This window comes from Emydura macquarii, unplaced genomic scaffold (genome assembly GCF_026122565.2).
Source record: "Emydura macquarii macquarii isolate MOO-44397 ecotype Brisbane River unplaced genomic scaffold, CSIRO-AGI_Emac_v2 contig_2636, whole genome shotgun sequence".
Classification (NCBI taxonomy): Eukaryota; Metazoa; Chordata; order Testudines; family Chelidae; genus Emydura; species Emydura macquarii.
Window position 1 is genome coordinate 24,013,996 of NW_027132773.1, and position 144,179 is coordinate 24,158,174.

Sequence of the window (144,179 nt, forward strand, 5' to 3'; positions counted from 1 at the left end):
CTATTACTAGTATAGTTACAGCACTTAATATCTGTAAAGCGTTCTGTATCCAGTAAGACTCAACTTGTCTGTAAGGTTATTTCCCATTTTAGGGAAGGTTAAAAGCAAGGCACAGAGGTTGTGCAAGTTACCCAAGGGCCAACATGCAGCAGGCTAGCTGAAGAGTAAACAAGTTTCCTGACCCACTATCAAGATGCTCTACTTACTAGGCTTCTCCTCAAATGGCTAGAATAGTTAGCACAAGGCTCTTCTACATAGAGAGAGAAAGAACTCCAGCTAGGCTCAATTTCCTGCCGAGGAAGCAGTGAAATAAAATAGAAACCTTACACAGTCTGCTTATCCCCACTTTTCTTGTTACTTTCAAATCTGTGCTTATAAAATATCCATGAAGCAACTGCACTGGATTCAGTCAGCTGCTCATTATACTGGAAGGGAGTATATACTGATGGAGTTTATTACCTCTTCTCCTTAGTGAAGAGCTTTTTTTTTTTTTTTAAAAAAGCCTCATCCCTAACTCTGTAAACTTGCTCAGAAATGCAATGCTAAACACATGGTCCGAGGATAAAGCAAGGTTGATGCCACTGTTTCACCATCAAATTTAATGAAAACTGCACTTCAAATTCTATTCTTTACTATCCTAGCTTCCATTCTCTCCTTTTCCCACCACCCTATTGCAAGCCTCACACAGGAAGCTAATACACCTACCTAACCTTTTATTGTAACCAGATAGTGTCCTACTGGGGAAAAAAAAAAGAAAAATAACCAACTAAGGGTTAATATCTCCCAAACATTCCTTAAACATCTTTTGCTGTACTATAAATAAGACTATCACTGTACTTGAACTTCCGGAACTTTACTAACTAGACCACGAATTCCTCTACTGATTAGATAAAAGCTGTTGTGATGAAAAGGCAACAGTTAAAAAAAAACTTAAGACCCCAAGACACATTTCACTCTTGAAAAAATCCTAGTGAATATTGCTATTCAATATAAAAAAAGTTTTATTTCTCAACATTAATTAAATGGAAAGAAATGCTAACATTACAATGTTGTTTATAAAATATATATACTGAACTTGACTTTACCTTGCCATATACTTAGGATTGTTGGGAGATATTTTGGCTCTCCATGTTTAGGAATGGAGATGTTTAGTTTAAGGCACAGAAAGGTGCAAGACTTTGAAAACATGGAGGATTCAATTTATAGTTCATAAAAGGTCCCAAAACTCTTCTTATGCTTTTTGGGTAGGAATTAATCCTCTGAAATTCAAACATTGCAATATTCGGTACAAAGTTTGGATTTACACCTAGAAAAGCGTGTCAAACTACATACAATATGTGTGACAAAAAGCTCCAACTCTTGGTGATTATTGCAGAACGCTGACTAGTCAGGCCACAATTGTTTGACCTTGAAGTGTTAATGCATTTTGCTTGTAGCAGCACTTGTTTCCAGGGGAGCTGCTGAGCAGCTGTCATGTTTGCCAGCAGGACAGGGTGTTACGACAAGTAACAGAATGTGTTTATTCAGTGGCACAATCCAACTTTCCAGACATGAAAACTATTGAGATTTGAGGGCACTATTTACTGCTTTGTGGTCCCGGCTCAGCAGTTGAAATTACTTTCAAACTATTTTAAAAGCTATTTTAAAAGCTACAGTTAGAACTTAAAAGAACTACACAGTTTTACACTATGTGGGTCAAATTAATTTTATTATGCTCAAATGATGAATTGCCACCAGTGCAACATCCTATTCACTGTACATTTCAAAAATTCACATACTAAAAATTTCATTTTGATAAATGGAAAACTGAATGATTGAGAAGATTTTATGAATTCCATACGTATAATAAGTGGTTACCTGATATTGTCTATGCACATAGTGTCGAGTTACTAAAAGCCTCATGCTAATTTGTTAATTGCTAAGGCTATCTGGACACAGTCATTTAACTGGAGTATATAGAGAGGCCTTCATTACAATGTTTAGTGGTAGTGAATCAATGCCATGAAACACTATCTTCTGCCCATAGTGCAGGTGGCGGAGCGCTGAAACATGCAGCCATGATATTATTTTAGCTTAATTGCAATTGCGGTCTTCATGCCTGGATTTAACCATACACATGCTTTTTTAAGCAAATATTAATTTGGACTTTGTGCAATAAAGTGGATATATTATTGTATAGAAAATCAAATGCCATCTCTGAAAGTGATCCATGGATCAAACAGTTATCCCAAGTATACAGTGTTTAACTTCCAGCTCTCCCAACACAGGGAATGGAGATTTCTTGATGAATGCTAATTATGTGTTAAAGTACAGAAATCCCAACTCCTGAACTCCGTAGGGGTTAAACATACCCTAGAGTAAGCAAGGTATTAGGAGAACATCTGGGGCTTATTCACTTAACTTTAAAACGCTCTTAATGCTATAAAAAAAAAGAACTTCTAGCATTGTTTCTATCAAAGCCATAAAATATTTTCCATGTGCACAAATTCTTAAACCCACCAGAAAGTAGTTTTCCCAGGCCTCACCCATTGCCAACTCACAATGCTCAAGCCATTACAGCAGCAAAGCTAGAAGAAGTGTTTCTAGCAGCAGAGGGCAATGTGAATATTATTACAAGAAATGAGACCACTTGAAAGAGATTTCCAAAAAGTTACATGCTTACGTTATTTGGAAGAGAATTAGCATCCTTTGAATAATTTAACTATTGCATTACCTCTCAGACCAGTTTTCAGCAACATAACCTTTTAAATTTCTTTCTTCTCACCTGACTAAATACATGGTCACTGGAGACTAGATAACTGGGTTAGAAATCACAAGCCACATCATGCAGGTCCAGCCTGCCAAGATCAGGCCAACACTGTGTTTCAGTCAATAAAACTGTGGATAACTTAAATTTAGTTTGATACATTGACTATTGTCAGAAAGACTCAAGACACTATGCATTAACTATACTCCAAATATGACTGACTTAACTAAATATTCTGTATCAGTGAGATAATGTGGTTCTTTAAAAGATTTTCTATCTCAAACTTACTGCAAGTACAATAATTAGTGCTGCAGATATTAAATACCCATCCTAGAGCAGTATATTTCAATAGGCAGATACTCCAATTTTTACTTCATTATTAAGTACATCTGATATAAAGGTGAAAGCTGTGAAACGAGAAACCCATTTTCTAATTATGTACTCAAACACTATTCCTGTGAATAGGGCCCCTGATCTTTTTCACCACCCTTGGTCTTAAAGCAACATATGCACACAGAATATTGCAATAATAAAAATCAGTACATATTTAAAGTGTATATTCTAATTTATATGCTTTCCAACTTGTTTTTTTAAAATGTAGGACTGGTGTCTTAGTGTTTGGTATTACCATAACCCATAAAGAATCCAAAGTAACACCACGTAAGTTTACTTTATTAATATACCAGTGCCCTACACATTTTAAAAATGAATTTAAACCCAACATTATGAAAGCAAGCATTAAACGCAGCCCTTCAGCCCAAAAAATTACATAAAATTGATTTAAAAAATAAATCAAATGACTGTAGCAACAGCCAGATTACAGTATAGCCCCAGCAATTTAGTCTCTTCCTCATTCTGAAAGACAGTTGGCAACAAGGACTAAACTGGTTTGCATCAAAGATGCCTTCACTATTGCTATAGTAAAAGCAATCCTCTTTAATCTCAGGCAGAAAGTTCCCTAATTAAAGCATCCAAATATCACTGCTGTCTGAGAACAGACAATATTGCTACAGTATAATGGGAAATTATTAATTTTTCACAATTAACTGAGTATTTGAATTTTACGAAAAGCATACTGCTAAGATTTTAACAACTGCAATGTTGTGATGTATTGAAAACCGTGCATTATTATAATCAGCCTCAACATTCATGTAGCATTGTATTTGAAATGAAGGGGCTAAATAAACTAAGAGTTGCATCACTAAAAGAATGTAGTGCTATACTAGGTTTTAATAAGAAAATTTAGATACAGAAAATTAGGGTATGAAAATAGTGTTTTCCTTCTTGCATTATAACTAAATTACATTAAGGTTTTTGTCAGTCTCACATATTACATTTAAACTCCCTTATTGATGGAATGGAAAATATTCACATGTACACTGAGAATCCAGATGTAAACTTGCACACATTAATAGGGAGTAGCTTTGTCGAGGATTATGACAAACCTTTACAGATTAAATGAGGTATTGCACAGATTAATAAAAAAGCAAAAGGCAACAAAAATATACAGCAAATTGGTAGAACATTTACATGATAATTTTACAGAATCCAGAGACAGAAAGTAGTGTTTAGTATTTCATTCACCTTAAAAATATATATATATATATATATATATATATATAATATATAATATATTGATCAATCATCCCATTCATCGTCATCCTCAAAGTCTTCTTCATCATCTTCATCCTCATCTTCATCTAGAAAAAGAGCAATGGTTATTTCAGCATACAAAATTTACATGCCAAAAAACCCAAAACATTACCGTACCTATTTATTTCTGAAAAAAACCTTTTCAATAGAAATCAATCCAGCAGCTGCATAGGTGAAGTATAGTTACAAGCATCACAAGAAATGAAATTGACAACTGTAAATTGCTCTCTGTATCAATACCTAATATACAAGCATACAAACTTCCAGTTCTGGGTGTTTTCCTCTCCAGAGAAGAAAAACAAAAGCAATTTTTAATGGTTAAAAAGGATTTTCCAACACTCTTGCCTTCCTTTTTCTTTGAGCTATGCAGGGTGAAAAACTAGTTGGAAATTAGGTTTTATTTTTACAAAGAAAATAATTTGAACTCCTAATTTGAACTACTACCAAAGAGGTTTCATCTCACTTCGAAAACAGGCAAAGTACTTCTGTCCACAGAGCACTTGTGCTTCATGGAATACATCCAACGTGTGTGCAGCTTCTTCTGCCTAAGGGGTGAAGTATGTGTCCATCTACAAACAGTAATGTTTGCTGCTAGTTATACAGTTCAGGATTATTAGAATTTCTAGATTTATTTTTGACCAGCTGAAGTCCCCCCCCAGAGCTAGGAAACAAGAATAAAACCCCATTTTCCTCAAAACTGTCAGGACCTCCTCCATCGCTCCTACCTTTGGGAAGGACTGAACTTCCTGTGGTAAGTCTCTTGTGGGAAGGGTCCCTGAAGAGGGACAGAGGGTGGTGGAGGGAGGCTGGGAATGGAATTGGAGGGTATATCCCATTTTCACCATGTGGAGTACCCATTAGTTTGATGTAATACTGGCCCAGGCATGGTAAAGTGGGACAACCAGTCCCCAAACATAGGGAGTGGATCCAGGATATTGACTGGTGTGTCGTTCTCAAGCACACCTTCAAAAGTTCTGCCTCTGTCTCACAGGTTGTCTGATGGGTGCTGAGGTAGAATTTGAAGAGTTTTGAGGTCTTTTGCAAAAACCCCTATTTCGCCGCCTTCCAGAGTCCTGCCTGTGATGTTGAGATGGTGGGCAGAAGCGACCCAGGGCTCAGGGTTTGAAGTGCTTCCTGGAAGGCACCGGAGTGTGCAGCCCCACGATTTCAGCATTGCATGTGAGATCTTTAGACTATGAAAGCGCACATCGGTTAGCTCAGAAAAGAGTGACAGCCCTTCAAACGGAAGGTCCTGTACCATCTGCTGCACTTCGTGGGGTAGGCCAGATGACTACAGCCATGAATATGGCACATGATCACTGCCATTGCGATTACCTGAGCGGCTGTGTCTGCCACATCCAGGGCTGCCTGAAGAGAGGCCTTAGATACTGCTCTACCCTCATCAACCACAGCCCCAAACTCTGCTCTGCATTCTGCTGGCAAGCGTTCCTTAAATTAGGACATGGCGAGCCAAGAATTAAAATCATAACTACACATGAAGACCTGGTGATTCGCAATCCTTAGCTGCAGGCCCCCAGTGGAGTAGATCTTCTTGCCCAGCAAGTCTAGTTTCTTGGCATCTTTCGCCTTTGGTGAGGGACCTCGTTGCCCCTTCCTCTCCATCTCATTAGCTACAGCAATGACGAGAGAGCTGGTGGTGGGTGAGTGCATAGATATTAATACCCCTTAGCGGGTATGAAGTGTTTTCTCTCAACCCGCTTAGCTGTGGGCTGAAGGGAGGCTGATGTTTGCCAGATGCTTTCATGTGTTGCACAATGGCCTCATTTAATGGTAAGGCTACCTTTGCCTTACCTGAGGGTGCCAAGATGTCCACTAGAACTGGGTTGTCTCTTCTATCTTCTCGATTTTCAGTCTGAGGTTTTGGGCCAGTGTTTGTAGGAGTTCTTGATGTGATTTCTAGTCATCCTTTATAGCGCTAGTCTTGTGCCCGCTACAGCCTCATCTGGGGAGAAGGATGATATGGCTCTGGGTGCTTCTGGGTCCTGTATCCCTTGTTGGGCGGGTATATCATCTTCCAGCACGTCTCAGGGGACTAACGCGTCTGCCCCAATTGCCGAACCCCTTTCCGAGGAGAACAGCATAGGTGCTGTGCTCTGCCCTCCGCGGGCATCGATTGTGTCCTGCCAGTGAGCCCTGAGGTGCCTGAGTTGCCCAGGGAGCCCATATTGGCTACTATGGTGGCAGCCATGAAGGCATAATTGCCTGCCTTTTGACCCTGGGGGGGGGGGGGGGGGGGGGGGGGGGGGGGAGACAGGATCCTGTGCTAGACCCAGAGTCTGAAGATCTACTTCCAGAAATCCACCAGGGTACTTGCCTCTTAGTGCTGTGGTACAGTGCCATGGGGTTGAGTGGCATTGGGATGTCAAGTGCTATGGGGTCAACCGGCACTGAGGCAATGAAGAGTGGCAGCGTGATGTATCCCGATGCCACAATGGAGAATGGTGCTGAAAAGACCAGTGCCAAGAGGGCTATCGGAGCTTAACACTTTGATCGGTGCCAAGCTATGGAGTGCTCCGTTGACCCTGAACTGTGCCAAGAATGTGGCCAGTGCTGAGATTGGGATTGGCTCTGAAACCTCAAAACAGTGCTGGGATTGTGACCAGCGCCTAGTCCTCAAGCGCCCAGAGCAAGATCTTGACCTAGGTCAAGAAGTGCTCTGGGAGGTCTCCTGCAATGGGGATTGTCCCCTCCTCATCACAGCCAGTTTCCCCATGCTCAGGCTCTGCCTCAACCCTATCAGGTCCTGTGGCATCTGGGCCAGTCCCCCCGGCACACAGCTCTTGGGGGGGGAGAGGTGTTGGGAGGGACATCAGGTTCCTCACCGCCTCAATAACCTCCAGTGTGGTAGGGGGAGTGAGGATAGAGTTTCCCCAAGGTTCCTCATAGGAGAGTCCATGAGCACAAGACTTGACGGCCCTTTGGTCTGAGCCAGAGTCAACCGCACTGATTCTGAGACCCCAGGGTGCAGGTGATCCAGCATGGATCACACCTGTTGTGCTGTCTTTGCTGGGTATCGACCCCATCGGCCATCCTCACCTACTTCTGCAGCACTGGTGATGTTGAATGGTGCCACTCCATTGGTGTTGATTTTTTAGGCGCCGGGAAGGAGTAAGTGCTGAGTGGTCCCGGTGCCGGAGACCTTAACCTGCGCTTGTGCTCCACAATCAAGGCTGGCGTGCTCCTGGCTGAGGATGCGGACAGTGCCAATTCTGCTTGGTGCTTGGACGCCAGGTGAAGAGTAGCTTCCATCAGAAGGAATTTGAGCTATTGTCTCTATCCTTCTTGGTTCACTGCCTGAAATTCCTACAGATGCAACCCTTAGCCAGAACGTGTGCCTCTCCCAGGCGCTTCAAACAGTTCTCATGAGGGTCACTCACTGGGAACTTCTGTGGGCAAGTAACACACAGTTTAAACCCCAAGGAGCAAGGCATGCCTCAGGCCTCGTGGAAGGACCTTGCAGGGCGGGAAGCTAAGTACTCTAACTACTAACTATTTCAAGTCTACTGAAAACAAACCACTAACTATATACAACTATTCACAGGTAACACTGAGGAGAAGCTCATAGAGTGAGAAGACAAAGCTTTAGGAAGCTGCCACAGATGGAAAGAAGGAACTGGGGTGGGGAGTGGCAGGTCAGCAGTTCCCTATATACTGGCGCCATGATGGTGCCACTCAAGGGAGCCCCAGAATTGACCCTGATGATATCACTGGGGAAAAAGCTTCCAGCAGCGATGCACGTGACACACAAATACCTACATTGGAATGGACATGAGCAAGCCCTCAAAGAACCAACATAATTAATATTTCATGTTCCAGTGTATGTTAACACCTAAACTTTGACAAACCAAAGCACAGAAGTTCCCACAAACCTACCTGAAGAATGAATGGCTTTACTCCTTTTCTGCATAACTTCCATTAACGCACCCACAATTCCTGAGGTGGGTGCAGGTGTGGGTGACACAGGCTCTTGGCCGTCAGATACCTTGAAAGAAGAATACAATACCATGAGATAACTAAATGGAGAACCTTTATATTTCCAGGCAAATCCCCTTTTATAAAATTGAAAATATTTTTTTCAATTATGAGGGAGATTAGAAATTTGTTGAAACTACAACCTCAGATATAGTTAGAGCTAAAAAACTAAGCAAATAGAAAGCTCCGAAGCCATGTTTTTATATACATATTCTCCTACACATTTTGCATGACAATGCAGTGTCAGTTAGTCAATACTCAGTGACACAGAGGTGCTTAAATATATATAACTTAACTCAGCAACCCTTACTGTCATCAGGAAGAGACCCAATGGCTGAAGCTCCTTAATGTATCTGAACAGGCAGGTCTTGTTCAGTTGCATAATGGTCTATGTTCGAGATAATAGAAACTCATGACAGTTTTTTGCTAAAGTTTGTTGATTAGGTCAAGTCTAGGCCCATAAAACCCGTATCTCCCCAGTAGGGATTAATAAAATTGGTACTGAACCCATATATTAACACACCTATTAATATTCATACATCTCTATACATTTGCATAGTGCTTTTCAGAAAGACCTGGTCTGCCCCAGAGCTTACAATATACTCAGGAAAACTTAGAAGCAAACCAGGCAAGGATCCAAGGTAAGGAAAGAAACAAAAATAATGTAAGTAATGCACTATCAACAAATGTTATAAATTCAGGGGGTTTTGTTTTTAAGACTGAGAGATGGCAAGATGGGAGATGGTGAAGAGTGGGTTTGAGAAGGGATCTGATGAGAATAAGTATGCCTGCTGCACCGGAAGAGGGACTATGGGAGCCACGGATTGAGAAAAGTGGTCAGAATGAAGGGTGTTTGCATACATGGATTAGGAGATGAGAATGTGGAGTCTGAAACTCTTAGCTCTGCTCCTGCTTTCAACTCATGAGTAAAAACAGAGAAACAGTGAAGGGAGGTAGAGGGGCAGTAGAGCTAAAGTGGCACGAAAAAAGTTTAACTGTAGAATGTTGGATAGATTGGAGAGGGGAATCTGGCAGACCAGAAAGGAGGAGGAAGTTAAAATACAGGAAGTCCCAGAGATAGGATGAAGACTGAATGTACCCTCATTGACTTGAGTGTGATAAAACAGGAGAGCATTTTAAAATGTTCAAAAACAAAATAAACAAGAAGTTATAAATTCAGGTTTATATTCCACTCAACCCCACCCCTCAAGAGTCACATTTGAAAGCAAAGAAATTCACAGTTAAGGTCCTCTAAACAGCCTTACGTCCACCCCTCCAGAGCTACACCAGCTGTCTATCTTTATTCCCTTCATATCTACTTTGCGTTAGTTTGGGTCAAAGATTTCTTTAAGAGTTTAAGAGAAATCTGCAGCCAGAGTTGTCAAAGTGGGACAAGACGACCTGGACTAGTTTACTAGTGAACTAGACCATGAGTTAATAAGTGGTGTCATACATAAAGAATGCTTCCTCACTACAGCAACTTTTGTTTTTTTCCTTGTAAGTATTATAATAGTGAACCAGGCCTACGAGCAGGTTTGCTTAAGTAAACACTAGCACTAATTACTTTCAATGCTACTTCAACATTTTCTGCATAAGTCCTTTTTTCTGAAGACTACAGTACAAAGTTGTTCATAAAGGGCAGACTATGCTCAACCACTGTAGAATTAAGGGTAAGAAATGATAGTTTCATGGACTCTAGTGAGTAATCTTTGCTTCTGAAGAATACTTAAACTTCACTGATATTTTCAACTAATGATAGCTAAAGATTCTCAGAGTTTCCTTTTTTCCTCAGTGTGTTAGTATGGAAGAGGAAGGGCAGAGTTCGTGTTTTCGGGTGATCTTAAAAACTGTTCAATTTTCTTTATTTAAAAAAACCAAACCAACACCACTAATCCCTCATCCACAAATGTTCTTGCAAGGTTTCTAAGGCTTGTTAGTGATAGGTATTTGCAACTGTAACTTCATCTTAATAGACTTCTATCCAGTAATTTCATTCTCCTCCACCCCCCAGGTTTATGGGGGAGCCCCATCCTACTCAGTGTCCCCCTCCCAATGAGTCCGCTATAAGGTTGTTTGGGTGACATTACTGTAGGTACCTTGTAATACCATGAAGAAGGTAAGTCACCTCAACAGTGATCAGAACTCTGCAGGTAGTGTTATCCTGTAGATATTAAATGGCCTGCAGAGACAGACCAAGTAATAGCTTGAGGAGCAGCAGGATCAGGAGGGGCATCCCACAAGACTCCTGCTCACTCTTCCAGGCTTTCCAAGCTCTGCAGAAAAGAAGCCCTACTCTTACCAATCTCCTAAAATTTGTGGAGTCAAGAGTTCTTCTCCTGTTGGCCTTAGGAGGATAAGGAGAAATTCAGGTATTCTCTCTCATATATACTGTTGATGGAACTCAACCTCTACAGTTCTTCAGAAGACCTCATGAAAATATGGATGTTCTTTGTAAAGATCACCATAACTTGATGTGCCATTCTGACATTACTAAACCAACATAATAAAAACTTATTTGACTGCAAGGTCAGAAGTTCAGGACTGCACATAACATCTGTACTACCTAATTCCAATACATGAAATTTTAATCTTCTATTTTTAAGCTAGAATCTAGAAGCAGCATTAGAAGAATTATTCAATGATTATCTAAAATGTCACTGGAAAAAGAGATTTGATATGCCCAAAAATTAATGGAAAAATTGTCCAAAGGCCACAACCATAGACCACACCAGGGTTTGTATCCAAAGTCTCCTTTAAAGATTTCAGAGGTGGGCTAAAAGTCATAAATACTGGAAAAGGAGAATCAATTTTAATTATAGTGTAGCAACAGCAAAGACTTAATGTTAAAGAAAGGTGGCCTAGGATTTATCAAACAAAACCAAAAAAATATATACACACACCAATACCCCACAACCTCCACCGAACAAAGCTAACTCACTTTCTATTGCTCTAAGTTAGTTTTGGATATTTAGAAGACGACAAAGTACTGTTACTTACCGACTTCAGCTGTATACCCTGTCGTATCTGGTCTAACAGCGCATCTCTTCCTGAGCTGGACACTGGTCGATTGTTCTGTTCTACTTTTTTTAATTGGGCACCTTCTCTGATTTGATCTAAGAGTGCTGCTTTGTTTCCTGCAGGAGCTGGAAATTGGTGATCAACCTCTGAAGTGAAGCCAGGTGGTGGAGGAGGACCTGGAGGGGGTGGTGGTGGAGGTGGCGGTGGTGGTACACATGACCCACTTATTGGTGGTGGTGGTGGAGGAGGTGGGCCAGATGGTGCAGATGATGAATGCACTGGAGGTGGAGGAGGATATATCCTGTTTGGAGGAGGAGGAGGCACTGCTGCACCTGGTCTAGATGGAGGTGGGGGTGGAGGTGCTGCTGTGGGAGCTCTTGAAGGAGGAGGAGGTGGAGCTCCTCTTCCCCTTGCAGGAGGAGGAGGAGGACCTGAACTATGTGGAGGTGGAGGTGGAGGTCCTCCTCTGGATGGTGGTGGTGGTGGTGGAGCTGAAACAAAACAAGAAAGATAATTTTGTATAGTACATATATATATAACTAGAAACTCTTATCCTATGTCATTCCATCTGAGATGCATCAGAAGGAGTAAAACGTAACAATGCCAAACCACCTTTGCCACGTCTTTTACAAGGATCTCTGTGCCTATACAAATTTTACCAGTCCTGATCTTGGTATGCCAAAAATATTTTGTGTGTCATCTTTCTCATGAATTTTATAAGCAAAGAACTGATACAATTCTAGCTATCAGCACTGCACTATGTTTGTAAAAAACAAATAACCACAAACCATCATCTTAATGGTTTTTGTTATCAGGGGGTAGGAATTTCCCTGAATATCATTAGTACCTTTTTTACAGGAAAATATTTTTAAAAGTTTAATATTAGCATTCCAAGACATCCTCCTCAGATACAGAAGGTTTGATTTCAGGAATATTTAGTTTTTGCTAAATTGAAGTTGATGTGGTAGAAAATACTCATTAAATGGAAAGTTAGTCATTGCCCTAACTATGGAGAGAATAGTATATTTTTCAAATTAGGGAAATGTGTATTTTTAAAAGCTTGACTTGTTAGTAATTTAAAAAAAAAACTTTATTGATAACATTAACAAGAGTGACTAAAATTACTTTCTTGCTAAGACAAGATGGCACAGAATATTGCATGTACAGTTATGTTGTAAAGGCCAATAGCAATCTTAAGAATTAACTCTCAGCAATGCATATTAAATCAAATCTGTTATGATTAAATAGTGCTGTAGATATAGCATCTCAAGTCATAGGCAAGGTTTCTTGTTCAACGTAAGTTTTTAATATGACATGTATGGTATTACTCCCAAACTAGTTCCTGTTAAAACTCTCCCTTTACCCCGCACAGATCATGTACACGAAGTTGGATTATACCCGTTAGTCTATGGTCCTAGTATTTCAATGTTACTAATTTCGTATTTCAAAATACTCTGTCCTAGAGACAGTATATGTGTATTTTCATAGTTCAATACATTTTATGTTATTCAGTAATCCATCTTTATACTTAGGCTTTTTCTTATACTTAGGCTTTTCTTAGTGGTAGTATTGGGTGTAGGGATAGTTTCACATTGGGAAGATCTTACTTTTTTCTGTGATAGTGTGCCTTCAGCTCTCTATGGGTGCTTGAACAGACTAACATTAGTCTTGGGGGGACTGACACATATAACTCTGGAAAATTTATTTTGCTGCTTCTCTATTTATCTGATAGAGGCCCGGTGTTTTTTCCTCTTATTGCATATGTGATGTTTTACTCTTTCAGTTTGAGTTTCACCACGTTAAATGAATCTGAAGGTATAATTAACTTGTAGATGCCGATTCTTTTTTTTAAACTGCCTTTCATCTTCCTCAGATCATGAAAAATTTATTCTTTATAACAATATCCTTATATGAAATGATGACAGGGAAATGATTTTTTAGATGTCTGCCTGAATACATTTTTGATAACTCTTTAGCTTATCTTAAGTTTGTATTGAAATGAGTTTATTTGGCCAATTGTATCCTCAACAGCATAATTTCACTTTACTTTCAACTAGGCTTCTTCTAATGGCTCATGAAAACAGCTGAAGCTTGTGTGATACTACAGTTTACGTACTTCATTTAAATACTTAGCTATATGGATGGTCCTTAGTTGTTTGAGAGGAATGTGCATTCTTTTAATTTGTTATGTTTTGATAGTGAAAAATGTGTAACAGCAAGAAGGCAGGGTATGTTACAGCCAGGACTTGGGAAGGGGGAAGTACAAGTGAAGAAGTAGAAAGTGTAAACTCAGCTCCCCAGTTCTGTGAAAGGGAGAGCTAGTGCTAACCTCCCTCTTAGCAAGAAGTGGGTATAATAATAATAGGGTTTCATAAAATTTACAACCAGAAGGGTCATTAAATCATTTAGTCTGACTTCCTGAATATCACAGGCCATTAAATTTCATCCAGATGCCCCTATATTGAAGTCAATAATTTGAGTTATAGTAAAGCATTTCAGTCCTCAGAAGAGTAAGCTGTTGTGTGCAACAGGCAAAGAACAGGCGAGATCAAGGTGCCATCAGCACCTGCAATGTCAGGGAACTGAGCAGATGAGAAGCCCACATAAACCTATCAGCAATTCATGCTACAAAGAAAGGTAAAAAAAAGCCCTATGGTCCCTGCCAGTCTGACCTGGAGGAAATACCTTCCAGACCACACATCTGCTGATCATTTGCCTTTGAGTATGTGAACAAGACACCAGCCAGGTATCTAAGAAAGAATATCGTCTTCTGTATCAACTCAGAGCACTGGTCTACCCCATCTCGTGTCCAGAATCCAGATGTGGCCAATTCCCAATGCTCCAAAGGAAAAAACTATCAAAACACATCTAACCAATTATGCATTGCGGGATGGGGATATGGCTTCCTCACCCCTTTGTGAGACTAGCTAACGCCCTGAAGAATGAGGTTTGGTTATAGTCAAACCACCAGGAAGAGGAATTTGAAGCAGGGACTACAGGAGGCACTTGTGCCTCACTGGAGAGATTCTGGGGCTCCCAGTCCCAGCCACTCCTCCTAGAAATAAAACGAGCAGGAAGAGCATTGACAAGAGGTGTGCCAATAGAGTTCAACATTAACTTCTTCTCCTCTAAAGGAGGGAGGACCTCTCCTTGCCATTACCTCCCTCTTCCAAAAAGAAGGAAGGAGGATATTCCACTCCTTGCCCACACCTGAGATTCATAGATTTTCTGCATCGGCGTGTTGCCAACACTCGATGGTATCATGAGGATGGGCTGTATCAGGCAAGTGCTTGACTGAACAATCTGCACTTTCCCCCTTTGGCCACTAGAGGTCACTGTCACCATATGTAACTGATCAGTAAGGTCTATGTATATTTTTCTTGATTACCGAAAAAAATATAGAACTTGGCCATGCTTCAGAGATTGTGCTGCCTCCATAGCTTGTCCACTTTTCTAAGTCAGAGAGAGATTTTAATACCATTCTGTCAAGGAAACTTTTATCTACCATCTGCATTAGATTCATATCTAGAAGGGAAAAACCATGCCATATCCCAGACAACACAGTGAAACAGCCAATCTGATGACTGGGGAAATAAAAACGTTTGAGGTTTTATGAGGCTCACCTGCATGCAAAGTAAGAAATTTGCTGAACAAATGTTACATACCACCAAGAGAATGGCTGAATACCTTATGGATTTTCAAAACTACAACTAAAAGAGTGAGAGAGTAACTTCAAACAAGGTATTGTCATTCCATTTTCTAAAGAGTTATGAGGAAAAAAAAGTGAATAAATGAAACATTCCAAGGAAAAGATAGCTTTAATCAAGACTGATAAAAGCTAACTGAACCAAATTACTCCGAACACAGCTACTAGCAAAAATAAAGTTTCCTAAAACCTGATAACAGCCTTGCTAAAAACCTATCAATTCTGCAAGAATTAGAAGAAAGAGACCCAAGACAAATGACTTGTATTTCAAGATTAGCTAGCAGCAAAATGGACTCAAAAGTCTACCCAGCATCCTGTCAGGCCTAATGCTATCTATGAGCACAGAGAATCTTGCAGTAGCACACAGCAAATGAAAAATTCAGGGGGGAAAAAAGGTTGTTTTTCAGTGAAAGTCACAAAGCACTTCAAAACAGCAGTCAAGATTAAACATTAACTTGTACATTATGTGTAACAGTTAGAGAAAAAGCATTCCAGCTGAGAAAGATAAGATCTTTAGGACTATTGAGCTACTTCTAACACAAAGGAGGAGCCTCATCTTTTTTGTCATGCATGCTAACATGAGGCAGCAACTTTTTGTTTAGCTACACACATGCAAAGTGGTGGAACTTTAAGATAATGCACACGTAGTAAAAGATAGCATTGTAGGCAAGCTATAAAATGTCAAGGACAAATAAGGAAACACCTCAAAGACTAATATAGTTAGCAGTTTCAAAATTAAGTACTTTATACATATTTTAAGTTTAAAAGACTACTACAATTAGAAATTTGAAGATCCAATGTTTTGATACAAAAAATCCTAATACAAGCCAAGTTTCAATGGTAAACCAACCCAGAAAGAGAATGTATTAGATTTTTTTTATTGTCACATTACTGTGTATTTTATGGTTAATAAATGTGGTTTATTTACATAAATGTGGCCTAAGGCTTCTTATCCACTAGGTAAGGGTCACACAATCACAACATACATATTTTTAGTGATATATGCTTAAACAACAACTCAATACATACCACTCCAACGTGGGGGACCTAAAGAATAAATGTAACAAGTTACCATACTCCAAACCTGTAACACTATTTGGTCACCAAAGCAATTTACCAAGCAGCCTGAAACTGCTATAATTCCAAACAGCATTAATATCCTCTACCCCTTGTAATGAGCTTTGATAATATAAATGTATTTTTTAACAAAATGACATGTCAAATTACATTTCTCCCACATCACTACAGTTACATTAAGATGTTATGAAAAACAGCAGATAATGTATGTGTCATAATATTTAAGAAGTATTGTGCTGGAAATGGTTATTTGTGAATAATGTCCCAGTAGAAACTTAACTCAGAGACCCTCTGATTAACAACCAATAGCTCTGGTACTGGAGTTAAAAGGAAAACATTTTGAAGGCTTCTATATATTTGTATTAGAAGGCACATTACCTACTGTACTGCTAGCTTAAGTTTGTATCAGACACACCTTTCTCTACTACATTTGATGTGTCAACCATGTAATTTACTTTGAACTGACAGCAGCAATGGATTTCCTGAATCAGATCTTTAAATATTTATGATTCTGCTAGACCATAAATAAAATATGCAATGGAAAATACTTTAAAGGTCCAGATGAGAGATGTTGCATAGCTTTGCAGTCAGTGAAAGTGTTACTGAAAATTATTTATGATGTGCAAAACATTTTGTTCATAAAGAGAAATATTTTAGAACTACATTCATGGGGTGATACTGGGATACTTAAGGTACAGAAACCTCAGACTCAATATCCAATTTCTACTCCAATGTAAAGGCAAGAGAAGACTTTCAGAAACCGCTCCACATCAGTAAAATTTTCTAATTCTTAAGTCAAATTGCTCAGTTTGATGCATTAGTTGAAGACTCACCTTGCCTACGCAGTTCATTTTTTACAGCTTCTACTCCTCCTGTTTTTTCAATGAAGTCATATATCACCTTTGATGTTTCTTTGTCTTTTAATTGAGCTTCTGAAATTCCACACATATCAAATAGCTTTTTCAGTTCTGGGTCCAAGTTATTCACCTGTGAATCACACATGATAGTACTATAATTTATTTATGATTATGGTTTCCTCATCTGAATAGAAGAAAGATTCTAATTTTACTTATAAACCATTTTTTTGGTTAAAAATCCCATCTAGCCAAAAGGAACAGCTAAACAAAAAATGAGACTCAAGCTAAGCACAGATTTCTGTGCTGAATTCCTTAATAAGAACAGACCTTTCTTGGTGGGGAAAGAAAATGTTAAGCACAAAATTTAAGTATTAGCTTAGCCTATTACACATTTTCCCTTCAAATCCTTTTAGTATTCCCCCCCCCCCATATAAATGTTCCAGAGTGCATTCTGAAGCATCACAGTAGCCATGAATTTCATGATTTACAATGCAACTTTTAGTGTCTGATGCCATTCTTGGACAACTTAGTCAAAAACACCAGGCCTTTTAACCATCCTAATGTGTTATGTACAATACTGAAGTTACTTACATCAAAACCTGTGTTTGGATCCCAGCCAACATGTCCAATGTGTCTAAAAAAAGCAAAATTAAAGAAATCCATTTAATCCATGTCAGAGAAATGACAGTCTTGTGGTTAAAACACTGGACTAGGTCTCCAGGAACTCTGGATTCAACACCAAGTTATGCCAAGTCTTTTTGAGAGACACTGGGTAAGTCAATGCGTCTCAGTGCTTCAGCTCTCCATTTGTATTATGCCCTATAAAATAGTCTTTCAACCGGTTGTCTTGTCCACTTAGATCATGAAAGTTATACTCATTTAGTGGAGAGGACGGAATTCCACCACTTTTGATTATGGACTGTGGCATAAATTTATGACACCATACTACAGTGTAATACACTGATGTTAACTGAAGGTTTCCACAAATATCAGGGAAAGATTTTGGCTTTTATACTGTAACTACACTTATAGCTACTATTATTGAAGTTCTTTATTGTCCCACTCAGTGGGAGAGTATGCCTGCCCCCCTGCTTTGGGCTAGGACTATTTCTGGTCTTTGTTTCTTCTCTTTCCCCTCCTCCTTCTCCATCTCTCTCCATTTTCATTGTCTTAGTGTTTCTGTTCTACTCTCTGCATTTTCTTCCCTAAGAAATTCCCAGTTCCCATCACCGAAGGCTTCTCTCCCACACCTTCCATCCACTAAAATAGTTAGCGCTGACATTTAAGTGCCAGCATTTTATTTGACATTCCCATGACATTAATAGGAGACAAAAGTTCACACCTCTCCAAGCCATTGTTTCAAGCTATCTACAGAATGAGGAAGGCAGCACTACATTAGTTTACAAGCATTTCATATTTGGAATGTCTTCTGACAAAAAATGGAGGGCTAACAACACCTCCTTAAAAATGATGGTGAGATTCTGCACAATCTGAGTAAGTCACGACAGTCAAATATACAGAAGGTGGGCTACCCAACTGACAAACAGTATACTTCAGACTCAGTTCATCAGGGCAGGGCCTGCTGTTATATGTGCCTAGTGCAATGGGACCCCAATCTTCGTTAGGACCTCTAGGTGCTACCCTAATACAAATATTCTCTTACAAGAATGATACAAATTCGATTGTCACTTTTTGGTCTTAAAGACAGTTTTTAAACAGCATAATTAGAAGTCCTTTATATAAGAAGGGCAAAATAAACAAAGTAAGTCTAGTCTAAAAAACCTCCTTTTTAATCATGCTGTTATTCCAAACATCAAAATTAATTGACACAATCTCTCCTAAGCTAAATTATTTTACAAGTATTTACATAAACCTGTGGTCTCATATCAATATGAATTACTACATATATTGTTACGCCTAACACTTATTGTATAAAGTCAGCTGAAATTAGCAGAGAAATTAAACATTACAAAACTCTTTAACCCAGTTGAATATTTCAGACTGTGCCTCAAAAGTCTTACAGCTGGTGGACAGATCATGATTGGCACTAAATTGATGACAACACTTGTATGTTCATTTGTTTCTTAAATATTCATGGTCATTGCTAGTGGTATTAAAAACAATATAAAAAAACCACTTTGGAAAAACATGGAGAAATACCACAGAGATAATGGCCAAATTTATTTTGGTAAATGCTATATTACTCTAATAAACAAATATGAATTGTTTATGAAAATGGTAAAATACTTCAGATAAGTTTTAATTTGTGTGTAAGGTAAGGCCTTATCTACACAAGAAAGTTGCACTGGTGTAATGTAACTATGGGTTTTTAAAATCAATTAAGTTTAAACCATGTGTGCACAACTAAATTGGTTTAAAACTACATCTTTAGTTAGCCAGGTTCAATTTTGATTTATACAAGGTATATATAACTTGAGTTATGCTTACAGCTGGCAGAGAAGCCAAATTTTAGGTTTTTGACATTTGAGTTTTGGGAATTTTTTGGTTTGATAAAAACGTGGTGTTTCCAAAACAAAATATATTCCCTGAGATCCTGGCTGCCTCCCTAGCAGGCTGAAGTGGAACCAAGGACCCTGAAAACCTTAGCAGTTGCTGACTGAAAGGGACATGATTCTTATCCCTTCACTGCTGCCCCCCATGAAATAACAGCAGTGAAACCAAACAGCTTATGGTCAGCTTGACAAGAGGTAATGTTTCGGTTTTGATGAATCAGCAAATTCTGATGGAAAAAAAGAAGTTTCATCGGAATTTTCCCAGAAAGTTCTAGTTATGATGTTCAACAGTTCAGTACTTTAACCACAGTGCTTATTTAGATCTATGCAGGACTAAATTATGCAAAATCTGCTGTGCTGTCTTGACAACATCAAGCATTACAACTTCCCAATGTTTGCAACAAAAGCAGGTATTAAACATTTATCCCACAATACTAGGTCGCTTTTACTGGGAAATTTAACTTGAAGTTGGAAAGTTGTTTTCACTATAAATTGATGCAGCAAGGCAGTAAATAAAGTGTGATTTAAAGGACAGTCTGTGTGCAAATTTAGTACAAAACAGGAAGTGGCCTTTGAACTTGATAAAGTATTTTATCACCCTTATAATTCTGTTTTTCCAACGTTTCATGTGTGTGTGTGTGTGTGTGTGTGTGTTTATAAAAATGCATGTATATATACATACACAAACCAGAATAAGACCATGACCATTTAATTTTTTTTTTTTTTTTTTTTTAAAACCTAAATATTCCTCACTGCAGATTAAGCTAATGACTTCTTATCCTACTTTCAGCGGACACAGAACAACTGATCATCATCCTCTTCATAATAACCTTTTACATATTTGAAAACTAATACCAGGTTCACCTGAGCCCCAATCTTCTTTTCTCAAGACTAAACATGCAGGTTTTTGTTTTTTTAAACCTTTCCTCATAGGTCATGTTTTCTAAACTTTTTATCAGATGTGTTACTCTGCTCTGGACTTTTTCCAATTCACCCAAAGTTTTCTTTAAGTGCGGTGCCCAGAACCCCACCAATGCTGAGTAGAGCTGATCATCATCATCATCTAGGTGTCATCTGAAAATTTTATAAGTATACTTTCCACTCCATTATCCTAAATATAGACTAGTACCCAACCAAGGACAGATCTTTGCAAGACCCTAATAGATGGGTCCTCCCAGAGTGACAGCAAACCATTGATAACTATTCTGAGTATTATTTTTAAAATCAGTTGTACACTCGCCTTATAGTAATTTCATCTAGACCTCATTTCCCTAATTTTCTTATGAGAATGTCATGGGGGACTGTCAAAAGCCTTACTAAAATCAAAATGTATCATTGCTACTGCTTCATCCTATCCATTAGTCCAGTAAACCTGTCAAAGAAGGAAATTAGGATGGTTTGGCATGATTTGCTCTGGACAAATCCATGCTGGCTACTACTTATTACCTTATCTTCTAGTTCATTAGCAATTTGTTCAGATACCTTTCTGGGTATCAGAAGTTAAACTAATTGGTCTATAATTGCCTAGGTCCTCTTTGTTCCACTTCGTAAAGATAGCTACTACGTTTCCCTAATCCAGTCCTCCGGGACCCTCACCAGCCCTCCATGAGTTCTCAAAGATAATCGCTAATAGTTCTGAGTTTGAGCTAGTTCCTTAAATACCCTAGAGTGAAATTCATCAGGCTCTGCAAACGTGACCACATCTAAATTTATTTAAATATTCTTTAACCTGTTCTTTCCCTACTCTAGCTTGTGTTAATTTCCCCCTTGTTGTTAATAGTGTGTTAAGCATCTGGTCACAATTAACCTTTTTGGAAAGACTGAAGCAAAATAGGCATTAAACAGCTTCAGCCTTCTTGATGTTATCCATCATTATCTCTTCTTCCCTGTTAACCAGTGGATAATGCACATTTATTTTTCAAAAGGCATTGATATTAATTCCTGTTAAATTATAATTCAGGAAATGGATAAGAATTAAGCTAAAACGGTACAAATGTGAAATTTTTAAAAAATAATATAAATGAAATAGGATCTAACATTTCATGTGTAAAAAGAAATGAAGTTAGAAAAGAACAGTTAAGCTATATAAAATGATAGGATACCTAAAAAACAAAATGTTAAGAGGAGGTTTTGCTGATTAGGCAGTCAATTTAGGGCTAATTTGCTAATTTGAACATTTAAGCCGTATTTATGTGGCTGAACTGTTTTTCGAAGCATGAAATGAACAGTAATACAAGTGTCCTTACTGGAAGTTGCTTGGAGTTCCAATATCTGCCTTTGTCAATTTCTTCTTTTTCACTTTTCCTTTTTTCTTCTCTTTGGTATATGAAATATTGTTGACTTGTGAACTATAGAATCTGTTAATTGTAATTTCTGGATTTTTGATATCAACAGTTGCCATTGGTAGATTTGGACCTATAAAGAGAGGACACGAATTTCACTACTATACTTAACCAAAGTGGGTTACACATTTAACCTACCACCCGGATCATTCTGTACTGCTAACATACACATATTGAGCCCATTTGCTCTCCAGGGCATGTGGTATTTTGCTTGAGTTCTGAGTGTAAGTAGATTAGGAATCAGTGGAGATGCTCAAGATAAATTATTCATTATACAGAACTGAACTTTGGTCTGATTTGGGATATTATTATAACAATTTCACAAACTGGCCATTTGTTTTTTGTTATTTGTGTACAGAAAAAAATCAAACAAATAAAACAAGAGTAAGAAAGCTTGTTCGTTCCATGGTATTCACGGAACCATAACAATAAGATTTGCTTGTACATAGATGTTTGAAATAGGGAACACTAACCCCTACATAGTCAGTAGCAGTATACTACCACCTTCAGATCATGGCAAACAACTGATCTCTAGAGACAAGAAAACTCAGACTACCAGAGTGCCAACTGTGATAGAAATTTTTGTGATGGAACACCTGTTCATTAGACTCTAGGAAAAGGCCAATCTGTTTCTAAAAAGGACAGCAGACAGCGAGATAGCTACTCTGATTCTGATCAATATCAACCAAAAGTTAAACAATTCTTCAAAAGCCAATTCCAACTTACTTTACTCATATAAGTGGTTCTATCGACATGAGTAAGGTGAATAGGATTTGGTCCTTCAGAGATGAAAGAGTTCATCATTGTTTAACCCTCTGACTCACCCAGTCAATATTTCCATTATAATAAAGAAGATGCTAAGGTAGAGGAGAGTAGTGATAGATGGGACATTACAGGGCATATTCTCAGATGCTGTAAGCGGTCATCTATTTATTAAAGTCAATGGCACTGAGAATTTACCAGCTGAGGATATGCCTGTACGTCTATACAAACCAGTTCTGTTAGTGAGCCATTCTTTTGTACTACGTCATTCAAGAGGAGGTTATTTATTTAGTTCAACTGATGACTCATAAATGCAAGTTAACAGTGCCTTATAAAGACAGATCTATTTCTCCATCGCCATAGGTGTTTAGGAAAACAATAAGCAGAGTTCTACAGAAGCACTACTTATTGAAGTGGACACACCACATTGCCACAAATTATTTTTAACTTGACCAATCAAGCTTTTAGAGCTATTCAGAATTACTTACTCCTTGTATTATACATTTGTAGCATAACCAACCAGTCAAACAGATGCAGAAAAATAGATTCAGATGAATCAGAAGCCTTAAAAAGCAGGATTTGGTGTATAATCTGGTTACGGGAAGGAGACCAAGGAGGCACATATGAGAGTTTTATGCTTACTTCCATGGGTGGTCCCACTGATTTCCAAACATTTACCATTCAGCAATCCACATGTAAATATTTTGGAAGGGATATTAAAACTCATGCTTCAATGCCCAAGCTAATTTCCAATTATTAGAGACCAGGACAAGACTTAATATAACAGATTATCCCACATCTGCCTCCTACAGCATTTTTACACCTTCCTCCGAACCATCTAGTATAGGCCACTGTCGGAAACAGGACACTGGACTAGATGAGTGTCAAGGTCTGATTACGTATGGCAATTCCTAGATTCCAGTATATGCATTTGTAGGATGGAGCTTTAAAGCTGTAAGTAAGTGGCAGCCACAAGGATCATTTTATGTGGCCCCTGCTCAAGCTCAATAAGTTATGTTACTGGGGAAACAACTGATTGTCCATGAAAATACCTAAACTATCACATATCCTTAAAAATCCTTTAGTGTTAGAAATGCTTCAATTTTTAATTTTGTTTGAACCATGGGCACTTTCATATCATATGATAAAGACTGAGTAACAAAGGTCTGGGAAAAAGGTAAATCTGCAGTTTTGAAAAAGAAAAAAAAAAATCATTTTGGCTTGTTTTTCTAGAATACCTCAATGTAGAAAAAAGTTTAATTGTCCAAATGTGTTTTGGACTGTGTTTCTAGAAGTCAATATTATTTCTCTCTATCTTCAATTAATTATAGGTAGAGCTAAAGCAATGCTGAAAGTTAAGGCTGCTCAATACTTCGCACTGTCAGACACTATTTTCAGTTGCTTACAATTTAAGAAAACTAATATTTTGGGCTGAAACTGTATTTTAGCTACAAAGGTCAGCCATTTCAGAAAACAAAATTTGGGAAAAACGTTGGCCTTGCCCATGTTAAATTCCTACAACATTCCATTCAGACACTTCTATGCTTTGGAGCAGAAGCTTGAAGTTTGCCAGGGTGTTGTCGTACCAGGGATGTGCCTTTTGCAGTCCCCAATCAAGTCTGCCCACATTCGTCCAAGCTATAAGCCACTGAAAAGTCGGTTTGCACATGTTCAGTATAGAAGTTTGCTAGAGGCTGGCAGCCAAAATCAATCTTTTACTGCTCCAACTCCAGTGTGGCTGAGCCTATTCCATCCTGAGGCTTCAAGGGTAGAGCAGGACTTTCCTTGGCAACTAGACCTCACAGCAACTGAGGGCTGTTGTGGTACTGGGACCAGAAATGAGAGCAAGTCTTCCTTGTGCTCAGTGTCCCTCCTGCTGGCTCCCAGACTGCACAGAGAAAGCAGCAGCCTCACTGGAATGCAGATGGGTGAGGAGAGAGGGTGGGAGAAGAGAAAGAGGACTGGACAGGCTGGCAGAGAGGAGGGTAGAAGGGGCCAGGATGGAGGAAGAAAAGGGACATAGGCAGAAGGGTGTGCAGCCACTACAGCATGTTCCCCTTCAGAATTTAAAACTGAACCTAGGATCACTAGTCTCCAACATTCCTCGGCTGCCAAGCAAACATGATCACATGACTGAAGACAATGCATACACACAAGGTGACCGATTAAAGTTGTACAAGAAACCATAATTCTGGCATTTCTTAACTTCTGGATACTTGACTTTGCAACTTTTGCTTGTTCTTTTAACATTAATTTTTTTGGATGTAATATTAAATATAAATTGAACATCTTTGACTCTGATAAGCTGAAAAAATAGAGTGCTCAGTATTAACAACTAGAATTTACTTTATGAATGCAAGTGACTACATTCAAATACAGATATTCCTGATACTAAAGATATTCATGATTTATCTTACATTTTCCATAATATAAGAAGGTTCTTAAAATGTATTATTAGTAATATTAGCTAATAGGTCTCTTTTTCTAACTTAGTTCCTGGTTTTGTGTGTAGATTTCCCTTAGCAGGGAAAGATTTTTCTCTACACTGCATTGCATATGTTAAGTATTGTTTGACTCCTGAAATTTGTACTCTGAAAGAATGCTAGTGTTACTGTTACTGTTTCAGAGAGACTTAGTAAATATAAATGAAAGAAGATAAGATTCAAACTAAATCATATGCTCAGTGCTTGGTTACTGGGGCAGTGACTACATAGTGCTACAGTTGATAGGATTTTGCCGCACCATTGAAGAACACATTTAAAAACCTGTATTTAAAAGCAGCTCACTGTTTCACAGCCAAATCTTAAAACCTGAAGCTATAAATCTGGACTTATGCAATAAAATTTTGAAACACACAAATAATTACATTTATATTTACATGATGCTTTAACAATTACATACTTCCGCCATTATGTAAGTGAATTCCAAAATTAAGTCACTACAGAAATCCTATTTAATTATTGATTTTATTCTAAGTTTTCATGATTATGGATATGCATTTGCATGACAGCAATAGTTTTAACATATCACCCTTCAGAAAATTATTCCAAAAAAATCAAATGAAACTTGTAACTTTGTCTTGGGGGAATGCGGAGGAGAGGAATATATTGCATTTTCTTTTGAGATCAGAACATTTCACATTCTCACCTTTTCTCACAGGAAAACTAAATCTTCAAATATTCCACATGTTGAATATATGCTGCCCTCACTACATGTAAAATCCTATTGTTATAACTATAAATGGCTGTTCATTCAAAGAGTTAGACATTCATAAATTAATCTTTATTCATCTGTAATATTTGAAATGTTCGTCTGATTCCCTGATATTAACACCCCCCCATTCCAAAATTCACAGAATAACTTTTAGCCAACTGAAAATGCTTACCATCAGATTTAGACCTTAGTTGTCCATGAGGAATACAAGCAGCTCTGAATGAACTCCTGTTGTTTTCTTTTGGTACTGCCATATTTATATCCAACAAAATTTTCCCCATCATAACACATGCACCTTCCCTATCAGCTGTAGACAGCTCAATAAATGAAGATGAGAGAGGCATATGGAGCTCATCATGTGGAAGTACTTGACAATATAGCAGCCCTAGGCATCCATTGATATTAATATCTGTAATATCCTCACAAGGAGCCCCAGAAAATGTAGTACAAAACATTTTAGTATTTTGTATTTTATAGAATCCTTTGTATTTAATGCTTTGCATGTTATCTGTCCCAGAGTGTAGACAACTCTAAAATAAATCTAAATGGTTCTAGTACTACATCTGAAATAAATTATATCACATGGTTCTTAGAATCTCTCAAAAACTAATTCTCTGACAAATCTTTTTCATTTTTCATCCAGAATTTTACCATGAGGTCAGTATAACCACGATGATGCCTTCAATTTGCATAGATTTTGCTATTACCAATGAGAATAAAACAAATCCCAGGAAATTACAGGCTAATGCATTTTACATAACCATTAATACTGAATGGTTTTAATCCTGTAATTCTGTTTGAAATCTTAAATCCGTAACATCAAAAGGTCATCCACATTAAGGATTTTTTTTTTTAAATTTGAAGTATAGCTCTATAGCCAGTCCTACATGTACAGAAAACGTTAGACTTTTAAACATTTTGGATGAAATGCTGGCCCCAGTCAACAGCTACTAACTTTAACAGGGCCAGGATTTCACACTAGCTATACTAAAATATATATAATGGTTATATTCCAGTTCACAATACCTTTTATAATAATAGTATTGCATTGAGACAATATAGAAAGTCAAAGAATGGTTTTCCTAGAAGAAAAGGTATTTTGCTTGTTTTACTAGAACCTCCTGGGAGCTGGAGGAAGTTATATGAAAGAAGAGTTACTTAACCTACAGTAACTTCAGTTCTTAGAGGTATGTTGTCCATATGTATTTCCTTCTGGTGCACATGCACGCCATGCACATCTCAAGATCAGAATATTTTGACCAGCAAAATCTGTTGTGGCCAGCCCTGCATCTGAGTGTCTTAGTAACCCCTTCGCCTGAGGGCATAAAGTGCGGAGCGGAGCCAACTGACCTTCAGTTCTTTCACCAATACAGAATCCAGGTGTATCAGACCATGTAGTAGCAGGAAGGAAGGTAGGTTGTGGAATACATATGGACATGTTAAAGAACCACACTTAATGTAGGGTAGATCACTCTTCTTTGAGTGCTTGTCCATGTGTATTCCACTTTGGTGACTCACAACAATGACCTGATGTAAAGGAAGTAGGTGCTTGGAGTCTACCTCAAAAGAGACTGTAAGGTAGCATTGTCAAAATGGACATCTGACCCAGATGTCTCAAAATATGCAGATGCATATAAATATCAGAAATGGGTACATTTCTCAAAAAAAGCTGCAGAGGATGCCTGAGCTCTGGTAGAATGGGCAAAGATCTGTATGTAAAGAAAGGTTTACTTTAGCTAGCTCATAACATATCCTAATACAATTATCTAGCCACAAAGCCTCTGGGTGGATATTGCCTGACCCGTCATCCTATGCACAAAGGTAAACAAACAATCTTGGGGAGACCCCAAATGATTTAGTTCCATTAAGGCAAAAGGTGAGGGCCCCAAATACATCCAAGGTGTAAAGTCTATCCTTCCCTTGGTTGACATGGGGTTTAAGGAAGACTGAAGGTAAATAGATAATCTGGTTCAGACAGAACATCTTTAGTAAAAATTTAGGATGGGCCTAAGGAGGACTTTGTTTTTGTGGAAGACCACGCATGACAGACCACTCACTAGTAGCTTTATTTCCCTACCCTGAGGGCTGATGTAATTGTCACTAGGAATACCATCTTCCTGGAGAGAAGAAACTGACAACAATGAAATCCCAGGAAGGAGGGGGGCTTGGAGGAAATAAGGAGACTAGGCCCCCTCAGGAACTTACCTATTTTCAGGAGTGAGAATATAGTGTGCCCTTATATTGGGGGATCAAACATATGTAGTCTACTGAGAACCACTGCGTTAGCCAGCATGACCATGGCTGATGGCATCACATTATGTAGTGAAGTTCCCAGATCTGGCTCGACCTTGCAAATCCAAAAATCTCTAGGGTGACTCCCAGGTGGTGACAGGTAGGGTCAGGACATTGCACCCTTTTGCTTGCTGATGAAGAGTTTGGGACCACAGTGTTCTGGAGCTGATTTTATTCATCTTGGCAAGATGGCTGAAGGGCATGCAACACACCTTTTGAATATAATGAGTGACATCATGACACTATTCATCGAAGAACATCTGGTTTGCTACAACTGTTTAAACTCTGCTTGCAGCCTTGGTAGATGAATCAGTTGATGCTCTCCACGGTACTCGACCCCACCTGCCAAGCTTCAAGGTTCCGTATCTAAGGTCTTCAGCCATGAAATGTGTAACCCCTTAGTACAGATGGAGTCTTAAAAAAATTTCAGCGCTGCCCTCCAAAGTCTCAAACTCTTCCACAAGTAAGGCAATATTGCAACAGTCTTGATTGGTGAATGCTTCTTGACCTACACTTGATTCGGATGTGTGGAGTAGCAAGTCCCAATAACCAATTGATAGCTCGACAGAATAGCGCTGGTGTGAGACTGCATCCCTGCCACATACCTCAGGTTGTGCAAAAAAGTGGTGAAAGCAGAGAACCAATGCACACTCTTGCACCGATACTAGTGTAAAGATTTTGCATCACATTTCACAGAATATCTGGAATGCCAACTATCAATGTGAGCCAAAGTGCTGGTCTGTTGATCGAATCAAAAGACATTCTCATGATTATATGTGCCATGTGAAGCAGGTGGTTAAATTCTCAGTGTAGCTCAGCCGGAAGCCGGAGGATAAGATCATCATCCATCATTAACCATTCAAGAGCGAAACTCAATTGCCGTACACAAACAATACTCATGGAGCACCTGCATCCTACCAAGCAGAACGTAAATGAACACCTTTCCAGGGATCATTAATGTTATTGGCCTGTTGTAGCACCACATTGCACGAGACGCTTTGCCCTTTCACAGGGACACTGATGCCATCTTTCCATTCTGCTGCTACTCTACCGGATGTCCACACTTTTAACAACAGTTGATGCAGGCCAATGCTAACTGGCTCCAAGGCACCTTTCAGCAGCTCAGGTGGAATATCATCAGGTCCAGCAGCATGTCCGTTCTGTAATTTTTGGATTACTTTTCTGAAATCCCAGGGACGAACGCTGATCCTCTGTCACTTGAGTGTCTGCAGCAGTGTGGTTTGCCAGGTCACAGTCATCAGCAGGTCTGTCATTCAACATGCTTTAATAATGCGTTTTCCATCTGTACAGAACCTCATTCACTGATGAACAGGGTGAGCCATCTCATTTCATAACAATGTTAGAAGGTGTTTATGACTGCCAGCCAGGTGCATGATGGGTCTGTACGCAAGATGCAGATTGTTGTACTTAGGCTGTCCTCTGCTTCATCAGCCAGGGGTTTGATGTAGATCTCAGTCACATTTTGCAATAGGTCAGAAAATGCCATTTTGTTTACATTCTTGTACATCTCTCAACCTCCATGCTTCTACTTTTATGCTAATATCACACTGAGTTCAGTGTGGCCAGTCAGAGTGGAAAAATGTTGCTCCACAGTAACTTGATTGCTTTGGGGCAAATGGGCCTCTGTGATGCTGGCAGTTATGATCTTGTAGTGGGTGAGTTCTCTGATGAGCTGTCACTCAGTGTTAACACAGTCCATGTAGTGACATAGAACATGCTGCTAGCATCTGGCTTGGACTATTACGAAGCTGGGGATATCGGGGTATTTCACTGTTCTGGGAAACTGTCTGGAATTAATGGTAGCATTACTGGTGGCTGGACTGACTATTATCAGATCTGCCTATCAAAGTGTCCTGGGCAAAGCTGCTGCTTCCAGGATCACTACCATGAAGGGTTTCCTGTTTCTCAAGGCCCTTCGTATTAGAGGAATTGGTAGGTAGGCATACATTACCCCCAACATCCACAGAATTAAGAAAGCATCTGACTGTGATCCTGGGCTCAGATCTCCCCTGGAGCAGAAATTGACACTCTGCCTCTGAGGCAAACAAGTCCATGACTGGGAGACCTCACTGCTGGAAGTGTTCTGCATGATGGAGTCCTTGACTGAACATTTGTGATCTCATGAGAACTATCTGCCTAATGCACCAATTCCTGACAGAGAGAGGACAATCAAGCCCTTGACTGTTCACCATAGAACACTGCTGTTATTATTTGTCAGAGCTTGACCTGTCTGGCTCTAGATCATGGGCAGGAAAGCTACACAGGTTAATCAAATAGCTCTACAATATGTAGTGAAGTGTTAAGTCTCCTTGCAGGTCCAAAGGCCTTGAATTTTATTTGGTCTAAGTGAGCTCTCCACAGGATGCAAGGGCAGCAGTAAAATTAAGCAGGGGCTTAAACCAACAAATTTTGCAGAAAACTTTTTTGGAATAAAATTAATACTGTGATTTTTCTGATACCAGCTACTTAGAAGAATTCTGATAGCAAAACCTTTCAATAAGTGTCTCAGTTTAATTTTTTTTTCTTCTAAAAGAAGAATGAAAGGTACTTCTGCTTCCCTGCTGATGTTTAAGTGTCTTCTGCAGGGAGGAGTGGGCAAGCCTAAGACATCAAACATGTCCAGCCCTTTCCCTCTCTTCCTCTACCCCAGACCCAGGGACCTGCTATGTGGTAGCCCTTTCAGCAACAGCATTGGCATGAGACCAGCCAAGTTCCAAATTCCTCCCCAAGACTCGCAGAGGAGTTCCACTGCATCCTTTCTGCACCACAGCAACCTCTGCTCCCTGAGACCTTTGGAGAATCATTTTCCAGGAATTGCTACTTTCCAGCTTCAATCCCATTCAGCTCCCACTCTGCTTGATCTCAAAAGGTGGAGTAAACCTCCTCCCTCACCTCCACCTGTGCACATGCACACACTTGTGCCTCCTTCCATTTGACATAAAGATACACCTGTCTGCAGCTGGTCCTTTGGAGAGACTGAAAAGCTCCCCCCCCCCTCCCCCCCTTCTGTCTTCAAGTCTTGCTGGTGGGAATGGCATGTCTCCTTTATCCCTGCAGCCTAGTGCCTGACTGCCTTCTCCATATCTATGGAGGACTCCATACCCACACACCACTCACTGCCTCCCTTCTTTCCCAGTCCTATGGTTGTAGTAGAAGTGAAAAAGGAAGCATCTTTCCTGGCCTGACTGAGGTTTCTCCCCAGGCCCTATGGAGTAGACTCAGGGTGTTATGCATACCCCATTTACTACTAGGTGCTCCCCAAACACTTGAAAAAAATATTTGGAAGTGAAGGGACAAGCCATCCATCCCCCATTTCTCCCACTACCATCCCTGTGTGGAACTGAAGGGAGACCTCTGCATATACACAGGCTTCTATTACTCTCCTTTTCAGGGCTCTGGGAAGTGAAAAAAGGACCTCTCCTGGTCGCACATTGCTTCCTGGTTCCATGAAGAGATTCTAGGAAAAGGAGACAGTCTTCAACTCAGAAACAGCAACTCTAGTGCCTGGAGAAAATTGTGCACATGTGGTCTCCCACCCAGAGCTGGGCCAAGAGTGATGTCTCATGAGTGCTGAGTTCGAAGACAGGGGAGTACAAACAACTAGCATAACAGAGAAGCCAACTATATACAAAGTGCTGTCAAATGCATAAAATAACTAAACTGGCTTTTCAGTTATGGTCATCTTAGATGCTGCAAGTTAGTATAAACTGTTTTTGGGAAGTTCAGGTTGATTTTTTTCCCCCTCAAGTTTCTAGCACTTTGAGTTGAGAAGACAATAAATGGCACAAAGTAAACTAATACAGTTTTGTCTTCCTGATTTAACAGGAAAGTTCCAGTGCCAGTTCTGCTTTTACAAGCAGCAGCACAAAACTGACAAGACTTGGATCAATTTCATTGCTGCAGTTCAGAACCTTATGGATACCTGTGAAATGTGTCAATTTTACGCTGTTATAAAGACACTGCCTATGAATACAAAATATTCTGATTTTAAAATAAAAGGCCCACCCCCTCCGATTTTATTTTTGTTTGTAACTTTATTGCTGCAATGTGGAATTAGTTTGTATAGGAGTCTATGATTTGCCTTATTTGTAAACAATTCCAAACCTCAATTCTGATATCACTGAATAGCTGCTCATCATCTTCCCTGGTAGGGGTCAAACAATTGTACAGGTAAATAATCAGGCATACATTAAAATTCTGATTTACTGGAATTGATCCTTTCAGGGCTGTTTAATACACTCATTAGATTAAGTTAAAAAAAAGCCAAAACTCAGTGGTTAGCATGTCTAAACATGAAGGAGTTAAAAAAGTGAACTGCAGTAACCTATACAAAGCCTTACCATTTGGTGGGTCCCGTCTTTTTTCTGTTAAAAAAGACAAAACAAAGTATTTATTCAAAGGTAACACTGACTTCAACATTACAAATATCTTCTTAGGTTGTAGTTTTACAAATTAAAATTTAGATATAAGAATTCTGTATATTCTTCTAGTAAGATAAAATGGCCATTATGGATAATTTGTGTTTTATTTTAGCAATCATACTTTTGGTCCAAGAACAAATACAAAACTTATCCCATTTATAAACTTACTTAAATCTGAAACGAAGTTTAGCACAACAGATCAGTGAAATCATTTATATATCACAAAAGTCCCCATATCCTGTAAAAATTTACAACTGCGACTTTTCATGCTTACAGCTAAGCACATGTGTAGTCTTTGCAGAATCAGGGCCTTAGACTATATGACACAGAGTCTAATCATCACAGAAAAATTAGAAGTTACAAAACTATAAAACCCATATTAAAAAAGAATTAACTGAACAGTTTAATTTGAGTAAGACTATGTGGAACTAGCTAACATTTTTTTCAACTGAAAATTTGATTCAAGCCAATTTGAGGCTTTAGAATTTTACACGGTGAAGTGTTCACATAATGGTAGTTTTCTAATGAAAAATAAAAATTGTGTTTTGATGCTAACATTATTAAAGCAGAACTTCTAAAAATGCACTATACTCTCTAAAGTTCTTTCTGAACAGACACCATGCAACTTCAGTCATCATTTATGTGAAACGAGTCCTAAACTGAAGCGCTTCTACAGCAGTTTTCATCAGTAGATCTCAAAGTACTTTACAAAGGAGGTATCATCCCCATTTTACAGATAGGGAAATGGACACACAGAGGCGAAGCAACTTGCCCAACGTCACCCAGCAGGCCAATGGCTCGGTTGGGGTTAGAACGCAGGTCTCCCAAGTCCCGTGCGCTATCCACTAAGAAACACTGCCCACCATTGAAGCATAAAATATTTTATTTTGAAGTTTTAGAATTTAATTGCAAGTATTTCATATAAATCTAAAGCTGAACAAGCCAAATACAGCCAAATTTGACCACCTACCTACAGCTTTAACTGGCAGATGGAGGGGTCAGCTGTGATGTTTAACTACCATTTAAAATGGCTCTCTTTCTCCAACAATATTATTCTTCTCTTCATCCATATGCGCTCTTCTGTTTGTAAATGCTTATGAGAGATATTTGGGATCAGCTCACTTCTTATTTTGGAATTAAAGTGGGAAGGTTTATTTTATTGCACAAATGAATGTGTGTTATCTATATTAGAATCATAGAATATTAGAGTTGGAAGGGATATCAGGAGGTCATCTAGACCAACCCCCTGCTCAAAGTAGGACTAACCTCAGCTATATCATCCCAGCCAGGGCTTTGTCAAGCCTCAGCGTAAAAAATTCTAAAGATGGAGATTCCCAACACCTCCCTAGGTACCCCATTCCAGTGCTTCACCACCCTCTTAGTGAAAAACTTTTTCCTAATGTCCAACCTAGACCTCCCCAACTGCAACTTGAGACGGTTGCTCCTTGTTCTGTCATCTGCCCCCACCGAGAACAGCCTAACCCCATCCTCCCTTTCAGGTAGTTAAAGGCTATCAAATTCCCCCTCATTCTTCTCTTTTGCAGACTAAAAAAGCCCAGTTCCCTTAGCCTCTCCTCATAAGTCCTGTGCTCCAGCTCCCTAATCATTTTTGTTACCCTCCGCTGGACTCTCTCCAACTTGTCTACATCCTTTTTGTAGTGGGGGGCCAAAAACTGGACACAATACTCCAAATGCGGCCTCACCAATGCTGAATAGAGGGGTACAATCACTTCCCGCGACCTGCTGGCAATGCCCCTCCTAATGCAGCCCAATATGCTATTAGTCTTCTTGACAACCAGGGCACACCGCTGACTCATATCCAGCTTTTTATCCACTGTTACCCCCAGGTCCTTTTCTGCAGAACTACTGTCTAGCTCGTCGGTCCCCAGTCTATAGCTGTGCATGGGATTCTTCCTTCCTAAGTGGAGGACTCTGCACTTGTCCTTGTTGAACCTCATTAGATTTCTTTTGGCCCAATCCTCCAGTTTGTTTAGGTCCTTCTGTATTCTATCCCTACCTTCCAGGATATCTACCACTCCCCCCAGCTTAGTGTCATCTGCAAACTTGCTGAGGGTGCAATCTACCCCATCCTCCATATCATTAATGAAGATATTGAACAAAACCGGCCCCAGGACCGACCCCTGGGGAACTCCGCTTGTGACCGGTTGCCAGCTAGACATGGAGCCATTGATCACTACTCATTGAGCCCTATGCTCTAGCCAGTTCTCTATCCATTTTATAGATCATTCATCCAACCCATACTTCTTTAACTTGCTGATAAGAATACTGTGAGAGACAGTATCAAAAGCTTTGCTAAAGTCAAGGTATATCACATCCACCGCCTTCCCTACATCCACAGAGCCAGTCACCTCATCATAGAAAGCAATCAGGTTGGTCAGGCATGACTTGCCCTTGATGAATCCGTGTTGACTGTTCCTGATCACCTTCCTCTCTTCCAAGCGCCTTAAAATGGATTTCTTAAGGACCCGCTCCATGATTTTTCCAGGGATTGAAGTGAGGCTGACCGGTCTGTAGTTGCCTGGATCCTCTTTCCTCCCTTTTTTGAAGATGGGCACTATATTTGCTTTTTCCAGTCCTCAGGGTCCTCCCCCTGTTGCCACGAGCTTTCAAAGATAATAGCCAATGGCTTTGAAATCACCTCAGCCAATTCCCTCAGCACCCTCAGGTGCATTGCATCCAGCCCCATGGACTTGTGTATGTCCAATCCTTCTAAATAGTCTTGGACCTGTTCCTTCAGCACTGCGGGATGTTCGCCTCCTTCCCATTCTGTGCCACCCAGTGAAGCAGTCTGTATTAGAAGTATTAGCTTCCTGATCTCCTGCCTAATGTGGCAGGCAGCTAAATTTGAAGCTTTTGGTTTAAAATTAGTCAGCTAAGTGAAAGAAGCTTTGATGTTAAAGATGCTGAGCACCCATACTTCAAATGAAGTCAACAGAAGCTGCATGTACTCAGCATTTTTTGATTAAATATGGATTTAAGATGACTAACTTCTTCAAAGCAGGGTGCCTAATTACAACTTTCCTGGCTACCTGTTTTCCAGTAAGGCAACTGAAACTGATCATAAATGCTCTGGTGAGTAGCAACTGGATTGCAGGGGGAGTGTCAGCTTGCCTCCTGTAATTAGATGTTGGAAGAAAAGCTGCCAGCTGTTACTATCTAGAGTCATAGAGATTTTGACTGGGAGCTAATGTCAGACTTCTAGTTCTGTTCCTTCAGAATTTAAAGTTTGGGAAGGTAGCGATGCCGTTTTGGGACGGTGAAGAAAGGAAGGGAGAAGGATCTAATAAGAAGCAAAGGGCATGGCTGAAGGTCTACAAGAAGGTTAAATTACCTTCCCAGCCAAAGCCTGTCACATTTTAGAACAGAAACCTCTCTCTAATACCCCACAAACCAATACAGTTTGTGGATAGAGGTGGAAGACATAGTAAAGACTCTTTGCTCGTATTTCCTTTTGTTTTATCCATTTAGCTACATGACTTTTGTTCTGTGAGAGTTCCCAACTGTGTTCAGTTAGGAGTCAGTCACAGCCATGTGGCACCAAAAACCCCCAACCACGCAATCAGAACATATTCAGTAATTGGTATTCTTTCCCTCAATCCTATTTCTCCTGTTTTAGTCTCTCCTTCCTTCACCCAGATTCTTTCTATCCATTCATCCCTCCTCTAACTCCATTTCTTCCTCCTCTTGTTTACTACCTACTCAATCCATCCTCCTCTCCTTGTTTGTCTGCACGCAGCCCTGCCACTACACTCTTTCCTTTAAGGAGCAACAGGGGCCTCTCCCCTTTTCTTCCGGTCTTCTCAATCTCTATTTTAGCCTTGCCAGATGACTACTTTCTTCAGATGGCTGTTGCTCCTGGACACCACTGTGCAAGCATCCTTACCACATCCCAGCACACCTAGAAGGGATTGGCAGAAAAAAAGGAAGAGCAGAAGGCTGCTATTGCTTTTGTAGCTATCTGGAAGCTGCAAGAAGGCATTCTATGTGTCAGCCTCCGCTCCAAGACATAGTTCACGTGAGCCCAAAATTGTTCTGCTCGCCCCCTTACAACGATGAAAAACCTCAAGGGACAGCTGGAAACTTTCCCAGTAGCACTGCAGGCTAGTCAGAGCCTGCCAAGAGTACTTTGGCAGTGTGACCACTTGCCAATATATCAGGTGGCACCTGTTCCAGGTGACATTTATTCTGAGAGTTACCAGAGCAATAAGATTCTTATAAAAAGCAGAAAAAGTTTAGAGATCCAATGTTTAGCATCATCAAAGTAATTCCTTGGAATTTAGAGTATCACCCATTACCAAGACTGCTCAATTTTTATGACTATTCTAATACAATATGCAGAGACAGTACTAAAAGCATTAGAATACATTATTTCGGTCTCTGATGAATCAAGGTTGAGACTCGTCTGAAGCATTATGTAAGCCTATCAATTTGCTAATCAAGCCATACTGTGTAATCTTAGATAAGTGCAGTAGCTATTCAAACACTCAGAATTAGATAAAATCCTGTGTGAGGTATATTAATGCAGAACTCCATCTTGTGGCTTAATCAGAGAAATTCATGAGTTCTGTGGATGAATGGAAAAAAGCCCTAGAAATGAATTAAGAAGGAAAAGAGCAATCAACTGAAAACCATATAATTAAGTAGTTGTTTCTTTATAATATAGCCTTTTAAATTAAAAAGTGAAACTTTATAAAAAGGATGACTAAGTCACAGTTTTACTATGGTGCATAAAACATGAAGTTTAAGCACACAAAGCAGGACAGATTAATAAAGGGTTGATTATATCGTGTTGTAAAGTACAAGTGTCTTTACATGAAAGAACTACTACTATATTAAAAACTAGAATGATATTTTTATGAAATCTTTTTCTGCATTTTTGAAGAAAGTTTACCCTGGTCAACCTCATGCAGAAGTCTGCTCTGCAGCCTTAGATGAATAAAGGTTTTTAGAGTTTTAAAATGTTGCTTTGCTTGTAATAGTATCTTTATGAGAGCGAAACTTTGGGCTTGTGAAAGGTGCAAGGCTGATAGCTTTGGAAAATATATTTACCCTCTGAACAGTTAAAACACAAGCATTATTCCTCCGAGTTTCCACTACTGTACCCCACTAATGTGTTCTATCTCTGGACAGATGAAATCTCAGAGAAAAAAGGCTAGATTCACAAAGGGACTTAAGTGTTGTGATGCCAAGTGTCGTAACACCTAACTTTTAGGTGTCTAGATAAATTACAGGAACACTGCAGTTCACAAAGCCTGAATTAGATATGTAGGCTTCCTATAGAATGAATGGGTCAAGACAGTTACTGTAGACAGTGATCACAAAAACCAGCATGGTAGGTGGGGAGCCACCTAAGTTAGCAAAGGGAGATGCCAATGAGATAGGTGTGTCCTATGTCTTGGTCCTCTCTTGGAGATAGGTGCCTATCTCTGCCAGTGATTCACAGCTGGTAGGTGCCTATCTCTGCCAGTGATTCACAGCTGGTAGGTGCCTATCTCTGCCAGTGATTCACAGCTGGGAACTTCTTTCCTGCAGTCAGCAGGCTAAGACACCCAGGTTGTTCGTTGTGAGAATCCGTTAGATGTCTGTCTCACTTCACACAAAATAGGAGTTGGTGGTGGTGCCCTCCTTACCACTTTTAGCTCATTGATTATTTAGAATTAATAATAAAATAGTCAAAGAATCATTAGGCACATACACATGCAAAAGTGAGAAAATGACTCTGGAGCTTGGTGGGAGATGCAGAGTCCAGGCTCCTTCCGCCAATAACTACTATCTGAAGTGGAACAACTTCAACGGGAGAGATTGAGGCAGCCCCACATCAGAATATCCCATTGCACTAATCACTGAGCTCTTAGAAGTGGGGGGATCCCTATTCACATCCTTTCTCCCCCTCAAACAAAGGGGAGATTGCACCTGGGCCTCATCTCCCACATCTCATGTAAGTGCTCTAACCACAAAGCTAAAAGTTATAAGAAGCACCACCACCATCTCCTTCTCCTCCAGTCAGATTCTGAATGTGACCCAATCTGAGGGGTGACTTCTGAGCACACCTACCAAAGCAGGCTCTGCATGCAAGACAGATGTCTATCCGCCTATCTTCCCCCAGTTTGTGAATCACTCTGGGACTTAGGTGGGAGAAGATACCCAAACACCTAGTAATTTTTTTATGCTATAACACACGTGCAGCCTTACCAATTGCGAATAAGACATTTCTCCACTTAATAACTGGATGGATGCCAACAATTAATTTCACATGGACTACTGGACATATGGTAAGGGCTTCCAATTACTGCCCATTTGGACCAAGTTTAAACAGTACAGTTAGCTAAGAGAAAACCAGAACTGAATGGGTGGTTAGTCTAATTTGTCCACAATTTACATAAACATTTCTATTCATCAGTAAACCTTCTTTATCCCTTCCTTTCTGTTCTTTCAGATACCAGGTATTGGGAAGCATCAAATTGCAAAGAAACTTGAAGCTGAAGAATACCAATTTTTGTATCAACTTCAGGAAATTTGTACTGTACATTTTTCTACATCACATGCATGAAATAAGCTTACATGGCAAAATAAACTTCTGAAGATGGCACTAAGTTCTTAAATAGCTTTCAGATATAGAAGTATCACCTAACACTCCCTCTCCCCCATACCCACCCAACCTGGCCTCAATTTAATGACATGTTAAATTGAATAGTTACCTGATTTTCTTTGCCGCCGTCCAAGCAAATCAGTTACTGTTTTTCGGAATTTTTTAGCTTCTTCTTCATTAGCAAAATTAAGACCAACTTGACATGTCTGAAAGAAGACAAAAGTTTTTTCCCCCCTTAGAGACCAGAAAAGTTAAAGGTTTTCTTAAAAAAAGCTTAAATTGTGTAATATTCTAAAAATTAAGAGAACAGATTTGGTTTATGAAGGAATAAGCTGGAAACAATTAAGACTCATCAGCTTATAGCGGTAAATGAAGAATTTAGATGCAAATAATGTTAAATTTAAAAATATATTCAAATTGTGGATTTTTTTCCAAATAAGATGTGTAAAGTCCACATTTTGTCAGATCTGAGCAATATCTCAAGTACAAGTGACAAAAATGAAAATTTTAAGCTAAGGATACATAAAAATTGTATATGTACTTGAAAACGCTCATTTGGTGAATGAATTTGTCAGTTGCAACTGAAGGTGTTATTTCTTTACCAGAGAAAGAGCACATTAAAGAGGTGGTTTTTGCACTCCTGTTCCATTACTAGTTTAGGTTTTCTATTTTAACATTGATATTAGAAAGAGTTCTTATTTTATAATTAAATATGCAATAAGCCGCAAGACGAAACATGTCGATAATACTGTACTTTATAAAATTTCTTGATTTATAAAATGAAAGGTGAAAAAACTGAGATATTAAAAGACGCTATTGTAGAAAGAAAAATACTAGCTGGACAAATATTTTTAAAGTAGCTATTCAAGAATTAAGTAAATATTGAGACTTACATCTCCAGCAAAGGTATGAAAATATCCTCTAGGACTATTATATACAAAGTTATTGTACAGTTCCTGCTCCCACAATAGTTTCCCATCCTGGAAAGGAAAGAAATGCAGATACTGAAAACTGAAGACAGTAATAAAAAATGACTGATTAGACAAACTTGTATTGCAATAGTGCTCAGAGACCACAACTGGAGATTGCAAACCTATTTTGCCAGACAGAAAAGATGGTGTCTGATCCCCAGAGCGTACAATCTACTAAAGCTTGTGGGAAAGCCAAATTATTTTTACAGGTTACTATATTATTGCCTAAGTTTCCAGAGATTTTCAACAAACAATATCCTTCAAAATTTTTACACGTGTACAATGACACTGGTCAAAATCTAAATAATGGGATGAAATAAGACAAGGGCTATGGAGCCCTACATCAATAGTTGCTGTGTCACATTGAGGTCAGATTTGTAACAACTGGGAATAGTTGCCTTCCAGAGGACTATGAAATTTCACCTTTTTCTAAAATATCTGAATGAAAGGTGTTACAACAGTGCAGTGTAAAAAAAATTGGTTGTCTCAGTCCAGTTCCTAGTGATCAAGTGACAAAACCACAGAAGTCAGAAGTAGTAGTGGGCATCCTTCTGGGAACACCAGAGAAGTCAAGGATTGAATGTTCACAGCTAATGAAACTGCTCTTACTCCTAGGGATGATGGGTAATAATTTTCAAAAGCGACTCAGGAACTTCAGTCAAAGTCTTATTGAAAGTCAATGGGGCTTAGCCTCCTCAGTGACCAAGTCTCTTTTGAAAATAGGATTTGACACCTTCGAAAGCTTTCTCTCTCTCTGAATCGAGACATGTTGGGTTGATAGGATGGGAAAATCTGTGATATAACTACATGTTCTATAAGTGTACTTTTGTTTATTCAGCATTCTCCAAAACAGATGCTCTCAGGTTGCAACACCAACAAGGTCTAGAACTGCCCGGAGTTGGCATATCAGTGACACTGATCCAATTCCCTATGAATTCCTCTAGTAAGTTCTCAGGAGCGCCTTTTTTTTAAAAATTATGGCTCAGATGAAGGGCTATTTAGAAATAAAATAATTGTCTGTCACATAGTTCTAAATTCATTTTTAAGTTAAAGTATTAGATAATTACAGAGCATACTTAATGAAAAATACACCCTTACAATTCCCTCCTCCGCACCCCATCATAGAAATGTAGGGCTAGAAGGGAACTCAAGAGGTCATCTAAATCTCTGTGCTGAGGCAGAAATAAATACACCCAGACAATCCCCAACAGATGTTTGCCTAACCTATACTTAAAAACTTTCAAAGATAAGGATTCCACAACCTCACTAGGTAACTTGTTCCAGTGCTTAACTCTCCTTAGGTTAGATATTAGGAAAAACTGTATCTCCCTAGCTGCAAACTAAAAGGATTACTTCTTGTACAGGGACAATGACTTATCACTGTCCATTTTGTTAGCCATTTTTATATTTGAAAATTTGTGTCTCAGCCGTCCCAGTCTTCTCTTCTCTAGAACTGTGCATGTCTCAACTTTCACCTATCTTTATAGGTCGTGATTTCTAAACCTTTTTTCATTTTATTGCTCTTCTGTGGTCTCTCTCCAATTTATCCACATCCTTTTTTTAAATGTGGTGCCCACAACTCAAGCAGAGGCCTCACTAGTGTCAAGTAAATCAGAACAATTACCTCCCATGTCTTACATATGACACGCCTGTTAAATATGTCCCAGAATGACATTTACCTTTTTGCAACTGCATCACACGTTTAGTCTGTGATCCAATTCAAAACGCAGATTCTCTTCTACAGTACTGCCTATGTGTTATTCCTCATATTGTATGTGGGCATTTTATTTTCTTTCTTAAATGCAGTATTCTGCATTTGTGTTTACTGAATTTCATCTTGTTGATTTCAGATCAATTTTCCAATTTATCAAGATGAATTTGAATTTTAATCCTGTCCCCTATAGTGCTTGCAATCCCTCCCAGCTTGGTATCATCCACAAATTTTATAAGAGTACTTTCCACTCCATCATCTAAGTCATTAATGAAAATATTGACTAATACTACACCTAGGACAGACTCCTGTTGGATGCCATTTGATAGGTCCTCCCAGTCTGACAACAAGCCACTGATTCTGAGTACAGTCTTTCAATCAGTTATGCACTGCCACCCAGTAATTTCATCTAAACCATGTTTTTCTAGTTTGCTATCAGAATGTCATGTGGGACTTCATCAAAGTCTTACTAACATCTAATAGGCATAATTATTGCATTACTCACTTTATAACACCCCTTTATGAAATTCATGCAAACAATTCAAGGAAACTTCACATTTAATATAAAATGAACAACTGATCTTAGCAAGTAAAAAATTAGAGAAAGGTTTCTCACCTTGATGTCAAATATTCTGATAAAATAAGACCTTTGTGGATTGTCTTTTACGAGGCAGGCTACTCCACAGCATTTCTTCGACCACATAGCATTCCGATCTGCTACATATATCTGGACAACGGCTGAAGACATTGTCTTAAAAAAAAAAAAAAAAATTCACACTGGTTAAAGCTTAAGATAGAATGTGGAATTCTTTAATTTCTCAAGAAGCCTACACTTACTTTGATTCTATGGATCAGGCAGAAGCAGCAAATCACCAGTCGTAGAAAAGCTCAGAAGGTCTAAAACATATTTCTTTAGATCCTTTTGTAAAGTCCTTTAGCTGTTCTTTTAAAAAGAACAGAATTTTGAGAATTCTTAACCAGATAGCAGCCAGAAGAACAAAATCTACTAACAAGAGGCTCTTAACTTATTCAAGTCCCCTATGTTTACTGTACCAAAGGATGCTGAAAGTTAACCACAACGAGTATCAACTGTTTAAGTCTAACTTCTGGAAAAATAAACTGGCTTTGTTTATAAAAACTGCATGTATTGTAGTCTGAGAACATATAACCAAGTTTTAATTACTTATACACATATTTCAACTGAAATTATTTTGCTTGACATGTCAGACTTTTTTTTAAAGCCAACTGATTTCTAGGAGTTCAATTTCTGACAAAAATACCCTTTATAAAGTATATCTTTTAAAAAAATAATTCTTGCAAAATAAAATTTCACTGTTTATGTTTAAAGCCCATTTTTGCAAGGGAGAAGATTGAAAAATGGGACATAATGAGAGTGACTGTACACACAGTGCTGCCAAATGCACATAAGAAATAACTTTTGCTAGCTTTTTCAGTAATAATAAGCTTAGGTGTGACTTACACCTACCATCATTAAGAGGTGATTTTCAATTTGAGTGTGCCTTTAATAAATTATCTTCAAACCTCCTTATTCCCAGGAAATATAAAGGTCTTGCAACATCTGAAAGTCAAAAATCTAGTTCTGTTGGACTTAAGGAGGATGAAAGGAAGCAGCAGCAGACCTAGAGTAGAGGTCCCTCTAGTGAGGAGAGCATGCCCATGAGTCCTCAATACATTGGTTTAGGAATTTTCAGCTTAAAACGTCACAGCTGATTGCAGTCATTAGCTCATCTCCAAGATTCAAAAGAACCCAAACCAGGAAGAATTTATAGATCAAAATCAGCATTTTGAATTGTACTCTAAGATCAACTGGATGCCACATCCATCATAAACATCCGTTATAAAACACCTCTATTTCTATGGCACCCCTCCTCAAATTGACTCACTTATAGTGTCTTGATGTGGTATGATATAGACTGAGATCTACACCTTTAATGATTTAAAATTGGCACAGAACTGCATATGCTTACACCTTTATGAAATCTAAACCCTGTCTTTTATAGTCTTGGTTTTTGAGATTGTACAAGACTGGTTCTGGTGTTAACATTTAAAGATACTCTTAGATTGTTTCCCCCTCTTTTAGCTAAGCTTTGTTCAGCTATTTTAATTGCTGATCAATAAGTTGTAAACCTCTGATTATAATAAATGAAAATTCCTAGACCTCTTATGCAAAGATCCAGCCTGGATTTTTATCACATTTGTTTGAAGGTAGAATATATAAAGCATATCTAACATCATCTTGCGATGAGGAACTTTTTTGCAATATATATAAACAAATGTAAAAACCAGAGACAGAGTCAAAGCTAACCCATTTGCTAGATCACCATTAGAAAAGAAAATGGTCATTTAAAAGAAGCAAGTAACTAGTTCATTGTAATTCCTGATACTTTTAAAGCCACAAAGCATGAGTTTTAACGCCACTCCTTACTCCTGAACTCAGAGGCAAACTTGTTTAAAAAAAAAAAAAAAAAATTATATATATATATATATATATATATATATATATTTTTTTTTAAACTCAGACTAGAAACCTCCGAGAAACAAAAGGTTTCCAAATAGAGGAATATGTTTTATGTTTATGCTTCATTCAGTTTTGTATCTGATTTCTAAAATGCAGATCTTAGATGTGCAATTGTTTCCTGGATGTTAAAATTAATGAGCATGAGATTCAAATTACAAAAGTTTATGATACTATACATTCACTCAATTTTTTTCCACTGTTTAATTATAATCCTCTTAATACCTGGAAAAAATACTTGTGTTTATATAGGAATATTGACTCAAGCCAATTAACTAAGTAAAACTGTAGTGTTTAATTATGCAACTTATTCACCAAGTTTAAAATTACAAGATTATCAGATCCCTAGATTGGTAGAAAGGCATATAGGAGGCTCTGATTCCACTGTAGAAGGAAGGCATCTGGTAATGATCCTGCATTCATTCCCTATATGGAACAAAAGTTGACACTTGGTGTTGTTCTTGCTGGCACACAGATCTATCGATGTGTTATGGGGTGTGTACGCCCGGTAAGTAAGGTCCTGAGAGATCAATTATGTTACCTGGTGATATCTTGTGGGGTGAGAATATCCAGGCTTAACTGATGAAGACCAGCTGTGAAAAGACCTGGGTGGTGACTATAAAGGAAGGCAATTCAGAGCAGAAGGGGGGCTGCAGTCACCTCCAGAGATAGCGAGATGGTGAGAAGGAAGCCCACTCAGAGGGAGAGCAGGCATGGGAGCCTAGCCTGAAGAAGGCTGGCAAACAGCAATAGAATGCATACAGCAGACACTGGGAGTTGAGCAAGCTCCAGCAGTAAGCCATGATGAAAGGGCAGGATTTAGACACTAGTTTGAGTTTATATTTTCAGCTTTGGATCAGTTAGGGGATTCAGGGGGAGGATCCTGAGAGAATGGAGAACTTGAGAGGTTGGGGGATGGGGGCAAGAAGGAAGACCAGCAGTAGGAGGAAGCCCAGGGAAGCAGCAACAGCAAGGAGCTGAACCGAGCAGAACATGGATGCCATTTACAGGGTGTCTGGGCTAGAAACCAGTGTATTGGGTAGGCCTTGGTTCCCCTACCAGTCATTGGTGTGAGGCTGGAAAATGGAACAAGGACAACAGAGAGCCCAGAGCTAGGGCCCCAAGACCAGATATAAAGGACAGTTAAGTTTTGTTTTTTGTTGGACTTTATTACCCTTGCAGGGGTGGACTAAATTATGAGCTGGCTGAAGAGCCAAGTTATGGGAAGATAGTGCCAGAGCAATGGTCAGAAGGAGGCGCCAGATGGAGAAGGAGCCACTATGTCATGCCTGGCCACAAGCAAGTGCCTCCTTCACACACAGAAATCCACCAGCAGCAAAATACTGGCTCTGTGATAAACCTCCACAGCCACTGCTCATGAGTGGTAACAGATTGTCTGCTCAGGAAGTCCACCAGGTTGTCTTCGACTCCTGGGGGGTTGAAGAGCCATCAGGATTGTCCCTGTGTTGGTGGCATTATGTTTGGATTTTGATGATTTCCAGACTGAGCGGCAATGAGATGATGCATCCTTGCTTGTTTATGCAGTGTGCTATGGATGTACTGTCTGTAAGAATGCCCTGCGTAATTTCAGAGGACTCGTAGGAATGCCAAACAAACTAGCCTAATAGCTCAGAGCTCTAGGATACTTATGTGAAGTCCCACATCTTCTCAGAATCAGGTACCTTGCTTCTATTAGTGGTCCAGGTGAGCTTCCCACTTGACCCTTATGCATCCATGATTAGAATCCTTGCCAGGAAGGGGGCTGCAAAAGGTACCCTCCATACTTCAATGGGTTTTAGCCACCATTCCAGTTCTGCGAGGATGAGGTGACACTAAGACTGTTTTTGTCCATCTGGTGTCTCACTGGAGAGCAGACCGACTTGAGCAGAGATAGGGGTCTGCCTGCAGGTGAAATCTGGCAGGGAGTGCCACATATGTGCACACTGACATATGGCCCACCACCCCAAGGCAAACCTGAACCACTGCAGTAGAGTTTGATTTTATCTCAAGCAGTAGCAACTGCAATGACAGGAACTCATCCTTGGGCAGGTATGCTGTCTCTGACCTGGAGTCGATCATAGCATAACATCTGTGATGGGATAAGACAATTTTTGTAGGTCACTAGGAGGGCCCAGCCAGGCAAACAGCTTATTTTAGGTTTGTTGCCATCTCCTGCTGGAACTTGCCCCAATGAGCCAGATATCCAGGAAAGAGAAGATATGGATGCCCTGTCTTTTCAGGAGTGCTGCTACCACTACTAAGCATTTTGTGAAAACTCTCAGTGCTGTGAAGAGTGTGAATGGCAGTAACCTGTACTGATAGTGATTTGGCCCCACTGTGAATCTCAAATACTTCCTGTGGGCTGGGTGTACAGCTATGTGGAAGTAAATGTCCTTCAAGTCAAGAGCCATGAACCAGTCTTGAGCCTGAAGAGACTGACTGGTGGAAGCATTAGAATGGAGGTTCCCATCCTAAATCTGAGGCAGCATATGTATTTGTTCAGTTTTCTCAGGCCTAGTACTGGACAACTTCTTTAGGATATGAAAATATCAGAAGTAGAAGCCTCACCCTCTGTACTCCTGATATGTCTCCCTGATAGCTCCTAGATGAAGCCACAAGTCCACTTTTTGTAACAGTCCCTGACAAGGGGGGTGGGCGAGTATGAGGTGTGGAAATGAACTGGACATAATAGCCCCTGGCTACTCTAACTCCCATTTGTCTATTGTGATAGTGGACCAAACCCAGCGGGAAGGGACAAGGCAGCTCCAAAACCAGATGGTGGCAGAAGTTAGATTAATTCTGATATGGCTCCTAATATTCCTGTCAAATCAGCCGTCTTTGTGACGGTGCTTGACAACAATAACGGGAGACTCCGGTATTATCAAAGTCTTTTCTTAAGCAAGTGCTCAGGCTGTCTACTTTGGGAGTAGGATGATATCCTCTGCAAAGGTTGGTATTTATACAGCTTTTGATAAGGAGCTGGCATATAGATCCCTAATGACTGTAATGTGGCCTGAGAGTCTCAGTATATGGAGCACCTTGGAGGCACTTTCCATTTGTTTAGATATGAGGGGGCAAAGTGGCCAGATCTGCTGTAGTCCCTTTGCTGGCTTGACTATGCTATCCTGGCCAAGGTTGTAGAGATCGGTATGTCAGAACTTGTGGAACTTTTCCTGGGTTATTGTTTCAATCTCCAGGGTCTATGTGATCCAGGACAAGATGCCCTGGAAATCACAGGCTGCCGGTGCCACTACATCTAGAGAAAAAAAAAAAAAAAATAGATTTCTTAGGTGGAGACTGAGGTTGCTGCTGTTCCTCTGTTGCCTGTTCCTAGAGCCAGTTGTCTAATCCTGGAGCGGGCAGCTTGGTCAAGGATACTGGTAGGATCTCCTTCTCTTCCTTGACATGTGCAAGTGAGATCTGCTCAGGGAACATATGTGATGTTGGTCCAATACAGCCAATATGGCTAACGTGACATGGTGTTAGGGAATATTGGCCAGATTCATGGTAGCCAGTCTAGTGCCACTTACATCTTGCTTGAGGTGATGCCTGAAATTGGTGACCTCCAGAGCACCTTTATTGGAGTCACTCTCCAAAGGTGAGAGAGGGATCCTTACTTGATGGTAAAAGAGTAAATCCCAGTGATTGAATTTGGTGATAATCTGAATAGAAAGAGCTCACAACCATACTTGTACCCGTTTCTATCGCTTCACACTGGCTAAGACATTCTAGGCTTCTGAGTGACATGCAATACTGACAATCCTGGAATCTTATAATATAGATGAAAACTCGGATCCTGCACAAAGTGAATGAGTTATGTGGCCACAATTACATCAAGCGGAATGAATCTGGCCTGCAAATTGTATGATTTGTAGTCCTGAGCTAGTTTTTCAACTACATCTGCCCATGAGGGGTATGAGGCCAGTCACAGAATGGGCAGGGATTTGAACCCTGATAGCTTGGAGTCCACCATGAGGTTTGGCAGTTGGCACACAGCACCTCACCGGACAGTGGCGTATACAGAGGAGTTGCTGAAAGTTTTTTGGATGGATTGGGGGATGAAGGGGCATCAAATTTTAAGAAGTGGAAAACATTAACTTCTTTACAATTTTTTGTGAAGCACAAGTTTTGAAGCTGTCAAGAGAGTAGCGGCTCAGACACTCGACAGGTTTCATCTTGCTGTCCTGAGCGGTAAGAGGTAAACTGAGGCAGAGTTACAGCCATTCCACCCTTCATGTTCCTGCCCGTGCATGACGCTGATGAACATTGCCATTCAAAACACTACTCTGATCTCACATGCATGAGACATGTGCACCTACAATGGGACCCACACTAATGCATAATCAAAGAAATTCTATTTGCATTAACAGAGGAGAGGCCTTTAAAAAACATTATTCTAATCTTAAATAGGCTTAGCAAGAGTATAAATATAGATTTAGATGAAGGAGACAGCAGATACTATGTTCCTGCACGTTTTTAAGAATATATCCACCAAAACTTCATATAACGCTGACACCTCCAACAACTTCTCAGTGCTGGGCTTTACCAACAGCTGTTGCCATGAAAAACCTTTCCTTTTATAGAAATCCTGTAATGTTGTGTTCTGCTGAAGGCCCTACAGAGTTACTCCCAGCCATATTTGAGAAACTTCTACTGAAGGCACAACCATACTAGGGCATGTGAAGGGGGGGGGGGGGGGAGGAGGAGGAGGACACGACAATCTGGGTGTGCACTCCATAAGAGTCAGATAGGGTTAGTTCACAGCAGCTCAGCTATCCAGGCCTATTCCCAGATGGATGACATCCTATGAGCTAGGATATAAAGTCTATAGGAAAAAAGTGAACTGAATGTACAACACAATGGTGTTGGACCAAATCTGTAGACAGCTTAAAATTAAAGTATTGTGACACACTGTCTTAAAGCAACACCCCAGAACTCCCATCTTCCCCACTGTTATATAATTATGATATTTTTTGTACAAAGTATGTCTTGTGAGGTATTTTAAAAGTCTTGATCTGTTGAACATTAATATCCTGTTGGCTTGTATGTGCTATCATTGTATGTGAAGTTATAAAGTTCTGCTGTGTGCGCGCTACTGAAAGATGTTTTGAGGTAAGAAACACCCACAACCAACATTTAGGTACAACAATGCAGTAGCCAGATGTACTGAAGGCCCATTAAGGGGATTCCACTCTCCCCACAGCCATCCCAAAAGACTACATAGAGGAAGCACATACACAATGGAGTCTGCTTGATCAATGGGGGCAGCCTCCCCCATCACATACACAGATCTTTCCCAAGCTGGAAGAAGCTATAAAAGAGGGGGAGTGACATCATCACTTGTCTTCGCTCCTCCACAACTCAACACCCGCAGGAAGTCTGGAAGACAAAGGACTTTGAATAGGGAGAGGGAGCCTGGCTGCAAAGCAAACACAGCCTGTGTATCAAGAATCTGTAGCCTGCTTGCATCAGTCAAGGTGAACTATTTCTGATTTAAATCCTGTTTAGTGTATAAGAACTTAGACTGTGAACTTATTTTTACTTATTAAAAGTAACCAACCCTGATCTCTTTATGCTTGCCACTTATAATCACTTAAAATTTATCTATCTTTCTATAGTTAATAAATCTGTTTTATAATTTTATCTAAATCTGTGTGCATTAGTTGGAGTGTTTGGGAAATCTCAGATCAGTGGACAAGGATTTGTGCATGTTCTTACCACACTGAGGAAGGGACAGACTAGATAATGATCTTACTTTGGCCAGATTTTGACCAGAGCAAGATAGTGTAATTCTGGGGTGAAGTGTATAAAAACTAGGGGAATCTTCTGGTACCTCTACCTATTGTTGGGACATGAGTGGCTGGGCAAAGCATTCATGTATCTCATTTGGGGGTGTGCCTGCCTGTGAATGCCTATGTAAGTGCGTTTGCTGGTAGCACCACAGTGCAAGAGGCAACTCAGGTAATAGTCCTGCTATCTAGCTGGGTGTGGTGCTCCACCTGCTGTTGCGTTAGGTGATAACAATGCCCAGAGGGGTTGGCTGTTTAATCACCAGCGAGACATTATTGGGAATCAGCCCAGGCTGAAGTGTTAAGGAGGCACAGTGGTTCCACAGTTTCCTGGCTGCACCCCAGGGGAACTCATCACAAGTATAAACTCCCATTTCTCTCAATGGAATGAAGTCTGAAGCTGCTGATTGTACATTTAAATTTCAATGTTAACAATTTCCCCTGAGCAAAGAAAACAAAACAGAAGCTGGGTAATCATATGATGACAAGTTCCAGAGGGGTAGCCGTGTTAGTCTGTATACAGCAAAAACAAACAATGAGAGTCCTGTAGCACTTTAAAGACTAACATTTAATTTCTGCAGGCATAAGCTTTCATGAGCTGTAACCCACTTCGTCAGATGCAAGAAATAGAAATCAGATGGGGGTGCGCGCGCGCACACACACGCCCCCCCCCCAAGCGTAAGGAACAACAATGGGGAAGTTAGGTATAAGCAAAGTCCGCTCAGTTAGAGTAGTTGAGGCCTATTCACAACCATTGATTAGGAGATTGCGAATAGGCCTCAACCACTCTAACTGAGCGGACTTTGCTTATACCTAACTTCCCCATTGTTGTTCCTTACGCTTAGGATGCGCGTGCGCCCCCATCTGATTTCTATTTCTTGCATCTGACGAAGTGGGTTACAGCCCACGAAAGCTTATGCCTGCAGAAATTAAATTTGTTAATCTTTAAAGTGCTACAGGACTCTCATTGTTCTTGGGTAATCATATGAAAATCTACACAGGTACAGTGATTGGTCTCATTTCAAAGAGTCATAAGTGGATGTTGGAACTTGTGAAAGTATTAGCAGTATGGCTTTAACTCAATTCCCACCATCACACAGGCTCTACACTAGACCACACCATTCTTGCCTCATATTTGTGTTTTCCAATAATCAGTTTCACTTCTTGGTTAGACTCCTTAACATAGGAGCATGATCTTACTTGCTGTTCATTACCTGATCAAGTATTTAGAAGGTACTTAGCAACAACTGGGAGAAGTACTTACTTCCTGCATCATCCAGGAAAGGAATTCCTCAACTACACCTAAAATGTATACACAAAATCCAGTATCAAATTCATTTGACCTTTCAGGAAACACTTTCAACCAAAAACAGAGAATAGGGCAACAACCCAAAGTCTATTTCTTATTCCTTGGAACTGGAAGTTTTGTTGTAACTATGTTTAGAACACAAGTCTTAGGCTATGTCTACACTTAAAATGCTACAGCTGTGCTGCTGTAGTGCTTCAGTACAGACACTCACTACGCTGACAGGAGGGGTTCTCTTGTGGCAGTTAATCCACTTCCCTGAGAGATGGTAGCTAGGTTGACAGAAGAATTCTTCTTTCAATCTAGCACTATCTACGCTGGGAGTAAGGTCAGCATAGATAAAATAAACTAACAAACCCCACTCTTCAACAGCAGTCCCCCTTAATGCTTTTACCGTAAAACACTGCGGACAGAGTTTTTACTAGACAATCTTAGTTGTGGGCAATTTAAGACTATAACTTATCTCTCATCCCTCAAATGCCTGCTTTGCTTGAAAGCTATGCTGTGAACGTACACTGCACATGCAACTCTTTACTCTTGTTCTTTACTGTTATGCTATCCCCATCTTTCTGCCTGAAGTTAGAGTATTTATTGACAGAGAAGTCCACAAGTAAAAGAATGACACAACCTTTTACTTCACACTCCAAATAAAGGTGACTGTGAAAGTACAGTGAGCGACCACAATACTTCTGGTCGCCCAGGAAATGGTAAAGATCTAAGGGCTAGAACAGGAGTGATGTCCAACACATTTACCATGAAGACAAAACATACTTAAAATAAAGGCAAGGGCTGAACAAAGACAACCCAATCCTTTGCAACAGATTCTCTGCCCTGCTCCAATCAATACAGTAGGAATGGAAACTACCTACAAAAGTTCTCTGCTCAGGATTCCCCTGTTGTGGGAATCCCCAGGGACTATAAAGTTCATGCCATGTAGGGAGAGAGGGAAGAAGAGAAGAGAAAGGGGAATGTTCTGAGACATAACTCAACCAATGTAAAGTTAATATTGAAGAACATGGATTGACTCTTTTGAGATTCCTTCATCTTCAGTGTTCCAACTTTTCTAACTAGCAGCAGACTCTTTTGGGGAAAAGGTGAAAAAATAGGTACGTCATGGATTTTAAGGCTGTTGATGTGTTTTCTTTGGCTGGTTTATCTATAGGTTTTTGTTAAATTAACTGTTGTGATGTTCTTGTATTGGTTTTTAACTCTGAAGTTTTTAAGATGCTTTGTACATAAATACATCTAGAAGTCCAGGCTCTAAAAACCTTAAATAAAAAAGGCGTACAACTCCTTAAAAAGGTCTGGCTAAGAAATTACAGTCCATTTTATAATGGATTTGTGTACAGGGAAGAGAAAGCATACCATTTATTTCAATGAATTACTGATTTCACACCTTTATCTGCAGAAACATATTGGCACTCTACTGCATAAATTAAACATACTACTTATTTTTCAATCAAGCTGTTTTCAGGATGTTTGCAAAGATTTTAAGTCACCTGTTATTATTACGAAAGTTACCCTCCTTGGGAATACGAAGACAGGTAAGCAACATGACATCCATGTCTGCAAATGTTGTTCATATATAGGCCACACAACTTGCAAAATGTCATTAATGCAGTTTGATAAGCACTCAACCTGTTATATTCAAGGAAATAGCAACCCCCCCCCCTTTTTTTCCCCCAAATATTCAGACTACAACAGCTGTTCATATTTGTGATTCATGAAAGTCCTACAATTAAGATGAGGCAAGACAAAATACCAAACTCCAGTTCAAATCAGACAACACCAGGACTGGTTCAAGAAAAGACTGACCCTTAACCAAACTTATTAAATATATAAAAATATATATATTTTAAACTACTGTGGAATGTACAATAGTTTAAAAACTCCTACAACCTCAATTCCTAACTAGAAAACAAATGGTACTGCAGCCTTCTAGAAACACAATGTAGCACAAACATACTCCAGTATAATTATGCCACTCAAAGCTCTCTGGTAAATATTTGACTGTCTGCTAATTTGTCCACCTGTCCACTAATTTGTCTACGAAAAGATTTACTGCATTAGATACCAGCTTGACTTCCTTCTATCTTCTAAAGTGTGTCCTATGAATATGATAACAGACTGTTTGCATCATCTACCTATATAACCTCAAGTATATTATGTTCCTGGCTATAAACCCACAAGGTATGACTAGATAAAAATTGTAGTTGCACATATAACCTCATAATAGCTGTGTTATGCTGCTAATTTTAGATTTCAGTTACTTTCAAGGGAAAGGTCAGACACTCCAGACTGAACACATGACCCTTCCAGGTACTTTTCTTTCCTACCCCATAGAGCAAAAATAGTTAATACTCTATGAAGTTCAGATATGCTCTGCCTTATTTAAAAAAAATGTTTTCAAAACATTGGCTGTTCAGTCATACATAATTGACAATTTCTGATATGGGGTTTAAATCTAGGATGTAAATAAGAACATTACCATGACCTGTTCCTATTAATTTGAAGGATTCACCAATTAGCTTTTCCAGATTTTTAATCAAGACACTCAAAACCCTTGCCTTTGAACATGTAGCATATTTGGCTGCCAGCACTGTACTTAGTGGACCTGGATCAAATCCCTCACACAAACAGGACGCAAGTTCTACGTGGCTGCCTCCAAGCTTGTGACTTTCGTAGAAGTCATAGCCCACAATAAAACAGAAGTTCAATGGGGTAACAAGACCCACAATGAAACAGAAGTTGAGGGAGCTTTTCTTTCCTTTAGATTCAACAGCAACAAACCTTGGCAACTGTGCTAAAGTACACTTGAATTACCTTATCTAATTAAACCAGGAAGAGAAAAGCAATCTTCTCTAACTGCATTCCTGCCTGATGTTAATACAGTTAGCTACAATTGTTACTAATTTCCATCTATGACCTAGTATCTTTAGGTGGCAGGCACAAAGACACAGGTCCAAATACATACTTCCACCCAGAAAGATTTTAGTTCAAGCACTGAGAAAATGCACTTCCCCAATACTAGGTATCGAAGCAGAGAATATTTGAAGACTCAAGATGTTACAGTGTTCATCTCTTTAAATGTGACAAATTTTATCCTTTCAACAGCTACATTTGTGACGTATGGTTCTTATCTAACTGAATTTTTCAGAAAAAAAAAGCCTAACTTTTTTACCAAAACAAAAACAAAAAACCAACATACGAAACCCCAAAACAGTATGCAGTCAGGTATAATTCAGCAAGATTCTGCCTTTTTAATCCAAGACATCTTTAAGTTTTGAATAAAGTCACATACCACTATGAAGTGTCTTCCATAAACAAAAACAAAACAAAAACAAAAAAATAATAAAAAACCCTGAAGGTTTTCCTTTGTCAGCCTAGCCAGCAGGAGTAAGTTGAAGATTACTGCACGGTGGGGTTTTAGAGTTCTATAAACCCACACCACGATACACCACATGAAGATGCTGACATGTTTAAAACTACTATTGTGGGAATGCTAAGTCAAACAGATAGTTTTGCATTTAGGTCCGGACACAGAGAAGGTGGTGGTCATTTTAATTGCACCACAGCAAGTTTCATAGTCCTAGTCCAGCTCCTGTGAGAGTTCTGTCTCCGGCTGATCCTCATCTTCCTCTGTTTATTGGAAACTTGGGGTCATTGTCATAACAGAGATTCTCTCCCTCTAGCTAGCTCGAGTACGGTGCAGAGCTTTGAAAAAAATATTGGGTTCAAAACCCCACTGAACTGGGTTGTATTTGATGGGAAAGAAATTCAAGTAGCAACAAATCTGTTGTGATCCTAGCAACAGTGGGTGCTTTTTCCTAGAAAGTTGTGGGAGAAGAATAATAGCCCTTCTCTCCAAGTGACAGGAATCGATCCAAAGCCATGGCAACATGCACTTCCATTTGATAGTCTATTCAAACTGAATACACTTGCTTTTGTTTTTACTGTAAAAAAAGGCAAAAAACCCATAAGTTCCTTCCAATCTCCTCACAGCCTACATGGCTCAAAATCCTTCCCTTCCCCACATTTCTTCCAGTCTCTCTCTTCCTTCTGAGTGTCCAGTTTATCCCTGGAAGCAAGCTCCTAATTTTCCTCAAAATCTCCATCAAATCCTTTCCTTTTCTTAGACGGCATTACTCTCTCCAGACACCTCTCACTAGTTTCCCATTCACTGTGGGGTCTGTCAGAATTTAAAGACATGCAGGAGAGACCTTTTGGAAAAAAAATACACATCTTACACCACCCTTCATATCGAAGCAAAATAGGCATAAAACCTTTACACCCAAATTAAGAGAAGACAATTTCTTCATAGGCCTACTCTGTTAGCATACTTGCTTATACTAGTGTAAGCAAAAAAAATTAAGGGTCCAGACTCCAGGTAATGCTTGCTAAATTGTCTACTGGGAGAAGTTGAGACATTTGAGCACCACGAATTCCTGACTCAAAATCTAGCTCTAAAGCAGACTGCCTGTGTCCTTGGTATGCTATTTAACATCCATTCGTTTTCCCACAGAAAAAGCGGTGATGATTACTTCACAGAAGTGATGTAAATATTGGCTGTTCTGTGAAGTTATTTACATCAGAGTGTTGAACATAGTAAATATTCCTGGGGGGGGCTGGAACATTTTTCAAGAGTTTGACTCCTGAGTCTTTGAGAACATTGGAATAAAAAACAGCTCACAGTACTTTATAAAAGAGAAAATGTTGATCAATTATATGTTATTATTAAAGCTATCACTTTTATGCCAACACAAACAAGTACACCCTTTCTTGATATGAACCAACTTCCAGAAAAGTCTACTGAAAGTAAAACCACTCTGAGTGGCAGCCAAAGATATAAACATTGGTCTGACTAAGCATGCAACCAGTGTTTGACAGCTCACTCAAAAGCAAAACTAAATTCAGGTATATAAAAGACATACGGATATACAAAACAAAAAAGTTAGGAAATGTTTCAGCAAGCCCAACTTAAGTGTTAGTTCAGTAATTAATGTACAATAATTGCTTTGTTACTAAATGAAATTACAGATAAGTCAGTCAGTATATATATAGGGTCAATTTATACCACAGCCTTTAAATCTGTTAAGGGCCAAATTTTGAAGGGCAGCTGTGCTTTTGGAAAAAAGTAGCAAAGAAAGTTTGGCAGTCATAATTACATCATCACTGGCTGGATTCAAAAGCTATTGTGCATTGTGCACTAAGTAGACAAACCCTTAGTTTGTTCATGCTGTTCTTGTATAAATCTTAACAAGTCTGAAGAGAAAAGTACTACAATTCATTTTCCAGTAAGATGTTCTTAAAATGTAAATTCTTTGTAGAGATCGGGGATTTACTTACAGGCTGTTTTTGTTACATTGTTCATTAATTCCCTCCACATCTTCATCCTAATCCTTCTGGTTGTTTTTCTGAGGAAGAGGGAGTATTAAAGAGGAAACTCTTAAAATCAAGTGATGAAAGGCAGAGAATTACCACAGGACCAGAAGTTATCCTTAAACCGGGTCACAAAAATCAGAACCCTCCATAAACACCCACAGGGGAAATTTTCTACTGACAAAAACTAAAGCAGAACCCTAAAAGAAAGGAGACTTGGAAGTCTGATAAGAGACACCTAGGAATTGCCATCCACATCCAAATTGTAGTCAACTGTCTAATAGCTAGGATCAGAAATCAAGTGGAGAATTATTAAATAACCTTCCAATAGAAGTTTAATCCTAACACAATCATTTTCTGTTTTGCTTATACCATGAAGCATAAGGAAGTCCTAGTTTTGAATTTTGGAGTTCTGGATTCATTAGGGGTTTTTTTTAATCCTACTATAAGCTCTTTGCCTATATATATTTAATGATGGTATATATTATATATTTTGTGACACAGGTATACCTGCCCCACCCTGGACAAGAAGGGGTTAACCCCACATTATGGGCAGAGGAAACCACACCCCTCACCACTGCTGGGCATGCTCCAACTGCAGCCTTAGTATAAAAGGGAGCAGCTCAGCTCAGTCGGAGGCTGACTGCCAAGGAGAGAAGATGCACATTGCAGGCTCCCTCCAGGGAGCTGCTGGAGCCCCAGATTGCAGAGGCCAAGTGTATGGAAACCCAAGCAGATACTCGGCTGCCCACAAAAGCCCGAGAAGGGACAGAGTTGTCGTCGGGAGCTTTGAAACATGACAACCCTCAGAGGATGGTTATTTGGAGGTTTGGCCATGGGGGCTATAATGCTCCTCCCCAAAGGGTGATGTGGCGTACCTGCCCCGAGACAATTTCTTTTAATCAAATTTTAAGTTTCTTGTCTTTCACAATTGTGTTCCTAGGTTCTTGTCATGCAAAAGTAGTACTTTCCTATGCCATTTGTTTTTGTGTGTGTTTCTGATATGTTCCTTCTCATTAGGATTCTCTCTAAATAGAATGCTTACTGAATGAAGTCACACTAGGGTAATATTTGGATGCAGTTATTTTATTTATGGTGACTAAAAATAAGAAATAGATATCTTGAGACGCAGCTTGCCAAGCAATACAATTTTCAGATGCAACAGGTGAATATAGGCTCAGACGCCAGACAAGTTGCACTATTTTGAAAAAAGATGCAAATGTGGGATGAAGAGAAGGCAAGATTACTCAAGAGTTAAGAACAATACAGTTAAATTTACAGTATTTGCCTTTTTATTCTGACATCTACTAACCAGAAGCTAACATAAAAAGGAAAGAAACTCCTTCCTCTTTCCCATCCGGATGAGTTTCTTCTTCCAGAACCCATCGCAATACCTTGATTGATCACAGCTTTTCCAGACAGCAGTTTACCATTATTTAAGACTATGAACACTTTACTATTGCGGAGATCTACAGCAAAAAGCCTAGAAGAACAGTTTACGACTTAAAATTTTATCATGACGTTTATCCACATAATACATTCCCTAAGAAGGGCAGCTAGCCCTGTTTCTCCCTGTTGTCCCCCAACATCACCAGGGGTGACACAGGAAGTTTATTTGATTCAAGTCTATGATTGTCTAATACCTATGTTTCTTCCATACTTTAATGGAATGCAACTATTCCACTGAAGAATGGTTCCATTTTAAAGAAAAGAATAATCTTATTTGATCAATTATAGAAAAGTGAATATGTGCAGCAATTTGAAGCCACAAGCCTTGAACACAAAGGGGAAAAAAGGCATTTTCTTTTTAAGAGAGCCTATACAACTCCTGTTACAACTTAACATATATGGCTTCTTATGAAACAAGGTAAACGTTTTACTTCTAGATAAAATGCTCAATAATAAGATGTTTTTTCCATATTAGGCATTAGTTTGGACACCTTACAACACAATGCGCCATCACAAACAAAACAGCTTCTCTGTAGTGATGATAGCATCAACGTAAGCCTTTGCTAACTGCAACTGGCAGGTAGAAAGGCAACTTCTTGAGTTGGTAGATTCCAAACCATTTAAGTCGCTATAGATCAAAGATCAGTACCTTAAACTCTGCCTGCAAACCAATAAGTGGACAATACAAATCTCAGATACACTTCTCTGAAGGAAAGTCTCTTTTTTAAGCAACATAAGTTAAGTTTGACTTAAGAGTTAAGACCACGAAAACATTTATGTAGAAGACTAAAACATATATAAATTACTATATCAACCACCTGGAAAAAAGAAAAATAGCATTAAGGATGCTAGTACATCTTAGAACAGACCGACTTATTTTCCATCTCTATGAAATTTGTGCAGTTTACAGTTTCCCTAACAAACACCATGAACAAGGTCACATTTTTCTATACAAATATAATCTAAACTAGCAGCTCAACACTAGCTATACTATAATAGCAAACAATTTTCATAAGATTGAGCCCAGAAGAGGTCGTATAAATGCCAGACTTCAATGTGGTTCTTGTAAGTGTTTTAATACACTTAAGCAACTTTTAAACTTGAAAACAAAAGCAATCAATGACACACTCAATATAGCATACTGTGTACTAGTATATGACAGATTTGATTTCTAGCCCAAGGAAAACTTATGAAGTGAAGCAGTATTCCAATCAAATCACATTGCTCCTAGGTTATGACTCTGCATTACTTTGAGTAGCTGCAGATGTATTGATATTACATAACTTATATTAAAAGAAAATTATGGTTTAAAGTCAAGCACTCAAAAGTTAGGAAATCCAGAAAAGGTTGACCATTGAAAAACGGGAAAATTCTTTATCAGCTTCTACAGTTTTCCAATATTCCTGTTCATGAACCCCTACTGTGATTATAGTGTAACGTACTGATCAGCGTTACAACTGTACGTTGTCATAAAACATATTCCCAACCTGAATTTAAGTTTTGTCCAAAAGTGAATTTTCCCATAACAGATATCGTTATGGCCTTCAACGTGTCAATAATGCCATTTGGGCTTATACTCATAACCCAATGCTTCATAGAAACAAACAAAGTTATGCAGATTAGAAATACAAACTTCTAGAATACACCCAATACCTTCAAACAAACAAACGAAAAAAACCCACATTTTTCACATTAAGTGCAGATTTCCATTTTGCTATTTACTATTTCTTTAGCTAGTCTTGTCTGAATTAACTAAAAAACCTACTACAGCTTGATGCAAAAGTGCTGAGTGTTAGGGTTGCGGCTTCAATTCTACAGCCAAATAACTCTTAGGGATTAGTCTCCTTTATGTACCAGAGTCAGAATGAAGTATGAAAACAAAATTTTCAATCTGAAGTTCAATGTAAATTTAGTTAGCAAGTATCACAAATCCAAAGAACATCAATGCCTACTAATCACATATAACACTTCAGATCCAGAATATTTCTATATCCTTTTAAGCAAGCATGGGAATCTTAATTTACTGAAATTTTTGAGAGACTGTTCAATGGTTAGTGGCCATCTGATACTATAGAAAATATAGCAGCAGTGTCGGGGACAGGTTAAGGGCTTGGCACTTCTTTAGGAAGGAGGGCTTTAGAAATAAATTTTAATAGCTTTACTGTGGTGGATGTACAAAATGCAGGTCAGCAATTTCTCAGGTGTGCAGCAATCTGTCTCACTGGTCTAATCAACTAAGGACCCTCATCTGTGCTGGTTTAATCACTCAAGTTTAGAACTACATATACCATCCATTTCTTCTAATTTTAAGAATTGATTTGTTATATCAGTATTGGACTTTCCTGCCAGAATTCAAGCAAATGCAATCCATATTTCTGTAGTGACTTAAATTGTCTACAGTACAAACTGGAACTTTGGTTTGTGGTAGAATACAGATGCATAGACTGAAAAGATGATGAACTGTGGGATATAATGCCCAAAAGTGCAGGATACGGTTATCATTGCCCAAGGGAGGTCAACTCCAAGGCATATTTTACTTCTACTGTAGGCCTAAAATCTTTTATTCCTAAATAGACTGATTAGTGTAGAACTGGGGCTAGTTTGTAAATTGATTGCCTCTACTTCCCCCTTCTCAAAATAGGTACATGGCAATTGCCAAGTATCCAAAATAATGAAATGACTAATAAATGGAAAGGAATCATTTAGTATTTTCCCTCTAGAAGAACAGAAGTTTTTGTTTGATATATCAACTAAAGTCACAGGAAAGACATAGTAGTTTTGGGGTTTTTTTTTAATCCTATTGCTTCCTTTTCACAAATGAAAGAGGAAGCTAATTTGTGGTATCTCACTTTTAAAGAAAAAAACCCACAAAACCACACCACTATTGAAGGTTCATAACTTTCTTCCTGTTTTCAATTAATAAAAAAGCAACACAAGTTTTATATAGAAAGGACCTTCCTCAGATGCCTCTGTGCATACTTATCACAAATAGGCTTGGCGGAATTCAATTTTTATTTTTTTTAATTGACAGTTAAATTTTAAGCATTTTTATTAATTTATTTCCACAGGTGCAGGAAGTTATGGTGGGGTCAGTCAATGGCGGATCAGACAATTATTTAATGACAGCTGATGTAGAGATTCAGAAAGTTATCTCGAAGAGCACTTCATACACTGGAACGAGAACAGTGGTCAACAACTCAATTTCTCAAGTGGAAAGGAACTTTCTACCATAAGGCTAAAGCTCATCTGTGCAGGACAGAGCTTTCTCAGGGGCTGGTCCAAGACTGTGGAATGAACTAATGTAGGATTACAAACAAACATCACCACCTTCCATTCCAAGTGCAAGGCATAATTCTTTGACCTGCTTTCTCTGTCAAACACATAGCAGCATGTATATTTTAAAAACCTACCAAAACAGAACTATATTGCACACACAATTCTCCCCCTAGGGAGAGAATGAAAGAAAAACAAACACATTGATGGATGTTAGTCACATCATTATTTGAAGCCACTCAGATGCTATGGTAAGGAGTACTGTATTAAAATAGCATACAGAATAGACAGGAGAGCCATCTGACAGAAGTAGCAGCGCCATAATCCATTGAGGAAAAATCTGATCTGCTTCTCCTTGACTCAGGAATCCCTTGCAAGGATTTATCATGAAGCAATTCAGCCTCTCTGATAGCTGTCACAGTTCAGGGCAACTGCACCAGTATTCCCCCTCCGTAGTCCATCCAGGCTATCCACTCTAGACTTCTCAGCCACCACACTTCTTGGGCAGAGACCCAAGTCACTCCAACACCTGGCCAGAGTTTTTCCAGGCTAATCATTTCTCTGCCTACACTGTGCTATTCACAGCAAGTCAGATCACTTGAACAGTCCAGTGTCTGCACTTTGCTCTCTCCAGAGGCTATCAATGGTGTAATTTCCTACAGTTATAAGTTACCAGCTCTTTCTAAGCAAGCACATTTATTCTTAAGGTGAAAACATTACAGAGAAAACATATTAAATAAGAAAAGAACCTACATGCATGCTAGAAAGCTTATCAGAGATCACCCCCAACTCCAACAAGAGCTCCAGTAAGTGTCATTCCTTCAAACCTCACCAGTGGGTTTTTCTGTGTTTACAAGTTCATAACAGATTTAACTCCGAGAAAGCATACCCATGCATCGGTTAGTCTTTCCTTTATACAGCCTTTGCCTATGATCTTCAGGTTCTGGGAACAGGCAATCAACAGATAACGAACGGTCCCTTCCTCGGGGGCTAGCTTCAAAGGATTGGGCTTTTGCATGACCAGCAGGGGAGGTATTTGCATTCACCTGCCCCTAGATATTTCCCAGGAAATCCACACGTACTCTCCCAAAAGACCATTCTTGTGTGCCACATTGTTCAATATAGTCCTTTGATTTTCTAGGCCCACAGTAATACATAACCTTTGCTCTGGACTCCAAAGATACCTAGACTTAATTCAATAAGGGTTTTCAAGGATACTGACATCTGTCACACTAATGCCCTTTAGTCAAGAATGTAGCAACAAGGAATGTTTTGTGACACAGAGCCCACTTTCACATCTGCAGGGCTTCCCGATCCAAAAGGCAAGAACTGGAAACTCCTTCCTTGTTATGTAAAAACATGGTGTGGTGTTTCAACTAGAGAAACTAGTCACTAAAACAGAGGACTACCCTCATCTCAAGATGTTTATGTGCAAATGCTGTTTTGGAGAGATCAAGTTCTCTTGGTGTGATGTCCCTTTATGTTGGCCCACACATATCAGTTGGATGCATATGTGGTTGATTAAACTTGTATGCTCATGCCTAATTATCAGATGTCCCTGGACTGACAGTAGGTCATTATCCATGTGAAATGCAAGAGTGCCTCTTATGCTAGCTTTCACTGGGATCCACTGAGGTTGCCTCACAAGGAAACATGCCATGGGCACTATGAATAGTCATGAACTTTAGACCCAACTTTTAAAGCACGGTCTGACCAGTCATTTGCAGACTCCTGCTCACTCACCCTTTTTACTAGACTAGCAGCATTCTGGATCCTGTCATGGGGTAGAACACGGAGTTCAGCTACATCTAGCAGGACTCCTATATACTCCAACTATTTGCTTTAGGTAGTTTACCATGAACATAAGAGACACCACCAACACTGCAGTGATGACACAGATTAATTTTTGACAGACTCCAAAGTGGTGCCCTTGATTAGAAGGCACAAAGAAGAAAATGCACAGGTACAGGTACAATGCAGAACCTTTGCCTTTCCTCCCATGGAAGAAGAGGTAGATGAGTGAGATATAGGCTCAAGAAATCACAGTGTGACCGCTATCTCCTTTTCAAAAAGGCAAAGAGGCCACCTGTTTCCCAAACTGTCTCCAGTGCAAGACAGGTGCCCAATGCTTGCAGCCAAGTGCTTGATGGGCACCCATCCCGAGGCAGCTGCCTTCTATATTCACATGTGCATTAAAGGCTCTTTGCCTAACACAGAGCCAAATGTTTTTTGGGGGGCTTTTTTGTTTTTTTTAAAGTTTCCCAACATTTTTCTTGGGGAGACTTAACTAGCAGCATCCTCAAGAAGTACACACTTCTTTGACCACTTCAAGAGAGCAGCAGGAGTTTGACGAGGTCTGCAAACTAATCCAGAAGAGGTGTCCGATGGAGATACCCAGACCAGATACCTTTTACTGGGTATATCTAAACAGCAGTGTAAGCCTAAGATTAGTGAGATTCAAGTCAGCTGACTCGTGCCAGGGAACCCTGGGCTTGAGCATCTATACTACATTTTAACCCTAGTTTAAGAATTTTCTAACCCATACTTGAACCTATGGCTCTGGCATCCACACTGCAGTGCACAGACCCAAGTCAAAGTAACCCTGCCCCAGAGTGCCTAGTACCACCCCCACTCCCCAGTGTCAACATTCTAGCCATAGGAATCTGTTGCACTGTGGGAAAACTCTATTGCCCACCCTGTTTCCTAACTGAGACAGTGCTATTGATGGGATTCGAGTGCCCATAAGAGCACATAAAGTGCTTAAATAGCCCCTTTGGTGGTTGTTTCACTGCCACAGCCATCAATACAACAGCATCAATTGAGCAGGTCTGTGTAGACCCACTCAGTCAATAGGAGAGCGCTCTCCCATCGACTCAATTAGTCCATCTCTGTGAAAGGCGGAAGGCAGTGTCGACGGAAGCATCATGAAGATGCCATGCTGTGTAGATGTAAATACGCTGACATGAGTTACACTAGTTGCGCTATGGAACAAGGGTAACTCATGTCAACCCAGCGCAGCAGTGTAGACCAGACTTCAGTACAGTGACTGCAGTTTAAGAAGGCCTTATAATATCAGGGGTTCTCAAACTTCATCGCACCGCGACTCCCTTCTGACAACAAAAATTACTACATGACCCCAAGAAGGGTGACCAAAGCCAAGCCCCATAGCCTCAGGCAGAGAAGCCCAAGCCCTGCTGCCCCAGGCAGAGGGGCTGTAACCTGAGCTACGTCACCCTGGGCTGAAGCCGAAGCCTAAGCCCCGCCACTTTGGGCTCAAGCTCCAAGGTTTTGGCTTCAGCTCTGGGCCCCAGCAAGTCTAACACCAACCCTGGTGACCCCATTAAACTTTGGGGTCCCGACCCACAGCTTGAGAACCGCTTTCTAATCTGAGAATTGAGCTCTTCACTTCTAGGCTGAGTCACATTGAAAGGAAAATGCCCATATGCACCTCTTCTGAGGATAATTACAATATCAGTCTCCAGGGCGGTCAAACTATTAAAATGAAACTTTGCCATTCTTAATTCTTAAAATTTAATGTTCAATGAAGGAGTTTTTATTTGGTTGATTTTTTATTATTATTGTACGTTTGTTTTGAAGTTTGACATAAGATGTAGGCTTAAGAGGAAACGCACACACACACCCCAGGCTGGCCACCACCAGCTGCAGAGAGGTGAGTGCACCACCAGGGTTTGGAGTGCAGTGTGATCCAGAACCTCCTGGGGATCCCTTATCCCTGTCCCTGACTGCACCTTGGCTCAGCCCCGCAGCCTGGCACCAGCTCAGTCTGGGGGTGGCCTCACCCTTTGGCCTGGGCCGGGGGCCAGGCCGGCCCTTCACGATGCATGCAGGGGGAGGGTGGCCACAGGAGCAGAAGCAGGAGCAGCCACCCTGCAGCCTCCTGCGCCCTCCACCCATCGTGAAGGGCTGGCCTGATGCCCCGCACTTGCCCAGTGCCAGCTTGGATGGGGTGACCTCACCCCCACCAGCCGGAGCTGGGTTGGCCCTTCATAGCCCAGGAGTTGAGGCCATTCCATCTGAGCTGGCACGGGGCTGCAGGGCTGGAGCAGCAGGTAAGTGTGCTACAGGACAGCCCTTCACGGAAAGTGGGGGGCGCAGAAGGCTCTGTGCACGTGGTGAAGGGCCAGCCCGGCACCCTGTCGCAGGTCGGTGCCCAGGGGCCTAGCCCCCCCCTCGGTATGCCACTGATGAATATACTAGTTTACCGTAGTTTACTAGCAGGCTATAAGGAAAACAAGCAGGAAGGATGAAGAATAAGCTAAAGATAAGCTATCCCTTAGCAAGCATTTGAGGGTCATTATGGGACAATGACAGAGCCATTGGCTCTGAGGAACTTGGCTCAGTTCCTATTGAGCTTGCGGAACTGGTTTTGACAAGCTGGGCCAAAAACCCGGGAACTGACAAGAATAAATATCCCTTCTCTCAAGAAGGGAAGTAGTTAGTTGTCTGGGGAAAAGCCAGGATTCCACAAGGGTGTTTGAAGAAGCTAAGACTGCCAAGGCCACCATAACAAGATGGTAGGGCTTTAGGTAAAATAGATATACGTTTAGACTATTTATGGTTTTAAAATCTTTTCCCTGTAAGAACTTTGTTCCTATTGTTTACATTAAATACTCTGGTTTTAAAAAGGCTCCCTGGTCACTATAGTCTGAATTCACAAAGGGAAGAAATACAAGTGCAGAACCAGTCAGACTTGCTGGGTAAGCATGACTGATATTCCAGGACCTGGGCTACAGTACCCTGTGGAAGAATGGGAGAATTGTGGAATTTCATCCAAGGAAGGGTAAAGGCACACAGTTAGACACCTGGGGGATGCACTGAGACTGACCAGAAAGGGGACAGGTGCAGATACCTTTGCAACTGCAACACATGCAAACTGCTACACTTACTTAGGTCTCCCTCATTTTTTGTTTCCTCCTGGTTTGCAGGAGCAACTCCTCTTTTGACCTATTCCTATCTCAAGATTGCACCTATACGGTTATGACGTCGGCAGGAGTAACAAGGCAAAACTGACAGGATGACTGTAAGAGTCAGTGTACTGCTCCAGCACTGTGGGTGGAAATGCACCATATTATTTATAGAATCCCAGAGACACTAATCAGGATTGGGGCCCCACTATGCTAGGTGTTGTACTAACATAAAAACAGAGTGCTCATGTTCCTCTGAGTGCTTGGAGGAATGAAGACTAGAAGTATCAAAACTAGCTTGCTTGAATTTAGCTCCACTGGAGTCAGTTCCAGGTATATAAGGATAGGGAACATCAGATAGAAAAGTAAGAATTTAAATATTTCAAATTATATTATTCTAAATTATCCACACTTGGTACTTTAAACATTAAATACTGCACGGATATGACAGTGCTGTGAAAAGGTGCCAAATGTACATATTAAACAATCACTCTATTCTCATAACTAGAGCTGGATGGAGAAAGATAAATCCTATTTTGATATACAGAAACAGAATTAATTCTCCTTTGGAACAAAACCCACAAATTTCAGAATTCTCTGCAAAAGGGAGTGGAATCCCGGCTCCAAAGCAGTGGACATGGCGGGGCTGTCCCCAGAGCAATGGATCCTGGAAGCCCGGGCCCCAGGGCAGCCCACACTCCCTCGCAGCCCACTAAATAGATTGCTGTCAGGAAACTAGGCAGGTTTTGAAATCTTCTTGGCAGGCAGGGTTCTATCAGAAGTTCAGTCAAATGTAACAGTGTGATTTTAAACAGCAGATTCTGACAAAAAAAAGTTATCAGAATTATTCCAACCAGCTCTAATGATCCAAAACAATTATATATTATTTACTGCTTCCATCCCTTTCATGTAATTTTAATGGTATTACCCTTCCATTAAAGGCACATCAGAATTGTGATTCTGAGACTGTCAGTATTAACTAAGTTCTTTTCTGCACTCAGTTGCTTTCTCGTTGGATAGAATATGAAGAAAATGTAAGGTGCTTCAATGCCTTGCAATTGAATACACTGGTTCAATCTATTAGACAGTTTTGAAATATATGGAGGAAGGGCCCTACCTGTTCTATGGCTATGGAGTAAGCCACAGAACACCACCTGCAGCATACTGTCGAGAAGAACCCAAGGTATCATTTTAAAAGGCTCTTAGCTCTTTCTGTTGCAGAGGAAATCTTACAAATACAAGCTGAATGTAAGCCCATGGGGTGTCGTCTTACAATTTGATCAGACAGCACAAAATAGCTATGAGTTCTTAATTACACAATTCATTTCAATGGGCTGTCAACTCTGAAATCTAAAGTCAATTTAAATGTTTAACTATTTCTATGCTGAAGTCATCAGCAGTGAAATATACAGCTAATATGTTATCCCATCACTGTTAAATGGTGTTAAATATTTGGCTGAGTGTAAATGGTTACTGTCAATAATTGCTAGGATGGTAACGGGGAGTCCAAAGCATCTCAGCCCTGCTCCTTTGCCTGCCCTCCTCCCTCTCCCCACAAAATGTCAAGTTACCTTCATAACTATGTGGATTTAAAAAAAAAAAATAAAATAAAATAAAATAAAAAAAAATCAACTTACATTCTGCAATAGTTGATGACTTAGGAACACCTTCCTTTCATCCTCTCTGTTCAGAGAAAGCTTCCCACTTGGCACTGAATTTTCCAGTTTAGTGGACAGATATTCACATTACCAGAACTTACCATTTTAGCATACAGACCAATAATAGAAAGGCCATGAAGACTTAGCTCATCTATTCACAGTCCTTCAGGTAGTGTTTCAAGAACAAGACTGATAGGACAGCATAGAGCCTTGGCTGCTCACACCTTTTCTGAGGTACAGGACTTCAGTTTCTATTCCTAGTAACATCATTCTGGCACCATTCACAGTAAATAAGTAAGGCTGTAAGAAATTCACAGGTTGTGATTTTATTGCAGGAACTGCAACTTTTAACACACATCAAAATTTATAATTGCCACAAATCTGAGTGGTGTTGCAATCCTGTGCAAGATATATGTAACTGGGACACACAGGTCTCTTCTGTGCTGCTGCCCTGCTCTGGAAGGTAGGCTGCATGCCTTCAAGTGCAACTTTAACATACTGTTGCTTCAACTTTTGGACCACTAAACCCACCATAACTTTCTTACAGCTTTATAAGTGCACTTAATTTCAGTAGTAATGTTTATGACCAGAATGTTTTCCAACAAGCCAATCTGCGGCTTTAGAAGACAGGCAATAATCAATAAACTGAATTTATATCAAAGCTATGGACAGGAAGACACTAGAGACAGTTAAAATACAATATGTCAATAAAAACCATAATGGTAGCTTTGGCTAAAAAACAAAACAGAAGGCAAGTAATATTCACTAAAAACCCAATCAATACAGAGCAAAACTAAGATTTAAATCTATTGTTAAAGTTTTCATTAAATGACAAACATGTAGTGACGTTATCTAGCAGTGCAATTTTATTTTTCCATTTGTTAAATTGGCACATTAATTTAGGTTAATGCAATATTGTTGGCAAGAACTCATCAGGTAGTCTCAACTGCTGTGGAGGCACATACGAGAGTGAAGGTGACAGCATTCAAACAATGAAGACCAAAAGCAACTCTGTTTCAGCACTCTGAATAGCCCCTGGAAGCAAATGAAAAACCGCCATTGTCTGCAAAATGCAAGTATTCCCTAAACAAGCAGGCAGTCACATTTTGTGCCAGCTGAAGCTCCCAAATAATCTTCAAAGGTAGCTCTACTAAAACAATGTTACCATAGTCTAATCTGTAAAGTTATGACCACTTCTTTTTCAGAAGCCATTAATATAACGCCAGATGCTAACAAAACAGGTATTTTTGTAGATCAAAACCACCAGAAGTAATCGGGCCACATGAGAACCTCTAAGCCTCAATGAACAGGTAAACCCATCCATTCTCAGTGATGGAGTAGACATCACCACCCTCTGTAGATGCTTACCCACACATCAGTGCTCTCTTATATAGACTGAGACTTCACTACCTTATTGTCATCCATCCTCTGCCAGCACCTATAGCATCTGGATCCAATGAAAGACAAACCTGCTTGTCTATCTGCATACCAACTGTTCTGTAGCCCAAACCATCTTACTATCTCCTAACATCTTACTAACAATACATGTTGAGCAACAAGATAAGTAAGAGAATATGCAAGGTGCAAGAGAAGTTACAAAAACAACTTCCAATATAACACAGCCACACAAAGCCATACCATCCTCCAGGGGTCAGTGTTACCAAGTTTACCAACAAATCTAAGACTTCAACATGGACACACTACTTTTATCACTTGGAAGAGATAATTAACCAAAAAGCTATTTTTGTGTCTATCTCTAGAAAGGACTGAAACTGTCCAAGTCACACCACAGTTATTTTATCTGCCACCTTCTCTAATAAATCTGCCCCCAAAAGCATGTTAGACCTTTACAGATGTATGTTTACCATTATTTGATATCAACTCTTGTGCTAATGTGGTCCTCAATGAGAAACCCACATATTTGAGATGCCAGCACAATACTCTCCCCAGAAGTACTGTCTAAATCTATTACTAATATGAGGAGTGTTTAGGGTGGCACTGACACTCCCCACCAACAATGCACCTCTTAATATGATTTTACTAGCCATGTAAACAAGTCCAAGTAACAGTAACAGCCTGAACTCTGCCAGCACATACAATACATTGTATGAGGCCTGGACTACAGTAAACTGTTTTGTCAACCAAAGTCAGCTTTTTTCAACAAAACGGTGCTGGTGTACACAGTGCAATTACACACACACCTGCGGACAAAACCGTCCTGTTTTTTCAACAAATTAAAACCCACCTCAGCAATGTAGACACTGTGTCCTCTTTACATCGGCTGTGGGGCTGTCACTCTTGACAAGCCCCCTGAGAGCTGAGCAGCTGGTCTCCGGTGCGGCCAGCAAGCGGGGAGAGGAACCCGGGCACCTGGACCCCACTCCCAGAAAGGGGGAGGGAGGGGCATGAGAAGCCAGATAACTGCATAGGTGGACTAGCAATATCGGTCCCTGCAACAATAATTAAGATGTACCTCATTTCAAACTGGAGTGTGCTGTGTGGTCAGTAGAGCTACTTGGGATTTTTTTAGATGAAACTTTTTTCCTCATCAGAAAATGCTGATTTTTCAAAACCAAAATTTTGTATAATTATTCTAACAAAATTTTTGTCAAGAATGTTTTGCAGATCCAGGATGGAATTTCTGGTAGGGCACTCAATTGGGTATGGGAGACCCAGGTTCAAGTCCCTACTCTGCCTAATTTGGAGCAGAGACTTGAGCCTGGGTCTCTGACATCCCAAGTGAGTGCTCTAACCACTGGACTATTGGAGTCTGATTTTTTCAAGAAAAAAACATTAGGTTTAGTTTTCATTCCAATACAGAACAAAAACAAATGCTGAAACCTCAGTTGTTTTTTTGCAAAATGAAACTTTTGTTTTCTAGATAGCCCTAGTAGTCAGACCACAATAAAAGCATAATCTTTCTTGATTTCCTAAAATTTTCCATCCAATTTAAAAAAAAAAAACAAGATTCAGAGTATGCCACAAACATGCATAGAGTCAAAGAAAACCCGAGACAAATCCAATGTTGTTTGGCCATCATGGTTTATGAAATCAATCCAGAAGAGTTACCATCTGCACTGACATCCTGAGACCCTATCAAGTCTATCGGTGTTTCAGTTTCCTTGTTTGCAAAATGTGAATATTTACCTTGTATTTACCTCAGTGGTTGGCTTATTCATTCATGTTTGTAATGAATTTTGAGACCCTCAGAGAAAGCATTATAGGAGAGCAAAGTATTAAAATCTCAATGGCTACACTACCAGATCAGATAAGCTAACAGATTTTAGGTAGGAAGTCTTTGGTGTAGTAGAATGTTTTGTAAACCAGTAATTCTCCAGAGGAAGTATCTGACTTTTAAAAAACATTCATATTTTTTTTTTAGCCAAGGCACTAAGTTTTCTTTTGTAATGGAATCAAGCATATATGAATTCACTGGCATGATAAAATCTTATTTCTAGACCATGACAGCTTAGCATGCATAGGCATAATTTACTATAATGCAAGTCAGTAAAGTAGCTTAAGTAGCTGGATGAAGCTGGCCCTAAGTTTGCCTCAAAAATGTTGTCTTCTCTCTTTCTTTTCATGCTTTATGACTACACATTTGGAACCATTTAAACACACAGAATAAGGCAATAGTAACTTAATTACCATAAGATAATTTTATGTAATCTTCCCACATACAATTATTGCATACTTCCTGTTCAATCACCATATTTCACATACTTCCTTTACAATTTAGAAATTAGTCAGTTTGATCAGACCTCACTTAAAATGTGTAACCATTCTGATTTCTGCAAAAACTTCTGCATGATACCCTATTTAAAAATACGTATTAATTTACAATATAAAGCCATACATACTACCTATAATAAATATATTATAAATTATAAAAACATTAGGTTCTTATTACTGATGTTCTAGGCACATGACATGCAAAGAATAGCATCAAGTCAATGTACCATATTGTACTGTAGCCTATCACTGAGTTTTATATTTGATAAACAAGGGCTGATTCTGAAAACCTTCAAAAATTATGGGAAATATTTGGCAAAGTTTTGTAGCCCCAGGACCCCTCCAGCTTTAGAATGCAAGATATCATTTAGGAAACCTCAAACTCATTCTTAGCTAGAACCAGGTCCATGAAAGGCTTTTAAAATCTTTTTATTGTATTTGTTTTTTCTTACAGGGAAAAAGTGCAACTCTGAAACCATTGTTTAGGCTAACAAACTCAAGTGGACAAGGTTTTGGACCCAATCCTGGTAATTGTTTTTCTGTAGCTCTGTGAATTCTGCTTTGTCCTACGGCAGGTGAAATCTGGAAAGATTTGCTCAACCTTGTCAAGTGATTCCATTTTTTTACCAGATGTCGCAATAGCTCTATTGTTGACTAACTCCCATGGCAAGTCACAGGTTAGTTGCACTGCATACTGGGCAAGTCCTGGTTACACATACCTGCAGAAGTGCTCAGCAGCAGGTAGAGGAAGGGAAGAAGGAACAGAGCTGACAATTTCGGGACCAGGGGGTTGAAAGAGCAGGTCTGAGCAGACCGGCACCACCCAGGCCAGTCAAGCGCAGTGTAATTAATACCCCTGCCCCTTTCCCACAATGACATTCCAAGCTTCTCGGCAGCTGAAGTCCCTAAATCAGGCCCAAACTCCCGAGTCCTCCAGAACCAGCAGGCGTAGACGCTGGCTCCACTGCGCATGGCAGCATCCCAGGAGCCAACACTGGAGGAGAGGAGAGAGGGAGAGGGCGAGGCCTGGCGGTGGCGGAGAATTTCGGGGAAAGAAACCTTCCTTCCCTCCTTGCTCTGCTCGGGGGAAGCAGCAGCCCGCCGCGGCATTTCCTGCTTAAGAGCCCAGCGCGGGAGGGACAAGCAGCGCCCTGTCACCTGCGCCCAGCACCTCCGCAGCGCGGAGCGCTAGGAAGGCGGCGGCAGCTTCCCCTCTCCTCCGCTCCATTCATTCCTCACGCCCCTTTTCCCCCTATTCTCGCTGCTAGGGGCAGCGAGCCCCCCTAAGCAGGGCACCCGGCCGCCCTCCCCCCTCGCCGCCCAGGCAGCGGGCTGTCCCGATACCCCTCCGGCCAGCTGCCCGGGGAAAGGCCGCGGAGGGGAACTGCCCCCGCCCAGCCCCAGGACAGGGAGACCCACGGGCCGCCTGAGCGAATGCTCCCCACCCGTTAGCCCCTCCGCCTTGCGCTCGGCTCCTCCCCGGGGGCTGCCGCCGCCCCGGGCCGCTCCCGCCGCGCTCTGCCCTCCCCGCCCGGGGCTCACCACGCATTTCTTGCCGAGGAAGCCGAAGAGGTTCTCATTCTCCTGCGGGGTGAGGAGCAGTGAGCCCACGTTGCTGACCCTCCGCGGCGGCGGGGGCTGCTGCTGCTGCTGGCTGTTGCTCATGGCCGGGGCCGGCCGCTGGGGCTCCGCGCTGCCCTCGCCTCCCGCAACTCGCCGTCCGCCTCCCCTGGCCCAGCAGCGGCCTCACAGCGGCCGCATAGCGAAGCCGAGACCCGAGTCTCCTCTGTGGGGAGGCAGCTGTGGCGGCGCCCGGGGGCGGGGCGAGGCAGCACCGGCTCCCGCTGCCCGCCGGCCGATCGCCCCCACCCCTTCGGACCAGCACTAAACTTCCAACTTCGCCCCGGCTCCCACGGCCGCACAATCCAACATGGCAGCGGGGGCGGGCGAGACCACACGGCACCGGAGCGGCAGGGGAGGCCGGCACTTGCGCCGCTGCACGCTGAGGGGACCCCCCCGGACGCTGCCTCGCCGCGCCTCCCCGCTTCGGAGCCCGGCCCCGCCTGCAGCCGCTGAGCTGGGCCGCGCCTGGCTGCCTGCGAGCTGGTGCTGCTAGTGAGCCGCGCCACCGCCCTCACCTTCCCCTTAAATACCTGCCCCGCCGCCGCTTGGTCTGATCGGCTCTGCCTAGGCGGCGAGCGGGGCGAGGAGGGAGTTGCCGGCCGGCCGGCCGGGAGCGGCCTGGCCCTGAGGCGCTACCGGCTGTTGCTCCGGGGCGGGGGACTAAGGAGTTTGCATCGCAGGGCTGCTAATGGCTGGGTGGGGGCGGCTCAGATGCTGGAGGAGCCGGGGTTGCGAATGGCTGGAGAGCAGGGAATGTGGGGAGCCTGGTTGTGGATGGGGGAGCCTGGGCTGAAAAAAGGCCCTGGGAGGGTGTGCGCGGGAGCTTGGCTTGCAAATGGCCGGGGGAAGGGCGGGCAGGGGATGGGGGAACTTGGGTTTCTAAGCGGCCGGGGAAGAGCGAGCCCTGTTTTGCAAATGGCCTGGGAGGCAGGGGATGGGGGAGCCTGGTTTGCTAATGGTTCCTGCCACTTCTGCTGATGAAAGCTCTGTATTGGCTATGGGCTTTAGACATATCTTTATGTTGTTTCTAAACTGCAGCGTGATAGTCAAAGGTAGCATTTGTGCACAGGTTTGGGGCCTGATGTGGCAACTCCCACAGAAATCGATGAGAGCTGCCAATGTTCAGCATCTCTGTAAATCAAGCCCACAGTGCCTGAACTTGCTCCCAATGACGTGAATAGCATGCAAAACAAAACAGCAGCAACAGCCCAAAAACTCCCATGAGCAAGGGGAAGAGATTGGACCAATAAGCCCCATTAAAATTAACTGGAGCATGATTGGGTCAAGAACTAGCCACTAAAAAAAACAATTGATACCTTTTCTTACTTGTAATCTATTTTCATTAACTATAATTGGTGTATGACTTTTCAAGGAGGTTTTACTTTATGGAGTATTTGAAGGGGTATTGGTTTTGAGTGAAAGGGAGAGAAGGAACATTAGCTAGAAGTCAAACATTGAATTTAGGGTAATCCACCATCTGTTCAGTCTCCTTTATACAACCAATTACATTTTTGCATGCAAATTAGCTGTAGAGTAGGGGTGGTGATTGGTTGAGTTATCTCTCATATCACAATAGTCTAGCACTTCACATGACATAGATACATATCTTGCTGTTGCATGGGTGTAATTCATAAAGTCAAAATGGCTGAGACCTTAAAAAAAATGGATGGTAACAGACCGCAAAATTCACTGAGGATTGAATCTGGTGATACTGTGAACAAAAAGAGCTCTTGGACGTGCTTATTTCCATCACTTCACGCTGACTCAACAGACATTCTAGGCTTCAGAGTGATGCAGACAGGTGATAATCCTGAAATTTTATTATATAGCAGTTTCAGTTCCTCATTCCTCTTCAGTATAAGCATATGCACCATTGGGACACATCCCTAAGAAAACATTTCAGTGGAAGTGCCTTGTTAGTATATTGGCAGCATTACATTGACTGACAATATAAACAAACGATGACACACATGGAAATACTTTACAAGCTACTACAGTTTTTTTTTTTTTTTTTTTTTTTTTTTTTGTCTTACTACTAATGCATTATTTTTAGCCAATAGCTACTGTAGATAAATTCATACATCTGGCTTTACTACTGGCCATATCTTGTATTGGATATTTGACAAACCTCCAGCCATTAAAACCTGGCAGTTTCATATTTTGTGTTATCCCTTGTTCACCCTGACTGTTCTTACATTTTCTCTGCTTCCTATTGACTGTTCTTCACTTCCTGTATTTCTTTCCTGCTTCCCACACCCAAGAGTCCTGATGCTATTTGCATTAGAATCATAGAATATTAGGGATGGAAGGGACCTGAAGAGGTCATCTAGCCCAACTCCTTGCTCAAAGCAGGATCAACCCCAACTAAATCATCCCAACCAGAGCTTTGTCAAGCCGGGCCTTAAAAATCTCGATAGGTGGAGATTCCACCAACTCCCTAGGTAACCAATTCCAGTGCTTCACCAGTGTCAAATAGAGCGAAATAATCACTTCCCTCGATCTGCTGGCAGTGCTCCTACTAATGCAGCCAATATTCCGTTAGCTTACTTGGTGACAAGGGTACACTGTTGACTCATATCCAGCTTCTTGTCCACTGTAGCCCCCAGGTCCTTTTTTGCTCAACTGTTGCCTAGCTAGTCAGTCCCCGTCTGTAGCAGTGCATGGGATTCTTTTGTTCTAAGTATAGGTCTCTCCACTTGTCCTTGCTGAACTTAATCTGATTTCTTTTGGCCCAATTTGTCTAAGTCACTCTGTATCCTAGTCCTACCCTCCAGCATATCTACCACTCCCCCCATCTTAGTGTCCTCTGCAAACTTGCTGAGGGTGCAATCTAGCCCATCCTCCAGATCATTAATGAATATGTTGAACAAAACTGGCTCCAGGACTGACCCCTGGCGCACTCCACTTGATACCAGTTGCTAACTAGACATCGAGCCATTGATCACTAACCACTGAGCCCGATGATCTAGCCAGCTCTCTATCTGTTTTGTAGTCCATTCATCCAACCCATACTTTTGTAACGTGCTGGCAAGAATACTCGGAGGCTGTATCAAAAGCTTTGCTAAAGTCAAGGTATATCATGTCCACTGCTTTCTCCACATCCACAAAGCCAGTCATCTCTTCACAGAAGGCTATCAGGTAGGTCAGGCATGAATTGCCTTTGGTGAATCCATGCTGACTGTTCCTGATCATCTTCCTCTCCTCCAAGTGCTTCAAAATGGATTCCTTGAGGACCTGCTCCATGATTTTTCTGGGGACTGAGATGAGGCTGGCCAGTCTGTTGTTCCTTGGCTCCTCTTCCTTCCCTTTTTAAAAGATGGGCACTATATTTTCCTTTTTCCAATCATCCGGGCCCACCCCCGATTGCCATGAGTTTTCAAAGATAATGGCCAATGATCTGCAGACACATCAGCCAACTCCCTCAGCACCCTTGGATGCATTGCATCCAGCCCCATGAACTGCCTGTCCAGCTTTTCTGAATAGTACTGAACCTGTTCTTTCACCACCCAGAGCTGCTCACCTCCTCCCCCTTCTGTGCTGCCCAGTGCAGTAGTCTGGAAGCTGACCTTGTTTGGGAGGACAGAGGCAAAAAAAGCATTGAGTATTTCAGCTTTTTCCACATCATCTGTCACTAGGTTGCCTCCCCCCCATTCAGTAAAAGGCCCACACTTCCCTTGGCCTTCTTCTGGTTACTAACATACCTGTAGAAACCCTTCTTGTTACCCTTCATGTCCCTTGCTAGTTGCAACTCCATTTGTGCTTTGGCCTTCCTGATTTCACTTCTACATGCTCGAGCAGTATTTTTATACTCCTAGTCATCTGTCCAAGCTTCCATTTCTTGTTAGCTTACTTATTATTTCTCCCCTCCTTGCTTCAATCTCTTCTGTCAATGCAGCTGTCCAGATATCATTCATAAGCTGTCATAGAACCTTCATATTCCAATATTCCACCTCTTCTTACAGAGTCATCATCCAGATCTTGCTTACTGTTTTAATTGTAATAGAAGAGGGGGGAAAATGACTATCATTGTGTGAATCCCATTATCTATGCAAAACTCTCTTCTGTTCCTGCAGCAATGGCATAGCAGTGGGACTGAAAATATCAATGGATGGCCATGGGATCAAGGGATCACTTTTTGGCCTCTGACAATGGCATTTGCAGCACCAACAACAGAGCTGCTATTCCCCAATCCCAAGTAAATCTCCTCCTGCTTGGTCACCAACCAGAATTATGGGCTACTGTTTTAAAAGGTTCCAGCCTTCTGAGTAAAACTCTTAGGGAGATTGCTGTTCTATATACTGCTCAGGTTGGCTTCTGAATCTTAGATTTTTCCATGGAAAGTTCTATTCCTTTTTCTCCCGAACTTTGTTCTGGATTTTTCCCTGGTCCTCTTAAAGTTCAAGCTGAGTGACAGTAGTGACAGTGACTACAACTCTGTCACATCTTTGTGGGGGCTGGTGACTGTGCTTAGAGTCATACAAATATATTTAATTTTTTAATTTATTTATAAAAGGGCCCATCATATAACACCATGACATACATTCTTCAATATGAGCAAGTTCAATTATTTTTGGAGGCTTATTTTATAAATGTGAGATTTGAGTTAGCTATCAGAAAAAACTTACAAACTAAAAAGGTCCTTAAGCTCTAGAGTAATCTTTGAAGTAATATCATCATCATTGAAGGTTTTTGAAAGAACTTGGACAAACACCTATCAGGGATAGTCTAGGTTTACTTGGTCCTGTCTCAGTGCAGGGGGCTGGGTTTGATAACTTCTCAAGGCCCTTTCCAACCCTACATTTCTATGAATTCTATGAATTCTGTTATTAATGTTATTAATCTCCACAAAATCTTTTATGACTTGTCATTGGTCTGAATTAAATATCAGAATTCATCTGAAATTATAAATACAATTAAAGAAAACATACATAGAAAATAGAGATGGAGAAGTCTGTTAAATATTAGTCAATCTCTCTACAGTGTGTTGTCTCATAGAATATTTTAAATGCTTTCTCAAGTCTAGTTTTAAATGGCCAAAGTGAAGGAGCTTCCATTACATCCCTTTGGAAGCTCATTTATGATTTTTATTTTTATTCAGCCAAATTTTCCTTCACTTAATTTTTTCCTATTACTCTAATGATAAAGTGAACATTATCAAAAAGTGTTAAAGCCCTACAGGACAGTGTGATTTTTTTAAAAAAATCAGGAATTCAAGGTAATTTCTACATGTGGTAGAGTAATGTTTTCTTAATTTTTCCAGGAGACCAAGAGATAAGCGAATTGGCCACAAGAAGAAATAATATCAAAGGTCACTGCAGATCTTAATACAAAAGTCCTTTGGTTCAGATCTCACATTTTCAGATCTCAGAGAAGATTGAGTCTAAGTGACAGAACATATGAAGGACAAGAACATCATTGTTGCTACCACATAAACACGATCGGGAGGAGACCAGAAGTGAGAATATATGATTACTGTAGTTACACTGAAAGAGGACATCAAGAGGATAGTAAAAATAATGGGAAAGCACAAAGGAGACCATGTTTCCTTCATCATCCCTCATGTTTATGCCTGTGGAGAACATTACTCCATTTCCTTCAAAACCACTTGTGGTAACCAAGAAAAAAGGCACTCCAGTTGTGGTTGAAGATGGGGTTTGAGCTGTGACAACAAACACTTCTCTTTTTAAGAAAACAGAGTTCTTTTTCCCCTAAGAGAGAATTTGTCTGACAGCTAGTTGTTCAAATGGATATTGAATCAATGAGGAATAGATGTATATATAGTTATTTTACTGTCAGGAGATTAATTCATTCACTCATTATCTCTCTGGGTACTGAACCTTTAAATGTATGAGGAAATCCCAGCTTGTAGGAGCAACTCTGAATCATCTATCATTTATGGTTTAGTTAAAATATAATCACTATATTTTTTCTCCCTTGGAGACTGACTTTCTTACTTTCTTTCTTTCAAATACAAGTTGTGTGGATTGTGGTATACAGGTGTTGCTCTTAACTGAATTTACACCAGAGAAAGCCCTGTCACAGAAAGATATGAAACAGCTATGGGTGCCAATTATGTTTTACTTTAATTAGTCAGTAAAGCCACTGATAATACTCTAAGAGTCCAGAACTGGGTTACTGTTAGCAGGAAGAATCTTTTTTTGAACACTGATAGATCAGCAGACCATGTGGAAGTGCATCCTAGCCACCAGAGTATCCAGACTGAAATCTGAGAATCAGTGTGATTGTACGATAGAGTTTTTCATCACATTTCATTAACACTGCTAAGGGTGCCAGCTAGAGCTGTGTTTCGATTGTGCCTGCTGTTCATTTCTTCCTGCTTACTGTATCTTTTTTTAATACACTTTTTAAACCTTGATCTGTTTATTTTCAGATAAAGAGGGAGGAATTTCTATGTTTGTAGCCATTCCAGTCTGCTCAGCTGAAGAGAACACTGATTTAATTTTGAATATAGAGCCAGATGATTTCACTGACTTTGAATGTACTAGGAAGGATGAGCCTAGTGGGGATACTAATTTGACCCCTTCTCCATAACCAAGGAGAGTCCATGTGCAGTCCCTGAGTGGCACGGAGCCTTGACCTGCATGAGCCCCCTGTTCAGTGATAAGGAAAGGATGGGCCAGAAGATCTGGTGTTACATGGAATCTCCCATCTCTATTCCTACACCCCTCTTGCAAAAGAGCTGCACAAGTGTCCTGGCCATTGAACTGCAGCAACTTTTGTGGGACAGTCCATGCTATGGAATGGAGAGAAGGATTTTTCTTTCCCTGCCCCCACCACACATCATCACACCATTATAGGATTTTTGGACAGGCAGGATATTGTTTGTATTTTGAGCTTATTTTGTTTAGTTGGTTCATTCCTTGGCTAAAATATGACTTCTGATTTTAAACCTGGAATCAATCAATAAACACATACTTGATTGTATGTATTTGTTTTGATTTATTTACACGTGTGAAAAAGGAGCACCTATTCCTGTCTGTCAGGTTGACAATGCTTAAGTAATTAATACAGAAATGAAAAAGATCTTCCAGTAAGCCTTTTTCAACCAATAATCAGCATATTTACAATAACCAACCCCTCAGCAAAAAATTGGCATATTGTTGTTTCATTTCTTAGACAGGCCTAATAATTCCTCAAACTGATTGCTATGCTGTCTGGAGTGGCTCACGACTGTGAGTGCCTACCTTAGGACAGACTGTCAAAAACTGGGCAGACACCCCAAGCTAGTGGTACGTTCTATAATTAGATTTCACCATGCCAGTAACTAATGTGAGCTCCCAGATCACTCTAACAGTCTTATCATGGAGTCATAGATGGTCCCTTAGCGTCTCCAGTCTATCTTGCCACCAAGACAAACTAGACTTAGTGATAAATAGTCACACCAAAAATCACACAAATTTTTGGTTGCTTCTGGTCCCTAGAGACCAGTCACTTACCCCAGATCAACTGATAACCTAGATCTTACACCAAAACAAAACCTGTAGCCAATGTTGTAATATACTAACTAAAGATTTATTAACTAGGGAAAAGAAATAATAGAGTTATTTACAGGTTAAAACGAGCAAACATATATATGCAAAGGAGTTATCTCAAGCCTAAGATTGACAGAGTTGTAGTGACCTTTCAATTCAATTCAGGGTGGACCCAGGGATAACTCCTGGGGATCTCTGCCTCAATCTCTGGCTGTGTCAGAGTTCAAACAGTGAAGAGAGATGGAAAATTTTCCTGCAACTTTGTTTTGTTTCATTCAACTTCCAAGTTTATAGGATGAATTTCCTTTCGCATAGCATTTCCAAGGGGTGATAGGGCCATTAACCATCATTTGTCTTGAGATGTTCCTTCATGGCTTATCTGATTTTGATAGTCCTTCTGGATGGGCAGGCAGGGGCTGAGGGTTGGGGACGGTTCCCGTGCCTGGGTTCACAAGTTCAGAGCAAACATTTTCAGTTATAAAGTAAAACTAACATATTTTCTTATAGCATGGAATGCTGACATTACAAGTGAGAGTAATACATACAGCAGTTTACAAGCATTTCATAGAGTCTAAACACAAACTACATTCTTATAAGACTAATACCTATTTTTAGCAAAACTAACATACAGGTGAACTGGTATGGTCTCCAGCTATGAATTTGTTAGTTCTTAGCTAATGCCCATCATTTTGGCAAAAGCTGTCACTTGGTTTGCCAGTGTCATGTTGATACTGGGGTATTCATAAGAGGGGGAAATCAGGGTCACGCCCTCCCCAAATCTCTGTGTGTCCCTGCAGCCTGGGGAGGTAGGAAGCAGTGGGGCAGCTGGTTGCCAGCTGAGCTCCTCCTCCCCCAGCCCCTACAGACACAACCTGCTGTTTCTCCTTCCCTGCTGCTGGAGTCCCACGCCTTGCCTCTGTCTCCACCCCCTGACTCATCTCAGTGGGCGATCTGTAAAGCAGGCAGTGGTGCTTGAACTCCAGCAGCAGGGAAGGAGAAGCAGCAGGCTGCATCTGTAGGGCTGGGGGGAGAAGGAGCTCAGCCGGCAGTCTGCCGCCCTGCTACTTCCTCCCTCCCTGGGCTGCAGGGACATGGAAAATGCCACTACCAGGGAAAGCACTGCCTCCATGCTGCTGGGCATCCCCACCAGAGGCATCCCGAGAAATCTGTGGGGTGAAGGAGGGGTTTCACACATACCTTTCATTTGTGTGTGCTTAAGGTATTCAGGGTATTCAAATTTAAATTCCTATGCTCATCCGTACACTGATATACAAGATTTCATTAACAACAAAAAGTTCCCACTGGCCTTGAAATGTGGGTTCTCTTTTGTAATGTCACCAACCTCCCCAACCCACCCTGCCTCTGTCCTGACCAGGAAGGAACATCTTGAGGGAGAGGATAGTCTATTCAAACTTTAGCCATTCTACTGAGACTACTAAATATGATGTACACACCTGTCCGCTAAGAACTAATCTGAGATCATAGAATCATAGAAGATTAGGATTGGAAGAGACCTGAGGAGGTCATCTAGTCCAACCCCTGCTCAAAGCAGGACCAACCCCAACTAAATCACCCCAGCCAGGGCTTGGTCAACCTGAACCTTAAAAACCTCTAAGGATGGAGATTTCACCACCTCCCTAGGTAACCCATACCAGTGCTTCACCACCCCCCAGTGAAAAACGTTTTCCTAAAATCCACACTGCAGCTTGAGACCATTGCTCCTAGTTCTGTCATTTACTACCGCTGAGAACAGCCTAGCTCCATCCTCCTTGGAATCCCCTTTCAGGTAGTTAAAAGCTGCTATCAAATCCCCCCTCATTCTTCTCTTCTGCAGGCTAAACAAGCCTAGTTCCCTCAGCCTTTCTCATAAGTCATGTGCTCCAGCCCCCTAATAATTTTTGTTGCCCTCCGCTGGACTCTTTCCAGTTTGTCCACATCCTTTCTGTAGCAGGGGACCCAAAACTGGACAGAATACTCCAAATGAGGCCTCACCAGTGTCAAATAGAGGGGAATAATCACTTCCCTTGATCTGCTGGCAATGCTCCTACTAATGCAGCCCAGTATGCCATTAGCCTTCTTGGCAATAAGGGCACGCTGTTAACTCATATCCAGCTTCTTGTCCACTGTACCCCCCAGGTCCTTTTCTGCAGAACTGCTGCCTAGCTCGTCGGTCCCCAGTGTGTAGCAGTGCATGGGATTCTTCCATCCTAGGAAGGACTCTGCACTTGTCCTTGTTGAACCTCATCAGATTTCTTTTGGCCTGATCCTCTGATTTGTTTAGGTCACTCTGTATCCTATCTCTGCCTTCCAGCTTATCTACCACTCCCCCCAACTTTGTGTCATCTGCAAACTTGCTGAGGGTGCAATCCACCCTATCCTCCAGATCATTAATGAAGATGTTGAACAAAACTGGCCCCAACACTGACCCCTTAGGCACTCGGATTGTTACTGGCTGCCAACTAGACATCGATCCATTGATCACTAACCATTGAGCATGATGATTTAGCCAGCTTTCTATCCACCTTATAGTCCATTCATCCAACCTATATTTCTTTAACTTGCTGATAAGACTACTGTGGGAGACCGTATCAGAAGCTTTGCTAAAGTCAAGGTATATCAATCACGTTCACTGCTTTCCCCACATCCACAGAGTCAGTCATCTCATCATAGAAGACAATCAGATTGGTCAGACATGACTTGCCCTAGAGATCACTAGTTCATTTCACATGGGCCTCTGAATAGCTTTCAAATGGTAATTACTTTCAGTCAAGAAGTACCACCACTGGGTTGGATCCTCATAATAGAGTTGATGGCTATCATTCATTACAGTCACTATAATTCTTTTTAATATCTATCTTAAGAAAAATGGCATTGTTTTGAGTCTTGAATGTGACATACGTTTGCCTGAAATGTTGATACAATAACAGAAGAATAATTAAGTATTATTTAGTGCAAACATCTTGGTAAGGGTTTTGAATAACTGTCTATTGATGGCTGGATTGTTGCATTTTCCAAGAGATTGGATAGAATGCTCACATCTATATTTATGAGAGAAAATTTGCCTATAGAACATACACTTTTCTGTGTCTTGGTTTTTGTAGAAAAAAGAGAATATGTTTAACAAATATGGCAGCTTGTCATCTGTGGACAAAAGAAAAAGTAAACACATTAATATCTATCTTGAAAAGGAAGATGAAAGTGATATATAAGAAAATCACTTGCAAAACGTTATTCTGACTGCTAGGTGCTGGGGATGAGTGGGCTGGGTGGCAAACAAAATCAACAGTCAGCCCTGTTATTACCCCTCAAAGTCTGAGTGAGTCTGAGAAATCTGCATTTTCTGAAGAAGCCTTGTTTAGATTCCAAAGAAAGCAGATTCTTAATTAAAGAATATTATACAATTCTTTGATGATCTTATGAATGTCTAGAAAAATGTTAACACAAACAGACACATTATTCTAATTGGGATTTTCATAGCTACCCTATTTACTACACTTGATTAACTAGACTCCCCATTATAAACAATTGTTATGAGACAAAACATAAAAATGACAATGTGGTATGCAGATGCCCACTTAATATGCTTGTCAATTAATTCAAAACAACATGAAGGTGGTGGAGAAGTTGAGGCTTTTTATTTTCTAGCAACTGTCTAGCTATTTTGTTGTATTCTTATTTATTATTTATATTATAATAGTGTCCAGAGGTAACAAACAAACAAACAAACACATATGAGAGCCATTGCTTGTCCGAAAGAGCCCTAATTATTATGCTTGTTGGCGGTGAACATCCACAGTGATCTTCCTATTAAAACGTTAAAACTTTTCAAGTGTGCTTGTAATTAAGAAATCATGTGTGCTCAAGTAGCACAGACTAGTCAACTAGCTTTTCTCTTTCTCTCTCTCTCTCTCGCCTCCAAAATGGCTTATAAATGTTACAAGACTTTTGAACTGTGGTGAAAGTCTCTGTTTTTAGGGTGTCAGAATTCATGAAAGGCTTGTTTTCGTAACTTCAAATCTGACAGCAATTCTAAGCCCCAGATCTAACCTACTAATTTTGAGCTGATATGACTGTTTTATGGATTTTAGAAGAGTGTCAGAATTGAATTTATAATGGAAACTCATCTGGAACATTAGTGATGGAGTGTCTGCTGCTACTCCATAATATGAACGCTGAGCGTATTTGTTCAATGATGTTCTGTGGCCTTGGATTTTTCCACATCTGTATAATAGATAACACCAAATCTGCTGACTAAGAATATTTTTAAATTCATTAGACTAAAACAAGAAGTTGCTTGGACACTAGAAACATACAGCACAGACAATGAGGCTATCTGGGAAAACATCAATGTTGCTGTACTGCCTTTTCATAGAGGTCAGTGCAATAAGCCAGAGGGAGGTTTGGTAAACAAATGGGCAACCCAGAAGAGAACCAGTTTGTCAGCATTTACAGCTGCTTACTGTGAGAATAATTTTCCTTAAGTATAGCCTGTGCGGCATTTGTTTAAGAGGAGTTTATTTATTTAATAAACCTCCTAGAAACTTCAGTACATTCTATGTGGTGTGGAATCATTTGCTTAAAACTGATGAAATAAGGGTTAATGGGATTTTTAAACATGTCAGCTAGTTTGTCCCTGGGCTTGGTGGGGAGCAAAGAGAGCCTGTTACTACAAGAACAAGAAGTATCCTGAGCTGAATACTCCTAGATATGAGACGGCAACTTGCTAAAATTTCCCACGCAAGACAAAGGAGTCCTTTTGATAGATGTATATGTTGGGAAAGGTATTCTTATTTTTATGTCTGCCAAATATTTTTATTCACAAAGTTTCAGAAAAGGAAAGACAAGAGACTTAAAATCAAATAGAGAAAGAAGTTAGACGTAAAAAGAAGTCAGAAGGCAAGAAGAGTAACATGAGTGAAAATGTGAAGTGGAGTAAAAGTTGTAGCCATACACCCAGCTAAAGTAGATGGTAAAAGCATCAAAATAAAATACCAGGTGTAAACATTTAATCTAGGAAATAGAAACATACTTCCCAGAATTTATTTAGTCAAGGCCAAGAACTGGTAACTCAGTAATTTATACAAGAGATAGTATCATTCTTAAGTTAAAGAGAAAGACATTTCTACACTTTAAGAGGATGATTTTGGACATGTGAGTGTCGTCCACTGATTCCTGCTGGTTCCAGTGACCAAACACAAAGTGTCTCAGACCATTAACTGAGAAAGAAATTGAATCTCAATAGAAGAAGAAGAGAGTTGGCAGCCCTGTGTCTCTAGCCAGATGCTATTTGCCTTGTGCCATTGACTGCCATCTGGAAAGCCAAAATACAGCCAACACAAAATACACTCACGCAGAGCTTTGAGTGTGGAATTTTGCTGGAATAAAGATGAATGTTTCTAATGTTAACGTCTAGCTAAGATTTATTTGCTAGAACACACATGACTTTGGTCATATCCTCATCAGCATAGATGCTGTGCCTGTCATAGATGTGGTAAGAGGCAAATATAGCTTCATGCCATGTTTACACCGCTCCCTCACCCAAAAATCCTGCTCTCAGTCAGGTGCTCATTTGTCTGGTGGTGTAAATTAGAGATGCCTCAAGACAGCTTTAAATTATGTTCATCTATATTGGGCCTCAAAGAGCCATTTTGACAGCCCAGAATTGCTGGAATGGAGTGGTGTAACATCCACACCTCCCTTTTTCCTGGCCATGCCCATATGCTAGGATAGGGCTACAAAAGGGGGCAATATAGGGTCATTATACCAGCTCTATGCCATCTGGAAACTTTCCTCACACTAGGAGGGCAGCTGGTTGTCTGCCAATTGGTGCAAAGCAGATAGAATGCAAGCAAGGGACAAGGATCTGGCCCACAAATTTTAAATTATAATTTGCAGAGAAAATGAAAAAATCACATAACAACATTTAAATTGAAAAAGATATCTGCTGAAATAACTAATAAATCACTTTTAATTTATAACATTACTTGGATGTGCCTAAACATTTGCCTTCTTAAGTCTGTTAGTTTTATATGACAATGTTTTTATTTTAATTAAATCGTGATGCAACCCATTACCTGCAGTCTGTTTAATTTTTCAATGCAATGTATGAGCTGCCTTTATGCATTGTATCCTAATGTTATTTACCCTTTTGATTTCATGTTGTTTGAAGGGTATTAATAAAAACAGTCTCAAATTTACCAAATGGAGGGAGCCCAGAGTCCCCTGTCATAAATTATATGGAATACTCCGTGATTTTGGGTCTCCTACAGAAAAATTAATCAGTGAACAAATGTTTTAAAAGTTTAAGTTTATTAAGACTTTAGCCTCTGCAGTACAGTGGGACACATGGTACTATTGGAAAGCCCATAATAGAATGGCAAAAATATACAGATCTATAAATAATATATGACAGATAGATATATTTTTGTCATTTTATTAAATGCCTTCCAATAATACCAATACTAAACTGTATTATTTATTACAGTGTATCTATATACATTGTAGTAAATAATACAGCATATAAGAATAAATAATAATACCATTGAAGCCAGAGTTTAATCTTGGTTAGTTTAACATTTTTTTTTAAATTGCAAGAAAAAATATCTTCTATTTATAGTTCACCAGCTTAGCCTATTTTGCTCTCACTACTCACTCTCCTGATCCAGAGCCAAGGGATGAATAAGTTCCTCCCTGGAAAGAGACATCTGTTACTCTGTGATAAGTGTTGGATGGACCACGTTTACAGAAAATTAAATGTAAAATCCTAATGTGTTTCCTTTCTAAAGACTGAAGGATAGGGATTTTTTATTTTGATGGCTGAGTTGGAACTAAGCTGCAGTATCTTAGCGGACAGCTTTTGCACATTCTATATAACCATATGTAAATTTAATAAGGTTGGGAGTTGGGCTAGAACACCTCTAGTATCTAATCACAAAAATGTGATACCTAACAGTTCAGAACCAGTCAAAACATCACAATTATTTAAATAGCATTTCCCTGTGGGTATAATGGGTAAAGCAGCAGCACAAGACAAGTAGGAGAAAAGTGTTTTTTCTTTTAAATAGTGTCATTTCCTTTGCAAGCATCATTTAAAACAAATATCATATAAATAAAATACAAATAACTATCTTAATGCATCATTCTGGATGAGATTTTAAATGTACAAAATTTAGGAAGTTCAAAGATACTCAGGCCAAATTCTGCTCACAGATTCACCAGTGATTAGTGTAATTCTATTGAAGTTAGCTTCTCTCCAAATTTGCCCTCAGGTTTCCACCACAAGCATAAATCTTCCTCTTGCCCATATCTAGTAGCTTGTGTCTCTGTGCAGGTTATTAATGATAAAACCTTAAAACACATGTGCAATATGACTGAGTTGCTGCAGGAAGAAACCATAATTAAGAGTTTCTTGACTTTTGTGTATTCAAAATTTCAGTCATAGCTTTGTGTTACTGCAATTAGAGATGAGCCCAGTCTAAAATACTGGATCTGAACACCTGTGAATGTTGGAAAAGTTCAGGTCTAGATGTAGATCCCAATGGCACAGCTCAGGTATGTAGTATCTCTGCAGTAGGCCACTTGGAACACTAAATCTGAACAAGATTGAATTTTGAGGAAATATGGATTTCAATCTGAATTTAAATCTGGACACTAACATTTGATGCCCTGCCCTAGTATTAACATTTTTTCCCTTGTTTCCTTGGTTTTTATTTATTTTTATTAAAAAAAAAGAAAAAGGATGTGGCTGAGAAAAAGGTGAAAACACCTAAAAACAGGAGACTTTAACGAAAGTCCGTCCTTAACTTTAGTGATTGCTTTAGCAATGCTATAATGTTTCAGTCTATTTTTGGCTTAGGTTCTGTGATTATTTTTATTTTATATTCATTATCTGAAGAAAAAATATAATCTTCAGTGTCTCCTTCATAAAAGTTTAAAGAATCATTCCATTTAAAAATATTTTTGTTACAACGTGTATACAGGCATAGCATGTCATCCTATTGATTTTCTGTGAAGAGACTAGCATGCCATTTCACTTCATGGATTTTATAAATATGCATTTGGATTTAGTTGAAGATAATTCGGGGAGAAGGGCAGGAAGGGAATCTTTATTGTACTAACAAGACATTAGATCATAAATTCCAAAGAAGATAATTTGCTGCCTTACGGCCTGTTCTGTTAAAGTTAATGGAAAGATCAGTGGATGGCATTAGACCTGAACGGCAGACGGATGGCAGTATATGGATTCATTTTTAAACAGTAAAGATCCTTTTAAATATAGTAACTAGTTAAGGAAAAATTTCAAAAGGTTGAGTTGGGTTTGGAGTCTTATGCAAATCTAATTTATAGAACTTTACATCTCTTGTCTGGAAGTAATCTCACAAGAACAGGTTTCCTTCCAAAATTTCTGTTGCTTTCTGGTTTAAGCCAGGTCAGAAATACTGCAAGGAAGATCTGTTTTCACAGTGCCCGTTCTAAGGTAGTCTAGAATGAGACAGTGCAAAGCACCTGATAATGAATGTGACAATTAACAAACATGACAAGCAAGGTGGCAAATCAAGTTAATCAAGCATTTTCGAACTTCGAAACCTGCTTGTACTTGATTCACTTAGAATTCTGGATGAAGGTTCAGTTGGGTCAATTCTCACTTTATTCAAACTGATTTGGACAAAATTTGAAAGCCTGGATATTTATCTAAGAATTTTCTGAACTATTCACACCTCTTTTATGTGCAAAATTAGGCTGGGAATCATTTGAGAACAGGTTTTATGGAACAATTTCTGTTGCTTCATGTTTGTGATTAGTCCAGAAAATACCACAAGAACAACCTTTCAGTCTCACTTTATACCAGGAAACACTGAAGCATGTGAAAAGGTGGGTAGAATGGGTGCTCAGAAAATCTTTGTAATCATATTTTTATTAGGCTCAGTATGACTACCAAAAGTTTCTTGACAGGCAGATTTCATCTGACAGCATTTATAAAACAGCGCAGAAGACCAAGTGAATATATTTGTCAAATATTAAACAGCAGTCATTAAAGATTTTGCTTCATTAAAATATTTAACAGCAGTCATTAAATATTATAGCTTCAAAATGGATGTTCATAGATCCTTTTGTATATCAGCCAAAGTATCCCATATAAATCCACACAGAATGTTCAAGTTACCAAAATGGCATATGTTTGATCAATTTTTGGGCAGCTATGCTCTAAAGGCTTCTGACAAAATTAAATGTATACACTTGTTAGTACTCTCCGTAGAATTCTGAGGAGCCTTGAAGAAATATTAGAGAGAAATGAGAGAAGAGTAAAATTAAATACATTAAATGAAGTCTAAATTCACTTTAAGAAATTTTTTTACTATCACCCACCAGATGGTGCCACTTCCTTAATTTAGAATTCAATTTTACTCTGAAAACTATGTAAAAATGATACTTTTATTAAATTAATCCCTATGAAAAGGGCTATGGACAATATAAATCCCACTTAAACCTTTAGAATAGGGTTTAAGAGGATTTAAATAATGCGTAGGCCTTGTGCTGGCCTTCTGCAAAAAGAGTGAATTTCACCCTGTGTGTATTCCATAATATTTGTTGACGTGAGTGACAAAAATAAGCTTTTACTGCATTGTATTCCTGGTAACCCTGCAGAGTTAACATAGCTAAAAGTGAGTTGGATTCTGTTCCTTTTTGTGTATCTCCAAAATAACTGTTTATCAAATTCTAAAGAGTTATATCTGTATAAATGTATTGAAGACAGAGGAACTGAACAGCTATTACTGCTGGAATAATTAAAAAAAAAAAAAAAAGAAAGAAATTGCATATGTGTAATTGAGAGCATTCTTTGGCTTATGAAACTGTCATTACTGGTGATGATTAATAACATGGAAAAAACCCAGCTTTTCTTTCAGATCCCTACTGGATTTTCAAAGATAAGAGATAGAAAAAAAAATTATATGGAAATAATTGAAAGGCAATAAACATATAAGCCCACAATACCATTTTTACAGTCAGTTTTCAAATTAAAACCCCATTTTGCTCTTTGTGGGATGTTATCTGTTGGTCATGGTTGCACATTAGTTCATTATTAAAGAAAAAACTGTAAGACTAAAAACCTATGGTCCCAGTTGATTATAGATAATATTATATCCATAAAAACTACATGAAAAGAACATTCAGGCTGCAAAGTCAAGCACTTTAAAGTTAGGAAATGCCAGAACTCAGGTGCCCCTCTGCATCTATTCACCCCTGCTCCTCCTAGCTTCTGCCTACTGTCCCTAAGTCCCCCCAACCATTTCTCAAACCTCTGCATTACACTGTAACTGCTTCCTTTTCCATGATGCCTGAGAAATAGCCAGGGCAGGGAGCATTGAAAGCACAGGAGAGAGAGACTCCCTGCTCTCAGCTTTGGTGTGTGGTACTGTAGCAGGCTCTAGAAGCGGCAATTGCAGGAAAATGCTGCTCAGCTGGAGCACACTCAGTGCTGATGGATGTTGGGATCTTCAGAGAATTTAGATGCGAAACTCAAACAAATCTTTGCTAAGCATGTGCAAACTGAGATTTTTTGGGAGCTTTACAGCTTGGCCCAATCTGGGCGAATTTTCCTGGGGATGGCAAAAGGCCAATTTCTGACAAAGGGACATTGTCCCTTTGCCACATTTCAAGCATGGAGATACAGAGCTGGTCAATGAAATGGATGCAAGAATTTTCTTAATATGAGCAAAACCCATACTTTTCCCTAATCTTCCTGTTGGAAATGGGTGAATTGATTTAGCTGAAACTTTCCAAAAATAACCATCCTGAGGCAGACTCCCAGCAAGGAAACTTTCAGCCTGAATGATTCAAGTCTGGCAATGTTATAAGCAACTGAAAATAGAGTCCTATAACGGGAAGGTGTAGGGAAAACTTAACTAGGCATTGTTACCAGCTCTGCCCATAATACGAACACTGATCAGGTTTGGTAAGGCTATTGGAGAATTCATGCACTTTTTTATCATTGGAAATCGAATGTGTAGTTAAGTTAGAGAGGTAACATTTTCAGAAGTGCTTAAATGACTTGGGAGGTTAAATCCTATTGCAGATCAACAGGATTTAAACTCCTAAATCACTTGGGCATGTTTGAAAAATTTACCTGAGAATAAAATTCAAATTGCTTCTATTCACATGGCTATCATTAGCTACAACGAGAAACTATTAAAATGGTATCAGTGATACTGTTCACAATGACACATCATGAAAACAGACAAACATGGAGAGATAATGCGGTTAAAAAATGTGGGTGCCTCCAAATATGAGGCAACTTATTGTTTTGTGGTAATTACCCACCCACACACCTGAGTTCTTCCCATCTCAGGTGATGTGGAAAGCTTCATCCATACTTTAAACTTTGCATATCTAATTTTACAGTGAATTTATTCAAAACTTGGACCTTATCAAACATTTCCATCCCAATGTAAGTTGAAAAAAATTCAGTTTGATTTATTTTTCAAGTATTTGTGTCAGCTACAATCATTTATATGACTCATGGCATCCCAGTAACTGTATACATATTTTGATTAGGTTAGCTGCAGTCACAGGGACATGTCCCAATCTAAGACATACAGGGTGTTACCACCCCTTCTAAATATTCTAGTTTTCTTATGTTATTTCCAATTTTTCATCAATGTGTCTTAGATCCACTGAAAATACACGCTGTTTGTGAAACTTAAATTGTAGGCTGAAGTTATCTCAAAACTGGTATTTTTTTTTTTAAGAACAATAACAAAAATTTCATATGGCTGTTGGGATACCATTAAAAGCAACTGTATATTAAGGCTCTAAACCACAAGTACTTCAACATTTTTAACAGGAAAATCACTGACAAGATTTGATAATAATTACAAATATAAGCCTTTGGGCTTTGAATAACAAAAATTCCCTGACAAATCCATATTTGCAGAAGATAAAGAAATGTTGACATTAAGGAATCCTAGCATGCTTTCCAACCCCTAAAGTAGGATTACATAGAGTGATTTATGATGAAATAAAAAGTGAAGGATTGCTAATGATAAGATTCAAAGCTTTGATAGCTATATTTTAATTATTTGTAACTCTGGATAGTGAATGGGTTTAGATCAGGTAACACTTAGGCCAAGGTTGTCCTGGCATTTTGCCAGTACTTCTTTTACATAGAATTGCTGATCAGCTTAAAATGATGTTATTGCTGACAGAACAAAGGTCACATATTAAGCTAGAAGTTTTGAGGTTAAAAAGACAGAAACCTATAATAAGAAACCTTTTACTGGCAAAAACCGGGAGCAGGATAATATGGAACAAAATAACATAAAAATTGTCTAGAAAGTTTAGAAATTGAAGCTTGCGCATGTGTGACATATGGGTTACATAAAACCTAAAGGCTTGATGTGCTAAAAGCTGACTGGAGAAAAGTTAAGTTATATGGAATGTGAAAATGTATATAAATCCAAGTGAATTAGTCCCAAACTGGAGAAACACCTGACCAGAAACTGAAGGAACAAGACTGAAGGACCAGTCCAAGGGATCAGAGTAGGCAACGACCATCATGAAGTACAGGAAAACTTCCTGGTGCTCTGGAATGTGATAACTTGGGCCCTATACCTATTCCATCTTGCCTGTTATTATTGTCTGGCATAAATATATGTTCAGATACACTAAGTGACAATAATTCTATCTGAAATTATATAAATAAAAGTGAAAATTGATTAAGCCTAAATTGGGTAGACTTGTGACTCAGTTTCCCACATTTACACCCACAGCACAGCCTAGCAAGTGGACTTGAAGGACTAAATTCTCTGTTAAATAGGCACTATTTGGCCATTGAGGGTTTCCCATTGAAATTGATGGGAATTGAATTTTTGTGGGTCCTTGGTAAAGATTTTAGGATGTTATCGTTATAAAAATGATTATATTTTATTACTGTCTTTATTTCCACAACATTAACAGCAATTGGGCTTGAGGCTGCATTGCTAGGAACTTGTTTTTGCTTTTTATACTTTTAAAAAATTACCGCTGACATTTATTAAACAGATACTTCACAGGAAGCAGTCCCTAATCTGGAAAATTCTTGCAGGACATTGTAAGTGCAGGGTCCTAAATGGTCAAAAAGAAGGGGAAGGGCAGAGCTAGGAAAAGGGTTACAATAGTAAAATCACAAAGTTACTCAGTAATGAATGTGCACATCTTGCTGGCTCTGTTCAATTAGGTTTTTAACCATTATTTTTACTAACTCCCATCTTGTACAGTAGGTGAGATGGTAGAAATGATTTGTGAAAGAGTTCCATGCATTGTGAAGAAGGCGCAGACGTAGGAACGGAACCAGAATACAAAGGGGTCACAGTAGTGGCACAGCCCAGCTGATGAAAATGCTGCCACTGCTTCAGCCTGTTTTCAGCAGTTTTATAATTGGGTTTATGAACAATAGCTTATGTAATAATATTATTTTACACTGTCATCTATGCACGATTCTATCAGCACAGGACTTCACTATAAGTCTTGCACCCTTGCTGAATGAGTTTCATCATTCAGCAGATGCCTGTGTCAGAGGCACCATATTGGTCCTTATCCACCACTATTGCTTGCTGCTGGGGACCAGCCTCCTCTTCTAGTTGTGGTACTGCTAATCACACATTACCTCCATGGGATGCTATGAACACAGCATTCAAACATCCCTGTCCCTGGATGTTGGTGGTGATCCATCAGTGTGAACACCAACATAGATCTCTGAATGTCATTTTGAAAGGGGTCCAGAGGGAGGGTATCCCAGGGTGATCATTTCCCCTCCTCACTGCCCTGTTGCACTCCAAATATACAGTCATGTTGGGCACATCCATGGCTATCTCCAGGCTAGAGCTAATTGCACCTCTCTTAGTAGTGTCGGTACTTACCCAGTAGTGGTACTTACCCAATAGTTTTTTTGCTACTGCTGCTCGTTTTTAAAATACAATCTTCTTCCAGTTTAGCCACTATATTCCTTCCTTTCCCTCCCACTTTCCACCCATAAGGAATTTTCAAAAGGACAGAGAGCACTGCCAGTAAAAATACTCTCACAAGTGTTTATGTCTGACGTTTCTACTGTCTGTGAACATTCTTGCAAATAAAATTTCACTCACTAATAAAAGGAGTCAAGAATACCAGCTGAATGAATCAGATGGTTTTACTGGCAAATTCTTTTTTCCACCTACACAAATTTCTTGTTATGGCTTTTACTTTGGCTAATGAGGTTAATGTGTGGGAGACTGCATAAATAATGGATTCCTTATCATACTTCCTGCATATAGCATAAGAGCTTTTGGATAAGAGAAGACTTTTCTTTGCCACTAAGAGTATTTTTCTTAATGTCGCCTACTGTATTTTACATCCTAAAGGTACTTCTTGGTTTTAAAAATGAAATTAATTATTTCTGAATACACAGGATTAACTTGATCGTATGAGTTTTTTAGGATCCTAGCTCTGTTGTATAGTGTTTAAGAAGTTGTCTGAGAAAGAGTGATTACTTATGATTTATCCACAGGAATTAGCTTTTGATTTCTCAGTACATGATATAAAAACAACACTGCTTGCTTTGGAGAAATATGGGAAGTTATGACTTTTCTTTAGCTTAATCTTCAGCAAATATAAATTGACTGATATTCTTTTTCATGTGTCTCCTGCTGTCTTTTGAAAACTCCATCAGCTTCTGGATCTATGAGTAGGCAGGCTCCCTGGATGAAGCTGAATTAAAAAAATTCATTTCCCCCTCTTTATACTTTAAATAAAAACCCATTTCTTTGTTCTACTAGGAACGAGGCCACTTACCTATTTTCTGCCAGCACAATGCTAACATACAAGAGAATAATGATCTTTATGGACCCCCTTAGCTGAATGTTAATACTTTGAAGCAGCTTCCATATGACAATGAAAACTCAGACCACAGGGAAAATTAATTTACAACTTTTTATCCTTGAGGAATAGCAAGATAATGGCAATGTCAGCACAAAAGTAAAGAGATTCTTTGAGTAGAGTATACAGGGGAACCTCAACTCCAGAGAAACTTACTCTGAAAGAAGTCATCCTATCTCTTCTACTTCTGATCTATTTACTAGGAGCTGAAGAGCCATGGATACTTTCAAATATAATGTGCATTCTCACAGAATCATCTGTCTTTTCCCAAATCCACAGTATGTGCCAGTTAAGCTTGCAAATGCCCATATTGGTGACTTGAATCCAAAGCACATCCCCTCTTAATCAGTGTAAGGGTAAGATCTCTGCTCTCTAGGTTAAAAAAAATGGTATTTGGTACCTCTTACATTCCAAATCTTTCCTCTCCAGAATGGATAGTGACCAGGATTAAAAGAAGCCACAAGGTCAAACCAGAGAATCTAATTAAAATAGAAGTGCCTTATGTTTACAGATATTCAAAAAATCAAACATCCATGTAGTTCAAATAAATACTTACAAGAAAAACAAAGGTATTAACCCAAGCACAGTTAACATTAGGTTCATCTTAAACAGATCTTAGATTCTATAGAAAACTTAAGGAAAGTTAAGGAAGTGTTTTTAGCCTTTAATTCTTTATTGCCAGAGGTGGGTGCAGGCTAAATGGGAACATATTAGGATCCTTTGGGCGCACTCAGCATCCCCTTCAGATAATCTCTTTTTCCCACCTTTGAATTCTTGACCTTCCTTCATATGAAGCAGCTTAATAAACCCAAGCACTATATGGTACCTGCTGCTCAGATTCACCACCGACTCTGACCTCTATCTGCTGGTCCCAGATTGGTGCCTCTGTTTCCCCATCTGTAAAATGGGGATAATTATACTGACTTCCTAATCTACTGACATGAAACACTACATAAGAGATAGGCATGTATTAGTTATTATCTCTGCCTTAATTCTGTCCAGTTTGTTCCCTGGAGGCAGATTTGCTTCGGTGCACTCTACTTATCAATATAGATCAGTGGTTCTCAACCAGGGGTACATGGAGGTGTAAAGCATGAAGGATTCTTTCTCCAAGAATCAGGCAGCACAGACAATACTGGAGTGGTTTATTCATGGTACCGGGAAGTCTGATAAATCAGCTTCAACTTCATGGTGTTACGGTGGTCAATTATATACCCTTTCTTATCGATTGCATAGTATGTTTTAAATTCTTTATCTATTCACTTACAAATACAGACATTGTCCCATCCGAGAGAACAACAGTGATAATGGTCATTATATACATGCAGAGACACTTTTAATCACTTTACTTACATCAAAGATGCTAGGGATACACTCGGTGGGGGGTAGGGTGGAGGAAGAAGTGTGTGTGAGGGGGGAATCCTTACAGATAGGTGGCAGACAGACAAATTCTAAAAGCAAATGTGCAGTTCTCATTGGAATTAGAATCACTAAGAGGACATCTGGCTACCTGAGTCATTGGATGTTTACACTAGCCATTGTCCTTGAGGATCAGGTATGCTCGTTAGCCATTTACATGAGTTTTAATGTACAACTTGATAGCTGAAAACAATCTCAAGCCTTACAGTTCCCTCCTCTTTGACACATCGAACCCATGAATGAGATATGATCAATTATTTAGATACTCTGATATTCGTGATCCACCTTAGGGTTATAGGTGGGAGGTGGTGGGGGGGGCGAAAAGTGGGGGACAGAGGTAAGAGAAAAAAGCATAGTAACGTTTTTAAGCACACATGATAGCAGAAATTAGTAACACAAATATAGAAACAGTGGTGGCTGTTATTTGTAAAATAGTCCACCAGGAGACAGGGCTGTACGACGGGCCAGAAGTTGAATCTTCCAAGAGGGTTACAATCTGGGTGGAGAGTTGGACCTTTACATGGCCTTTAGCAGTGTTCTTATGAACGGTGGCAGACACAGAGGCAGCAGCAAGGACCACTTTAACCAGCAGCTCCTTTGCCACTTGGACAGGGGTATTGTCTGGATATAGATTGCCAGACCACCAAGGAAGTGTTGTCATTCCAGTCAAGATGCAGCCGGGCAAATGAATGTCACCCAGAGTGAAGGAGTCTGTAATCTGCAGACACGTGGAGGAGTTGGCTGGACACTGTAGTGGGCCATAGTTGTAGAAGAAGAAGTATTCAAAGGGTGGAGGGTAGAACAAAAGCAAATAATATAGTCAGCAGTTTCTGTGCAACAGTCCAAAGTTGTTATGAGCATGCCGCCACCGGGGGAGGGAGACATAAAGCCAGAAAATCCTATTCGATAGACAGTGTTGTTAGACACATAACCAATAGATTTAAAATAAAAAGAGGAAGGAAAAACATGGGTGGGGATAACAAAAGGGTATGTAAGAAGAAAATCAAAAGAGGGGGTGGAAGAAGTTTCAGGAGGTAAGGGGGAGGCAACAATTAACTGAGCAGATATATTTGCCAAGTTTGCAAGGGCAGAGGAAGAGAGGATGTGGGACGGGGGGAGACCAAGGCATATATCTAACATATCTTCTTTTAACATATTGAACAAATCATGAGGTAACATATCACAAGCACGTCCTTTAGATTAGGATATAGTCATATTGATCATGACATCGGAGGATTTCTCAATTGCTGTATAGAATCCATCCATGGCTGCATCAATAGCAGTGAAAGAGTATAATAAGCCAGCTCTGGTGTATTTTAGGGCCTGGATAGTCTGGCTTTTAACCCAGGTATTGTAAGATCTATCCGCATTGGCATTAAGCAAGTTTATCATGGAATGTGAGCTTCCAAATATTCCCCTAATGTCACCTAGGATGCCTCGCTTTTGTCTTTTTACTGCATGGGTGCGGACAGTATATTGGTGCACTAGTAACTTTAACTGTTCTTGTAGCCATTGTAAAGAATTAGGGCGGTCGAAACATACATTTTGTAATGGTACAGTAAACTCAGACAAATCATATTTAACTTTAACAGAAACGATAATTACATCATGTAAAAGTGTCTTATTAGATCCCAAATGGATAATACCATCAGGAGTTCAGGATGGCTGCCACTTGGAGATTTTCTTGTGGAATTGTTGCAGCCTTTTTAGCAGCCTCATCTACAGCTGCATTTGCAAGGGAGAGGGGGTCATTGTTTCTGGTGTGTGTCTTGATCTTAACCACAGCCAGGGGTACCAAATGAAGTGAGGTAACCCCTATTAGTCCAAGAATCAAGATAGTCATGAACTACCCCAAATGCATAGTGTCTGTCTGTGTAAATGGTAACAGCCTGGCCTGTATTAGGCCCATGTTAGTGCCACTAATTTGACTACTTGAGCTGAACAGGAAGGTGACAAGGAACCCGAGCAGAGGCATGTACCTGACAGGTCACAAACTGCCCAGCTGGAACAAGGTTGACCGGCGACATAGTACTGGGATCCGTCAACAAACAAAACAAGATCAGAAGAGGGGAGTGGTTGTTCAGACACAAGTCGGTCCTGTATAATGGTGTGCTCAGAAAGAGGGCACTGATGAGGTTCCCCTGTTGTTGGTGTTAAGGTAGCAGGATTTAGAAGTTTAGAATGTGTAATTGTAATGTGGGAGCTTAGAAGGGTACATTCCCACTTGGACCATTGTGCTGAGGTGACCTTTGAGAAGTGGCCCCCGTCCAAGATTTTGTGAACTGCTTGAGGCACGAAAATTGTAGAGGTGGGGGGGGGGGCGACTCCAGAAACCAAAGGTGAGGAAACAGTAACAGCCCAGGAGGCTGCCTCTATGGCTTGAAGACAGTGGTTAAAAGCCAGAGTCACTGGATCAAGGTGGCTGGAATAGTAGGCCACAAGGCAGCGCCTGTTCCTGTGGTTCTGGGTGAGTACAGCAATAGCATGGCCATCCTGTACATGGGTCCAGAGCTCGAATGGTACTGACGGGCGGGGGCTCCCGAGTGTTGGAGCTGAATCGAGGGCTGTTCTAAGCTGCATTAAGCTCTGGTGACCAAGAGATGGGGTCTGAGAAGACTTGGGCCCCTTTAAGAAGGTCATTGAGGGGTTGTGCTAAGGTGGGAAACGATGGTATATATTGTCTACAAAAGTTAAGGAGGCTCATTAACTTACGTAATTCCTGAACTGTTGTTGGCCGCGGGGCTCAGCAATTGCGATCCGGAGTTGTGAAGTGAGGGCTTTGGAGTCCTGAGAGACTGTGTAATCCAGATATTGAACCGTAGGTAGAGCTATCTGAGCTTTCCGAGGGTTGGCCTTTAAGCCTGCATCGGCTAAGGCCTGGAGTAGCATTTGAAGGGCATGTAAGTGGTCAGAGACAGTGGAGGAAGCAAGCAATAAATCATCAACATATTGCAAACAAGTAGAATTGGCAGAAGCCCAGTCTACCGAAGAGAGGGCCTTTGCCATAACCCGGTGAAAGAGGGTGGGAGAATTATGATGTCCTTGGGGCAAACGAGTCCAGCTGAACTGGGTGGGGCCAAAGGTAAACGCAAACCAGTGTTGTGATTCTGGATGTATGGGGAGGCTCCAAAAGCTGTTTGCAATGTCTAACACAGTAAAGATGCAGTAAGAATGATCAAGGCCCGAAAGGGCGACTGAAGGATCAGCTACAATGGGGGCAAGTTTATCTGCATATTGATTTAATGGTGCGGTAGTCGATGGTAAGGTGCCAGGAGCTATCAGAGTTTTTTTAACTGGCCAGATAGGAGAGTTGGTGGGAGAGGAACAAGGAACAAGTATTCCTCGTTGGTGTAAAGAATGAATAATATCACCTACCGCGTTTAAGGCCTCAGGCTTCAGAGGATATTGATTGGTAGGTGGGGGAAGTTGACCAGTAACCTGGATAGGTGGGCAGAGATGAGCAGGCACCAAGCTGCAAGATAACTTGTCCTCAGATGGAAGGAAACCTGGAACATAATTCTTGAAAAGGGTTAGAGGTATTCCAGGTGAGAGTCACAGATTTAGCAGTGGCAATAGAAGAAAGAGACTTGTTGCTGCGAAGGGGAATGCTTTATATGTATCAGACAAGGATCTTTTCTTTTGCCTTAACAAGTGGGCTAGTACCTTAATATTCCCAGATATAACCCAATACATTTCATGTTTTAGTGTAGCCAAACTGAGAATTTGCATTTCAGTACATCCAATAACCAAAGCAGTTCTATTTTCCAATTTCATTTGCTGCTTGTGGAATAGCCATGTGATAGTGTTTAATTATTGCCACATATTTTATATAGCTTTAAAGTTTCTCAACCCTATTTGGACTAAGTCCACATTGATATATATATTTGTTTACAGTGCTTATTGATTCTCTTCTGCTTAATGTAGTATACCACACAATATTAGTAACAAGACAAACAGCACAAAACACAATCTTTGTTGCAATAATAAATTCATGATGTTGTTCTTCAGCTGTTTTGCTGGAACCCGCTTTTCTTGAAGTTCTGAAAGGCAAAAAGAACATTTTCTACCCCATTTTGGGAGGTGGCAGATTATTGCTTAAAATACCTCTTCTTTTTTTTTTTTTTTTTACAAATTCCCTTGCTGATCGCAGACAAAATAGAGAAATTGCCACCATATTTTCCTGTAGATTTGTTCTATAGGCAGGCCAGGTTTGCAATGTTTCCTACCTTTTAAGGGTTAACCTGTTCCTTTCAGTATCAGGACTAGCTTGTTTTCCACCTTCCTTTCTTGGAGTGTTGAACTTTGAGCTTTTTGGTTTCAAGTAGTTTGTTTTCTGACCAGATATGTCCATTATTTTGCAGTTCCTTTATGCTACTTTATCACCAAAAAAAAAAAAAAGGATCCAGAATCTCTCCCCATTCTTCTGGTTCTGGCTGCCTTTCCCACAGCCACAACTTTGGTCTTTAAAAGATGCTGAACTTTATAAAACATGGACATATCCAAAGGGTTAAATGCTAACCAAACCAATTAATCTAAAACCTACAAAGCAGGGTTTTTTACAAACCAAGAGTGTTGGTTTAGGTCCTTAAAACCATACAGATTTACACAATATATTTGCACACACAAATTCTCTTTATCCCTTCCACTGCTCTAATTATTTTCACTCAGCCGTACACAAATTACATTCCCTTTTATGCATTTGGAGGCAGTTAAGTTCCAGTGGAAACCTCTTTTTTCCAGTTAATGATTTAAACTAAATCATCCATATTTAAATGATTTCGGTCAGGATTATTCACAGACCATTCCTTTGGGAAAAGGGCCCATTTTTCCTTCAGAATGTCTGCAAAGAAACCACGAATTATTTTCCTATAACATTTTCTACAACTTTCAACTGTTCAATTCCCTCCAGCTTCTGTAGTGTTAATTTTTCACTCTCTTTCCTTTAATCACTTCCTCATCTTCCAAAACAACACCTCCATCAGCCCAGATGTCACCCTTCCAAGTACTGTCCCAGGGATCTGAATCCACAGGGCCTGCACTTACTCTTCTCCTTGCTCCTGCCACAATGCCCCTTTGGGCTCACAACATGCTTTTTCAATCTCTTTCTTTCTTATCTCTGGCTTGTCTAGCTTCACATTCAGAAGTCCATAGGCAGATGGATTCATAATCGGAGCCTGGATTTACTCCCAAATTAAGGGCGGTTTGCAGATGGGAGCTGAAACCTTCCTTCGTATTCACAGTAAATTATCACAACTCCTTTCTCTAGTTTTCCTTTTGTCTGACCAGACCACCAAAACAAACTGGCTTTTACACTTACACCGGTCCATCCATTTTTATCATAGATTTCTGAACCTTTGCATGTTTTTCTTTTAGAAATCCAACGATTTTTCCTCCCGTTGAGGGCATCATTGAAGCACCCTGGGGCAATTCGTATGACATTGTCACCCAACTTCCTAAAACCCACTTAAATGGCGTTTCAGGGGAACCATCCAAGCACACCCTTGTACTCAGCACTACTGAAGCACACTCCGGTGCTCAGTACTTGGCATTGCAACCTTCGCTCGAAGCAATCCCCGCAACCCGGAAACCCTACTGAAACACACACTGGTGCTCAGTACTTGGCAGTGTAGCCTTTGTCGAAGTGATCCCTGCACCCCGAAAATGTGGCCAAAACTACAACCCTAAAACACAATCCCTGTTCAGTTCTCTTGTCTATGCGTCTTATATGTGGTTCGTATACAAAGGGGTGCAAAGGGGTATTTTGGGGAATCCCAGACCAAGGTACGTGCCAGAGGTGGTAAGTATAAGAGGTACTCACCTCTGTCCTTAGTCGTGGGAAGCCCTCAAGGATCGCAGTTGCATCCTGCTCGCTGCGCCAAATTGTAAAGCATGAAGGATTCTTTCTCCAAGAATCAGGCAGCACAGACAATACTGGAGAGGGTTTATTCACGATACCGGGAAGTCTGATAACTCAGCTTCAACTTCATGGTGTTACAGTGGTCAATTATATACCCTTTCTTATCGACTACATAGTACATTTTAAATTCTTTATCTATTCACTTACAAATACAGACATTGTCCCATCCGGAGAGAACAACAGTGATAAAGGTTGTTACATACATGCAGAGACACTTTTAATCACTTTACTTACATCAAGGATGCTAGGGTTACACTCAGTGGGAGTTAGGGTGGAGGAAAAAGTGTGTGTGAGGGGGGAATCCTTACAGATAGGTGGCAGACAGACAAATTCTAAAAGCAAATGTGCAGTTCTCATTGGAATTAGAATCACTAAGAGGACATCTGGCTACCTGAGTCATTGGATGTTTACACTAGCCATTGTCCTTGAGGATCAGGTATGCTCGTTAGCCATTTACATGAGTTTTAATGTACAACTTGATAGCTGAAAACAATCTCAAGCCTTACAATTGTCTTCCAGGGCATACATCAACTCATTTAGATATTTACCTAGTTTTATAACAGGCTAGATAAAAACCACTAGCGAAGTTAGTACAAACTAAAATTTCATACAGACAATGACTTGTTTATACTGCTCTGTACACTATAAACTGAAATGTAAGTACAATATTTATATTCCAATTGACTTATTTTATAATTATATGGTAAAAATGAGAAAGTAAGCAATTTTTCAGTATTAGTGTGCTGTGACACTTTTTTGGTTTTATGTCTGATTTTGTAACCAAGTAGTTTTGAAGTGAGGTGAAACTTGGGGGTACTCAAGACAAATTAGACTCCTCAAAGGGGTGCAGTAATCTAGAAAGGTTGAGAGTCACTGGTATAGGTCCACAGGAAAACCGCCAGGCACACATAGTATCTCTGTGTCACTTACTCAAAGTCACTCCCATATGGTAGAACTTCAACCCTGTTCTAAAACATAACATCCAGGGGCTGCTTCGGTAACTCACCAAGATGTAGTTTTGGCATGTTTTGAATTAGGTTCTAGAATGAAGTGGAAACAGTCTAAGACTGGCAGTTGGAAAAGAAAAAAAAGTGGGGGCAGATTGGATATGAGCCTATAACTTGAGTGATGGAGATAGGATACAAGTAGTGGGGCAGGTTGGATATGAGCCTATAACTTGAGTGATGGAGATAGGATACAAGTAGTGGAGGATGTGTTGTAGGCCTGCTATTAAGTGAGAATGCTTTGCTGGTGGAAGGATGGTGATTGATTTGGACATTCTTGACTCCTGCAGAGTCACAATGAGGTGATATTCCCCACAGAGGAAACTGAATGAGAAGCAGGTAAAAACACACTCACCTGTGTATGAGTGGGAAAGCAGAGTGAAGGGAATGTATTTTCTCTTACAGTTATCTAGAAATGTTTAGGGTTCATTTTGCACTGTGGAGCATCTAATCTTGGATCCTGCATTTATCTATTCAGATTTATACCAAAAAAAAAAAAAAAAAAAAGAGGCACCTACCCAAGAGTATATTTGGGTGCCCAAAGATGCAGATAAGCATCTACTGGGATTTTCAAAAGCATGCCAGGAGTTTAAGTGCCTGTTTAAGTGCTTTTGTAAATCCCACTAGGTGCCTAAATATCTTTGAAAATCTGGCCCTAGGTGCCCTGGAATAAACTACAAAAACAAATAAAATTAATCTGTCCGTACAACACCCCTCAAGCTAATTTCCCTCAAAAGCCTACCTTTACAGCAGCTCATGTAAATGATCTACTCTGAAAGTTAGTAGACTTTGACAATTTCAGACTATACTAAATTAGATTCACCACTGGCATATAATCACGGGAGTTGCAAGTGTTGATGTCAGCAGTTAATATAGCTTGGTGTTTCTGGTCTGTTTACATGAGGTTTTGCATGTGGCTTTATAGGAGTTGGTCTGAGAACACTAATTCATTCTGTACTACTCACAGAATAACTGTTGGATTGTGGCAAATATTGGTGACTACTGTCTTGAGCTAGAATTAAACCAACCTTGATTTGAAAGGTGTTGTATCCTGTTACTGATTTCCTGACTGATTTAGTCCTCTTTTATTTTTACATCATATATTAATAATATTTAACATCTATGTTGCATTTTTCATTTTTAAATTGCTTTGCAAACATTCACTAATTAACTCTCTCAGTAGCCCCAAAGAGATATATATGTATTGTCTTCATTTTACATGTGGGATGCAGAAAGGGCTAATTAACTTCACCAAAAATATATAGGGAGCCATTGTCAGATCTAGGACTAGAATTGAGGAGTTCCTAGATCTCAGGAGTCTGCACTCTCTCAAATGAATTCACTAATGTTTTTCCTATATCAGTGTTTCTCAATTAAATTTGGCCACGGAACCCTTTTAAACTCCATAAATAATTGCGGAACCCCCCAAACTCTTAACAGTCTTCAAATGTCGAAATAAGCAAAGGTCAGCATTTCTCATTTAAATTACACTTACACTGGATACCCTCCACCGGAAAATCCGAGACATCTTCCCTTTTTCGGCGGCGCGGAGAACAGCTGCTCTCGGTGGCGCAGAGAACAGCTGCTCTCGGCGGCGTGGAAAACAGCTGTTCTCAGCGGCGGCGAACAGCTGATTGACGGCGCAGAGAACAGCTGCTCGCGGAACCCTAACAGTGGGGTTCCGCGGAACACCAATTGAGAAACACTGTCCTATATGCTACATTTCTTATAGATAGTTATCAAAGCCATGTTAAATAGATTAATTTATTTGAAATGTAAACCTGTATTGTTATAGTGTTAAAAAGAGGTACTAATTGCATTTGTCTGTGTTTACCTATATCTTGTTAGAAAATCAACAATGTGATTGAATTAGCTTGTAGATGCTGAACTTTGGTTCCTATCTGTAATGTCTGTTACTATATTCTAATGATTCAGAGATCAAAAAGGAATATTAACATTTAGATGAAACTTAGGTGAAATAATATCATTGTCTATATTTCTCTTTGATGTTTGTAGTAGGGCAGTGTTGGGGAGGAGCTGGTAATTGTGGCACAGGTAAGTACCAATGACATAGGGAAAGGTAGGCGAGAAGTCTTGGAGGTCAAATTTAGGTTGCCAGGTAAGAGATTAAAGTCCAGGACCTCTATGGTAGCACTCTCTTAAATGCTTCCAGTTCCATGTACAGGGCCAGTTAGATAGGCTGAACTGCAAGGCCTCAATGTGTGGATGAAACAGTGGTGTTCAGAGCAGGGATTTAGGTTTATTAGGAACTGGGGAATCTTTTGGAAAAGGAGGAGTCTATACAGGAAGGATGGGCTCCACCTAAACCAAATGTCTGGCATGTAAAATTAAAAAGGTCGTAAAGAAATTTTTAAACTAAGGGCTGAGGGAAAGCCAACTGGTATGGAGGACTACGTGGTTCGGACAGAGATGTCCCATAGGGGAGGATCTATTTACAGGGATTCTCTATATCCTAGTAAAGAGGTGAGGATAGAAGTTGATAAAATACAGGTATGACCTGAAGAAAAACAGTCGAATGAAAGAGAGACCCATTCAATTATATCTCAGGAAGGCAGACAACTAAATTTTAACAAATTTTATAAGTGCTTGTATACAAATGCAAGAAGTCTAAATACAGATATGGGTGAACTAGAGTACTTGGTATTAAATGAGAATATTGATAAAATAGGCATCACAGAAACTTGGTGGAATGGTGATAATCAATGGGACACAGTAATACCAGAGTAAAATATATATAGGAATGACAGAGTAGATAATGCTTGAGGGGGACTGGCACTATATGTGAAAGAAAGCATAGAATCAAATATATTAATATATTAAATGAATCAAACAATACCACAGAATCTCTATGGATTGAAATTCCATGCTTGAATAATTGGAGTGTAGCAGTGGGAATATATTGCCAACCACCTGACCAGGATGGTGACGGTGACTGTGAAATGCTCAGAGGGATGAGGAGGCTACTAAAACAAAAAAACAGTAATAATGGGGTATTTCAACTATCCCCATATTGCCTGGGAACATATCAGGAAGGGATGAAGAGGAGCTAGTCCTGGAACCCACAAGGGGAGAGGCAATTCTTGATTTAGTCCTAAATGGTGCACAGGATCTGATCTAAGAGGTGAATATAGCTTAACCATTTGTTAATAGCAACCATAAAGTAATTATATTAAACATCCTTGTAAAGGGGAAAATACAAAAGAAACCCACCACAATACTGTTTATCTTCAAAAAGGGGAACTATGCACAAATGAGGAGGTTAGTTAAATGGAAATTAAAAAGAACAGTCACAAGAGTGAAATGCCTACAAGCTGAATAGAAACTTTAAAAAAAAAACCATCGTAAAAGAGGCTCAAACTATATGAATAATGAATGATACATTTTTTTTTAAAAAACCCACCGTGGCAATACAACAGAGTAAAATAGGAAGCTAGAGACAAAAAGACATATTTTAAAAATTGGAAGTAAAATCCTACTGTAGAAAATAGAAAGGAACCTAAGACTCTGGCAAGTCAAGTGTAAAAATATAATTAGGCAGGCAAAAAAAGAATTTGAAGAACAGTTAGCAAAAGACACAAAAATTACCAGGATTTTTTGGTAAGTACATTAGAAGCAGGAAACCTGCCAAACAATCAGTGGGGCCATTGTGTGAACAGGGTGCTAATGTAGCACTCATGGAAGACAAGGCCATTGCGGAGAAGCTAACTGAGATTTTTTTCATTGGTCTTCGCTACAGAGAATGTGAGGTCGATTCCCACATCTGAGCCATTCTTTTTAGGTGACACATCTGAGTAACTGTTCCACTCAGGTGTCAACAGAGCAGGTTTTGGAACAAATTGAAAAATTAAACAGTAATAAGTCACTAGGACCAGATGGTATTCAACCAGAGTTCTTAAGGAACTCAAATATGAAATTGCAGAATTACTAACTATGATATGTAACCTATTGCTTACATCAGCCTCAGGACCTGTTGTCTGGCAGATAGCTAATGTAAAACTGATTTTAAAAAAAGGCTCCAGAGGTGATTCTGGCCATTATAGGCCAGTAAGCCTAAGTTTAGTACCAAGCAAATTGGCTAAAACTGTAGTAAAGAACAGAATGATCAGTCACACAGATGAACATGATATGTTGGGGAAGAGTCAACATGGCTTTTGTAAAGGGAAATTTACACCATTTTACATCAAATTTGCACCAAACTTACACCTCACCAATCTATTACAATTCTTTGTGGTTGCCAACAAACATGTGGACAAGCATATTCCAGTAGATACAGTGTACTTGAACTTCCAGAAAGCCTTTGACAAGGTCCCTCATCAAGGGCTCTTAAGCAAAGCAAGCAGTCTTGGGTTAAGAGGAAAGGTCCTTTCATGGATCAATATCTGGTTTAATGAGAGGAAACAAAAGGTAGGAATAAATGGTCTGTTTTCAGAGTGGTGAGAGATAAACAGCGGGGTCCCCCAAGGATCTGTACTGGGAAGTGTGCTGTTCAACATATTTAAAAATGATCTGGAAAAAGTGGTAAACAGTGAGGTAGCCAAGTTTGCAGACAAAGCAAAATTACTCAAGATAGCTAAGTCCAAGTGAAGAGTTACAAAGGAATCTCACAAAACTGGGTTGACTGGGCAACAAAATGGCAGATGAAATTCAATGTTGATAAATGCAAAGTAAAGTAACACACACTGGAAAACATAATCCCAACTATACATACAAAATGATGGGGTCTAAATTAGTTGTTACCACTCAAGAAAGAGATATTGAAGTCATTGTGGATAGTTTTCTGAAGACATCTTTTCAAAGTTCAGCAGTAGTCAAAAAAGCTAACAGTGTTAGAAACCATTAGGAAAGGGCTAAGTAATAAAACAGAAAATATCATAATACCATTATATAAATCCATGCATGCAGTTCTAGTGGCCCCATCTCAAAAAAGATATAATAAAATTGGAAAAAGGACAGAGAAGGGCAAAGAAAATGATTAGTGGTATGGGACAGCTTCCATATGAGAAGAGATTAAAAAGGCTGGCATTGTTCAATTTATAAAAGAGACAACTAAGGGAGGATGTGATAAAGGGGGTCTATAAAATCAAGAATGGTGTGTAGAAAATAAATAAGGAAGTATTATTTACTCCCTTCTCATAACAGAAGAACCATCGGTCACCCAGTGAAATTAATATGCAATAGGTTTAAAACAAATATAAAGAAGTAATTCTCACACAGTGCACAGTCAACATGTGGAACTGATTTCCAGGGTATGTTATGAAGGCCAAAAGTATAAAAGGGTTCAAAAAAGAATTAGATAAATTCATGGAGGAGAGGTCCAAGATGGTCCAGGAAGCAATCTCATGCTCTGGGTGTCCCTAAATCTTTGACTGCCAGCAACTGGGATTGGACAACTGGGAATGGATACTTGATAATTGCCCTGTTCTGTTCGTTCTCTCTGATACATCTGGCACTGGCCACTGTCAGAAGGCAGGATATTGGGCTGGATGGACCATTGGACCCAGTATGACCATTCTTATGTGCTTACGACACTCTTACCCACAGATTAACAGGACTGCGCTCTACAGACCTTTACATCTGAGTCTACACTTCCTCATTTTTTAATTTTATGGATGTCACTTTTAGCATGTCATTAACATACACTTTCCTCACATGGTCTTTCTTGCTTACACTTCTCATCCATCTCAACATTTGCATGTCTGTGGAACAGGTCATTTGCTCATGTTTCTTCTTCGGAGCCCAACACTCAGCACCAGACATTAAAACTGGATGGACTACTGTTTTATAGATTTCCCCTTTTAATCTTACTGGTATCACTCTGTCACGTGCTACACCACTTATCTCTCTCTATCTGAGCCAAACTTTTATTATCATAGCTCTAATTTTGTAACTCAGATTCTTGAAACTCTGTGATTTTGGTATTGTCTGCCCATCTAGTTTAAAGGATAATTCTTCAGTGTCCACATTATTGAAATTACACACCATAAACTCTGTTTTTCCTCTACTTATTCTGAACCCAGGTCTCTCCAACACACCAGTTCATTTATCAATATCCTTTTATAGATTATCTTGCTCCTCACTGAATAGAATATGATCCTCAAACAACATGAACCAAGGTGCCTCCTTCTGTTCGTTCCTTGTGAGGATAGACAAGAAAGGTCCCAGTGTTGATCTCTGATGCACTCCCACCTTTACTGATAGTTCCTCTGTTTCACCTATAGAAGTTCTGACTATTGACATTGTACCTATATACATGGCTTGAACAAGTCACAATAAAGTTCTGGTACCATTTCCTCCTTCATACATCACGAGATGACTTCCCTGGGAACTCGGTCAAAGGCCTTTTCCAGATGAACACTATTTTTCCTTTTTTTTAATTTTTCCATTAGTTGCCTCAGTGCAAATGTCATCTATTGTCAATCTCTGCAGTAGTATGGCACACAAATGCCTTTGAACATAATTATTTCGTATGCAATAACTTTCTCTATAAAATCCTAATACATTTTTATGCTAGGAGGTGCCTGGCTTTTTCCAGTGACTGTCTAACTAGAATTACTCTTTTAAGTTTTTATAGTGTTGGATAGTTTTGTTCTCATTGTACTGAAGGGCTGACACACAGGAGTGCTAGTAAGAGACTTGTCATTACTTCCTGGCCTTGGTTACATGACATAGGTCAGGATTACAAAATGTTATACTTTTGTCATATGGTAGGGTTCAACAGCCACTGATGCCAGTGACTGTTGCAATAGGTTTCATCCTTAGGGAGATCAACAGATGGGGTCCCTGAATTGTGAAGGCTATGCCCTGGCCAATTCAGAATAAATCTCAGGAAGAGGAGGGAAGGCATCCTGGCTAAGCAGCAATCACATGCCCAAGCAACTTTCTTAAAAAGGTATTCCAACAAATTCCTAAACTATTTTGATTGTTTTGTTTTCCAAATGGCGTTGCTTTCCACTATTTCTCAGTGGTCCATCATATGCAGGAGTGATGGTGTCACTACTGCTAATGTTGCTCACCCATTCAGTTGAGTATCTGTAACTATCAAAACAATAATTGATCAGGTCAGTACTGTTCAGGTCAGTACAGGTCAGTACTGTTCCCTTTTATAATACGTTCTGATTTTGTATTCTATAATATGAAACATAAGATAAAAGCACTGAGGACAATACTGATCAGAACAGAACAAGAGCAGTCTTGGCTAATGTTTTAATTATGTATTTATTTTGCAATGATATGAAGCCTGGTAAGAAATATCCTCTCTCCTCTCCAAATCCTGTCAGTATCTCATTAGTTAAAAGCACACCCATTAGGAGGAGCAAACTTCTAATACAAACACAGCAGCTACTGTAACTTGCTCTGCCAAAGTTTTCTTCTACTCACTGGCTTTAGAGGTGAGTACCAATATTTTATTTACTCAATTAATAACCATAAATGACAAAATGTTGTCTTTTGTTTACAGTCCAATAGTTAGGAAAATATCTCTGCAATGTTTTCTCTTACAGTGTCTCACCTCTGGATTACATTTTCTCTTCATTTTCCAGCCAAATAGCAGTTTGATGCTTTAATAAATACTTTGGTTTAGAAAACGGATCTTGAAAAGGCACCTCAGAGACACCTGGTTGGAAATAAAATTCACAGCTGACAAACAGCAGCATTGCTTTGACTTCAAATATATTTTAGAACAGGATTAATCAATATATTATTTTAAAACAGAGCTGTGCATTCAACATCAGAGACATAGAAAATTGACAGTTGGGTGTTGATCATATATTTAAGATTCACTAAGAAATATATTTTGCCTCTTTGTTAGAAGCAAGGCAGCAGTAGTGAGGGTAATGGTTTCAAGAAGTGAGTATAGTATGCCATTTGCTGACTTGAAAGAGCTTCACCAATCCGTCCTTCTCAATCTTACAGTAAAACAGCATTTAATGACTTAGAACCAGTGTCCTGTTTACAAACATCTTCCCAAAAATCATCTGGAAAGAATTCACTGGATTATTGCTTAACAGTATTCTGAAGTCTTCTTACTAATGCTGTGTGTTAACACATTGCATCATGTCTCTGCAGTCAGAGGGACATTTGTAACTCATTTGTCGAGGCAGATTGTGGTATGCCAAGCAAACTATACACTGTCCTGGAAATAAGATATAAAACCTGTCTTCACCTTGGATACTTTATATGTATTATTTCTCAAATTGCTTTGATATTGCCGATCCTCTGTTTAGCAAAATACGAATATTTCCAGTTGGTAAGAATTCATCTGTAGATACAAAACAGATTTTTCATCATTTCAAAGTGAACATGCACAATTATTTTAAATTTAGACCAAGGTGCTAAGAAATTTTAGCTCGCTGTGGGCGAAATTTTACTCTCATTTACAGGTTTGTAAAAGCTGAATAATTCCATTAACCTCAATGGAGTATTTCAGAGGTACTTCTCTCAATCAATTTCACTAGAGTTTCTTTGAATTTATACCACTCTCAGAGCAGATTTTGGCCCAACATTCACTGAAGTTATTTTAGTATGTAAGTCTAAGTACTTACTTATTTCACTAAGTAAAGAAAAAGGCCTTATCAGCTGTGACAATCAATATCACTTCACATGGGAGGCAGAATAACTATGCTGGAAGCACTCTCCTTTATTTTTCGTGAAATATTTCCTTGGACACAGAATGAAATCAAGTTAAACTTTGGTCTGTAGATAATATTGTTTATGCTTTTAATATATATATTGAAAAATAAAATAACCTTCAATATGTTTGTGCCCAGGGTCAGATGTATAGAGGCGTGTATAAACATGAATTAACCTTTTTCTAACATCAATACAGGCTCAGTTGGAGTTGTGGGTCAAAATTCAGGTTAGTGCTTATTTCTAATTCATATATTAGAAAAAAAATAGTGATTAGGTACTCTAGCTTTTCCTCAGTCTCCTCCACCCAAAAAACTTTCATTTTGTCAGCAGGAAGCAATGGGAAAATGGACATGGCATATATACCTATACCTTTGTCCCACTTAGAGGATTGATTTAATCCAAGCTCGTTTGTCTTGCCCTATTATTCAAACTGTCATCCCTAATTCATGGTGATTAAAGAGGGGAGGATGCTCATGTGGCTAAAACACAGAACTGGGAATCAAAAGATTTACATTTTATTCTTGACTATATCACTGATTTGTGTGTGACCTTGGGCAAACCACTTAACGTTTCTATGTCTTAGCTTCACAATATGTACAATGGGGATAATAATATATCTCTACCTTACAGGTTGTTGAGTGTTATTTAAAAGTTGTAAAGCCCTTTGAGATCCTTGTACTGAATGCACTATTGAAGGGCAGAGTATTTTTATTATTATTATTACTATTATTATTAGGGGACAAGGTAGGGTGGGTAATATATTTTACTGGACCAAAAGATATTTCCAATCATATCTTGTCTCTCTCATATCCTGGCAATAACAACACTGCAAACTATTATTATTATTATAAGAATTCTGAGCCAGATTCACTGGAAAACCAGTGAGAGGGAGCTAAGGGAAAGAAAACTCCATTAAATTACCTTTGCAGTTTCCCCAGGGTCATTACTTCTGTGTGTGCATGTGCATGTGTGTGTACTTGCTTTCCAATTGGATGGGCAGGGAGTACAGTCCTGAGATCTGTACAGTTCCTAAAGGATCCACTTGAGATGAAGGCCAACCATACTGAGGCCTGTGAGACTGCACCAGCTACAAGGCTCTCTTCCCAGGAAGCTGCACTGCTAGGGATAGTTATGCCCACTGCTGAGCCCACTACCTCAAGAGGGTTTCCCAGTGACATGTTAATGCAGTCTACTCTCATGAATAGACCAGATTCAGCAATCAATGAAGCTGCACTGGTCAATAACAGTTGGCTGCAAGTGTAGACAAGGACAAGTTGAGGCTTGCACTCACTGAGCTAATCATGGTTTAGAACTGCTTCAAGTGTACTGAAAACCCTATAGCCCAGGTCGTCCTCATTAACCCAGCCATTAGTGCCATATACATGTTAAACAAGAAGGGAGACAAGATGCATCCTCTGTAACTCCACACCAGAGAACCTTCAGGGCAGAACAATGCCTGTACCCTGAGGAATTGACTTTATTGCCTTAACCTGTCCACAATATAAATAACCTGTATACCAGAGAGACTGGATTCTTTAGTGTCCCTGGTTAGTAATATAAGTTTTGTGACTTTTCATGGAATTTCTCATTTCATTAAAACTACTCAAGTAAAAACAAATAGCTGCATTTAATGGTATCAAAGGTTTGATACAAATGCAACAGAAACTATAATAAAACATTGATATTCCTACCCATTGTTAACCCAACCAATTGTTCCAGGTACTGCAAGTATACCTAAAATCTCAATGATTTCACATACATAACATTGCAGCTGTAGAACAAAGATATGAGTTTCTTGTGTTTTGCTCATTTGTTATACTAATTTGGCCATACTTTAAATGACGATTTGTATTTAGTTTAAACTACCTTTGGGTAGCCCTATTGAAATGAACAGGAGCACCTGAAGTAAAGTATTAGTTAACTTGAGTAAGAGTGGAAGAATTTGGCTGCTAGGGAATAGCTTACAAACCATAGAATATAAGTCCTGTATAGTATTAAAACTATTTTGTTCAAAGAATCAGATTCAGTGAAGTCTGTGACAGTACTAGAAGAAATATGGGTTTAGTTGAAAGCAACATAATCTTACAGGAGTATACCCCAAATGCTGGTTCTTTGATCTTTAATTCCCATGCTCATTTGCAACATTTCCTGTTCATTTAAACAGTATCACGAACCACTTATCACAGCCAGGATAAAACTAAACAGGAAATGCTCAAGCAGACCTTTGGTCTCAAAAGTGACTTACTGTAATACTGTATTATCTCACAAAGGATGTCTTTTGGTATTTTTCATTTGCTTTTAAAATGAATTCACTGCTCATGAAAGGATTGACAGTGCAGAAAATTGAAGTGTATTTGGCCACATAAAAGACATTCTGAGCTTAATTCCCCACTACCTCATGCCTTGTTTAGGTTCTTGCACTTATGTAAAGAACTACCAAATGAGAATGGCAGCATTCTACACCCATTCTGCATAAGATTTGCACTGTGTACAATGGCTGTACAACGTGCAAAACATGTTACTTCATATTTTGCCATTATGTATCCCGCACTGACCCTAAGGGTGCAAATTTAAAGATGACTTGCAAAAGACATATGTCATGTCTTTTTGCTTCTTAGTGGTCTATACCAAGCCCTAGAAGGCTTTGTTTTTATTTTTTTCCCTGCTTGTTAAAAATAAAAGATCTTGTCTAGCCTGGAAGCCTATATTGATGGAAGCATTTGTAAAATAATATCTTTCACACCTCTGCCCCTGGGGAGAACTCATAATATTCATGTTCTGAGACACTCTTCACCTCCCTCACCCCCACTGAGGTCCTACAGTAAATGTAGCAAGGGCAAAATTGGACATATTCCCAAAGTTTTTTAAAAAGCAGAAAAATATATAGATAAAGAAAGGGCACAAATTCAATTTTTAAAGTTATTTATAGGCCACTTTTAAAATATATTTCATTCTGAAAAGTCCCTCTGTAAAAATAGAATTTAAAGGTTCATATTTATTGTCCCTAATTAATTTTGGCACCAAATATTTTCAGTTTATAAATAAAGAAACATTTGTTCTGAGTGTTAGTCATACACCTTCTCTCTCTCCCATCCCCCGGGATCCAAAAGTCCAGGTGTTTTTCTTTTCTTCTCATCATCAGTAATAAAGATTTTGCAGGCCAAATGATGGCTTCAGCTACAGGAGAAAAATGTAGTAAAAACTAATCTTTGTCTTCAATGGGCTTGGACAAGCATACTTGATTGACTCCGTCATTAGAATTTGGCACACAATTCTGTTGATAGACAAGAAGAAACAGAATCCAGGTCTCTCAGCTGTATTTTTGGCTTTGTAGGGCTAACAGGAGTGAAAAGTAGTAAAAGCTTATTTGTGCCACTGAAGTGTGCAGAGTTGCCTTTACATACAAACAAGAGGCTGATAAATGGAGTAAGAAATTGTCATTTTTACACACTGACTTTTCAGAGTAGAACCACATCTAAAGGACACAAGGGGAATTCTTAATGCCGTTTAGGATGACTAGATGTACTGATTTTATAGGGACAGTCTGGCTATTTGGGATTTGTCTTATATAGGCGCCTACTATCCTTTACCCCCAGTCCCAATTTTTCACACTCGCTCTCTGGTCACTCTAATGCTTATTCAACCTTCAGCCATTCTTCTGAGACTACAAAAAGGAGCTAAATTTCTGCATGCTGTGGTGGCAGTTTTCTAGTGTGGACATCTGCCACTAGGAACTAGACTGAAAGTAGGTGCTCATTTCACAGAGGCCAACATTTAGATTTCAACAATTGGTCAGATTTGAACCAGTGATCCACAGGTGAAAAGTTCTGTATGTTGTCACCTGAGACATCCAATCCTCTGAAATACTGTACCCTTAAAAGATTACACTAACTTTTGCTGAAAATATAGTATGTTTAATATTTGGCTGCTACAGAGCTAGCAGTTAGAGAAGGTAAACATTTACATGAACAAAGAGGTTTTAAATGAATATATGTGTACTTGACAATGTCATTTCAGTAACGATGACTTCTTGTTTCACATGTGGCAAAATTAGAGTGTGACAAAACATGATTTGGTTTCTCTTTAATACATCTAATAACAAATAACAGCACAACTTCTGAACACCCTGTGTTAAGTGTATAATTTCTCCCACAATATTAACAGAGAAGTTAATAATTTATACTCCATAATTTATACTCTTCCTTTTACTCTTTGTTTTCTGAAATTTCAGTTTGTCTTCCTTACTAACAGAAGTTGGTCCAATAAAAGATATTACCTTACCCATCTGTTATCTCTAATATCCTGGGACCAGAGTGGCTACAACAAAACTGCATCCATGGAAGAAGTCAAGTTTGGTGTATTCACACCTTAGGAGGGAATTGATTTATTAGCACTTAAAATGTAGCTCAATCAATTTTGGGGGTCTAAATTTTCTTGATTGGGTATAAAGATGTTTCTTTTAATGTAAAAATCCAGAAATAGTCCCCCCTCTCAATTTCAGCTGATATCAACCCTTTGTGAGTTGTGTACTTTGATGGAAAATAAATAGAACTAGTGGACATAAAAGTTTATTTTAGATTAACAGCATTTGCCTGGGAAAAGTAGGGAAAACTGTATTATGCACATTTTTTTTTACATAAATAGTGAAGGAAACTCACAGAAATAGATCAACTTTTTTTTTATTCAGTGAGGAGCAATTATCAATGATTAAAGGATATACTACAATCAGTTCAGCAGCTTCCCAGTCCTAAACTTCAACAGCATAGTAGACATAAATAGCAAATTACACTTAATTTTTTTCTTTGAGTGCCTGATCTGAAGCCCCTTTGAAGTCAGTGGAAAGACTCTCATTGACTTCAGTGTGTTTTGGATCAGGCTCTTGAATTTATGAGCGACGGTTTTTGTTTTTAGAATATAGAGCAGAAACATTGAAAGCAGATTCTCTTTTGGGAACACTCTAGGGACTCAGAAAGATAGGCATGTCCTTTGGAAGTTAAATTAACTACAACAACGTGTAACTGAATGGGAAAAAGAGGAAAATTTGAAGCAAGTTTGATAATGAACTGTAAAATGGAATTGTTAACATCTGCACTCATTATAGAAATAGGGATTGAAGTAGTCCAATTAGAGCTTATGTATGAGAATCACAGTAAACTCACAGTCCAGATAAACAGCAGTGGCTCCAGTAATAAAAGATGTTTTGTTCTTGTTCATGAGGTTGTTTGGTGCATTTGTGAACAGTAGGCAATTTTATTTTTCCTCAGTTTTTCAGCATCAAAGATTAACATTATTTATTTTCATAAAGACTTGCTCCACTAGGCCTCAATCATTGTTCTGAAACAAAAAATAAGACGTGCAATAAAATGACATTTTGCAAAAACCCATTTTAGGTCAGTAGATCTAGATTGGTTCTTGCTCACAATACAAAGAGTTTTAGGAATTCTTTCTGTTCATAAACAAAGTATTATTCTTCAGTATCTAACATCGAGTGATGTTTAATGAACAATGCCTGTGACCACAGTATGCATGATTAAAACTATTAAAGGTATTCAACATATGTTGATAGAGAACAGAGGACAGCCTTCTGGAGAAAGAGTTGCTAGCTTTCCTGAATGTTTCTGTTCAAAGGAAACTATTTTCTAGCTATGAGCAAGGAGACAATATAGTTATTATGGCTTGAATAGTAATTATTTTTATTTATTATTTATATTTTGGTAGTGCCATCAGGGATCAAGGCCCCATTGTCTAAGCACTATACAAACAACCAACACCAAGACAGTTCCTGCCCAGACAGTTCAGAATCTAGGGTCAGGTCAACACTGGGAGTGCTTTGCCAGCATAGCTATACCAGGATACTATACCAACAAAGTGATCCTGGGGTAGACAGCACTTATACCAACAAAGCTGCACTTTTATTATTTTTTGACCCCCCACCATACCCCCAAGTGAAATAAGCTATACAGACAAAGTGCAGTTTTGGCAGCATAACTGCGTCTACACTAAGGGATTTTGCCAGCACAGCTATATTGGTCACAAATAATACCTCATCATACCACTGAATGATATAGCTATGCTGGTAAAAGTTTGTAGTGTAGACTTGGCCAAGGATTCTGACATTATGTAACAGGTGAACCAACAAAAATAAGAAAGGAGAAGTGGGATGCATTTGTATAAAGCCTTGTCTACATTTGGAAGCTATACAGGTATAATGATAGGTATGTCTACACTGCAATCTGAGGTTGGATTGCAGAATGGTAGACAAACCCACACTAGCATGGCTTAGTAGATGCAGAGGCATCGGCTTCAGCACAGACTAGTAATGTGAGTATGGACCTAGAATGCTTATGATGTTACTGGACTGATTATGCAAAACTGAACATAGAACAGTTCCCTTCATCTGATCTATTGAGCTGATCTGTGAGCTGGCACCATATCCGGAGAGGCTCATGCATTTGTACTGCTAGTCAGAATGTATTGTACACACAGCATGGTTCACTTATGGATATGAGCACTCAAAATGTATAAAGGACCATGGACTGAATTTTCAAACTTGGATGCCTAAAATTAGGCAGCTAATTCCATATTCGGGCACCCAAATAAAAACATCATGATTTTAAGAGCTGCTGGGCACCTGCAGCTCCCCCAAACTTCAGAATCACGTCATTTATTTAGGTGGCTAAATGTGAAGGTATGTGCCTAACTTTAAGCACTTATATTTGAAAGCTTTGCCCTGTATCAATAGTACAGTAAATTGTAAGTAATACACCGCTTTGCTGCTACCACTGGTGTTTAAGTGGACATGCACAGGACACACAAAATAAGCCTCCTATGGGGTCTGGGTTGGAAAGTTCTTTGGCAGTTTCTCTGCCAACTGACACACTGAAGGCGGAACTCAAATTCCACTGTATCGATTGGTTTGAGTTTTACAGGCAGAACCATGCGCTCCATCAATGAAATATTTACCACAGTACCATACGGGCCTAACATCTGAATGGTGACAGGATTTCAGATAAAGGGAGGGAGAAGGTGGCAGGAGAGCTTCTAGGCTGAGGGGAGGTGGAGAAGGCGGCTGTCAAAATATTTCAGAGTGTAAAGAAAGGTACGTTCCATTTATTTTTATGTGTGTGTTCCAACACTTTTGCTGGGTCGGTCAGAGCTGCTGCCATCTGTAGGGGAGGGTAGAAAGTGTGGATCTCATCTTAGAAAGGCTTCTCCTTGCCATCCTCCCTGAACCTGTCAATAGGTTGATGTCTTAGTACTGATCTTGTCTCTCGGATTGCCCGTTCTCCTTACTGGAAAGGAAAAGAATTGGAGAGGGAGCTGGGAGAGGAGAGAAACAGGTGCTGGGGCAGGATGGGGAGGAGAATGGTTGCTATGTTGGAGACACAGGCCAACGAAGTGGAATCAGGAAGAAGAGCAAAAGACAAAGAGAGGAGACTGGTGAAGAGGGAGAGACGCACAATATCAGAGACTAGAGGAGGAGAATGGAAGGGAGGCACAAAAGACCAGGGGCGTCCGAGTCCCAGATATATCACTTGCAAGAGGCAACACTTCTTCAAATAATGTACAAACTGGATATCCTTCTACTTCAATGAATCTGCTGTGGGCATTTGAGAGGGTGCACTTGCAGCCTGATGGCAGATCTAGACTCACAATACTCACCCCTTTCCACCAATATTTTAAACAAAAATCAGTTTCCCTTTTTCATAGATACTTGACATGGATGATTTGCTAAGTTTAATATAATTAATTCTCTTTAACATACTGATATTTAATTTATATTCAATACAACAACTAGCCTTCACACTTTCAAGAGTCATTAATAATGTCATCCTTCTGACATGCAGAGTGATTATAATTCTTCAGTGTAATCATTTAGAAAAATGATGATTTTGTACAGCAGTAGATAATAATAAAACATAGGCCTTATTCTTTTCTTAGACATGTGGTATATATTGCCACCTATCTGAGTTCTCTTGGTTAATCTAAGTGAGAGAGAGACTTCCATCATGGTTTTTGTTTAAATTACCTTCTCCCAATAAACTGACGTGGAACTATAATTCTGTGGGTGATACAGGAAGAAATCATAGTATCAGTGTCATGAAGGAACAGAGCTATAGGAAAAACAGGGTTTATCTGGCTAGAGCTAGTTGAACAAAGGTAAAAATATTCCATGAAAACTTTTAAAAGAAACAAAACCAGTTTAGTTTTGTGTGACATTTTTAATTTGTCAACAAAAAATCCAGAATCAATTTTTTGGAGAACTTTCATTTTGGGGAGAAAAACATTCACCTTTTAACGTCTTCCATTGTTAAAAAGGCAAAAGGATGAGGGAAGTAAAAGAGTGAGAGAAAATGGTGAAAAAAATACTCATGATGTGCTCAGTGTTCTAAATGGCACATAATTCAGGATGTCCCAGCGCCAAGAAGCTTTTATTATAATTATTATCAGTGTACTACATAGATTGCACTATTTGTATTGTGGTGATTCCTAGAGGTCCCAAAAAGCCAGTTTTAGACCCCAAAAGGGAAGTAAGTAAAATAGATGGTGATACACAGGATATGCAGGGAAATTGAAATACAGAATGTCTAGGATGCTTTTGTTTAAAAATTATTCTAATATTATTACATTATTACCTCAATTCTTGTGTCTTCATGGAAGAAGTGAGTCTCTCGGAGGGGTTTGAATGAAGAGAGGAAAGTGTGTTGGGAAAATGGAAATCAAGAAAAGGCTGAGAATTGAAAAGTGCTTCCTGACCTGACACTGAGATCTATCAACCTGTTGAATGGTCTCCCCAGGTATGCGCCCCATCCCTGAAGGCATTTAAACATTGACTTATTTTTGCCCTGGTTACAGTTTTGTCCTTGTCCATATCTGTTGTGAGTACAAAGTTAAAAAAGAAACCCAAAATAAAAGCCATTTTTATGACACATTGTCTGTCCCTGCTGTGGGCGTTGTTTTTTTAAAGACATCTCTTCTTGTTTTTGTTTTCAAGGAAACCATCAAGTTAGTCTCAGCGAAAACAGCATACCATGTACAATCTGTGGATTAAATGGATAACAATTACAATGCTGCTTATTATGGTTGATGGTCAACTGCTTAAGCAGGCAGAGGCCCCACTGCTACTCCACAAACCTTTCATTGTTGTTTGGAATGCACCTACGGAACAGTGCAGGCTGCGCTACAATGTGGATCTCGATCTCAGTGTTTTTGACATTGCATCAAACATGAATGAAACTTTGAGTGGATCCAATGTGACAATCTTTTATCACACTCATTTGGGGCATTACCCGTATTATTTAGACAATGGGGTTCCTATCAATGGAGGGGTGCCACAGAATGAGAGTCTTATAAAGCACCTTAACAAAGCGAAGTCTGACATTGACTATTCCATACCCATGAAGAACTTCCAAGGACTTGCAGTCATTGACTGGGAAAACTGGAGGCCCCAGTGGGATAGGAATTGGGGTAATAAAACAATTTATAGAAATAAGTCTCTCGAACTGGTTAGGAGACGCCATCCTCAGTGGTCAGAGGACAAAATTAGGAAAGTTGCTAAGGAAGAATTTGAAAATGCTGGCAAGAGTTTTATGAACAACACTATCCTTCTGGCTGAGCACATGAGACCAAATGGTCTATGGGGTTACTATCTTTACCCAGACTGCTACAATTACGATTACAAAGAACATCCACAAGCATACACAGGTAAATGCCCAGACATCGAATCTTCCCGCAATGATCTCCTGCTTTGGCTGTGGAAAGAAAGTACTGCTCTTTATCCTTCCATATACCTGGATTATATATTGAAATCAAGTCCAAATGCTCTGAAGTTTGTTCACTATCGGGTTAAGGAAGCAATACGTATTGCCTCAATTGCTAGAAAAGACTATGTTTTGCCTGTTTTTGTTTACTCCAGACCATTTTATGCCTATACTTTACATGTTTTGACAGAGGTAAGCAGACATATATACAAATCAAAAGATTAGCCATAGAATCTCCTGGAAAATACTTTCAAGGAATTTCTCTTTGTATAACAATAGTTATAGATGAATTTTGTGTTTCATATATAGAACTATCTCTATAAAGAAAAATATTACAATCATGGTATAAAACACCCCAGCTTTCACTAAAGATCCTGCAATGCTTGGTCTATTACTGTACAACAATATAGTATTCTTTTAATGAAGGGAAATTTAGAAGAAAGTACAAAGCAATTGTTTCCTTAAGCAATTAAATAATTCAGATTAATTCTTCAATTTGAGAAATGGAGATGATAAATCTTAGTGAAGTTTGAAATCCATTAATATTAAGGGAAGATAAACTTGCATGAGAGAGGAACCTCAGGGCTGAGTTGATTTGTTTTCTTCCCAAAATGGAAGTTCACTTGGTACAGAAATCAACTAGACAAATCAACTAGTATAGCTTGGCATTCCTAGCTCCCGCATAAGAAAATTTTCACAGGGACAGAATGTGAAGTAGGCTTCCTAGAGGAAGGATGAGCGTGTTCTGGCCATCTTGATTTCTGAAAGTACAATATGTCTGATCACACGAGTGCCTGGTTTTTAGCTTTTTTAAATCTACTGTATTACAAAAATACAATTTTTGTGTCATGTGATGCCTCTTCAGTCAAAGACAGCTGAGGGAAATATTTTTAAAAATACATTAAATATATGCAGGTTACAAAATAAGTGGTTGAGATACACAAAGACAAAAAGTTTCTGATAACATCATGGTAATCATCACTTGTCCTTGATCCTGTCAGTGCAACTGCTCAGAGCATGTAATACCTGAGTGCCTTCCTAAACTGCCTTTGCTATAGGCTGTCCTACCCTGGGCATGGAAGAATTTAGTTTGATACATATCATGCGAGTGAGGTGTAGATCGAGTTGGAGGGCAGGGAGCTCCCTGCCAATAGCACAAATAGACCTCTGTGGATTGTATACTGACCCCCACAATCCCTCAGGCCCACACCTCTACTCTTGGGTCATGGAGAGCTGTGATGTTCCCCATACAAAAATGGCATCATAGTTGGGGACACGGGGAGTCAATATCAGGCCTGTGTCTTTCTATTCCTGGTTGCCAGAGGTGTGTGTGTGAATTCAATCCAATAGGTCCCAGAGTGCTCCCAGCTGACTGCTCCTGTTTGGAGCTATGAGTGGGAGATTCCTGCTGGAGCTGTGCAGACCCAGTCAGTCTCTCTGGCGGCTTAGTGAAGAAATACAGGGTATACAGTCTTCTTTCAGAAGCTTTCACTAACTTTGTGTGCCTCTGCTTGTTAGTTCTCAGCTGGAAACTTCTTCTTGAGACACCAGAGTTTCAGAGATGCTGAGAATTCTTTTCCATGTGAATTGCCTGTCCTCAGCACCTCTGACAATCAGGCATCATGGGGTGAAATCTGGGCCCCACTGTAGCCCATGAAAGTTTTGCTATTGACTTCAGCAGAGTTAGGATTTCACCCAAGTTGTCTCTACTTGAGAATTCAAAATAGAGGCACACAAAGTTAGTGAATACTTCTGCAAGTGTTCATCATATGTTCATCATAAACACACACAGATCTAGGGATTAAAATAAAAATATCATTAACACTAACTAAACATTCTGCAATATGAAATCTAGCACTTGATTATATATTATGCAAACCTTCAAACATATCAGCGAGTATAAAGTTAATTGTTTACCTTGAGCTAGCTTCCACACTCTATAATAGTCACTTAAAATGATAATGCCCATAAGTTACTCTTTTATCCACTGGGCTGTATTTCAGTAGTGTATAGCCCTCTTTTTAGACCTGCGTGCTTCAGAGATCTTTTTCAGCAACTCTATGTACAGTTCATTCACAGCAAGAGGAATCCACTATGAGTAATGTTCGAATATGTATTTTCTAGTGAAAACAAAATACAGCTTCAAAGACTGTCATGGGTACAAAGCCTATAGTTTCTCAGGACTTGATATTTGGCAGCAAGAGCTCTGTGAGTACAGCTTGGAGACTGGCAGGCTTTTTATAGGAACAGCACTTGAAAGAGCTCTAAAGGGCAATGATCAGGAAAACAGTGTTCATGGTTTTATTGTTTTAAATCTATTATTTCACAGTCCTGACATCCTAAAATGATTATATCACCTCGTGAAACATATTTAGACACTGATACCAATAGTATTGTGTAACCTCACAATCTGCACTGCTCCAGTAGCAGAGAAGACAACAAATTGTAGTTCAGAGAGTCAAAGATTCCTTCCCAGGACCCTGCACCATGGAGAAAGTTTCACCCCTTTTTCAGAGCACTTTACACCTCCCTCTGACCCCAGTCAGTTACTCTGGGCAACAAACACAGTGGGAGCAGAACCAAGGCTACTCACATTCCCCACTCCCCTACCACTTGCTAACAATGCTCTCCTCCCTACAGTCATAATGTGAGCAGGGCTGAGCAAAGGGAATAATAGGGACTTTATTTCCCCTTATATTCTAGTGTGGCTGAGCAAGAGCTGGGACAATCTAGCCCCATGGAAATATAGCTTATGTTTGATTGCTGACACAGTAAGATGTTGTGTAACAGCCCTAACATATAGAGTGCTAAAGATATAGCAAGCACCACAATGAAAAAAGTTAAATGAAAATAACAGTCATGGGGGAATGTTACGGAGTCACCAGAAAGAGCTGCAGCTAGAAGAGCCCCAATGAAAGACAAAAATCCCAAGGTCAGGAATGTCACTGTAGTTGTGTCCCCCATGCCTCATTTCTCTTTGCAAATCATTTAGCTACAGATCCTAATTTCTATGAATGGCTTTTTTATCTGTAAATGTTCACCACATAATTATGCAAAGGATTCTCAGGCTCTAGGGTGTTCAGAAACTGTACCCCCTAGACAGCTTGTTATTAATAATGTGAGATCAGTGACTGAAGTTACATGGTATTGTTTCTGCTCCGACTGGAAGACCAAATCTTTTAATAAAGCAGAATGACAAACAAATTATGAATAATGAATAACAACTACTCGTGTTCATGTACAAATATCCGTGTTCTCGTGCCAAGGTGTGTATTTGTACAAAGGCCATTCCTGATGAACAAAGCCACATTTGCACAAGTATTCTCCAGTACGGAATAAGATGGGATATGACTATATTGAAACAAAGAGCCATTCAGAATTTGAAGTAAAGATCACAAACATTTTTGTTGCATGAGACCACCTCCAAGTGCAGTGCCACTTTCCGTTCAGGTTGATAAATTTGAACCGTTTAGTGCTCCTTCCATTTTTCAATATACAATGAACTCACCGAGCTAATCAGCCTATGGAAAGAGCCCTGATGACAGAGAAGTTCCGTTCTTGTTTGTATGGGGTGAGAATTCTACTTTCCATCAGGGGGATAGTTGAGAACACCAGCTCAGGAGCAGAATCTTGAGGATCTTTGGTTGCTGGAAACACCAAAGCTTGGAACAGGCTCTTGAGCATCAACAGAGAGAGAAGGAAAACAGGGTATTGTAGAATCCCCAAGAATTAGGGGAAATACTGGCATGCTAAGCAGCTGTTGAGTCACAGAGTGTCCCATGAGCAGCCAGGCAATGAGGTTAGACAAACAAAAATATTATAAAATGGAGTTTTTAAAATATTGTAAGTCCCTATCTTTCCTCCATATGGATGGAGATGGGGAGGGCGAGGAGAAAAGCATCTAACTACCTAGCTTATGTACTTATCTATATACTTATGTGGCCACCATCACCATAGGATATGACCACCTCACAGTCTTTTAATGTATTAATCTTCACACCATCCCTATGAGGGAATGTGCTATTATCTGAGGCACAGAGAAGCTAAGCGACTTGCCCAACATCATGTTGGAAGTCTTTGGTGGAATAGGACATTAAACTCTGGGTCTCCTGACACCCAGGCCAGTGACTTCACCACTGGACCATACTTCCTTAAAAGTTAAATCCGAACCATGTGTCATGCTAATTCACTGTACCCCATGTGGTTGATTTAAACAATCATGGTCCAGATTTATATTTCTGTAATTTTTGTGAAGTGCTTTGCACATGAAAAGGGCTAGTGATTATTCATTCACGATGGTCCCTTCTGACCTTAAAGTTTATGAGTCTATTACCAAGAGTTTTAGATAAATCATACAGTCACTCAGTTTTGATAGTTTGATCTTTAATCCAAACACTTTTTTTTTTACTGCTAAACTAAATTCAGTAGAACACCCCCCCCCCCCGCATTTCCAACATGAAAGTAACACAGTGGCATACACTAATCTCCTCTTGTGGAGAAATCACTGAACTATCTGATTTTAGATATAATAAAGTGCTCTCAAGAACTGCTTAGATGATCAGCAGTGCCATGAACTGCAGTTGAACCCAGTAAAGACCAGTAGGCAAACACAGCGATGTAAACAAGATGAGGAGATCTTATCATTATACTGTCGCGCACCAGTGAGTTTATAAAATTTGCTGGTTCTTTATGATATATTTATATTTTTCTTTGCAAAGGCTGCACAGTCAGTATTCCCAGCCTCAGAGGATGGGAAGAAAAGTGCTGACATTCCAATTGAAAGTCATTTGCTAGGGATCTAGAGGAAGGAGAAGAAAGGTAGCTTCTGTGAGTTCTGTTTATTTATTTTTCCCCTTCCCTGCTAAGCGCTCCATTTCACCAAAGCATCATTTTACATTGGGAGTGCTCCCCAGCCTCTCTTTTTCTGATATTATGAAGTGCTTTCACACATTGCTAGAGTGACAGCTAGAGGCCTGATATGTGCACAATTTTTGTATGGTATAATTATGTTGTGATTTTTTACCAAAATAGTTACATCAGTACAACCCAAGCATGGACTAAGTTATGCCAGTACATAAAGAAGGGCCTTGCTGGCTCACACCAATGGTCCATCTAGCCCAGTATCCTGTCTTCCAACAGTGGCCAATGCTAGGTGCTCCCGAGGGAATGACCAGAATAGGCAATCATCGAGTATAAAAGTGCTTATATTGATATGGTTTATTTCCTTTCCTGTACAGGACTAAGGTAACTTGGTGTATAATTCTACCAGTTGCATGCACTTTTATTACTGGTGTAATTGTATCTGCTAGTCCCTCTATCAGAACTGTTAAAGTGGTACAACCCCTGTGTATGGACAAGGCCTTGGAACTGCAAATACTCATGGACTGACTAAATGACAAATCATCATATTTATAATCCCTTACAAAAGAGGTCTGAGAGTATTCTACACTAATTGTCCAAAGCACTACAGTTCACAATAGTGCCACTGCCTTTTTACTTCTCCCATCTGTCTGGAGGAACCTCTATGAATATACTACAAAACACTGAAACACTGATTGGAAACTACATTTATTTGTGGGGAGAAGCAAAAGTTAAAAAAAAAAATTAACTCCTTCCCCTCTTTCCACCCCACCCCTTTGCAGTTTCTGCTGTAAGTCAATGTTCAAAGTGCTTCAGCTAGTCCCGGGATCTATCGCTAGTGTTATCTATTATTTGTATTGTGATAGCACCTAGGAGCCCCAGACATGGACCAGGACCGAATTGTGCTAGCAACTGTACAAACATAGAACAACAAGACAGTTGCTACCCCAAGGACCATACAGTCTAAGTAGGGAACTCATTATGGGCCTTTTCTAATATGAAGATTCTACAGCATGAACCACCATCACCCTTGGAAAAAGAGGCGTGCTTAGATGTTAGTGTGTTCTTTGCTGTATTTGGTTCTATGGGTTCTGATGCTTTTCCAATGTCCAGTTTTGACACTTTCCTCTTTCAGACAGACCTAGTGAACACTATTGGCGAGAGTGCTGCTTTGGGGGCAGCAGGGGTTGTCCTTTGGGGAAGCATGCAGTATGCCAGCTCAAAGGTAGGTGAGTTTGGTTAACAAATGTTCATGTCCTTGACAGAATCGTTGGGAGCCCCTCTCCCTGCTACAGGCCTTACCATGAAGCTGCCCCTCACCTATCATTGTCACCAGCCTTTTGGCTGAAGATGACTGCTTAGGAGTCCTTTCACCTTGTTAATGCCATACTTTAATTAGCCAGAGAAGTCTCCTTCCTGCATCACTTCCCCAAAAGCACATCCAGGGACTGAACACGGATGTTACCCAGAGCAGTGGATAGCATTGATACCCAGTTAGAAAATGAGATATAGTTTGAAACACTGAAATGTAGATGTGTTGATCTGTTTTACAATGTTGTGCTCTCATAGTCAGTGTATTACCAAACATGAGGCTAAGTATTTGGCAGAGTGTGAGGGAGGAAACCAAGTGTTTTCACAAACCAAGTGTTGAGCTTTGTCCTAAATTTTATAACAAAGTCATAGGTGGAATATAATCCCAATTTAAGAAAAGTCCTGCTTCTCCTCACAAGGCCCCAGGGCTCACCTTAAGACATTTTATAGTCCCCTCCTGCTGGAATTACCAAAGTTGATGGAAGGTTGCATTGTCTATCTTTGCAAGGCACTTGGTAGGCCAGCTCCCTCACCTCACTCTTAGAAAGGCTTCAGGTGGAGAAGGCAAGTTGACCTTTGATAGGACATTAGCAATACAGTAAGAAGCAACCCCCTTCAGTGTCTGATCCTGCTATCAAAGTCAATGGCAAAACTCCCATTGACTCCAGTGGGGTGGGATGAACCCATGAGCAAGTTCAGGGGCCTAACATGTAGCTGAAGAAACCAAAGGCTATTTTTCCAGTTTCTTCACATTGCACACTGGCCAGTGAAAATTGTCTTGTGGCTACGCATTTAAAGGAGTTATGGTGATCAGTGCTGGAATCCCTAGTTCTAAAGCAGTGAATCAATAAATGTTTAAAACCCCTTTTATTTTAAATTGCTCCTTTTCAACAATCACTAGAACACTTTATTTTTAATAAAACATTCAATATGTTGCTACCAGGCACCCAAAGCAGAAAAGCAAGATTACAATAAAGGTCAATATCTTACTGGCCTTCCCCAGTGATGCAGTCTCACTTAAGCCAGTCGATGTGTATGGCCAGCAGGATTTATCTCAATACATCACTTTAGCCAGCAGCACTTCCATGTTAATATTCTACTAAAAATATGGAAACTTGGACATAACTCTTGCTACTGATTAACATGTCATGGTCTTGTTTTCCTACAGGACAGCTGTTCAGTTGTGAAAAAATACATAGATGGTCCTTTAGGACATTATGTCATTAATGTGACCTCAGCAGCCAAACTCTGCAGTAAAGTTCTGTGTAAGAAGAATGGGAGATGTGTCCGTAAAATCAGCGACTCATCTGCTTATCTGCACTTGTCGCCTGATAGTTTTGAGATTGAGCTCCACCATTCTGACAAAGGCCCGAGATTCTTTGTCACTGGAAAACCTAGACCAGGAGACATAAAAGCCATGAAGCAGAGCTTCACATGTCAGTGTTACCAAGGCTGGACTGGGATATTTTGTGAACTGCCTGACCGAAGTCTACTTGAACAATGGGCTCGCACTCTATTTAGTAGATCAAAAAATCAAATGCTCAGCTTTCTCTTATTTGGAGCCACACAGGTCTTCTGCTTCTCGTTATACACTAATGTTTCTTGAAACAGTACAAATAAACAAGAAATGGTACAGCTGAGACTTCAGATCTCCTTGCTTAGCAGGTTTCTATTCAGCTGGGAAATGGTATTGCAGACTATTGCTTTATCTTCATTCTGTTCCATTTAAGTCCCAATCCTCCTGGTGAAGCATTTTTGCACCAGGTGTTACGAAGATTTCTAGTGCATCTCCCTCTGATTGGTCCCACTTCTACTGTTCTAGCTCATTCCTTAATCAGATAAAACTCCACTGATCCACTGGGAATTTTGCTTGAGTGAGAAGTGAGTAAAGCTGGGTAAAGACTTCAGGCTTTGTCCCTGTAGAAGTAGGGGGGGAAAAAAGGATGTAAAGACCTTTTATTTCAAAAGCTGGGTGATTCAGAACACATTAATTTTGAGGATCTTCCCATTGACCAGGGTTTTAGTCTGTACTCATTGTATGTTCAAATCCCACGGATGTCAAATGGAGTTTTGGGCATACAATAATGTAGCATCAGGACCCAAATTGGTTTCAACTTGTGGGTGTCACTGCGTGTATAGCAGCTTCTACATAAAGATTTGAAGGGATGGGGAGTTCTCCATAAACACTCCAAAAAAAAACCCCCAAAAACTGGAACATGAACAGATTTACTCAGTTACATTTAGGCTCACACATTAATTCAGTATCAACACTTTCGTGATATTTTTGTCCTATCGATTCACAAGCTGCTGTTTGACTAAAGAGTGGGCCTGTTTGCAATTTCTGATAACCCCGTTCAACCTTTTTTAGTCATTAAACAAATCATTCCTAAAATCCATCCAGATCTGGGGTTCTCATTCTTTGAGAGAGATGCTGGCACTGGCATTTTATAGGATTCCTGGCAAGGGCGAGCTCCACTTGATTTCCTTCTTCCCTCCCAGCTACTTGGAAAAAGACAGTTCCACTCTTTTTCCTCCTTCTGGCTGCTGGGTGGTGGGATGCTCCACTCTCTCCTTCCTTCCCACCAGAGAGGGTTGTGTGCTCATCAGAGCTTCTCGGGCACTGAGTTTCCTACTTTCCACCTTGCTCAGTCCACATATACCTAGTAGAGTACTCCTGAGACGGATACTCCACTTGTCCTGCCCATCATCAGACTTATTTAGTGGATTAGTGTGATCCATGACTGCGAGAGCAAGAAATGGGGAGCAGCCTCCATAGAAACCCTCTGGAATACACCATCCCCTTTTTCAGGAAGGAGGGAGAATATGGAGCATCCCACCTTCCATGAGGTCTGTCCTGATTCACATATTGAGGACCCTGATCTAGGTGACAGGGTCAGCACTTTGTAGTTTGATCCCCTTCTAAGTAGGGAGTGTAATAACCAACTGAATACTTACCAGTGAATATAGCATCCAAGAAATGTCTCATCATACTAGTCCTATTTTTCAATTTAAACTATATTTTAAAACATTAATTTAAAGTAAGCCACTGGCCCATTTTCTCATGCATATATTTCTTAATGCATATATTTTACCAAAAATAGTATGTTATATGCAGTATTTTTTTTTAAATGTTATAAATGAGTGACTTGATTATATGGGTGACAAAACCAAGAAATTTGTGCACTCTCTCTCTCTCTGTCTCTCTCAGATGATTTTTTTAGGTACAATATAAAAGTTGTTTCCTCTTGAAACTTCCAAATGATGGGTTATGTACAGTACTACCCTAGAGCGGTGTGTACTAAAATAATGAGAGACCTGTGTTTGAATCTAAGAGAATATGCTATACCATCCTTTACCCTGAGTAATATGAAATTTTATACTGATTATTCATGGCCAGATTTTGCCATACTTACTCACACTGAGCGGCATTGTGCTCCAAGAGTAGTTTAATTAAAATCAGTGACACTACTCTCAGGGGAAGGTGCTACTCAACATGAGTAAGGGTGGCAGAATTTGGCCCTCAACTAAAGGCCATTCTTGATATGGACTAAGTCTTGCTCAAGTAAGGCAAGTTACTTAAGACATTAACCTGCATATAGCACAATCAAATTCTTCTGTATGTTTTGTGTTTTTTGTACAACCTTAATTTATCCCCAACCATTACTGTAAGATATGGGTCAGATTCCCAGCTGCTGAAAGCTCCAATGCTCAGATTTGCACCAGTTAAAAATCTAGCTCATAACAGAATTGTCATGGATATTTTAAGGCTGCAATGGCCAATTTAAACCAAGATACTTCAGTGTGACTGACTTCAGTTAAATAGAGATTTAGTACGAGCTTTAGTATTCTGAGTCACCACTGTAATGATATGTTGTGCTGAAAGGCAACTGTAAAGGTTTGCCACTCAACTTTTACTTTGTATTAGGTAACTGGAATGGCTGACAGCAAATGTGAAGGTAAACATCTTTTTTTTTGGGGGGGAGGGGAGGGGGAGGGGGAGGGGGGTTATTATTTGTAATTAAAAAGAAAACTTTTAGAACTGTACCTAGAAGTCTTTATATTTTTTAATTTTCTTGTATACTGTGTTTTAGTTCTTTTCATGTTCAGTGAATTTAAAAGAAAAGTGAAGCATACATTCATTGCACCTTATTTTAATACAAGCATTTGAAACAATGAGTTTAATTTTGTTAACTATGTGTCATCAGTAACAGGTTTGCTTTTTGACTTGACATTTCTGTATTGTAGAATAGTAACTTAATTTGTTTTCCTAACCCACACTCGGTGGTGTAATGTAAAATGTAATATTTTTATGCATGTTAAGTGTCACTTAATCTGTAGTGTTTATTTTTTTTAGCTTATTTCATACTTTATACTGAAAAGTATTTCTTCAAGTTATACAGGTTTATAAGAATAAAATACTTACTATACTTAATGATATACACAAATTATTTGGTAACATAAATGAAATTAAGTGTAATTAACATAAGATCTTCCATGAAAAGAATGCTGATACTTTGTAAAATTTAACATAAAACAGCATGAACACAGGGGGCCAAATCCCAAATCCCAATCTTTATCCAGGCAAAATTCCCATTTTAGTCAAAGGGCCATAGCCTCAGTTGGTGTAAATTGGCATAGGGCTATGGAAGTCCTTTGAGGTATGTCAATTTACATCAGCTGAGGATCTGGCCCAAAGGCTCTGTGTTTGCTCTGGTTTACCATTTTAACTGCAGTGTAGCTCACTGATCTCGTTGGAGTTACATCTGATTGATATCAGGTTTAATGAGTGCAGAGTCAGGTTCAGTGGAAGTTTCGCCAGTGATTAAGTAAAGGTCTTTCAGGTTTGGCCCATATAATACAGTGAAATACTGTGAACCAAATTCTCCTACCTGACTTCAGCTGAGTTCCTTGGTTGTTGCCAGCAGAATTTGGCATGGGATTTTTTCCTTTAATATCATCACTGGAAATGAACATATAACTCAGTGTGATTTTGCAGAGCTGAATTTTATATTTTGATTATTAAGCTGAGAGTACTCCCTTGTGTAAGAAGAACAATTTTATAATTACAAGTCAGTTAGAAAGTAGGTTTCTTTAAGGGACTCCATTACCATTGCCAGAGATCCTCCCAAGAGCCCGTTCCTGGCCACGCACTAGGACAGCTGTGAGGGGAATCCAAGCCTCTGTGCTCTGGCTCCCCTGAGATGTGTTAAGCTTCTGAAGTCTAAATGGAGTCCAGCCACTGCCCCTATCTCTGGCTCCCTAAGCACACCCTTGTGGTACAGACCTTCTATCTGGACCCCAGTGCTTCGAGAGTTGAAACCTTCTGTCCAGCTGCCTAACCCCTCTGGATGCAGTGCTGACCCCCAACTCCTCAATACTTAAATAGACCTCTTCCCCAGAACTTCACCCAACAGGTGTGAAGCTTCTGGTTTACAGTTAAATTCTCTCAGGGGCATGCAGTAGTTGTGAAGCATGCAACCAAGAAACACACACATACTTTGGTCAATCTATTAACTTTGAGCTCTTTGTATTTAATCATGTAAATCACAAGAGACTACAGATCACATAAAACATCCTAAATTCAGTATCCTTCACTAGCTTACCCTTCCCTTGGGTCACCTGCTTCTTTTGTTCTCCTCTTGATAATTTTCCATTACTTCCCACTCTGCTTCCTTCAAACAAGAGGAGGAAGTGTCTTCTCCCAGCTAGAGCAAACCCATTGTCCCAACGTGCTTTACTTTGAATAGACAATCGTGTGCTGATCACTCCCCCTTGTCTCTGGCCTGGCAGAGACATGACTCAACCCTGCTAACTCATCGTGGCTCCACATTCATAGTCTTTCCATGAGACAATAAATTCATGCTCTAATTTCATAAAATTATGCACAAACCAGAAGTGGGACAGACAGAACCTCCAATTCATCACAGCTATAACAACCCTAATATATTCATAAGAGGCAACAGAGCATGGGGAGCATTATTGTAATTTTTCATTGAAAGCTCTGACCGTAAAGCACCATAATATGGCATTCAGCCACTGCTATTGCCCCTTACTTGGCAGGCCCATGAGGAGCTTGGCAAGTGGCCTAGCGCACAGCGGGACTGTGTAGCCTTTATCACTGTGTAGGTGCAGCCAGCCAACTCCAATAGAAGAGGATGGTATGGAGGAAGGTGGCGTCATCATCCCCCCTTCTTCCTTCTCTCCTCTTTTGAAGTGCCAGGGGAGCAGTTCCTGAATGTCAAGTGCAGGGACCACAGTTGTGACTGGCACGTGTTGGACTTTCCTGTCTGTCACAATCTGGCTCTTAAAGAGTACGAAGGAGGGTCATTTTTGGCCAGAAGCATCTACATTTTCTTTTATCTCCAGCTGACATTAAATTAACCTAAGTCTTGACAGGGACGGAGGCCCAGACCCTTCAAGGTATTTAGACACCTAACTACCATTGAAATCTATGGTCTTAAAACTAACATCAAACTCAAAGTAAACCTTCTTTGAGGTTTGAACATGTTTGGTTAATATTTTTTCCCCATTTTATGTGCCTCTGCACTTGCTGGTACTGATAGGAATAGATGCAGAAATACCATGTGAATAGCCTTTCTTGCAAAAGCCCAACCACATGGCAGATAAGGCAGATACAAGTTCTTTTCTTTAGCATGTACACTGTTCAGTCTTTGAAGTAATGCTTCATTGTTGTTAGTGTTGTGTTGTGGTATTTTGGGGGGGAGTTCTGGCAAGCAGCAGGGCAGTTTCCTCTTTGCCTTAATCTCACTAAATTGCTCCCTGGGATCTGGGCACTGGTGTTTTGGCTGAGATTCATGAAAGAGGCAATTTTCTGCCAATTATGTGTGACCCCTCTGTTTCAGGACTGGTGTCTATCATGTATAATAAACAAGTTTCACAATGAATATATCCATACTCTATGTCAATGATTGCTCCTCCAACAGAAGCTGATTTGAAGGCCCTGACATCTGCTACCTCATAGCAAAGAGCTAGCATTACCATCACAAATACATGTTCAAATCATGCCTGTTTTCTCTCCTTGTGCACTTGCATTTCAGCTAGTTGACATTTCTCAAACTGTAAAATTCAGAAAAATGTTTTGTTTATTTCTTCCTCCGGTCTTTTTGACTAGCTGTAAGTGCAGCACCTACGCAATAAAAATATTTGCTATCCAGTTTTATATTCCATTGTTGGTGAGTTTTACTTCAAGAACTGCACAATTCTAGATCTGGTCCTGTGTTCCTTGTGCCCCCAAAAGTCCCACTGACGTAAAAATAAATAAATTATCACTCGCAAACAGGAAGGGGCAGGCCAGAAGAAATACTGGAGGCCCAGTATCTTGCATCCAAAATTCCCACTGAGGTCAATGGAGTGACACCAGGGATGAATTTGTCCCACTATACTTTTTTTCCAGTGCTGTAAACCGTCTCTTTTCCATGTCTGGAGATCAGACTTACCCTAAAGCCATGAAGTTTGAATTATTATTAGCGTTATTTGTGTGGTAAGCATGAAATATTAGATTCCTTTTAGCCACCTGGTATATTTTTAATAATATGGGGTTGTGTGCTTTGATCAAGTTATGAATGTACAGTTAGTGGAGCTGCAAGAAGGTTTAAAAATGGTCAGTTAAATCCATTTTTGGTTCCAAGTCTGAATATATATGGCCTAGAGATTGGAGTAGTTTGTTTGAATTTAATAGTATGTTCAATTTTACATTTCATCCACTTTTTCCTCGTTTCTGGGGTGTGTGACAATTAAATGGGGAAAAAAGGAATAATATGGTTAGAGAACACAAGAAGATCTAAAAGTAAACAAAAAATGAGAATAAAATAGAATGAATGCTCAGATCAGTTATAAGTCATGATATTGTGCATGCAGACAAGTGTGTGTGTGTGAGAAATTTCTATTAAATAATCCCTAGTAAAAAGAAATTGTAGTGCTCATTAAATGTAAACTAAATTTCAAATAAATATATTAAAAATGCATTAGTTTTTTCAGAGAAGAGGGACTGTTTACTCTGTAAACTAGAATTACATCATAAAGCTTTGATTAATGAGACATTTATAGAGTATTTTGCCTTCATGAACTTTGATACACTTAAGATACAGTGGTTGCAAGAATGTATTTTTGTTTACATAACAGGAAAAGTAGTTTCCTGTCAATCTGCACCAGGCTCAGAAAGTGGGAGTATTTGCAAACACAGATTATTCTAAAAATAAATTGGAAATGATGGTTCTGTGCACTTTGAAGAGTGACACAGGCTGGATGCAATAAGGTTTCTCAAAGGCAAAAATCCAGGCCTCTCAAAAAACCCAATGTCCGGATTTGTTTAATAAAATTAAAACAAGTGGGTTGTTTTTGTGGAAATAAGTAGGATAATAAATAAGAAGAATGTACTTGTAGTTAAACTTCACCATATTCTCAAATTGCAATAAGCCACTTCATCCTTGGTTTAATACCATTGCATTTATGCCAATGTCTTTGTTTTCTGATTCAGTAAATATACTGTTTAAGTGGCAATAACAGAGCAATGGAATTTTTTTCTTTCTTTTAAAATTTGACGTAGAAGCAAAAAAGTTGTCACAGGCGTCATGCTTTTGTTTTTATCCCTCAAGAGTACAGCTACAGGCAGCTACATAACCTTATATGGCATTTATGGTTTGTGCTCAGACTCAGATTATATGTATTATGTAACTTCGCTTACACAGGAGGCTAAAAGCACCTAAGCATCTAAAAATAAGCAGAAATGGATGGTGTTCCAAATGACAATATTTTAGTGTTCATAAAGTGCTCTCTTTAAAAAAAAATTTTTTTTCTCTATGGCAATGTTTCTCCATATTGGCAACCTATTTCATGACAGAGATTCATATATAGTTGAGCACTTTTTCCTTATGAAATTGACTTTTCTGTTTTTTATCTGAAGTTAAGTGAAACAACAGAATTACCTTGCAGTGCTCACTATAACATTTGTTTAAAGGAACACACCATGCTATTGCTTCCTTTACTCTCCTTGATAGCCAAGTAATTTAATGTGTGTGAGCAACTTTTAGAATTAAATAAAATAAGATTCCCTGTTAATGTAACCCACAACAATCCTCTCAGTCAAACAGATGGCAGAGTATTAGAAATTCTTTTACTGGCCTCTTTCATATCTTGGCTTCTTTAGGCTTGAACATTAAAATATCTTATTTTCTCTCTCTCTGTGCTTGCTGCTCACCTTTTTTCATTATTTGCCACTTATTTGCCAACTGAGAAAGTCATCCCAGATTTCCCTCAGATAGAGCCAGGTTCTGTTATGTTTACTCATGTTGGGTAGTGCCTTATCCCTTGAATAATCCCACTGAAATCCATGGGACTTGACCTAACTATAGGATGGTGGAGTCTGGCACACAATGTTTGTTAGATTTTTGGAGGCCTATCTGTGGGTTGGACGTGTCTTCACTACCTGAGGTGGAATTGGGTGTGGGAGTGCCTGGTGTTCTATGGATTCTTCTCTACCACTTAGCAAACAAAGTGAGGGATGAAACCTTTTGGCCTCCCATTGGAGGGAATGGTCTGGTGGATATGCCAGAACTTCCTCTTCCCCATATGACATGGCCCTGTGGTGGCTTTCTGAATAGAGGTGAATTTTCCCCTCTGTGAGCTTTCAGATTACTCTAACTGGCAAAATGAATACAATTTTCTTGAGTCTCATGAGCTCAGACTTCATGTGTTCTTCACTATAAACAAGTCTGTAGTGTTTAAAGCGAGGAATAGAGGTTAATAATAACCGTCATTGGGAGTTTGCCTGTGTGAATACTCAGGATCTGATGCACCTAGATTTGGAAGGAGCAGATCTAGCTCTTAACATAACAATATCTAGAAACTGTCATCCTTATATTATTGTCACGACAACAACATACATAAGGGGTCCCTGGCTCATACAGCCCAGCTGAAATGTTCTAGGTAATAAAACTAAACTGAAAGGGCAATATTCACAAAGGAACTTAGGCAGGGGGATACTGAGTGTCACAATGCCTAACTTTTAGGCAACTAGAAAATCACAGGATGACACTGATTCACAAACCCTGAGTTAGGTGACTAGGCTCCCTATACAGTGCATGGGAAGAAAGAAGTGCCTTTCAAAAGGCAGTTTACTAGGCAGGGAGTGGCCTAAACTAGCCAATGGAAGAGATGTGTCCTAAGCCACGCCCCTCTCATGGTTCTTGGCACCTAAGTTCAGGCTGTAGGCAGGCATATATCTCTGCTAGCAATGCACACTAGGAATCCCTGTCCTGAAGCCAGGTGGCTAAGGAACCTTGGGTATTTCTTGTGACAGTGAGCTAGGCAGGTACCTAACTAACGCCACACAAAATAGCTAAAGGAGGGGGTGGTAGCCCCATCCTTTTAACTTAATGGTTAGAGCACAGACCTGGGATGTGGAGATTTGAACAAGGGTCTCTTGCTTTTCAGGTGCATGTGCTAACCACTGACCTATGGGACACTCTGACATGGGAAGGGTTCCTCGGTATCTACTGCTGAAGCTGTTGCACTGTGGAGTTAAATAATTAAATAATCATTGGGCTGGCACTTGCAGGAATAAGAATGACTGTGTAGCCTGGTGTTTAGGGCACTGACCTAGGTGGTGGGAAATCCAAGATTAAGTCCACCTGCTTCAGTGACTCTTTAGTTATTTATACATAGTGGAACAGTTTCAGCAGGAAAAGCGGAGACAACCCCACATCTGAATATTCCATAGCTCAGTGGTTAGAGCCCTATCCTGATAAATAAAAGACCTCTAGTCAAATCCTTTCTCCCATTCTGGCAGAGAGAAAGGAACTGACTATGGGTCTCCCACATCCAAGGTGAGTGCTCTAATCACTGAGCTAAAAGCTATAAGGTGAGACCTGATCTGGTAGGCTTCCTCTGAGGATGCCTACTGAATGAGGCTGTGCACACCAGAAAGGTTGGTGAATGCCTATCTGCACTGCTGCTTCTCTTAGTCATCTGGACACCTGTCTCCCGCCAAAACACCTAGAGAATTTTACCCTGAAAATGTAGGCAGCAAATGAGTTTAGGTGTCTAAAGGGTCAATGGAAGCTCTGTGGATCTGGAGGAATCCAGAACTGGAACTTAGGTGCTAAAACCCCAGATTTAGGATTTAGGTGCCTCAGTACCTTTGTGAATCTAGCCCAAAGCTATTCAAAATACTCATTTGCATTTTTTCCTGATCGTATTTAATAGAAAACACTCTGGAGTTGCAATTTTCAGAATACGAGCTCCTCTTGCAGTTCTGTAATGATTTCTCTGCTCTTCAAGGGGAAAAGTCTCAGTGATTAAAATTAGTGCAGCATTCCTGACTTCAATGGAGCTGCACATATTTACACTATCTGAGGATCTGGCTTCAAATGTTCACATATGCTTTATCTATTCACCTTCAAATTATTTCCTTCCTCTTCCACATTTTTCTTCATAGCCTGGCACTATGCAGTTCCTTTCTTCCAGGCACCAGGCACTCAGAGGCTGGGCAGTAGCAGTCCCCAATTCCTTAAACTCTTTCTCTATGTCCATATTCAAGTACTTTGATGAGACATGGACAGTAAGGATGCCTGGCAGCTGTGCACGGCTACTGGGATAGCTTGATAGATTTGCTCAAAAAACCAGGGTTAGAATAAATTCTGTACTTTAGGCTTACTGCGGTTTACAACTGCATCTGAGGAAGTGAGCTGAAGCTCATGAAAGCTTATGCCTGCTGAAATTAAATTTGTTAGTCTTTAAAGCGCTACAGAACGTTGTTTTTGCTGTATATAGACTAACGCGGCTACTCCTTTGGAGCGGTTTACATGATTTCAGGTTCAAAGTAATTGCAATAATCCCCTATGCTGACAAAGTAGAATTGTTACATTTCTCTCAACAATAATATTTACCGCTAATGCAAAAGCAGCAGATGGGAGAAAGCCTGCAAGTTACATGTTTTCAGTCTGTTGGAGCAGGAAGAAAGGAATGTCATCCAAGGCTGCTGGGTTTGGATGCAAGCTATAATCATCCCAACAAGTTTGTGGGAGTGCATTCTGAATTAATCAACATTTTCAGACCTCATGCTGGTGCAGATCAGGAGTAAGTCTACTGGAGTCAATGAATTAGCCCCCATATAAAACTGGTGTAAGTCAGAGGAGAATCAGCCCCTTAGTATTAAACAGCAATAAGCTTCTGTTCAATTTCTGCTAAAAAATATTTTAGGAACAACAAGGGTTGCTAATGTGATTTTCCTTTGGGATTCGCCATATAACTAGGACACAAACAAAGGGGGAAACTATCTTCTAGGACAATCAATTCAACAGTTCAGCTGTAAGTAATAATGCTGGGTGAGCAAAATAAACAGAAATCCTTTGGCATTGGATCTTGCTTTCTGGCAGCTGCAGCGATGTAAGAGAAGGAATACACGGAGGGTCTGTCTACACTAAAGTCCGAGATGTGACTGCACCACATGTAGCCATATGGAAACTAGCTTTGATCTAGCTAGCTCAAATAATAGTAGCAGTGAAACTGAGGCAGCATGGGCAGTCTGCTCAAGTACATAGCCAGAGTACTATCACCCATGCTGTTGCAGCTTCGCTGTTATTATTTGAGCTAGCTATGTTAAAGCTAATCCGTTGCACAGGCTGCAATCACACCTCTGATTGCAGGGTAGATGTAGACATACCATTAGAGCCTGATTGTCCCATGTACCATAGGTACTCATTTAAACCTGTGTGCATGCTACCAAATCAGAACAATGGGCCCTGATTCCGGACTGTATTCAACCCAGTTGTGTTGCTTCTGTGGCAGAAAGGACCTGGATGTAACTGGATCTACCCACTGGGAATTTTCTAAGCCAAAAGCCATGATGTAACAAGGCTAATGTAACAGTACCACACTGTTATAAGAACATAACAGTGGCCATACTGGGTCAGACCAATGGTCCATCTAGTCCAGTATCCTGACTTCTGTCAGTGGCCAATAAGAGATGCTTCAAAGGGAATGAACAGAACAAGGCAATTCTCAAGTAATTTATCCCCTGCCATCCATTCCCAGCATCTGGCAGTCAGAGGCTTAAGGACACCCAGAACATGGGGTTACATCCCTGACCATCTTGACTAATAGCCATTGATGGACCTAACCTCCATGAATTTGTCTAATTCTTTTTTTAAACCAGTTACACTTTTAGCCTTTACAACACCCCTGGTAACAAGTTCCACAGGTTTACTGTGTGATGTGTGAAAAAGTACTTCCTTTTGTTTGTTTTAAACCTGCTGCCTATCAGGGTACGTCTACCCAGCAACTAGACACCTGTGACTGGTCCATACCAGCCAAGTTGGGCTCACAGGGCTTGAGCTGAGGGGTTGTTTCATTGCTGTGTAGACTTTCAGGCTCAGGCAGGAATCCAAGCTCTGGGACTTCTCAGCTGGTGTTCTTTGGTTCTTGTGTTATGAGAAGGGGTAAATAACACTTCCTTATTCACTTTCCCACCCACCATTCATGATTTCTATAGACCTCTATCATATCCCCCCTTAGTCGTCTCTTTCCTAAGCAGAACAGTCCCAGGCTTTTTAATCTTTCCTTATGTGGAAGCTGTCCCATACTCTAAATCATTTTTGTTGTCCTTCTCTGTACCTTTTCCATTTCTAATATATCTTTTCTGAGGTGGGGCAACCAAATCTGCATGCAATATTCAAGTTTTGGGCATACGATAGATTTATATAGTGATATTATGATATTTACTGTCATATTATCTATCCCTTTCCTAATGGTTCTTAACATTTGGTTAACTTTTTTGACTGCCACTGCACATTGAAAAGATGTTAGAAAACTATCCACCAATGACTCCACAATCTTTTTCTTGAGTGGTAACAGCTAATTTAGACCCCATCATTTTATATGTATAGTTGGGATTTTGTTTTCATTTGCATTTATCAACACTGAATTTCATCCGCCATTTTGCTGCCCAGTCACGTGAGATCCTTTGCAACTCTTCACAGTGTGCGTTGGACTATACTGTTGGTATACTGTTTACCACTTTCTCCAGATTGTTTATGAATATATTTAATGGTACTGATCCCAGTACAGATCCCTGGGAGACCCCGTTGCTTACCTGTCTTCTTTGTGATAACTGACCATTTATTCCCACCCTTTGTTTCCTGTCATTTAACCAGTTACTGATGCATGAGAAGGCCTTCCTTCTTATCCAATGACTGCTTCCCTTGTATCTCATGTCCCTCTAGCTGAATTTGGAATAGCCATGCTTGGGACAAGCATTGGGTGCTTGGGGGTGGAGACGGAAGCTCACTGAAAGTGTTCCAAGCTGCTGGATGGAGCTTCGGGGTAGTCTGGGCATAAATTGTAGAAGCCCCTGGGCTGTTCTAGTTCATGCCAGAAACTAAACCAGTCATTAGTGTCACTAGAATCCCAGAAGCACAAAGCTAGTGGAAGCAAACAAACTGTACCTATGTATGTTTCATCAGGCCATTAAGCTACACCCTCAGGCTTTTTTTAAACAACTAACAAAATCATCTAAAGCACAGGACTTGGTGTGATGGGAGACTTCAACTATCTAGTCATCTGTTGGAAAAATAACACAGCAGGGCATACCAAGTTCTTGGAATGTATTGGAGACAGTTTTTTTGTTTCAGAAGGTGGAGAAAGCTACTGGGGAGAGGCTATTCTAGATTTGATTTAGACAAATAGGAAGGAACTGGCTGAGAATTTGAAAGTGGAAGGCAGCTTGGGTGAAAGTGATCATGAAATGGTAGAGTTCATGGTTCTAAGGAATGGTAGGAGGGGAAACAGCACAATAAAGATAATGGATTTCAAGAAGGCAGACTTAAGGAAACTCAGGAAGTTGGTAGGTAAGATCCCATGGGAAGCAAGTCTAAGGGGAAAAACAGTTCAAGAGAGTTGGCAGTTTTTCAAAGAGATATTATTAAAGGCACAAGCACAAACTATCCCACTGTGTAGGAAAGATAGGTAGTATGGCAAGAGACAGCTCTGGCTTAACCAGGAGATCTTCAATGATCTGAAACTAAATAAAGAATCCTACAAAAAGTGGAAAGTAGGCCAAATTACAAAGGATGAATGTAATCAAATAACAAATATCTAGGGACAAAATTAAAAAGGCCAAGGCACAAAATGAGATTTTACTAGCTAGAGACATAAAAGATAACAAGAAAACATTCTACAAATACATTAGAAGCAAGAGGAAGATCAAGGACAGGGTAGGCTCTTTATTTAAAGGGCGGGGGGAAACAATAATGTGGAAATGGCAGAAGTGCTAAATGACTTTTT

The 144,179-nt window shown here is 39.8% G+C and overlaps 2 protein-coding genes and 1 long non-coding RNA gene across 6 annotated transcripts; 2 read left to right on the forward strand and 1 right to left on the reverse strand.

Moving 5' to 3' along the window:
* Positions 1-1,691: 1,691 nt before the first annotated feature.
* On the reverse strand, positions 1,692-74,346 carry WASL (WASP like actin nucleation promoting factor). 3 transcript variants are annotated; one of them, XM_067564308.1, is made up of 12 exons: positions 73,496-73,539; positions 56,884-56,951; positions 42,523-42,657; positions 40,118-40,204; positions 39,334-39,430; positions 32,534-32,557; positions 21,810-21,978; positions 17,642-17,684; positions 17,027-17,180; positions 11,390-11,901; positions 8,294-8,402; positions 1,692-4,446 (listed from the first exon to the last, which is right to left on the reverse strand). In XM_067564308.1, the coding sequence occupies exons 3-12, from the start codon at positions 42,652-42,654 to the stop codon at positions 4,385-4,387; spliced, it is 1,389 nt and encodes a 462-aa protein (XP_067420409.1). In that variant the 5' UTR covers positions 42,655-42,657; positions 56,884-56,951; positions 73,496-73,539; the 3' UTR covers positions 1,692-4,384. The 3 variants fall into 3 exon arrangements, with proteins under 3 accessions (XP_067420409.1, XP_067420406.1, XP_067420408.1); XM_067564305.1 differs by lacking the exon at positions 56,884-56,951 and having other exon boundaries at positions 73,496-74,346; XM_067564307.1 differs by lacking the exons at positions 56,884-56,951; positions 73,496-73,539 and adding an exon at positions 72,673-72,807.
* Positions 73,046-80,488, forward strand: LOC137163880 (uncharacterized). 2 transcript variants are annotated; one of them, XR_010922866.1, is made up of 3 exons: positions 73,046-73,544; positions 78,837-79,031; positions 79,968-80,488. It is a non-coding gene; the product is annotated as an uncharacterized lncRNA (long non-coding RNA). The 2 variants fall into 2 exon arrangements; XR_010922867.1 differs by lacking the exon at positions 73,046-73,544 and adding an exon at positions 74,599-75,377.
* Positions 80,489-121,979: 41,491 nt separating this feature from the next.
* LOC137163999 (hyaluronidase-1-like) lies at positions 121,980-130,485 on the forward strand. The gene is made up of 3 exons (XM_067564597.1): positions 121,980-122,900; positions 128,704-128,793; positions 130,048-130,485. The coding sequence occupies exons 1-3, from the start codon at positions 121,980-121,982 to the stop codon at positions 130,483-130,485; spliced, it is 1,449 nt and encodes a 482-aa protein (XP_067420698.1).
* Positions 130,486-144,179: the final 13,694 nt, after the last annotated feature.

Excerpts from the sequence above, each read along its gene's own strand:
- WASL (XM_067564305.1), bottom strand. The coding sequence starts at position 73,618 with ATGAGCAACAGCCAGCAGCAGCAGCAGCCCCCGCCGCCGCGGAGGGTC. Across the intron at positions 17,685-21,809 it reads GGAACTCCAAGCAACTTCCA|ACACATTGGACATGTTGGCT; the intron begins GTAAGGACACTT and ends TGCTTTTTTTAG. Across the intron at positions 8,403-11,389 it reads AGGGTATACAGCTGAAGTCG|GTATCTGACGGCCAAGAGCC; the intron begins GTAAGTAACAGT and ends TCTTCTTTCAAG.
- LOC137163999 (XM_067564597.1), top strand. The coding sequence starts at position 121,980 with ATGTACAATCTGTGGATTAAATGGATAACAATTACAATGCTGCTTATT. Across the intron at positions 122,901-128,703 it reads CTTTACATGTTTTGACAGAG|ACAGACCTAGTGAACACTAT; the intron begins GTAAGCAGACAT and ends TTCCTCTTTCAG. Across the intron at positions 128,794-130,047 it reads TGCAGTATGCCAGCTCAAAG|GACAGCTGTTCAGTTGTGAA; the intron begins GTAGGTGAGTTT and ends GTTTTCCTACAG.